General features: G+C 41.0%; 17 protein-coding genes and 1 long non-coding RNA gene across 36 annotated transcripts; 9 read left to right on the top strand and 9 right to left on the bottom strand.

The window, feature by feature from the left end:
• The first annotated feature begins 29,936 nt into the window (after positions 1 to 29,936).
• LOC127246838 (CLP protease regulatory subunit CLPX3, mitochondrial) lies at positions 29,937 to 38,322 on the top strand. Of its 3 annotated transcripts, XM_051268431.1 has the most exons (15): positions 29,953 to 31,275; positions 31,617 to 31,678; positions 32,774 to 32,862; positions 32,963 to 33,042; positions 33,640 to 33,690; positions 34,688 to 34,762; positions 34,845 to 34,922; positions 35,198 to 35,254; positions 35,942 to 36,012; positions 36,118 to 36,217; positions 36,333 to 36,437; positions 37,333 to 37,395; positions 37,494 to 37,616; positions 37,761 to 37,898; positions 38,010 to 38,322. In XM_051268431.1, exons 1-15 carry the CDS (start codon positions 30,271 to 30,273, stop codon positions 38,082 to 38,084), a joined length of 2,172 nt encoding a protein of 723 aa, XP_051124388.1. In that variant the 5' UTR covers positions 29,953 to 30,270; the 3' UTR covers positions 38,085 to 38,322. The 3 variants fall into 3 exon arrangements, 2 of the variants coding, with proteins under 2 accessions (XP_051124389.1, XP_051124388.1); XM_051268432.1 differs by lacking the exon at positions 34,845 to 34,922 and having other exon boundaries at positions 29,952 to 31,275; XR_007837775.1 differs by lacking the exons at positions 37,761 to 37,898; positions 38,010 to 38,322 and having other exon boundaries at positions 29,937 to 31,275; positions 36,319 to 36,437; positions 37,494 to 37,577.
• A 928-nt stretch (positions 38,323 to 39,250) lies between these two features.
• On the top strand, positions 39,251 to 41,636 carry LOC127246842 (uncharacterized). 7 transcript variants are annotated; one of them, XR_007837776.1, is made up of 4 exons: positions 39,251 to 39,557; positions 39,638 to 39,829; positions 40,032 to 40,132; positions 41,362 to 41,636. XR_007837776.1 is itself a non-coding variant. In XM_051268439.1 (4 exons), exons 1-3 carry the CDS (start codon positions 39,419 to 39,421, stop codon positions 40,081 to 40,083), a joined length of 363 nt encoding a protein of 120 aa, XP_051124396.1. In that variant the 5' UTR covers positions 39,269 to 39,418; the 3' UTR covers positions 40,084 to 40,132; positions 41,362 to 41,636. The 7 variants fall into 7 exon arrangements, 6 of the variants coding, with proteins under 6 accessions (XP_051124398.1, XP_051124394.1, XP_051124396.1 ...); XM_051268439.1 differs by having other exon boundaries at positions 39,269 to 39,557; positions 39,658 to 39,829; XM_051268440.1 differs by having other exon boundaries at positions 39,271 to 39,557; positions 39,658 to 39,829; positions 40,061 to 40,132.
• A 357-nt stretch (positions 41,637 to 41,993) lies between these two features.
• LOC127246840 (chlorophyll a-b binding protein CP26, chloroplastic) lies at positions 41,994 to 43,937 on the top strand. Its single transcript, XM_051268434.1, has 6 exons — positions 41,994 to 42,293; positions 42,434 to 42,518; positions 42,607 to 42,657; positions 42,770 to 42,890; positions 42,972 to 43,106; positions 43,493 to 43,937. Exons 1-6 carry the CDS (start codon positions 42,092 to 42,094, stop codon positions 43,751 to 43,753), a joined length of 855 nt encoding a protein of 284 aa, XP_051124391.1. The 5' UTR covers positions 41,994 to 42,091; the 3' UTR covers positions 43,754 to 43,937.
• Positions 43,938 to 44,789: 852 nt separating this feature from the next.
• On the top strand, positions 44,790 to 46,490 carry LOC127246839 (GDSL esterase/lipase At1g71250). Its single transcript, XM_051268433.1, has 2 exons — positions 44,790 to 45,364; positions 45,457 to 46,490. The coding sequence occupies exons 1-2, from the start codon at positions 44,834 to 44,836 to the stop codon at positions 46,189 to 46,191; spliced, it is 1,266 nt and encodes a 421-aa protein (XP_051124390.1). The 5' UTR covers positions 44,790 to 44,833; the 3' UTR covers positions 46,192 to 46,490.
• A 709-nt stretch (positions 46,491 to 47,199) lies between these two features.
• On the top strand, positions 47,200 to 49,344 carry LOC127246835 (DNA repair RAD52-like protein 1, mitochondrial). Its single transcript, XM_051268428.1, has 4 exons — positions 47,200 to 47,606; positions 48,092 to 48,129; positions 48,224 to 48,318; positions 48,858 to 49,344. Exons 1-4 carry the CDS (start codon positions 47,308 to 47,310, stop codon positions 48,999 to 49,001), a joined length of 576 nt encoding a protein of 191 aa, XP_051124385.1. The 5' UTR covers positions 47,200 to 47,307; the 3' UTR covers positions 49,002 to 49,344.
• A 211-nt stretch (positions 49,345 to 49,555) lies between these two features.
• On the top strand, positions 49,556 to 52,011 carry LOC127246834 (single-stranded DNA-binding protein WHY2, mitochondrial). 2 transcript variants are annotated; one of them, XM_051268426.1, is made up of 8 exons: positions 49,556 to 49,695; positions 50,163 to 50,278; positions 50,362 to 50,459; positions 50,573 to 50,665; positions 50,796 to 50,890; positions 51,032 to 51,105; positions 51,322 to 51,410; positions 51,714 to 52,011. In XM_051268426.1, the coding sequence occupies exons 1-8, from the start codon at positions 49,655 to 49,657 to the stop codon at positions 51,816 to 51,818; spliced, it is 711 nt and encodes a 236-aa protein (XP_051124383.1). In that variant the 5' UTR covers positions 49,556 to 49,654; the 3' UTR covers positions 51,819 to 52,011. The 2 variants fall into 2 exon arrangements, with proteins under 2 accessions (XP_051124383.1, XP_051124382.1); XM_051268425.1 differs by having other exon boundaries at positions 49,559 to 49,695; positions 50,160 to 50,278.
• Positions 52,012 to 53,819: 1,808 nt separating this feature from the next.
• On the bottom strand, positions 53,820 to 61,493 carry LOC127246621 (uncharacterized). 6 transcript variants are annotated; one of them, XR_007837742.1, is made up of 11 exons: positions 61,243 to 61,493; positions 60,583 to 60,694; positions 59,573 to 59,763; positions 59,403 to 59,497; positions 58,876 to 59,295; positions 58,176 to 58,284; positions 56,891 to 57,536; positions 55,806 to 55,934; positions 54,973 to 55,011; positions 54,594 to 54,895; positions 53,820 to 54,471 (listed from the first exon to the last, which is right to left on the bottom strand). XR_007837742.1 is itself a non-coding variant. In XM_051268090.1 (10 exons), the coding sequence occupies exons 1-8, from the start codon at positions 61,375 to 61,377 to the stop codon at positions 55,813 to 55,815; spliced, it is 1,830 nt and encodes a 609-aa protein (XP_051124047.1). In that variant the 5' UTR covers positions 61,378 to 61,493; the 3' UTR covers positions 54,497 to 54,895; positions 54,973 to 55,011; positions 55,806 to 55,812. The 6 variants fall into 6 exon arrangements, 2 of the variants coding, with proteins under 2 accessions (XP_051124048.1, XP_051124047.1); XR_007837744.1 differs by having other exon boundaries at positions 54,838 to 54,895; XR_007837743.1 differs by lacking the exon at positions 54,973 to 55,011.
• Positions 61,494 to 62,644: 1,151 nt separating this feature from the next.
• Positions 62,645 to 66,259, top strand: LOC127246825 (pentatricopeptide repeat-containing protein At1g71420). Its single transcript, XM_051268412.1, has 2 exons — positions 62,645 to 65,509; positions 65,624 to 66,259. Exon 1 carries the CDS (start codon positions 62,703 to 62,705, stop codon positions 64,755 to 64,757), a length of 2,055 nt encoding a protein of 684 aa, XP_051124369.1. The 5' UTR covers positions 62,645 to 62,702; the 3' UTR covers positions 64,758 to 65,509; positions 65,624 to 66,259.
• On the bottom strand, positions 65,892 to 68,213 carry LOC127246826 (endoglucanase 3). The gene is made up of 5 exons (XM_051268413.1): positions 68,121 to 68,213; positions 67,702 to 68,047; positions 67,036 to 67,542; positions 66,764 to 66,919; positions 65,892 to 66,503 (listed from the first exon to the last, which is right to left on the bottom strand). The coding sequence occupies exons 2-5, from the start codon at positions 68,032 to 68,034 to the stop codon at positions 65,892 to 65,894; spliced, it is 1,608 nt and encodes a 535-aa protein (XP_051124370.1). The 5' UTR covers positions 68,035 to 68,047; positions 68,121 to 68,213.
• Positions 68,214 to 75,758: 7,545 nt separating this feature from the next.
• Positions 75,759 to 77,850, top strand: LOC127246330 (mannan endo-1,4-beta-mannosidase 1-like). The gene is made up of 3 exons (XM_051267619.1): positions 75,759 to 76,538; positions 76,700 to 76,822; positions 76,921 to 77,850. Exons 1-3 carry the CDS (start codon positions 75,966 to 75,968, stop codon positions 77,578 to 77,580), a joined length of 1,356 nt encoding a protein of 451 aa, XP_051123576.1. The 5' UTR covers positions 75,759 to 75,965; the 3' UTR covers positions 77,581 to 77,850.
• Positions 77,851 to 78,661: 811 nt separating this feature from the next.
• Positions 78,662 to 81,694, bottom strand: LOC127246334 (uncharacterized). Its single transcript, XM_051267625.1, has 2 exons — positions 80,527 to 81,694; positions 78,662 to 79,051 (listed from the first exon to the last, which is right to left on the bottom strand). Exons 1-2 carry the CDS (start codon positions 81,304 to 81,306, stop codon positions 78,917 to 78,919), a joined length of 915 nt encoding a protein of 304 aa, XP_051123582.1. The 5' UTR covers positions 81,307 to 81,694; the 3' UTR covers positions 78,662 to 78,916.
• A 302-nt stretch (positions 81,695 to 81,996) lies between these two features.
• LOC127246333 (uncharacterized) lies at positions 81,997 to 86,133 on the top strand. Of its 2 annotated transcripts, XM_051267622.1 has the most exons (7): positions 82,003 to 83,019; positions 83,785 to 83,837; positions 84,355 to 84,447; positions 84,528 to 84,751; positions 85,148 to 85,214; positions 85,523 to 85,636; positions 85,754 to 86,133. In XM_051267622.1, the coding sequence occupies exons 1-7, from the start codon at positions 82,545 to 82,547 to the stop codon at positions 85,775 to 85,777; spliced, it is 1,050 nt and encodes a 349-aa protein (XP_051123579.1). In that variant the 5' UTR covers positions 82,003 to 82,544; the 3' UTR covers positions 85,778 to 86,133. The 2 variants fall into 2 exon arrangements, with proteins under 2 accessions (XP_051123580.1, XP_051123579.1); XM_051267623.1 differs by lacking the exons at positions 85,523 to 85,636; positions 85,754 to 86,133 and adding an exon at positions 85,366 to 85,513 and having other exon boundaries at positions 81,997 to 83,019.
• A 290-nt stretch (positions 86,134 to 86,423) lies between these two features.
• LOC127246329 (tubulin-folding cofactor E) lies at positions 86,424 to 91,912 on the bottom strand. Of its 2 annotated transcripts, XM_051267617.1 has the most exons (15): positions 91,431 to 91,912; positions 90,841 to 91,011; positions 90,569 to 90,615; positions 90,080 to 90,226; positions 89,918 to 89,992; positions 89,219 to 89,328; positions 88,980 to 89,122; positions 88,839 to 88,900; positions 88,505 to 88,612; positions 88,337 to 88,371; positions 87,839 to 87,904; positions 87,271 to 87,362; positions 87,106 to 87,182; positions 86,951 to 87,028; positions 86,424 to 86,769 (listed from the first exon to the last, which is right to left on the bottom strand). In XM_051267617.1, the coding sequence occupies exons 1-15, from the start codon at positions 91,807 to 91,809 to the stop codon at positions 86,671 to 86,673; spliced, it is 1,689 nt and encodes a 562-aa protein (XP_051123574.1). In that variant the 5' UTR covers positions 91,810 to 91,912; the 3' UTR covers positions 86,424 to 86,670. The 2 variants fall into 2 exon arrangements, with proteins under 2 accessions (XP_051123574.1, XP_051123575.1); XM_051267618.1 differs by lacking the exon at positions 90,841 to 91,011.
• Positions 91,913 to 92,928: 1,016 nt separating this feature from the next.
• On the bottom strand, positions 92,929 to 95,687 carry LOC127246331 (uncharacterized). 2 transcript variants are annotated; one of them, XM_051267620.1, is made up of 3 exons: positions 95,263 to 95,687; positions 94,313 to 94,468; positions 92,929 to 94,118 (listed from the first exon to the last, which is right to left on the bottom strand). In XM_051267620.1, the coding sequence occupies exons 1-3, from the start codon at positions 95,656 to 95,658 to the stop codon at positions 93,441 to 93,443; spliced, it is 1,230 nt and encodes a 409-aa protein (XP_051123577.1). In that variant the 5' UTR covers positions 95,659 to 95,687; the 3' UTR covers positions 92,929 to 93,440. The 2 variants fall into 2 exon arrangements, with proteins under 2 accessions (XP_051123577.1, XP_051123578.1); XM_051267621.1 differs by having other exon boundaries at positions 93,073 to 94,118; positions 94,313 to 94,485; positions 95,263 to 95,602.
• Positions 95,688 to 96,875: 1,188 nt separating this feature from the next.
• On the bottom strand, positions 96,876 to 97,744 carry LOC127246328 (uncharacterized). Its single transcript, XR_007837719.1, has 3 exons — positions 97,612 to 97,744; positions 97,371 to 97,510; positions 96,876 to 97,274 (listed from the first exon to the last, which is right to left on the bottom strand). It is a non-coding gene; the product is annotated as an uncharacterized LOC127246328 (long non-coding RNA).
• Positions 97,745 to 100,516: 2,772 nt separating this feature from the next.
• On the bottom strand, positions 100,517 to 102,962 carry LOC127246327 (uncharacterized). 2 transcript variants are annotated; one of them, XM_051267615.1, is made up of 5 exons: positions 102,262 to 102,962; positions 101,935 to 102,085; positions 101,504 to 101,617; positions 101,160 to 101,426; positions 100,517 to 100,953 (listed from the first exon to the last, which is right to left on the bottom strand). In XM_051267615.1, exons 1-5 carry the CDS (start codon positions 102,339 to 102,341, stop codon positions 100,777 to 100,779), a joined length of 789 nt encoding a protein of 262 aa, XP_051123572.1. In that variant the 5' UTR covers positions 102,342 to 102,962; the 3' UTR covers positions 100,517 to 100,776. The 2 variants fall into 2 exon arrangements, with proteins under 2 accessions (XP_051123572.1, XP_051123573.1); XM_051267616.1 differs by having other exon boundaries at positions 101,160 to 101,378; positions 102,262 to 102,956.
• A 31-nt stretch (positions 102,963 to 102,993) lies between these two features.
• LOC127246326 (GDSL esterase/lipase At1g71691) lies at positions 102,994 to 104,984 on the bottom strand. The gene is made up of 5 exons (XM_051267614.1): positions 104,595 to 104,984; positions 104,331 to 104,452; positions 103,868 to 104,116; positions 103,508 to 103,757; positions 102,994 to 103,396 (listed from the first exon to the last, which is right to left on the bottom strand). Exons 1-5 carry the CDS (start codon positions 104,857 to 104,859, stop codon positions 103,176 to 103,178), a joined length of 1,107 nt encoding a protein of 368 aa, XP_051123571.1. The 5' UTR covers positions 104,860 to 104,984; the 3' UTR covers positions 102,994 to 103,175.
• A 1,281-nt stretch (positions 104,985 to 106,265) lies between these two features.
• On the bottom strand, positions 106,266 to 115,338 carry LOC127246325 (suppressor of mec-8 and unc-52 protein homolog 1). The gene is made up of 16 exons (XM_051267612.1): positions 115,144 to 115,338; positions 114,027 to 114,237; positions 113,212 to 113,364; positions 112,798 to 112,846; positions 112,213 to 112,296; positions 111,433 to 111,536; positions 111,095 to 111,181; positions 110,955 to 111,008; positions 109,043 to 109,138; positions 108,686 to 108,813; positions 108,404 to 108,530; positions 108,246 to 108,305; positions 108,023 to 108,130; positions 107,223 to 107,323; positions 106,679 to 106,730; positions 106,266 to 106,583 (listed from the first exon to the last, which is right to left on the bottom strand). Exons 1-16 carry the CDS (start codon positions 115,173 to 115,175, stop codon positions 106,485 to 106,487), a joined length of 1,545 nt encoding a protein of 514 aa, XP_051123569.1. The 5' UTR covers positions 115,176 to 115,338; the 3' UTR covers positions 106,266 to 106,484.
• Positions 115,339 to 115,992: the final 654 nt, after the last annotated feature.

Genomic DNA, 115,992 nt, shown 5'->3' with positions numbered 1-115,992 from the left:
AACCCTAAACCACTCCAGCACTTGGGCGATTTCCGGCCACCTTTCCGACGACTTCCGTTCCGGCGGATCCAGACGCCGGACGGCAAATCGGCTACCGTCAGTCGCCTTCGCCACCCCCATAAACCCCCCCTACACCAAACCTCCTCGTCACCGAAAACGCCCCCAGCCGCCGCTCTCATCAGCACCCGAAACGACGTCACCGGCGAACTCGCCGTTTCCGGCGTTTTCGGCCCGGCGCTTCATCAGCATCGTGACCGCCGTCACTCACAACCCCCGTTGCCGCCTTCCTGCTGTCGGAAACCACCCTGCGGCCGCCGTCACCATCCGCCGGGATCTGCCCAGCGCCGTCGAGTCTGTCGCGGCCCCTCCTATAGCGTCCAACGGCGAATCGGCCACCGTCACTGAACTCGCAGGGTTGAGGAGTCCCCGAACCCACCCCACCCCTCGTTCGCCGGAATCCGCCGCCGGCCCCGGCCCCGACGGTTTGCCTCCTGAACCGTCGTCATCGCGCTGTTCGACATCTCCCCGCCGTCATACCACTATTCTGACGTCGGCATCGTACTCCCCGGCCGAAAACCCCTAGGACCGTGCTACCGCCGCGAGCTGCCACCTCTCTCCGCCGCTGCCGCCGTTGATCTGATTTGCGACACCTTCGGCGCCGCCGTACTCCCATCTCCGATGCCGGTTCGTCATTCGGCCACCGTCACCGACCTCGCAAGGTTGGGGAGTCCCTGAACCCACCACCCCACCCGACCACCAGAATACACTGCTGGAAGCCGCCGTCGACTTTGCCGCCGGGTTGACCTCCGCAACCCCGACGATTGCCCTCCTGACGGTTGACCTCCCGACGGTTGATCTCCCGACGGTTGGCCTCCTGACGGTTGAGTTCCCGAGACGCCGCCTCTGCTTCTTCGGCCGACTCCGCTGCCCGACCCAACTCTCTGGTCCCATTACTGTATCACCCGACCCCGACATACGCCTGGTCGGTGCTCCTTGACGCCAGAACATCTCCCGACTGAGGCCCAGGGATTGCGACTGTTGTTTCTCCCGACGGTTGATCTCCCGACCGGGGCCCGACCGAGGCCGTCTCTGGTCCCGAAGGTTGATCCCGACCGAGGCCCGACCGAGGTCGTCTCTGGTCCCGAAGGCTGTTCCCGACCGAGGCCCGACCGAGGCCGTCTCTGGTCCCGAAGGTTGATCCCGACCGAGGCCCGACCGAGGCTGTCTCTGGTCCCGAAGGTTGACCCCGACTCGGCGCCTCTCCGCCCCGACTTCGCTGCCCGACCACAGTTCTGGTTCCATCAGTTCCCCGACCCCGACAACCCCTTGTCGGTGCCCCTGACGCCAGAACGTTCCCGTCCGCGGTCCAGGGATCGCGGTTGTCACTGATCCTGACGGTTTATCCCGACTCGGTTGCCACCACTGTTCTCCCCGACCCCGCCAACCCCCAGTCGGTGCCCCGACGCCAGAACAGTTTCCGACTGGGGCCAAGGTGTCGCGGCTGTCACTGACCCCGACTTTTGACATCCCGACACGTCGTCCGCGACTCTCCGCCCGACCCTGACGTCCGACCACCTCCCCCCAGACGCTGGAACAGTGCCCGCACGGTGCCAAGGAATTGCGGCTTCCTGCCGCTCTGGTGTTCTGATCGCAAGTCGGACGGCACTGTCTGGACTAGCTGGCCCTGGAAACCCCAGACCCCCACCCTCTGCCGCCGTATCTGATGACAGACGCTGACTCCTTCCGGAGCTAGGTTTCCTGCTGTGGATTTGCCGGACATGGCTGCCCAGACTACTGCCGGCCGCCGGCAGCCTCCCGAAGTTGATGGTTCGATACGCCCTGTCTCTGCTGATAACCATCTCCATTCACGCAAGTCTTTCGCCACTGCCGTGACCTCCGGACTCAATTCCGATGCTCCTGAGGACAGTCCCTACTCCTTTCTGGCGGAGCCTCGTCCGACTGCTATTGGACAATGGATTTCCACTGCCGGACAACCGCGCCTTGCTTTTACTGCTGACGAAACAGCAAGGTACACACCGCCTCGCATCCGTTCATTCTTATCGGTAAATTTTCTCACGGGTACTCTTCTTGGAAAGATCTTACCGACGGTTTTGCGAGTTTCTGTTTGGCGGGGAAGTTTGTTTTGCAGCATCTTAATCACCGCCATATTGTGATTCGCCTCACTACCGAGGCTGACTACATGCGACTTTGGATTCGGGGGACTTGGTTCATCAAAGGATTCCCGATGAGAGTTCTCAAATGGACCCCCGATTTCAAAACTACCGAGGAACCTCCACATGTTCCGGTGTGGGTTACGCTCCCACTTCTTCCTCTCCACATGTATCACAGAGATCTTTTATTTACAGTTGCTGCTGGCATTGGGACCCCTCTGAAGGTTGATACCCCTACGGCGACTCGGAGTCGGTGCTCCCACGCCAGAGTCTGTGTGGAAATTGACCTTACGAAGCCCCTTCTGCATGCCTTCGAGATTGATGTGGGTACTGGTGTGCTCGAGCAGAAGGTCATCTACGAGCGGCTCCCTAGCTTCTGCTCACTCTGCCGCCATCTTGGGCACAAAGCGGAGGCTTGTTTACGCAGACCTTCTTCGCAGCCGGTACCAGTTACCATCTCAGCTGCGCAGGATCCTCCTGCTGCGCCTTCTGGTCGCCATGACTCGGTGCATGGCCCTTCTGAGATCTCTGCAGCCCCCGCCTCTGGATATCATGGAATCCCGGCCCCCCACTGCTCGACGCCGTCGTCGGCGCCGCAATCGAAATAGGGGTACGCCTTCTACTGGTATTACTAATGCTTCTGGCTCCTTGCAGGCTCCTCCTCAGCTCCTCCGACGGGACCCCCAGCCTTCTACCCGGAGACCTTCCGATGACATCCCGGAGTTGAATGGCTCCAGACGTCTTCGCTCTGGTGTGCGGGTGACCTTTGGGGAGATACAGGTGGCCCCAAATCCATCACAGACGCCCGAGAAGTCACTGCAGCTCACACCGGCGCATCTCAGCGGCCCTGCGGAGGCTCATCGCCCCCACGCCCCTCCTCGGGTGACCTTTGCCCACTCACGGGGGATGCCTCCGCGTTGCTGCTTACTTCTGGTGTTCGAGTTACCTTTGGGGACTTTCTGGCGCCTTCGGAAACCTCGCCGGCCCGCCCTCTGGCCGGACAGACTACAGCTGAGCCTCCGATTGACAGTCCTGCCTCCCCTCTGGATGACTGTCGGCTGAGTCCCACTCCAGCGACTCCTGCCACCGCCTCGGCCCTTGGTCTCCTTCCGCAGCCCCTATTGGCCACTCAGGTACCCTCGTCGCCTTTACCACTGCTTGCTGATGATATGCAGGTGCCGCCGGAGCCTGTGTCGCCTCCTCCTGCTCAATCCTTGGCAATTTGGGGACTCCCCTCTGGTCATGGCCTGGATAAGGGGAAGGCAGTGCTGCTCTCTGAACCTCCTGCATCCCCTATCCGCGATCGACGTGATCTTTCAGTGGACACATGCCTATCGGCTACTGGTTCTCCTTCCTCGGACACCCAGCGGGACGAGGACTCTGCACTACAAGCCACCTTCGCCGAGGACTCGGATGGTGACTCGCCCCTTATTAAGGATGGCCAACCGCCCCTCCTCGATTCACTATCTCTTTCTCCGAGAGGTACCACTGATTTTCACTCTGGTGATCTACCTGCTGATGCAATTACAGGGACAGAGCTCCTTCCTGAATCTGGTCCGAACCCACCCCTCCTGCGGACTTCATCGGAACCGCTCCCTGTTGTCGCTCTGTCGACGGAGTCGCATCCGAGCAGGGGGGTGTGCGTTTTGAACCAGGCCGCTGAACCTCCGTCTCTCAGCGGATCTTTGGAGACAGTGTCAGATGACCGGCCACAGGCTCTGCCGCCGGCCTTCTCTAGACCGATCACCCGCAGCATCTCCCGTCAGCAAGTAAGTGCCTCTCGTCGCCCTTCTGCCAGTTCCCGATGACAGACACCTCCCTCTTGGTTTGGAATGTGCGCGGAGTTGGCAACCCCCGAGCTCAACGAGAGGTACATTGGCTCTGCAAGCAGCACCGTATCCGCATTCTTATTCTTCTGGAGCCTATGGTTTTTGCGGATGTTGCTTTCTTTTGCCGGCGTTTTGGCTTCTCCCAGATGCTTACTAACGCGGTCAATTCTATCTGGATTCTTGCTGATGACTCCTATAAACTGGAGCCTCTTTCGGAGATCGATCAGTGTCTTCATGTGCAGGTTTCGTCTCCGCAGCACCGCCGGCCCTTTTTCCTATCTGGGATCTATGCGCGATGTTCTGTCACCCAGCGCCGTGCCCTCTGGTCTTTCCTACAGGACACAGCGGCCTCGTCATTGGGGTCTCCTTGGCTTATCGGTGGCGACTTTAATGCCATCGCCGACATATCTGAACGGAAGGGCCCAGGTCGCCCTAAGTTGCGCTCTATTCAGGATTTCTCAGCGGCTATCCTTGATGCGAATCTTATCGATGCCGGTTTTGAAGGCTCCCCCCATACATGGACAAATCGACGAGTTTGGGAGCGCCTGGACCGCATTCTCTACAACACTGCCTGGGAGGATTTCGCTGAGACGACTCGTGTCAGACACCTCCCGCGGATGCATTCGGACCACGCCCCGCTCTTGGTCCGATTCTCGCATGAAAGACACCGCCTTGCCTCTGCATTCCGGTTTCAGAACATGTGGACCAGACACCACACTTTTCAGGACCACGTCCGCCAGAGTTGGGTTGTCCCGACGGGCACCACCGGTCTCCTCAACCTGCGACTGAAACTTGGACGACTCAAACAGGCTCTGAAGTGGTGGAACAAACAGGTATTTGGGAATGTTTTTCAGGTATTGGCAGCCGCAGAAAAAGACGCAGAGGAGTGTGAAGCGGAGTTCGATCGGGATCCCTCTGACGCCAACCTCCTCCGCCGTCAGCGTAGCGCTGCGGCTTTGACGCATGCGATTGCACTGGAGGAGGCTTACTGGAAACAGAAAGCAGCCTGTCGGCGGGCGGTCGAGGGAGAACGGAACTCCCGTATGTTCCATTCCATGGTGAAGGAACGACGCCGGCGGGCGACAATCTTCTCGATGGCTGACGGTGCTCGTACCCTCACTGATCACTCAGATATTAAGCAGTCAGCCATTTCCTATTTCTCTGGGATGTTGGGACAGCCTGATGATGCCGACACGTCGGAAATGGATGCCTTGGCAGACCCACCGCCCCAGGTTCCGCCGGCCGAGTGCACTCGGTTGCTCGACCCGCCTACACTTGCGGAGATTCGTGCTGTGGTCTTCTCGATTGATCAAGATAGTGCGGCTGGACCCGATGGCTTCTCTGCCGCCTTCTACCAGAAATGTTGGGAGATCATCCGGGAGGATGTGTTTGATGCTGTACTGGATTTCTTTTCGGGAGCCCCCCTCCTGAAGTTTTATACAGCGACGACTCTTGTACTTATCCCCAAGAAGGAGGGGCCACTTGCATGGGCTGATTATCGGCCTATCAGCCTCTGTAATGTCAGCAGTAAGATCTTCACAAAGCTACTCACCATGCGCCTTAGCCCTCTACTGCCGCAGCTTCTATCGCCGCATCAGAGCGGCTTTGTCCAAGGCCGCGCGATTGCGGACAATATCCTGTTAGCATCGGAGATGGTCCATGATCTTAATCTGAGAGGGGACTCGCACAATTTATTGCTTAAATTGGACCTTAACAAGGCGTACGATCGGGTGTCATGGCGATTCTTGCGGCACGCCCTTTCCAGGTTCGGTTTCCCGGCTCACTTCATCACTTTGATTATGAACTGTGTTGAGCATGCGTGGTACTCGATCCTTGTGAATGGGGACTTGGGTGGCTTCTTCCCCTCCTCGCGAGGCCTTAGGCAGGGAGACCCCTTGTCCCCGACCCTTTTTGTCTTGGCTGCAGATCTCTTATCACGAGGCTTGGAGCGCCTCTACAGCCGTTTTCCGGATCTGTACTATCGGTGTCGTGGTCGGTTCCGGCTGACGCACCTTGCTTATGCGGATGATGTCCTGATATTCGCTAATACCTGTGGCAATCGCATCAGCCTTCTGACCGACTTTCTGACGACTTACGCACGGATTACTGGCCAGAAGGTGAACTGTCAGAAAAGCCAGCTTGTTTTCAGCCGCCAGTGCCCGGAGAATGTTCAACGACAGCTCCAATCGGTGACTGGTTTTGGCGCAGCTGAACTCCCTCTTACATATCTTGGCGCGCCCCTCTATGTGGGCAATCGGCGCAATATTCTTTATGAGGAACTCCTTGGAAAACTCCGTCGTTATCTGCAGCGCTGGGATCGCTCGGTTCTATCTCACGGGGGTCGATTACAGTTAATCAGGAGCACTTTGTTCTCGCTCCCCCTCTATCTGCTGCAGGTACTTTGCCCCCCCCAGGCGGTACTTCACTCTGTGGAGCAACTTTTTGCTCGTTTTTTCTGGGGTTCTTATCACGGGCACCGACGCCGCCATTGGATCTCCTGGGCGGATATTGCACGGCCACAGGAGGAGGGTGGGCTTGGCATTCGTCGCCTGGCTGATACGGTTCGGGCCTTCTCGTTTAAACTGTGGTGGCGACTCAGAGATGGCTCCTCCCTTTGGGCTCGCGCGCTTCAACAGAAATATTTTCGGAATTCCTTTCCAGGACTTCCACCCTGCAGGAGCTACGACAGCCCGGTTTGGAAGCGCCTCTGCCAGGTTCGAGACGAGGCACAGACTCAGATCACTTGGAATTTGGGGCGTGGGGACTGCTTCTTCTGGTATGATAATTGGTGCGGAGATCGTCCGCTATGCGCTGACCGCCAGGACCGCCCTCCGCCGATACGGGTGAAAGAGATGTGGGTTAACGGGACGTGGGACTTGCCGCGCCTCCGAGCTTATCTCCCTGAAACCCTTGTTCAGCAGGTTTCGGCGATTCCTTCTGATCTCCAGATTGCGGATCAGCCGATCTGGAAGGCCTCGACCACAGGTACTTTCTCAACATCCTCAGCATGGGAGATGAGCCGAACTGCTGGAGCACGGAGCTGGCTCTCTTGCAGCTTGTGGTCGCCGCTTCTTACTCCTACAATGTCGGTTTTCCTATGGCGTTTATTTCGCCGTCGGATACCCGTCGATGAGGCCTTACGGAAGATGGGCCTCCCTATTGTCTCTTGCTGCCAGTGCTGTCGGGAGTCTGAGACGATCGAGCACTTATTCTTCTCGTCGGCGGTTGCCCAGCGCGTGTGGCGCCATCTTGCTGATCTATTTCATATCCAAATCCCGCGGACACATGCGCCCCACCTGATGGTTTCCGCTTGGCGTCTGTCCTCCCCACATGCGCGGAGTATCCGTACTTATATACCGCTCCTGGCCTTCTGGTTTCTTTGGACGGCACGGAATGACGCCAAACACCGAGGTATCCAGATTTCATCTGACCGGATTATTTGGCATATTCACTGTCATTTGCAGGTCTTAGGCCGTGCTGGCCTCCTTCAGCGTCAGCACTGGCCTGGGGAGGTGCACCTAGCCTCTAGTCTCGGTCTTCGCCTACCACCTCCGGTTCTTCGGCCGCCGGTCATGGTACGCTGGGAAGCCCCGTCTCCAGGCTGGTTCAAACTCAACACTGATGGGGCATCGCTCGGGAATCCAGGCGCCGCTGGAGCCGCGGGCGTCATTCGGGATGCCACCGGCGCCCCAATTGTGGCATTCCAAGTTCCCCTTTTGAATACGACGAACACTTTGGCCGAACTGCAGGCGCTTCGATCTGGAGTGGACCTGGCGGTTGCCCGCGGCCTCCTCCCTCTCTGGATCGAGACGGACTCGGCCAGCAGTATCTCTCTCATCTCCTCCTCGACGGGACACTGGACTCTCCAGCCTTGTCTCCACCACCTGCGCCTACAGCTTCGCAGCATCGAGTGGAGGATCTCTCATATTTTCCGCGAGGGCAATAAAGTGGCGGACAACTTGGCGAACACCTCTGTTGCCCTTCCTCATATGCGGATCCTTGAGCCGGCGGACATCCCAGCGAGGACCCGTGGCCTCATCCATGCTGACGCGGCGGGCCTCCCGTGCTTTCGCTTCCGTTAGCTTTTAGTTGCTTAAAATCTTTATTTACATTTACAGCACTTGTACCGAACTTTGCAGAACTACGTATGGCTTGATCCCGTTGGGGTACGTAGGCAGCTCTTTGAGCCCAGCCAAAATAAAAAAAAAAAAAAAAAAAAAACCCTAAACCCTAAACCCTAAACCCTAAACCCTAAACCCTAAACCCTAAACCCTAAACCCTAAACCCTAAAAAACCCTAAACCCTAAAAAACCCTAAACCCCAAACCCCAAACCCGAAACCCCAAACCCCAAACCCCAAACCCCAAACCCCAAACCCTAAACCTCGCCACTGCCGTGACCTCCGGACTCAATTCCGATGCTCCTGAGGACAGTCCCTACTCCTTTCTGGCGGAGCCTCGTCCGACTGCTATTGGACAATGGATTTCCACTGCCGGACAGCCGCGCCTTGCTTTTACTGCTGACGAAACAGCAAGGTACACAGCCTCGCATCCGTACATTCTTATCGGTAAATTCTCTCACGGATACTCTTCTTGGAAAGATCTTACCGACGGTTTTGCGAGTTTCCGTTTGGTGGGGAAGTTTATTTTGCAGCATCTAAATCACCGCCATATTGTGATTCGCCTCACTACCGAGGCTGATTATATGCGACTTTGGATTCGGGGAACTTGGTTCATCAAAGGTTTCCCGATGAGAGTTCTCAAATGGACCCCCGATTTCAAAACTACCGAGGAACCTCCACATGTTCCGGTGTGGGTTACGCTCCCACTGCTTCCTCTCCACATGTATCACAGAGATCTTTTATTTACAGTTGCTGCTGGCATTGGGACCCCTCTGAAGGTTGATACCCCTACGGCGACTCGGAGTCGGTGCTCCCACGCCAGAGTCTGTGTGGAAATTGACCTTACGAAGCCCCTTCTGCATGCCTTTGAGATTGATGTTGGCACTGGCGTGCTCGAACAGAAGGTCATCTACGAGCGGCTTCCTAGCTTCTGCTTACTCTGCCGCCATCTTGGGCACAAAACGGAGGCTTGTTTACGCAGACCTTCTTCACAGCCGGTACCAGCAACCGTATCAGCTGCGCAGGATCCTCCTGCCGCGCCTTCTGGTCGCCATGACTCGGTGCATGGCCCTTCTGAGATCTCTGCAGCCCCTGCCTCTGGTGATATCATGGAATCCCGGCCCCCCACTGCTCGACGCCGTCGTCGGCGCCGCAATCGAAATCGGGGTACGCCTTCTACTGGTATTACTAATGATTCTGGCTCCTTGCAGGCTCCTTCTCAGCTCCTCCGACGGGACCCCCAACCTTCTACCCGGCGACCTTCTGATGACATCCCGGAGTTGAATGGCTCCAGACGTCTTCGCTCTGGTGTGCGGGTGACTTTTGGGGAGACACAGGTGGCCCCAACTCCATCACAGACGGCCGAGAAGTCACTGCAGCTCACACCGGCGCATCTCAGCGGCCCTGCGGAGGCTCATCGCCCCCACGCTCCTCCTCGGGTGACCTTTGCCCACTCACGGGGGGATGCCTCTGCGATGCTGCTTACTTCTGGTGTTCGAGTTACCTTTGGGGACTTTCTGACGCCTTCGGAAACCTCTCCGGCCCGCCCTCTGGCCGGTCAGACTACAGCTGAGCCTCCGATTGACAGTCCTGCCTCCCCTCTGGATGACAGTCGGCTGAGTCCCACTCCAGCGACTCCCGCCACCGCCTCAGCCCTTGGTCTCCTTCCGCAGCCCATATTGGCCACTCAGGTACCCTCGTCACCTTTGCCACTGCTTGCTGATGATATGCAGGTGCCTCCGGAGCCTGTGTCGCTTCCTCCTGCTCAATCTTTGGCAATTTGGGGACTCCCCTCTGGTCATGGCCTGGATAAGGGGAAGGCAGTGCTGCTCTCTGAACCTCCTGCATCCCCTATCCGCGATCGACGTGATCTTTCAGTGGACACATGCCTATCGGCTACTGGTTCTCCTTCCTCGGACACCCAGCGGGAGGAGGACTCTGCACTACAAGCCACTTTCGCCGAGGATTCGGATGGTGATTCGCCCCTTATTAAGGATGGCCAACCGCCCCTCATCGATTCACTATCCCTTTCCCCGAGAGGTACCACTGATTTTCACTCTGGTGATCTGCCTGTTGATGCAACTACAGGGACAGAGCTCCTCCCTGAATCTGGTCCGAACCTACCCCTCCTGCGGACTTCATCGGAACCGCTCCCTGTTGTCGCTGTGTCGACGGAGTCGCATCCGAGCAAGGGGGTGTGCGTTTTGAACCAGGCCGCTGAACCTCCGTCTCTCAGCGGATCTTTGGAGACAGTATCGGATGACCGGCCACAGGCTCTGATGCCGACCTTCTCCAGACCGATTACCCGCAGCATCTCTCGTCAGCAAGTAAGTTCCTCTCGTCGCCCTTCTGCCAGTTCTCGATGACAGACACCTTCCTCTTGGTTTGGAATATGCGCGGAGTTGGCAACCCCCGAGCTCAACGAGAGGTACATTGGCTCTGCAAGCAACACCGTATCCGCATTCTTATTCTTCTGGAGCCTATGGTTATTGCGGATGTTGCTTTCTTTTGCCGGCGTTTTGGCTTCTCCCAGATGCTTACCAACGCGGTCAATTCTATATGGATTCTTGCTGATGACTCCTATAAACTGGAGCCTATTTCGGAGATCGATCAGTGTCTTCATGTGCAGGTTTCGTCTCCGCAGCACCGCCGACCCTTTTTATTATCTGGGATCTATGTGCGATGTTCTATCACCCAGCGCCGTGCCCTCTGGTCTTTCCTACAGGACACAGCGGCCTCGTCATTGGGGTCTCCTTGGCTGATCGGTGGCGACTTTAATGCCATCGCCGACATATCTGAACGGAAGGGCCCAGGTCGCCCTAAGTTGCGCTCTATTCAGGACTTCTCAGCGGCTATCCTTGATGCGAATCTTATTGATGCCGGTTTTGAAGGCTCCCCCCATACATGGACAAATCGGCGAGTTTGGGAGCGCCTCGACCGCATTCTATACAACACTGCCTGGGAGGATTTCGCTGAGATGACTCGTGTCAGACACCTCCCGCGGATGCATTCGGACCACGCCCCGCTCTTGGTCCGGTTCTCGCATGAACGACACCGCCTTGCCTCTGCATTCCGGTTTCAGAACATGTGGACCAGACACCACACTTTTCAGGACCACGTCCGCCAGAGTTGGGTTGTCCCGACGGGCACCACCGGTCTCCTCAACCTGCGATTGAAACTTGGACGACTCAAGAAGGCTCTGAAGTGGTGGAACAAACAGGTATTTGGGAATGTTTTTCAGGTATTGGCAGCAGCAGAAAAAGACGCAGAGGAGTGTGAAGCGGAGTTCGATCGGGATCCCTCTGACGCCAACCTCCTCCGCCGTCAGCGTAGCGCTGCGGCTTTGACGCATGCGATTGCGCTGGAGGAGGCTTTCTGGAAACAAAAAGCAGCCTGTCGGTGGGCGGTCGAGGGAGAACGGAACTCCCGTATGTTCCATTCCATGGTGAAGGAACGACGCCGGCGGGCGACAATCTTCTCGATGGCTGACGGTGCTCGTACCCTCACTGATCACTCAGATATTAAGCAATCAGCCATTACCTATTTCTCTGGGATGTTGGGCCAGCCTGATGATGCCGACACATCGGAAATGGATGCCTTGGCAGACCCACCGCCCCAGGTTCCGCCGGCCGAGTGCACTCGGTTGCTCGAACCGCCTACACTTGCGGAGATTCGTGCTGTGGTCTTCTCGATTGATCAAGATAGTGCGGCTGGCCCCGATGGCTTCTCTGCCGCCTTCTACCAGAAATGTTGGGAGTTCATCCGGGAGGATGTGTTTGATGCTGTACTGGATTTCTTCTCGGGAGCCCCCCTCCTGAAGTTTTATACAGCGACGACTCTTGTGCTTATCCCCAAGAAGGAGGGGCCACTTGCATGGGCTGATTATCGGCCTATCAGCCTCTGTAATGTCAGCAGTAAGATCTTCACAAAGCTCCTCACCACGCGCCTTAGCCCTCTACTACCGCAGCTTCTATCACCGCATCAGAGCGGCTTTGTCAAAGGCCGCGCGATTGCGGACAATATCCTGTTAGCATCGGAGATGGTCCATGATCTTAATCTGAGAGGGGACTCGCACAATTTATTGCTGAAATTGGACCTTAACAAGGCGTACGATCGGGTGTCATGGCGGTTCTTGCGGCACGCCCTTTCCAGGTTCGGTTTCCCGGCTCACTTCATCACTTTGATTATGAACTGTGTTGAGCATGCTTGGTACTCGATCCTTGTGAATGGGGACTTGGGTGGCTTCTTCCCCTCCTCGCGAGGCCTTAGGCAGGGAGACCCCTTGTCCCCGACCCTTTTTGTCTTGGCTGCAGATCTCTTATCACGAGGCTTGGAGCGCCTCTACAGCCGTTTTCCGGATCTGTACTATCGGTGTCGTGGTCGGTTCCGGCTGACGCACCTTGCTTATGCGGATGATGTCCTCATATTCGCTAACACCTGTGGCAATCGCATCAGCCTTCTGACCGACTTTCTGACGACTTACGCACGGATTACTGGCCAGAAGGTGAACTGTCAGAAAAGCCAGCTTGTTTTCAGCCGCCAGTGCCCGGAGAGTGTTCAACGACAGCTCCAATCGGTGACTGGTTTTGGCGCAGCTGAACTCCCTCTTACATATCTTGGCGCGCCCCTCTATGTGGGCAATCGGCGCAATATTCTTTATGAGGAACTCCTTGGAAAACTCCGTCGTTATCTGCAGCGTTGGGATCGATCGGTTCTATCTCACGGGGGTCGATTACAGTTAATCAGGAGCACTTTGTTCTCGCTCCCCCTATATCTGCTGCAGGTACTTTGCCCCCCCCAGGCGGTACTTCACTCTGTGGAGCAACTTTTTGCTCGTTTTTTCTGGGGTTCTTATCACGGGCACCGCCGCCGCCATTGGATCTCCTGGGCGGATATTGCACGGCCACAGGAGGAGGGTGGACTTGGCATTCGTCGCCTGGCCGACACGGTTCGGGCCTTCTCGTTTAAACTGTGGTGGCGACTCAGAGATGGCTCCTCCCTTTGGGCTCGCGCGCTTCAACAGAAATATTTTCGGAATTCCTTCCCAGGACTTGCACCCTGCAGGAGCTACGACAGCCCGGTTTGGAAGCGCCTCTGCCAGGTTCGAGACGAGGCACAGACTCAGATCACTTGGAATTTGGGGCGTGGGGACTGCTTCTTCTGGTATGATACTTGGTGTGGAGATCGTCCGCTATGCGCTGACCGCCAGGACCGCCCTCCGCCGATACGGGTGAAAGAGATGTGGGTTAACGGGACGTGGGACTTGCCACGCCTCCGAGCTTACCTCCCTGAAACCCTTGTTCAGCAGGTCTCGGCGATTCCTTCTGATCTCCAGATTGCGGATCAGCCGATCTGGAAGGCCTCGACCACAAGTACTTTCTCTACATCCTCAGCATGGGAGATGAGCCGAACAGCTGGAGCACGGAGCTGGCTCTCTTGCAGCTTGTGGTCGCCGCTTCTTACTCCTACAATGTCGGTATTCCTATGGCGTTTATTTCGCCGTCGGATACCCGTCGATGAGGCCTTACGGAAGATAGGCCTCCCTATTGTCTCTTGCTGCCAGTGCTGTCGAGAGTCTGAGACGATCGAGCACTTATTCTTCTCGTCGGCGGTTGCCCAGCGCGTGTGGCGCCATCTTGCTGATCTATTTCATATCCAAATCCCGCGGACACATGCGCCCCACCTGATGGTTTCCGCTTGGCGCCTGTCCTCCCCACATGCGCGGAGTATCCGTACTTATATACCGCTCCTGGCCTTCTGGTTTCTTTGGACGGCACGGAATGACGCCAAACACCGAGGTATCCAGATTTCATCTGACCGGATTATTTGGCGTATTCACTCTCATTTGCAGGTCTTAGGCCGTGCTGGCCTCCTTCAGCGTCAGCACTGGCCTGGGGAGGTGCACCTTGCCTCTAGTCTCGGCCTTCGCCTCCCGCCTCCGGTTCTTCGGCCGCCGGTCATGGTACGCTGGGAAGCCCCGTCTCCAGGCTGGTTCAAACTCAATACTGATGGGGCATCGCTCGGGAATCCAGGCGCCGCTGGAGCCGCGGGCGTCATTCGGGATGCCACCGGCGCCCCAATTGTGGCATTCCAAGTTCCCCTTTTGAATACGACGAACACTTTGGCCGAACTGCAGGCGATTCGATCTGGAGTGGACCTGGCGGTTGCCCGCGGCCTCCTCCCTCTCTGGATCGAGACGGACTCGGCCAGCAGTATCTCTCTCATCTCCTCCTCGACGGGACACTGGACTCTCCAGCCTTGTCTCCACCACCTGCGCCTACAGCTTCGCAGCATCGAGTGGAGGATCTCTCATATTTTCCGCGAGGGCAATAAAGTGGCGGACAACTTGGCGAACACCTCTGTTGCCCTTCCTCACATGCGGATCCTTGAGCCGGCGGACATCCCTGCGAGGACCCGTGGCCTCATCCATGCTGACGCGGCGGGCCTCCCGTGCTTTCGCTTCCGTTTGCTTTTATTTGCATACAATCTTTATTTACATTCGCAGCACTTGTACCGAACTTTGCAGAACTACGTATGGCTTGATCCCGTTGGGGTACGTAGGCAGCTCTTTGAGCCCAGCCAAAAAAAAAAAAAAAAAAAAAAAACCCTAAACCCTAAACCCTAAACCCTAAACCCTAAACCCCAAACCCCAAACCCCAAACCCCAAACCCCAAACCCCAAACCCCAAACCCGTCTTATCTGGCATATATGCGCGGTGCTCTATCACCCAGCGCCGCGATCTCTGGTCCTTCCTCCATGACACCGCAGTTTCGTCATTGGGATCCCCGTGGCTGATTGGCGGTGACTTTAATGCCATCGCCGATATATCTGAACGGAAGGGGCCGGGTCGACCTAAATTGCGCTCCATTCAGGATTTCTCGACCGCAATTCTCGATGCGAACCTCCTTGATGCTGGCTTTGAGGGCCCCCCGCACACATGGACTAATCGGCGGGTTTGGGAGCGCCTTGATCGCATTCTCTACAGCTCTGCCTGGGAGGATTTTGCGGAGACTACTCGAGTCAGGCACTTACCGCGGATGCATTCGGACCACGCCCCGCTCTTGGTCCGGTTCTCGCATGAACGACACCACCTTGCCTCTGCATTCCGGTTTCAGAACATGTGGACTAGACACCACACTTTTCAGGACCTCGTCCGCCAGAGTTGGGTTGTCCCGACGGGCACCACCGGTCTCCTCAACCTGCGATTGAAACTTGGACGACTCAAGCAGGCTCTGAAGTGGTGGAACAAACAGGTATTTGGTAATGTTTTTCAGGTATTGGCTGCAGCAGAAAAAGACGCAGAGGAGTGTGAAGCGGATTTCGATCGGGACCCCTCTGACGCCAACCTCCTCCGCCGTCAGCGTAGCGCTGCGGCTTTGACGCATGCGATTGCGCTGGAGGAGGCTTTCTGGAAACAAAAAGCAGCCTATCGGTGGGCGGTCGAGGGAGAACGGAACTCCCGTATGTTCCATTCCATGGTGAAGGAACGACGCCGGCGGGCGACAATTTTCTCGATGGCTGACGGTGCTCGTACCCTCACTGATCACTCAGATATTAAGCAGTCAGCCATTACCTATTTCTCTGGGATGTTGGGACAGCCTGATGATGCCGACACATCGGAAATGGATGCCTTGGCAGACCCACCGCCCCAGGTTCCGCCGGCCGAGTGCACTCGGTTGCTCGAACCGCCTACACTTGCGGAGATTCGTGTTGTGGTCTTCTCGATTGATCAAGATAGTGTGGCTGGCCCCGATGGCTTCTCTGCCGCCTTCTACCAGAAATGTTGGGAGATCATCCGGGAGGATGTGTTTGATGCTGTACTGGATTTCTTCTCGGGAGCCCCCCTCCTGAAGTTTTATACAGCGACGACTCTTGTGCTTATCCCCAAGAAGGAGGGGCCACTTGCATGGGCTGATTATCGGCCTATCAGCCTCTGTAATGTCAGCAGTAAGATCTTCACAAAGCTCCTCACCACGCGCCTTAGCCCTCTACTTCCGCAGCTTCTATCACCGCATCAGAGCGGCTTTGTCAAAGGCCGCGCGATTGCGGACAATATCCTGTTAGCATCGGAGATGGTCCATGATCTTAATCTGAGAGGGGACTCGCACAATTTATTGCTGAAATTGGACCTTAACAAGGCGTACGATCGGGTGTCATGGCGGTTCTTGCGGCACGCCCTTTCCAGGTTCGGTTTCCCGGCTCATTTCATCACTTTGATTATGAACTGTGTTGAGCATGCTTGGTACTCGATCCTTGTGAATGGGGACTTGGGTGGCTTCTTCCCCTCCTCGCGAGGCCTTAGGCAGGGAGACCCCTTGTCCCCGACCCTTTTTGTCTTGGCTGCAGATCTCTTATCACGAGGCTTGGAGCGCCTCTACAGCCGTTTTCCGGATCTGTACTATCGGTGTCGTGGTCGGTTCCGGCTGACGCACCTTGCTTATGCGGATGATGTCCTCATATTCGCTAATACCTGTGGCAATCGCATCAGTCTTCTGACCGACTTTCTGACGACTTACGCACGGATTACTGGCCAGAAGGTGAATTGTCAGAAAAGCCAGCTTGTTTTCAGCCGCCAGTGCCCGGAGAGTGTTCAACGACAGCTCCAATCGGTGACTGGTTTTGGCGCGGCTGAACTCCCTCTCACATATCTTGGCGCGCCCCTCTATGTGGGCAATCGGCGCAATATTCTTTATGAGGAACTCCTTGGAAAACTCCGTCGTTATCTGCAGCGTTGGGATCGATCGGCTCTATCTCACGGGGGTCGATTACAGTTAATCAGGAGCACCTTGTTCTCGCTCCCCCTCTATCTGCTGCAGGTACTTTGCCCCCCCCAGGCGGTACTTCACTCTGTGGAGCAACTTTTTGCTCGTTTTTTCTGGGGTTCTTATCACGGGCACCGCCGCCGCCATTGGATCTCCTGGGCGGATATTGCACGGCCACAGGAGGAGGGTGGCTTGTCATTCGTCGCCTGGCCGATACGGTTCGGGCCTTCTCGTTTAAACTGTGGTGGCGACTCAGAGATGGCTCCTCCCTTTGGGCTCGCGCGCTTCAACAGAAATATTTTCGGAATTCCTTTCCAGGACTTGCACCCTGCAGAAGCTACGACAGCCCGGTTTGGAAGCGCCTCTGCCAGGTTCGAGACGAGGCACAGACTCAGATCACTTGGAATTTGGGGCGTGGGGACTGCTTCTTCTGGTATGATACTTGGTGTGGAGATCGTCCTCTATGCACTGACCGCCAGGACTGCCCTCCGCCGATACGGGTGAAAGAGATGTGGGTTAATGGGACGTGGGACTTGACGCGCCTTCGAGCTTATCTTCCGGAAACCCTTGTTCAGCAGGTCACGGCGATTCCTTCTGATCCCCAGATTGTGGATCAGCAGATTTGGAAGGCCTCGACCACAGGTACTTTCTCTACAACTTCAGCTTGGGAGATGAGCCGAACAGTTGAAGCACGGAGCTGGCTTTCTTGCAGCCTGTGGTCGCCGTTTCTTACTCCTACAATGTCGGTATTCTTATGGCGTTCATTTCGCCGTCGGATACCAGTTGATGAGGCCTTACGGAAGATGGGCCTCCCTATTGTCTCTCGCTGCCAATGCTGTCGGGCGTCTGAGACGATTGAGCATTTATTCCTCTCGTCGGCGGTTGCCCAGTGCGTGTGGCGCCATCTCGCCGACCTATTTCGCATCCAACTCCCGCGGACACATGCGCCCCACCTCATGGTTTCTGCTTGGCGTCTGTCCTCCCCTTATGCGCGGAGTATCCGTACTTATATCCCACTTCTGGCCTTCTGGCTTCTCTGGACGGCACGGAATGACGCCAAACACCGAGGTATCCAGATTTCATCTGACCGGATTATTTGGCGTATTCACTCTCATTTGCAGGTCTTGGGCCGTGCTGGCCTCCTTCAGCGTCAACACTGGCCTGGGGAGGTGCACTTAGCCTCTAGTCTCGGCCTTCGCCTCCCACCTCCGGTTCTTCGGCCGCCGGTCATGGTGCGTTGGGAAGCTCCGTCTCCAGGATGGTTCAAACTCAATACCGATGGGGCATCGCTCGGGAATCCAGGCGCCGCTGGAGCCGCGGGCATCATTCGGGATGCCACCGGCGCCCCACTTGTGGCATTCCAAGTTCCCCTTTTGAATACGACGAACACTTTGGCCGAACTGCAGGCGATTCGATCTGGAGTGGACCTGGCGGTTGCACGCGGCCTCCTCCCTCTCTGGATCGAGACGGACTCGGCCAGCAGTATCTCTCTCATCTCCTCCTCGACGGGACACTGGACTCTCCAGCCTTGTCTCCACCACCTGCGCCTACAGCTTCGCAGCATCGAGTGGAGGATCTCTCATATTTTCCGCGAGGGCAATAAAGTGGCGGACAACTTGGCGAACACCTCTGTTGCCCTTCCTCACATGCGGATCCTTGAGCCGGAGGACATCCCTGCGAGGACCCGTGGCCTCATCCATGCTGACGCGGCGGGCCTCCCGTGCTTTCGCTTCCGTTAGCTTTTATTTGCTTACAATCTTTATTTAAATTCCCAGCACTTGTACCGAAACTTGCAGAACTACGTATGGCTTGATCCCGTTGGGGTACGTAGGCAGCTCTTTGAGCCCAGCCAAAAAAAAAAAAAAAAAAAAAAGAAAGAAAACCTAAACCCTAAACCCTAAACCCTAAACCCGAAACCCTAAACCCTAAACCCGAAACCCTAAACCCGAACCCCGAAACCCGAAACCCCGAAACCCGAAACCCCAAACCCCGAACCCCGAACCCCGAACCCCGAACCCTAAACCCTAAACCCTAAACCCTAAATGCTCAATCGTCTCAGACTCCCGACAGCACTGGCAGCGAGAGACAATAGGAAGGCCCATCTTTCGTAAGGCCTCATCGACTGGTATCCGACGGCGAAATAAACGCCATAGGAATACCGACATTGTAGGAGTAAGAAGCGGAAACCACAAGCTGCAAGAAAGCCAACTCCGTGCTCCAACTGTTCGGCTCATCTCCCATGCTGAAGTTGTAGAGAAAGTACCTGTGGTCGAGGCCTTCCAAATCAGCTGATCCGCAATCTGGGGATCAGAAAGAATCGCCGAGACCTGTTGAACAAGGGTTTCCGGAAGATAAGCCCGAAGGCACGGCAAGTCCCACGTCCCGTTTACCCACATCTCTTTCACCCGTATCGGCGGAGGGCGGTCCTGGCGGTCAGTGCATAGAGGACGATCTCCACACCAAGTAGCATACCAAAAGAAGCAGTCCCCACGCCCCAAATTCCAAGTGATCTGAGTCTGTGCCTCGTCTCGAACCTGGCAGAGGCGCTTCCAAACCGGGCTGTCGTAGCTTCGGCAGGGTGCAAGTCCTGGAAAAGAATTACGAAAATATTTCTGTTGAAGCGCGCGAGCCCAAAGGGAGGAGCCATCTCTGAGTCGCCACCACAGTTTAAAAGAGAAGGCCCGGACCATATCAGCAAGGCGGCGAATGCCAAGCCCACCCTCCTTCTGAGGCCGTGCAATATCCACCCAGGAGATCCAATGGCGGCGACGGTGCCCGTGATAAGAGCCCCAGAGAAAACGAGCAAATAGCTGCTTCACGGAGTGAAGTACCGTCTGGGGAGGGCAAAGTACCTGCAAGAGATAGAGGGGGAGCGAAAACAAGGTGCTCCTAATCAACTGTAATCGACCCTCGTGAGATAGAACCGATCGATCCCAACGCTGCAGATAGCGACGGAGCTTTCCAAGGAGTTTCTCATAAAGAATATTGCGCCGATTGCCCACATAGAGGGGCGCGCCAAGATACGTGAGGGGAAGTTCAGCCGCGCCAAAACCAGTCACCGATTGGAGCAGCCGTTGTACACTCTCCGGGCACTGGCGGCTGAAAACAAGCTGGCTTTTCTGACAATTCACCTTCTGACCAGTAATCCGTGCGTAAGTCGTCAGAAAGTCCGTCAGAAGGCTGATGCGATTGCCACAGGTATTAGCGAATATGAGGACATCATCCGCATAGGCTAGGTGCGTCAGCCGGAACCGACCACCACGACACCGATAGTACAGATTCGGAAAACGGTTGTAGAGGCGCTCCAAGCCTCGTGATAAGAGATCTGCAGCCAAGACAAAAAGGGTCGGGGACAAGGGGTCTCCCTGCCTAAGGCCTCGCGAGGAGGGGAAGAAGCCACCCAAGTCCCCATTCACAAGGATCGAGTACCAAGCATGTTCAACACAGTTCATAATCAAGGTGATGAAATGAGCCGGGAAACCGAACCTGGAAAGGGCGTGCCGCAAGAACCGCCATGACACCCGATCATATGCTTTGTTAAGGTCCAATTTCAGCAATAAATTGTGCGAGTCCCCTCTCAGATTAAGATCATGGACCATTTCCGATGCTAACAGGATATTGTCCGCAATCGCGCGGCCTTTGACAAAGCCGCTCTGATGCGGTGATAGGAGCTGCGGCAGTAGAGGGCTAAGGCGCGTGGTAAGAAGCTTCGTGAAGATCTTACTACTGACATTACAGAGGCTGATAGGCCGATAATCAGCCCATGCAAGTGGCCCCTCCTTCTTGGGGATAAGCACAAGAGTCGTCGCTGTATAGAACTTCAGGAGAGGAGCTCCCGAAAAGAATTCCAGTACAGCATCAAACACATCCTCCCGGATAATCTCCCAACATTTCTGGTAGAAGGCGGCAGAGAAGCCATCGGGGCCAGCCACACTGTCCTGATCAATCGAGAAGACCACAACACGAATCTCCGCAAGTGTAGGCGGCTCTAGCAACCGAGTGCACTCGGCCGGCGGAACCTGGGGCGGTGGGTCCGCCAAGGCATCCATTCCCGAGGTGTCGGCATCATCAGGCTGTCCCAACATCCCAGAGAAATAGGTGATGGCTGACTGCTTAATATCTGAGTGATCAGTGAGGGTACGAGCATCATCTGCCATCGAGAAAATTGTCGCCCGCCGGCGTCGTTCCTTCACCATGGAGTGGAACATACGGAAGTCCCGTTCTCCCTCGACCGCCCACCGACAGGCGGCTTTTTGTTTCCAGAAGGCCTCCTCCAGTGCAATCGCATGTGTCAAAGCCGCAGCGCTACGCTGTCGACGGAGGAGGTTGGCGTCAGAGGGATCCCGATCGAAGTCCGCTTCGCACTCCTCTGCATCTTTTTCTGCTGCCGCTAGTACCTGAAAAATATTACCAAATACCTGTTTGTTCCACCACTTCAGAGCCTGCTTGAGGCGTCCAAGTTTCAATCGCAGGTTGAGGAGACCGGTGGTGCCCGTCGGGACAACCCAACTCTGGCGGACGTGGTCCTGAAAAGTGTGGTGTCTAGTCCACATGTTCTGAAACCGGAATGCAGAGGCAAGGCGGTGTCGTTCATGCGAGAACCGGACCAAGAGCGGGGCGTGATCCGAATGCATCCGCGGGAGGTGTCTGACACGAGTCGTCTCGGCGAAATCCTCCCAGGCAGTATTGTAGAGAATGTGGTCAAGGCGCTCCCAAACTCGCCGATTTGTCCATGTATGGGGGGAGCCCTCGAAACCAGCATCAATAAGATTCGCATCAAGGATAGCCGCGGAGAAGTCCTGAATAGAGCGCAACTTAGGGCGACCTGGGCCCTTCCGTTCAGATATGTCGGCGATGGCATTAAAGTCGCCACCGATCAGCCAAGGAGACCCTAATGACGAGGCCGCTGTATCTTGTAGGAAAGATCAGAGGGCACGGCGCTGGGTGACAGAGCATCGCGCATAGATCCCAGATAGGAAAAAGGGGCGACGGTGCTGCGGAGACGAAACCTGCACATGAAGACACTGATCGATCTCCGAGATAGGCTCCAGTTTATAGGAGGCATCAGCAAGAATCCAGATAGAATTGACCGCGTTGGTAAGCATCTGGGAGAAACCAAACCGCCGGCAAAAGAAAACAACATCCGCAATAACCATAGGCTCAAGAAGAATAAGAAGGCGGATACGGTGTTGCTTGCAGAGCCAATGTACCTCTCGTTGAGCTCGGGGGTTGCCAACCCCGCGCACATTCCAAACCAAGAGGGATGTATCTGTCATTGAGAACCAGCAGAAGGGCGACGAGAGGAACTTACTTGCTGACGAGAGATGTTGCGGGTAACCGGTCTAGAGAAGGTCGGCGGCAGTATCTGCGACCGGTCATCCGACACTGTCGCTAAGGAGCCACTGAGAGACGGAGGTTCAGCAGCCTGATTCAAAATGCACACCCCCCTGCTCGGATGCGACTCCGTCAACAGAGCGACACTAACAGGGAGCGGTTCCGATGAAGTCCACAAGAGGGGTGGGTTCGGACCAAATTCAGGGAGGAGTTCAGTCCCGGTAGATGCATCAACAGGTAGATCACCAGAGTGAAGATCAGTGGTTCCCCTCGGGGAAAGAGACAGTGAGTCGAAGAGGGGCGGTTGGCCATCCTTAATAAGGGGCGAGTCACCATTTGAGTCCTCGGCACAAAAGGCTTGTAGTGCAGAGTCCTCGTCCCGCTGGGTATCCGAGGAAGGAGAACCAGTGGCCGATAGGCATGTATCCACTGAAGGATCACGTCGATTGCAGATAGGTGACGCAGGGGGGTCAGAGAGCAGCACTGCCTTCCCTTTATCCAGGGCATGACCAGAGGGGAGTCCCCAAATTTCCCTTTATGGTTTAGGGTTTAGGGTTTAGGGTTTTTTTTTTCTTTTGGCTGGGCTCAAGGAGCTGCCTACGTACCCAAACGGGATCAAGCCATACGTAGTTCTGCAAAGTTTGGTACCAGGAGAGTTTGGGGACACTTTGCAGCATTATTTAGGATATCATTGCCGGAGACACACACTCCGCATTTGCTGGTGTCATCATGGAGACTCTCTTCGGCGCGTCCTCAGAGTATTAGGGCGTATGTTCCATTATTGATATTCTGGTTCATTTGGACAGCTCGGAATGACGCGAAGCACAGGGAGCTTCGTGTATCTTCCGAGAGGATCATCTGGCGGATTCATGCGCACTTGCAGACTTTATGGCGTGTCAGGGTCCTTCTCCGTCGACATTGGGAGGGGGATCTCCATGTTGCTGATGGGCTTGGATTTCGATATCCCCCTCCGGATCCTCGGCCTCCGATCATGGTGCGTTGGGCGGCACCGTCTCCAGGATGGTTCAAGGTTAACACCGATGGTGCTTCACTTGGCAATCCCGGAGCGGCTGGAGCGGCAGGTCTTATACGGGATTCGACTGGAGCAGTGCTCGTAGCATATCAGGGTCCGATCTCACACGCGACGAATACTCTGGCAGAGCTAACGGCAATTCAGAGGGGAGTAGGGATAGCAATTGATCAAGGATTGGTACCATTATGGATCGAGACAGACTCGACGGCCTGTATTTCTCTGATCTCCTCCACGATGAGTCATTGGTCGCTTCAGCGGTGCCTTCTTGTTCTTCGCATACGCTTACGGGACACGACTTGGAGGATCTCACATATTTATCGGGAGGGGAACCGTGTTGCGGATATGTTAGCGACGATGGCGGTGTCCCTTCCGACAGAGCGGATACTACTTCCGGCGGATCTTCCCCGGGCAACTCGAGGCCTCCTTCGAGCGGATGCAGACGGACTTCTGGGCTTCTGTTTCAGGTAGCAGGCTTCGTCTCGGTATACTTGACTTTAATTGCTTTTTGATACTTAGGCTTGATAGGCTTAGTGTTGGTTGGTATTTATGACTTAGGCATTTAGCCTTAGGATAGATACTTTGATTACCTAGGCCAGTCATTCATGTTTGTTTACTTGGACTATGTAGCTTTACTAAGAACTACGTATGGGTTGATCCCGTTCGGGTACGTAGGCAGCCCACTTTGGGTTCAGCCACTGCTATATAGTTTGTTTTTTTTTAAAAAAAAAAAAACCCTAAAAAAAAACCTAAACCCTAAACTCTAAAGCCTAAACCGTAAACCCTTTTGCGTTGTAGGATCTGATCTCTATAATTATCCCTTTCATATATGAAATTCTCTCTTTTTTAAAAAAAAAAAACCCTAAATTCTACTAAGAATTACGTATGGCTTGATCTCGTTCGAGTACGTAGGCAGTCCACTTTTGGTTCAACCACTGTTATATAGTTTTTTTTTAGAAAAACAAAAACCAAAACCCTAAACCCCAAACCCTAAGCCTTAAACCCTAAACCCTAAACCCTAAACCCGTTGTCATTGTGACGGAGATGGAGACTATCACATATCTCTTTATTGGTTCAGGGGTTGCCCGACGAGTGTGGGAGCACTTCGCAGCGCTGTTCAGATTATCTTTACCGGAGACACATACACTGTATCTAATTGTGTCTTCGTGGCGGCTCTCCTCAGCGCACCCTCAGAGTATCAGAGCGTATGTTCCGTTGTTGATTTTTTGGTTCCTTTGGACCGCTCGGAATGACGCGAAGCATAGGGGGCTTCGTGTATCTTCCGAGAGGATCATCTGGCGGATTCATACACATTTGCAGACCATTTGGCGAACTAGGATCCTCTTACGACGACATTGGGCGGGTGATTTTCATATAGCCGAGGGACTTGGATTTTGATACCCCCTTTGATTCCTCGGCCTCCGATTATGGTGCGATGGGAGGCACCCTCTCCGGGATGGTTCAAGCTTAACACCAATGGTGCTTCGCTTGGCAATCCTGGCGCAGCGGGCGCGGCTAGTCTTATCCGAGATTCAGCCGGAGCGGTACTCATTGCTTTCCAGACTCCGATTCCGCGAGCGACGAACACTTTGGTAGAGCTGACAGCGATCCAGGCTGGCGTAGAGATTGCGATTGATCGAGGATTGATGCTGTTGTGAATCGAGACAGACTCGACGGCATGCATATCTCTGATCTTCTCCGAGGCGAGCCACTGGACTCTCCAGCGATGCCTTCTGTGTATTCGACTACGACTTAGGGATTCGACTTGGAGGAGATCTCATATATATATCGAGATGGGAACCGCGTAGCAGATGCCTTAGCGACTTTGGCGGTTTCCCTCCCGATGGAGACGATGCTCCTCCCCTCAGATATTCCTTCGTCGCTTCGAGGCCTCCTTCGAGCGGACGCCGATGGTCTTCCGTCCTTCCGTTTCAGGTAGTAAGTCTCTCCGTACTCTTTGATTCTAGACTTAGCATTGATTGCTCTTACTTAGACTTGATCACTTAGTATTTGATTTATGCCTTAGGCATATTGCTTTAGGCTAGATACTTACTATTAGCTGGTCTTGTCTTCTGCTTTACTGAGACTGTATAACTTGTATCTAAAACTACGTATGGCTTGATCCCGTTTGGGTACATAGGCAGCTCTTTGAGCTCAGCCATAAAAAAAAACCCTAAACCCTCTCCAAACTCCAACCAAACTCAAACACAACTTTCCCCATACCAGAAAACACACCCTACATTCTCTTTCCTTAGCGTTAAAAATAATTATTTTAAAAATATCTATTTTTATTTATAAATATTTTTAGTTTATTACTATTATATTATTAGTTTTACATTTTAAAAAAAAAAATTATCATCTTAAAAATAGATATCAGTTATATTCATATGCACACGTAGCTACACACACATTGAATTCGTAGATGTAGTATAGGCCGAGACGTGAATGTTTTTCTATTGGAATGAAAAGTTTATATATACCTATTGAAATCGTAGAAATAAAACACACAAAAATTCATAAATTATTTCCCCCATTTCTCTCTATATTCATTGCTTTTCTCTCTCTCTGCATTTTTAAGTTATACATACATACATAATATATATATAATATAATATAATAACACATATACATATATATATTTGTAGACATATATACACACATGCCCGTACACACTCACACACACTTACAATTATTATATATTATCATTTATATAACAATATTTTTTTGTCAAGTAATCTTTTTCTTTTATATAAGAATTTAGATAGATAAAATAAAAATATATAATATGATAAGAAAAAATATGTATTTATTTTTTATTTGAATTATATAATAAAATAAAATTTATTAATTATTTTTTATTTTAAAAATATTATAATATAATGACTAAATAGTTTACATAAAATGAAAAAAAAAATTATAAATTAAAAATTTTAAAATGTAATTAAAGTGTATAATTATTTTTTTAAAAAAATACAAATTATATATGACTAAGGAAAATAGAAACAATGGACAAATTATTTGGGATGAAAGGGTAATACTTTATCCGTCCCAATAAAAAAATACTTTCCCCGTGCCTAATATAATGGTAGACAAGAACTATATCACACCCTTGTATTTCACCAAAAATGCACAAAAATACCTTGTGTTTTATTTATTTCATGAAACCTCATTGTATAAATGTAAAATTTGCATGAAATACCCTACTGTCCAAAAATGATATTTGGTTCTAAATAAAAACTCAAATTACACAAGTTTTATACAAATAAAAATGTAAAATATCTTAAATAATTTTTTTTGAATAAATAAAATAAATAATTGATCAAACATTTATTTTATAATTTTTATAAAAATCAGATAATAATTTGTCTCCAAAAACTATAAAATGAAGGATTAATCAATTATTTATTTTATTCAAAAAAAATATTTAAAATATTTTAAGTTTTTTATTTGTATAAAACTTGCACAATCCAAGTCTTTATTTAGGACAATTTTGGACAATAGGATGTTTCATGCAAATTTTACATTAACACAACGAAATTTCACGCAATAAATAAAATAAAACGTGTTTTGTGCATTTTTAGTAAAACACGAGGGTGATATATAATTTATTCTAAAAATAATTATAAATTAAAGGTTAACATAACTAATTATTAAAATTTAAAAATTTAAAAATTTTGAACTTTAAAAATTTTAAATATGATTAAAATGTGTAATACTTTTTTTTAAAAAAAAAATAACATAAGACGTAGGACGGATAAAAATAAAAAGTGTGACATTATACGTGGGACGGATGGAGTGGCAATTTTCTTTTTGTATAGCAATTTTTTGTGCGACTCTCGTTTAAAAATATTAACGTCATTTTCTATAAATGGTAAAAAATAATAAATTTTAATTAATTCTAATCAATCAATACGCATTTAACATACAGTAAAAATTAGCATAATAAAACAGTTCTGTACTATAATTAGATAGGTCCATGTTGTGGATACGATTAAGTTCCATCGATGCTTCAATTATTCGTTGAATCTTTATTTAGCATCATATGTTCCTTTGAAAAATTATCAACACCGCACCCTCCTCCACTTTGTAGTGGACCCACCTCGCAACTGATATGTTTTCGTTGTAATCTATCCACACCAGTTCATCAAAACCGAGATTTTCTAGTCCGCCCCCATATGACTCTTCATCGTAATTTCATCCATGTGCCCACTGCCAGCACCATTGTTATCCTACTCGTCCATCCCGCCTTTATCTGAGGTGTCGGACTCTTCGCCCCCGAACCAATCATCACCCTCTTCGTCCATTTTTTCACCTTGTGGGAAACCTTCATAATACCGACCATCCTCATTATCTATGTCCGAGTCTAGTTCATCTATAATTTTTGCAACTCGTTTACCATTGGCTTTATACAACTCGTCGTTTGGATCGAATCCCCCAATCATGTTTACGCCATAACACCCCCACAAAACTCCATACCAGAGAAATAGTCGTTGCCCATGCAATCACTCGGATTCTCATCCACTGTCTTTTCAAATTTTGACGATGCAAGATCAATAACCACACTGCTCGAGGGAATCTGGAAATGCCACATTGAACTGTTATTCTCGTACCAACCAATAAGGGGAACTTCTTTTTCTAATCCTACTTCCTGCCATTCCTTATCGCATGTCGAGATCGGCATGCAAACATCTTATATGTAGATATGTATATATTTCTCTCTATAATGTTCTTAGCGCATTTCCAACACATCCTCGTCGGGCTTCATAAGAAAGAGAAATTTGGTGTCGAATCCACAGGGGACCCCTTTCGATGTGTGATACAAGCGAATCACAAGAGATTTTCCACCAATGTGTCCATGCATATCGGCAAAGTCCCATAGTAAATCATGTCTTGGTCGATTTTTCTGAACAATATGATTTTCCCTTATACATATGGATGACTTGAGCTTTTCACTTTCAAATACCCACCCACCCCATATGTAAATATCAATGTAGTAGTCTTCACTCATTGGTTGGCACCAAGGACAACCTGCACGTGGGAAAATCCAAATTATTCTCCAATAATTGAATTTTTCTTTTTTTTTTTTGTTAGATTGTTTAAAAAATAAAAGACTGAAAATAAAAATATATTTCTCGCACCCATTCTCCATTAGATTATCGTAAACAAAATATAGTAAATGTTTGGTATATAAAGGCGACCTTATCTTTAAAGTAAGTCAAAGCAATTCAAGTCTAAATGCTACACTCCTAGTTTTGAGATTGACTGGTCGATCCAATCATGATATTAATGGAAGAGATTTTTTCTTAAAATACTCTTGTTTTAGAACCACTTTTATGGCTTGACTAAGAACCCTTCCAAGCAATTGATAAGCTGACTGACATAGAATATACAAAAGGAAGTAGAGGTAGTCCACACTATCATGATACAATACTCAACAACTGGCCGACAAGAACAAAAGTTCAGTTAACATAATCAACTAATGTTTGAATCACCAATGAATATGTATAGAAAGCACAACAAATGCACTAATTGAACATCAATTTCTCTTCTATGTCAAATAAGAGAACTTTTCAATTTGATGTAGCCCTAATCTGAGACCAAGCACAAGACATTTGAAATCGGAGAACTTCTCAACTCAATATTGTCGCCAATGGAGACCAGGGATCCCAAGGGGATTGAAATAAGTTAAATTGGAACGGTGACTTACAAATATTTGAGTTCGACGCTAATCCTTCTGATGAGAGAGGTATGGACAACAAATGGGGAAAAAAAATTTTGGTTCCCTTGTATGCAATCGACGCCACACGTTCGGATAGGAGAATACGCCGCTGTTAGAGTGGTGATCGGACCGTCGAATCGCCCAATTCCATCGCTAGGAATACTGTCACGAGGAAGAGGCTACGGAGAGAGGTATTGGGAGAAGAGCGGTTAATGAGTATAGAGAGATGAAAGTATATAAAACTTATCTAATTGAGAGGTCAAAATGATCAAAACAGCGAGCATGTAAAATTTTTAAAAACACAGATGGTACAATGAAGTTTCTAAAGTAAATAGACGAATGGTGCCAATGTTCGAAACCATAGGGAAATATAGACATTTTTGCTATTTTTTTATTTTTTATTTTTTTTATTTCTCTGCACATTTACTTCTTTTTCGTTTTTATTTTCTTGTTTTAATTTTACTTGCATTTTTGTGTGTTTTTATTGATTTTTTTGTTTTCTTTTCGTTCCATTACTTAATTATCCAAAAATATTTTGAGTAATAACACCTAATAATTGATATATTATATATTGATAGACTGGCTCTCTACTATAAGTTATTTGAAAAATATTTTGAGTAACAATACATAATAACTAATATATTATATGTTAAAGACTAGAAAATTGCTAAATCAACTATTCTTTCACCGACGGTAATACCATTAAGGGTGGATAGACTCGAAGCAAGTTATATTAGTCGAATAACATGTCATAGAGAAACCTAAAAATATCGAAATTTAAACGAATAATCTCACGGGCACGAATATATTTGAATCGATCCATTCCTAGACACATATTTTATAAATATGGATTGGAAGTGTATAATGTAGTTTGTCCAATGATTTTTAATTAGCTCCTCGGGTAGTAATAACGATAAAGATAATCGTCCTCGTCAAGATGAGAAAGTTCGTGCGCGCGATCAAATTCCATTAGTTCCCAAACTAAAGGAACAGAGGTGCTACTGCTGATATGCCATATGGGCCATCCTTCGCTCCTACCGGCCTACGGATGCTCTCGTACTTCCATCTCTCGTGCCCGCCCACCCACGCCCGCTTTTTGCGTATAAACATCGCTTTTTACCTTGCATAAAACTCAGGCACCCCCGCAATTCCTTCCACAATTCCTGTTTTTTCTGGATAACAAAATTATTAGAAATCCATTGACACGCATCTCGAATTTTCCTAATCCAAACAAACAATCGGTTGCTCCGCAGTATCTTCTATTCAGGGGCGCAATTTTTTTAAATTTAGATTTACAATAATAGATATGTCGGGAGTTTGGCGATGGATAAAATTAAAAGAGATAGCTTTGGAGGCGTCGAGAGGGGGTCATGGTTGGCGGAGGTGGAACCATCGCCAGGTGCAGAAGAGGCGCCTGGTGAATTGCTTGCACCTGGAGCCTTTTTTGAAGCGAAGGGGGGGCTTTATTGTAGTGCAGGAGAGGCACAAGTGGGACCATAGCGGCAATGGCAACGGTAATGGCAATGGCAACGGCAACGAGTACCACCACAGTACGCGAAGAATTAGGGCGGAGGCGAATTGTCCTCGTTGCACTAAGCAAATGGATCTCCTTTTCACCAACCGGCCGCACCACCTTATTCCTCCATCTTCGTCCAATCCCAATCTCGATGTGCTCGATGGCGATGCCTCTGCTCATCCTACATTCCCCGCCAATGACATCGTTGACCATAATAGCAATAGCAAGAAACACAGGAACAATATTTCATCTACCAGCAGTAATGAATCTAACAAAGATGCAGGTGGGGGAGGAGGAGGAGGCAATGGTTTCCAGGCCGTAAATCTTTGCCCCAATTGCAAGACAGCCTATTACTTCAGGCCTTTCCGGATGTCCCCTCTTCAGGGAAGCTTCATTGAGATTGGCAGGGTGAAAAACAAGAGCTCTAATTCCAACGAGAAGTTGCCGCTGGATCCTCAAGACCACGGGAAGAGGCTTCAGCAATCCTTCTGGGAGACCTTGAGGTCATACGGCAGTGAGCCACCTGAGAACTGGGCTCCAACCCAACCACCATCAGGGAATGGAATTGCAGTGCATACCCCACCTGGTCCACCTTTTGCTCCGGGTGTAAATGTTGTTCGAGCATCAGGTCCTGCGGGAAATGGAGGTGATGGTAGCAGTAGCAGTCGTAGTGGTGCGAGCAATGAAGCCAAGAGCGCTTGGGGTGGATCTAATCTTGGAAAAAATTTGCCCACACCAAAGGAGATCTGCAAGGGACTGGATAAATTTGTTATTGGCCAGAACCGTGCTAAAAAGGTTCTTTCTTTCCATTATCAAGGCTCTTCTCATCCATATAAATCTTGTATGTGGCATAGCCATTCACTCTTTTTTCTTATATATAATTGATGTGAACATGTACAAGATATATGCAAACTAGTCATTTCAAGTGGTCTTGGATCTTAATAATCATTTGTTCTGAGCTAAGCTGTATATACTGTTTATCGTGTCTATCGCATCACTGTGGAAGTGGTCATATTTAATCCTATAATATATGTTGTTGCCCGTGGCTATTGTATCTTCTTGAAGATATACTTTCTCATCTCCCTTTCACATGAACCTGGTTTCATATTTTCTTACCATGATTCTGATGTTGGCAGGTGCTTTCAGTGGCTGTATACAACCATTACAAAAGGATTTATAATGCTTCAATGCAGAAGGGGTTAGTGCACAATCATTTGGTTTGTTATTTAAAAAATGAAGATATTTAGAATGATAAGTAAAAACTAACTTGATGACTGAATAAGATTATTCTTGCCGGTTTCCTACAAACAATTGATTGCTTGAGGTAGGAGTTTTAGTATCACTGAACCAGCTAATATTTGATTGAACCACCATACTTTAGATTTTTCCCGTAAATCAAGAATTTTTGGGTGTACACTACTTGTATTTTGGAATATTTTTTTTGGTGTTGAGTTGAAATTAGTGGTTGGATGCAATTTGTATCAAATAAATCACAATGAACATCTGTTTCGAGGATCCGAGTGATGACAGGATGATAGCACTTTTCAAATGAATTCAAAGGCCTTGAAAGAAGATCTGATTTCCTACTTAGCTCTGTGCAATTGGTCTGATAAACTTTATCACCTTTCTAAGTCCAATACTGGTTTCTGACTTGAGGTTTCTCTCAATCAACCTTCTTCATTAAGTTTTTTTTGTACCTGCATATTTGAGTCTCTGAAAAACGATCTTAGGAGATGGTGATTTAGTACTTGTATTGGGAAGCAGATCAGAAACTTTGGCAAAATTTCAGATTCCATGGCATAGAGCACTAGTTACTGTAATATTCTTTGCAGCTATTGCTGCATATGAATGCACTATTAATTGCACGTTTAATCTTCATGGACCAGTATGAGCTGTCGGCATATTGAGTATACATTTAACCACCAACTTTTATAGGTCTCAGAAACTTACTTGTCCTACTGCAATATTCAAAATTATCCTCCTTTTGTGTCAAATCTCGAAGATAATTCTAGGTGGTTCAAACCCAGTATTGCCACACCTGTGACAAATTTTGAGCTTCCCATTTCTCAGGACCCTACTAAGGGTGTTAGAGAAGATGGTGAAAGCTGGAACTTTGACCCTAGTTAACCTTTCAGCAAAAAAAGGTGAAAAAAAGAAGACAATTAAAGTAGTCATATTCCAGCCTTTACATTTCAAGTAGGAAACAGAAAATCCAATCAGGAATTTGTGATGATCTGTACATGGGATGTTATGTTACTCATTGTATGTCAGAATTTCTGTTTGGGGATGTTAGGTCAGAAGCTGAATCGCAGAAATTAGATGATGACAGTGATGTAGACCTGGAAAAGAGCAATGTGCTTTTGATGGGTCCAACAGGATCAGGCATGGCTACTATGTTTCAACCTTTTACTTTACCTCCTTGGTTCAAAGGCTTTTGGATATGCTTTGGTAATCTCACAATTGTTTCTTGTCTGGTAAACAGGGAAAACACTACTTGCAAAAACTCTTGCTCAATTTGTGAATGTACCATTTGTCATGGCCGATGCAACTACTTTAACACAGGTCAGCAATTACCCCAATGGTAGTCCCACCAATATTTAGTTCAAGTTCTGATTGTAAAATGGAATATGACTGAACCATTTTTCCATGTTAAAAAATTTACATCCCGAAAGTTGCATATTAAAAGACTATATTCACCACTTGGAAATTTCTTCTATTGGATGAACTTTTAATCTCGGGGAAATATTAGCTCATACAAAACATATTCTTTCATTTATCTTATAGGTTTTGTTCAATGTTTGCATGTCTTCATCATGCCTTAGCATATTTTGGACTGCTGATAACTTGAATGTAGGTCTGCACTGAAACAAATAATTTTCTAACAGATAATTAGGTGGGGTTCAAAGCAAATTAAATAGAACATGAATTGATCAATTTTTGTTTTTGTGCATTGAGTCAGACTTTTGATCGATAACCTCAGATTGTTGATTGCTAGGAGCACTAAAGATATCTTCTGATTTTATTATCTTGTATTTTGATTCAACATCATGGCACATTTATATTTTGGTTCGAGATCACTTGGTTTTATCTTCACTTTTTTGTTTCTTTTTCATTATTCTATTTTAACATCTCTCAAGGCAACTGTCTTTCATTTTGCAGGCTGGTTATGTTGGTGAAGATGTTGAATCGATATTGTACAAATTACTTACGGTATGCTGATTATTTATTCTTTACATGCATGCTGTGTGCTGTTTAATTTAATTACAAGTGCTTGTTGACTAATTAGGCCTGCATTGTATCGAGTTGCACCTCAACCAAGATTAAAATTGATTTCAATGACTTCAAGTACCGTGCTGATATGTATTAAATTATTATATGACCAGTTTGTAAAAAGCTTACGTTTATATTCAGATACATCATTTTATATTTATTTTTCTTCTTTAACTAGCTTTCTCAGTGCAACCTGGATTTTTTTCCCCAAAGCTGTAGCTTATGACACATTTCATCAATTAAAGACTAGGGATTCTAATCCTGGCCCTCCTTTGTCTTGAAATTTAAGCTTATGAGAGGAGCATCATATCATATCTAGTTATTTTTTTCTACAATATCCATAAAAATTTAATAGTGGAGAAGTTTTTAGCTGTGATGCAAAAAGGGTACATGACTAGAAAATAGTGCTCCTAGGTTTCAAGTGATCAACCTGATTTCTTGAGGTATAACCTATATCTTCATACTGCAAAAAATTATGATCATATTTAGGAATTTGGATGCACTTGCATTACTAGTCATTGTCAGAAGTAAGGCATCTGTTCAAACTAACAAAAAGCTTCAATCCTCTTAATTTAGCTAATAAAATTAAATTATAAAACAAACATAAGTGAACTTATAGTTCTAATCTCAATCATCATACTTCAAAATGCTAGCCTTCAAAGAGTAAAACAATTGCTACAAGCGATTGTTAGTGGGGAGTGACATTATTGACACAAATGTGGGCACAAATTTTCTTACAACAATGTATAAAATTACACAACGTTTTGCCTAATGTGTATTGTAGGAGTGAGATAATTCTGAGAAATATGAAAGAAACTTGAGTGAACACGAGAAGGTCAGATGACAATAATAATGTTTACTATCTTATTGATTTGACAAGGCACTCTTGACTTTAGAGTAAAACTTGGTGTGTGCTGATATTCTACTTTGTTTCTAGGCTGCTGAGTTTAATGTGCAAGCTGCACAACAAGGGATGGTGTACATAGATGAAGTTGATAAGATAACTAAAAAGGTGCTCATCTTTCTACTGCAGTTAGCTTCTATTAATCTTTTAATGTGATTCTAGTTGTAATATATTTGGTAGTTGTATGAAGGCTGAAAGCTTAAACATCAGCAGAGATGTTTCTGGTGAGGGTGTCCAGCAGGCACTGCTGAAAATGCTTGAAGGGACGGTGAGACATAGAACTCTTACTTGCAGTTTTCAGTTTGCTGATTCCCAAAAACTTGACATGGTTTTAGAGCAAATGGAGAGGTCCTAACCTGTGAGCTCACCACACCTACCATTTATGATCAAGTGTGTGGGTGCTTAACTGCATTGGCATTCAATTTATCTGAGGATATTAATTTTTATGTGCTTTACCTGTTATAGTTTTGCTGGCTATATGTACTCCCCCATGTAGGCTGTTTCCGGTTTTATATATTTTTACCCCTCTATTTTTCATGCCAGATAGTAAATGTTCCTGAAAAAGGTGCAAGAAAGCACCCACGGGGTGATAATATTCAGGTACTAACATTCTGTTTTGAAAATTTTCTACTGCATCTTGTCATTTATTCCATATTCAGTGTGTCCATAAACCTGCCCAAATGTTGTATGTAATCTGGGAAATAATTATAGTTACGCATCAAAGTATGTGCACTCAAGGTAAAGTTATGCCTGAGCCAGAAAATGGAAAATGGTTGGGGATGGAGGGGCGGGATGGGGAGACAAAGGTATTTGCTCTCTATCCTATACCAGGTTTGGAAAGCTGCAGGAGATCCAACAATATTTTAGCAAATCAAAATGATAGTAGTGAAATTGAACAGGTACACCTAACATTCCCTGCTATGAGGGAGGAGGGTAGGGGATATCAGGAATATAGTTTGGAGGGATAAAATAACAAAAATTTGCATGAAGAATAATAATATTGGGGAGTTATCTTGGTTTCAGTTGTTTCTCATGGATCATACTTATTGACTATTAAGGCTTATTGTGTACTGACAGATAGTTCTCATACACTTGTTGGATTCTGCTTCAATTTCATTTCATCACTATTATTCTACAAGTGAAACTTCAATGTAACAAATCCATCACCCTGCACCCCCCCCCCCCCCCTTCTTTTTGTGGGTTATGATAGACTATTTATTCCTTATATATCTCTTTCCATGCTCTTTGCAAAGTCTTGATTAGTTGTAATTCTATTTTCTACTTCAGATAGATACTAAAGATATTCTCTTTATATGTGGTGGGGCATTTGTTGATTTAGAGAAGACTATTTCTGAAAGGTGATTTTTCTTTTTTTGCTAGATCATCCCTATCCTATCAACTTCAGCAATCTGCGCCACCACTTATTGGTTTTATACTTTTTCTTTTTCTTCATGTTTTGTCAGACGGCAAGATTCTTCAATTGGCTTTGGAGTTCCAGTGCGTGCTAGCATGAGGGCAGGTGGGGTGATTGATGCTGCTATAACATCCTCTCTTCTTGAATCTGTAAGAACAAAGAGCTTGGAACATTCACTTATGTTATCCGATTTGCATGGATAGAGTCAATTATAATGGTTAGCTCTATCTTGTATATCATATATGAAAAGGTTAACTTTGCCAGGTTGAAAGTAGTGATCTCATTGCATATGGCCTCATACCTGAATTCATCGGGCGCTTTCCTATTTTGGTTAGTTTGTCAGCTCTAACCGAAAACCAATTAGTCCAGGTACTACTGATACCTCTGTTTTTGCTGGCTATTATGTGCTCAAGTAGTTTTGTTAACAATAGTAAATATACCAAATAGGTTTGCAATGAGTATTGGTTAGCAGTTACCTGGCGTTATTAAAAGCTAGGAGTTTATTTCAATTCATTTTGCTTTCCTCAAAGGTGTTTGTTATAAGGAAATGGAAATAAATTTGTTTATCTTATTTATTTGGACTTCGTAATTCAATATTAAGAAATAAATTATTTTAATTTCTTTAGTTTTAATTACCTATTATATATGGAGAAATAGAGACAATTGAACTTGTGGGAGTTAAAAAATAAACAGCATTTTTCGACGGAAAAATATATTACAAGTTCGGTTTCAAAATATTAGCAACAGAACACATGTATTCGCAAAACAATAGCAACTAAAAAGTAGTGACGGATATGTTTCTGTTGCTAATTTTGTTGCAAACTGATGACTTACCTTCCACCATTTTTTATACCGTACCCGAAATTGAAAGTTTTTCTTTAATGTAATTTAAAATTATTAATTTATTCATTTTTTGTTATATACGGTGTGTTCATTATTAATTTATTCATTTTTTAAAAGTGTCGATAATATAAAAAATAATATTTTATTTTGAATTGTTGATTTTTGTGGATAAATAGAGTATCTATATTGTGTTAAAATGTATATATTTGTATATTTTTGTAATTATTTATGGGGAATCATGCTCTAAAAAAATAGGTTGGGTGAACAAACCCATAAATAATATTTGTGTATTCTGTCTGGTTGTTAACTGTTTTATGGAGTTCCCATCTTTCAAAGTCTTGCCAGGTTGTGCATAATATGTATCATTGGTCTCTGTCCTCATTATAGCTATATATTTTACACTAATTCTTTTTTCTGCTAGGTCCTTATGGAACCCAAAAATGCTCTTGGCAAGCAGTATAGGAAGTTATTTAACATGAATAATGTAAGCCAAGTTTTCTTGATTATTAGTTGGGACCATGTTCTTTCTACATCCCTGCAATAAAAGAACTCGTTATTAACAAAACAAGATACAAACTCCAGGTGAAGCTTCATTTTACCAAGAAAGCCTTACAACTGATTTCCAATAAAGCAATGACGAAAAACACAGGTGCTAGAGGCTTAAGAACCATACTGGAGAGTCTTCTTACAGATGCAATGTATGAGGTATAAAACTGTGTGTTTATCACCCCAAACTTGATTTGTTTTTTTTTTAACCCCACACACACATGCACGTTCCCAGAATTGTTATCACACTGGCTTCCCTGTTACCTTTTTTTTTTTTTTTTTTATACATATTGCCATGTCCAGATTCCAGATGTGAAGGAGGGAAAAGATAGAGTGAATGCTGTGGTGGTTGATGAAGAATCTGTTGGTGGAATAGATGCTCCGGGATGTGGGGCCAAAGTACTTCGTGGAGAGGGTGCTCTGGAGAGATACCTTGCCAAGGTCATGTCAACTTCAAAGATGAGCCAATGCTTAACAAAATTACAATGAGGATATACATAAAGTAAATTAGGCTTCTGTTATTAACAAACACTCAATAAAAATTGTTCTCAGAAACGTGAAGGTGCAGCCGAAGCAGAGGTTCAGGAAGCTGAATTGGATGTCTCCTCGACAGCAATGAGCATATAGCATATGTAATTGTAATAATAGCTCTTTCCCTGTAAAGCTTATTCATTCACGAAGTATAGATAAGTTAAGTCATCTTTTATAAGTAGAAGAAGATACATCCGTTGGGGGGAGGAAGAGGGATACACATCTCCATCTGTATGCATTCATTCACTACAATGTTCCTTCTATTTTGGACCATTTAATTTATGATAACCCTTATCAATCAACCTTCTTAATCATGGAATCTTCGTTTGTTCCCCTTCTCTCAATCCCATCTAGAAAGGAGGATTGGAATTTATTGATTATTGTTTTTGTTTTTTGTTATTATTATTAATATTATTATTTTGTTTGTTTGTTTTTGTTTTAGTCTTGATCTTATTTTGTTGCATGTATTAATTTTTTTGGCCTTCAAATTATATAGGGTGTTTGTTTGTGGGTTTTAGGTTTTGAGTTTGATTTATAATTATTGATATTTTTTACTTAGATAATCCAATTATTATTATATGAGATTTACAATCTAATTTAAGCGAAATTCAGGTCAATCCTACTTAAATTCAACGATGGCCTGCAGATTCAACGAAGCACTTAGTTAAGTGAAACTCTTATATCAAGTCCCAAAGGCCACCAAACTTTCACCAAAATCACAGCCTATCCAAGCGAAAGTGAATATCGATCCACTTCAAACTCGATGAAAATTTTCACTTGTCAAAGCTCAATCAAGCAATAAAAGGATGCACATGTCAAATAAGAGAGGACCTAGTATTGTTGCTTGTTGGGGTTAATTCGTGATCACGAGGTAATGACTTCAAAATTTTTTACTCAGGTTAAATTATGAGAAAATTATTAAATTCTCGATTGTAATGTACATTGAATTATGTTAAATTATTTAAAATTAAATTTAATTTAAATTAATTTATGAGAAAATTATTAATTATAATTATTTTATATATATAATAAATATATTAATTAATATTAATATATTATTATATCTGATCTGTGTCAACTTTTATTTTTAATCAAATTGAAATTTTTAACTCAACTTCAATTATTTTATATTGAGTTTGTATTGACTTATCGTAGGTCAATTTTTGCCAACTAGCCTCGATAAAGTAATAGGAGTTTGAATCCACGACCACGGTCACAATTTCCTAAGAGTAGTCGGCAATTTCGTTCATATTTACGAGTGGGTCTAGCTAAAATCTTTGGGTGCGCTGATATTAAATTCGGAAACTACGGGAGTAAATAAGAAATATAGCCAAATATAGGGGCACTTATCTCTAAGAGGTGAAAATAAATAAATAAAACGATTAATTGCTTTGCCGTCCGTCGGGAGATCGAGGGCTAGGGCAGGACGGATGAAAGGGAGCGGCGAAGAACATACGGGCTTATTATGGAAGCTTCCGGAGTTTAAATCCAATCATTTAGGAAAGCTTGGACCTGCGTTTGGCGTTGGCGCGGGTTGCGGTTTCGGTTTCGCCATCGGACTCATTGGAGGTGTGCATCTCACTTTTTATGTTTGGAATTCAATATGACCATGAATATAGTCAGTTGATAATCACCTGTACGCGCTGAAGGTTTTCTCTTCCTGATGCAGGAACTGGCTTCGGCCCAGGAACTCCTGGGTTACAGCTTGGATTTGGATTTGGAGCTGGATGCGGGGTTGGTTTGGGTTTCGGGTACGGTCTGGGAAGAGGAACTGCATATGACGGGAAGCGCAAATTCTCCAACGTTGGAAAATTTCTTCACGACCCTAATGTTCCTTTGCAGTAAGCCTTGGCTCCTCTATCTTTATTAGCTGTATTACATAGCTCTTATCCTATATATATGTTAATATGTGTAACCCATGTTTAGCTTTTTGTTAGAGAATGCATAGCTTTTTACGCAAGTTTTGATCAAAGCCTCACGACCCAGAAAAGTTATCCCCTACTTCTAATCTGTTATCTGTATTCTGTTCATTTGTAACTTTAGCTTTACTGAGTGGTCTCTTTGGAGGACAGTGTGCTTACTGAAGCGATTATGAGCGTGTCATGAATGAAGTTGGGAGGAACTTATAACCTGTATAACCATAGGTAAATTACACTCAGGAAAAACTTATAACTGAGTTCTACAGAGTTTCAATATAAGTTATCTTTGTACTCCCTCCATCCACAAAAGATATGATCATATACAAAAGATAGGACCATATGAGCTGTTTTAATAAATGTAAATTATATTTGTTAATTGTGACAGAATATTTTTTTGGGAAGTCTACCAGTAAGTTAATTTAATGAGGTGAGAAAAATTTTGATATTGAGTTTGTACATAGTGATTACATATTTGTAAATAAATGTAAAGTTAAAAGGGTATAAATTAAAGATTGTAATGGTGTGTTTGTTAGTGGGTTTGGATTCTTGAATAGTAAAAAGTTAGAATTTGAATAATTATTTGATGTGATATAAATAGAGGTTGATATGATGTTTTGAATGTAAAATAAATTTATAGTATAATATATATAAAAAAAATTGTTGTTTGATGTAATATTTTTTAAAAGAAAAAAAATCTGAATAGTAAAAATCTTTGGTAAAATCCACAAAAAAAACACAGCATAAGAGTTTTTTGTTATGAATTTTTTTATTTCACAAACAAAAAGAGAACAAATATTGATTTGGTAAAAAGTAAATAAAAATTGCTGAAGTCAAACTGTACTTTACTGTCATGTCTTATGTTTGATGATAATTTGGATCCATGAATAGCGAAAATCTATTTGACTTGATTGTCATATGAAAACATCATATAAAGATTTGATGGAGTAATATATACTTGTGTTTTGGATTGGTTTTCCGTGTTTGGATTGGTTTGGATTTGAAATTTTTTTAAGTGAAAAATAAGCGTTAGACCATGTGTTTTTGAATGATTTTTTTTTTTTTTTTTTTTTTTTTTTTCTCATTATATATTGTGGAGTGTTGGAAGTTTTTTTGGGTGATTGTATCGGTTTAACTTGAATTTACATAGGAGTGATATATTTGAATCATCGTTGAATTAGAATATAATGTTTTGGAAGTATTTCAGTTTTTTTTTTTTTTTTGTTATTTTATTTTTGGGATTATTAAAAATTTTATGGAAAATGAGATGTGGTGCAAATAGATAATTAATTTAATATTTTGAATAGATAATGGGATTTTTATTTAATATTTTAATGAAAAATTTGGTTTTGAATGTGATGTCATTTTGGTATAAACTGTAATAAATAATGCGAAAGCAAAGCGGAAATTCATCTTGTGATCTTCTTTAACACTTACAGCGTGATTGTTGGTTCCAGTGACGAGATCAGTGCTCTGGTTGATGAGCTGGTTGTGAATACGAAAAAGCTAATTCAAGCAACCTCCAGGGAGGTGGACAAATGGAGAAGATACTGAGATCCTCACAGTAACAGCATTTTAATCAGATTTTGTGCATGATGTACTGTTTCCTGTTGGTCGGCTACTACCTGAGTTGATGATCTTAGAGAGATGCCTGTGTTTGCTAGAAAATATACATTGTATTTGGCTTGCTTGCGCTAGTAAAAATGGATAATGCAAGTTGCAACTTCTTGCCCGATGCTTGTAAATGCTCAAGTTGATGAAAGAGCAGCAACTAACGAAACGAACCAAATATGTGAGGCAAAGTTGTTAGATTGAAATCACAGAAGCAAGCATGTGGCAAAATAATAATATAATAATAACAATAATAATAAGGATACAGCTTGTGGAGAGAGGAATATCAGAACTATGTGGATAGCTCTCGTTATCCTGAGGGCGGATAATTTTGACGGGTAATATTCCACGTCTGCACCATCATCTGCGACCTCAACCTATCAGAAAGCCGGATCAGATTGCGTATCTCGCGTGCTGACCAATCAGACCGAGTCCCACTTGGCCCTCCCGTGTCCACACAAGTTGGCTTTTTTAGTTACAGTTTCAACCCCTTCAACTCTGTCCCGCCCGCTCCTCACACCATTCCTTCCTTCCTCCCTCCCTCCCCATCAGTCGGTCAGTCAGTCAGTCCCACCGATGGCTTCTCTCGCAACCTCCGTCGGGGTGTCCGAAATGTTCGGCAACCCCCTCAGCTTCACTGCTGCATCTAGGTCTGCTCCTACGCCTTCCAGCCCAGCCACCTTCAAGACTGTGGCTCTTTTCTCCAAGAAGAAGGCGGCCCCCAAGGCCAAGCCGGCTCCAGTCTCCTCCGCCGACGAGGAGCTCGCCAAGTGGTATGGTAAGTCAGTCATATACAGGGTCATGTTAATCACTCTCCCTCCCCCAGCGCTCTTCTCTTCTCTTCTCTTCTCTCCTCTTCAAGTTTTTATTTGGACCAAGCACGCTAGACTAATGTCACGCAACGGGTCCTCATTTCAGGGCCTGACAGGAGAATCTTCTTGCCCGAGGGGCTATTGGACCGATCAGAGATCCCCGAATACCTGACAGGAGAAGTGCCTGGAGAGTAAGTTTCCATTTGTTCCACTTTTTACAAACAAACTCAGACAAAGAATTTTTTTTGAAACTTGAATCTACACACTGCATCGATGCAGCTATGGGTACGATCCGTTTGGTCTCAGCAAAAAACCTGAAGACTTTGCCAAGTAAGTAGTGATAACGATGCGCCTGTTTGCATTGAACTACGACACCAACAACAGAAGGTAGTGAATCATGGAGGGAGGGTCTGACTGTATTACATCTAACAAACTTGTGTAGATATCAAGCCTATGAGCTGATTCACGCCCGATGGGCCATGCTTGGTGCTGCTGGTTTTGTAATCCCTGAGGCCTTCAACAAGTTTGGAGCCAATTGTGGCCCTGAAGCTGTTTGGTTTAAGGTATACATATTACCGTGTACACAATCCTCTTTATACCATAAAAGTTTCTGTAATCATGCCTGAGTTAAGTTTTTGCTGTAGACTGGTGCTCTGCTTCTTGACGGGAACACACTGAATTATTTTGGAAAGAACATCCCCATTAATCTTGTTGTTGCTGTGGTAGCTGAGGTTGTGCTCGTTGGGGGTGCAGAGTATTACAGAATTATAAATGGCTTGGTATGTCAGATCTTCCCTTCAAATATCTCCCCTTCCGACTAGCGAAGCACTACTGCCAACAGAATATAATCATAAATGTGGGTGTCTTCTTAGGGTGTGTTTGTTTGGGGGTTTGGATTTTGGATTGGGATTTGAATAGTAAAAATTTTGAATTTGAATAGTTGTATGATGTGATATAAATAGGATTTGATGTGATGTTTTGAATGTAAAATTGATTTTTAGTATAATATAAAAAATAAAAAATAGGTGTTTGATGTGATATTTTTGGGAAGAAAAAATTAAATAAATAGTAGAAATCCTTCAAAATCCTTCAAACAAACACACCCTTAGTTTTGGGTCGACGTTTATTACTCATTGTCGGTGACCAAGATAGAAACGTGCTGCAGGATCTGGAGGACAAACTGCACCCTGGTGGTCCTTTCGATCCATTGGGACTTGCAAAAGACCCAGACCAGGCTGCACTCTTGAAAGTCAAGGAGATTAAGAATGGCAGACTAGCCATGTTCGCAATGCTTGGCTTCTTCCTGCAGGCTTATGTCACCGGGCAAGGCCCCGTTGAAAACCTTGCAGCACACTTGAGTGATCCTTTTGGCAACAATTTGCTCACTATCATTGCCGGATCAGCCGAGAGAGTTCCTACTCTGTAATTTCTGTATATGTACATCTTGTGAAATTTGTATGGACGAAATGCGATTCAACTGGGTGCAGTCAGGCAATGTCAATGTTATTGGAATACTAAACGATTCTGCTACAAGAGATAAGTAACAACTGAGGATATGTATGGCCGTGTGTTTAAATTTTGACGACTCGGTAGAGTACCACATTCCTATCTATGCATTCATTAATCACGAGCTAGCATGTAATGTGTGCTGAAGGCTCAATTTCCCCTGACATCTAAATTATTAAACTAAATGAATCAGAGATGGGACACTCCAAATGGCTCCATCACCTTCTCGGCAAGCATTGCTCAACTGATTTGCATATGCGCTGCCAATCGCAAGACGCTACACACAAGTTCCTCGGTTGCGACTTGAACTCACAATCCGCTACGTTCTCGAGTTCGAGTCTTATCATGTGTAATTTTGGCATAATCCAATTTTCTTAACAGTTTGACCTTTTAGGTAAAAAAGACATCATTCTGATTTTAATATAATACTTATTTTTTATTTTTTATGTTATACTATAAATTATTTTTATATTTAAAATATTACATATTTATATCAAATCATACAGTTATTCAAATTTAAATTTTTTATCATTCAAATCTTAAATCAAAACTCTCAAACAAATACACCATGTGTAAATATATATACAGATACAGAAGAAGCTGAAGTTGGACAGCTGGTGGAACTGAGGATCTGCCGTAATGATTATATGACATCACATCACATCCGAGCTGGGTGGCTGCGGGCATCATATAATATAAATTATAACGAAGTGTTGTTGATCACATGGATTGTGAGGGACGGGTCTAAAGTTCATGTTAGAAGGCAAGGCAGCAATCTAAAACTGGGAATAAAGTGCGGAGAAAAGGGGTGTGTCATGGAAGGAATTAGAAATTGCTTACACAATACCTGCATTTATCACAAGCCGTTGCAAATGGATAGGCATGCAATATGATATATTAAAATACCTCTCTCTCTCTGTAGATTTACATATATATATATATGGGTACGTAGGATACTGGATAGTTACATGCCTGGCTGCATAAAATATAACATAATATAATGTTGATAAAGAATAGTAGATGTGGTTTGGTATCCCGCGCCATGATCATGTATCAGCTGGTACTAACAACAACAATAATAATAATGTTGGTGATGGGATCAGCCACAGCGGACCAAGGTGGAGGGTGCTGCCCCGTTAACAGTAGCAGTAACAGTACCACTGCTAGTCATGCAATTGGTAATGCGTCCGCCGGGCAGCAGCAGCTGGGCGGCCAAGACAACAACGACGATGGTGCGGCGCAGGCTTCAGCACTCTTCGTATTTGGTGACTCCTTAGTGGACAACGGGAACAACAATTTCCTCAACTCCATCGCCAAATCAAACTACTACCCTTACGGTGTGGATTCCAATGCTGGCCCAACCGGCCGATTTTCCAATGGAAATACCTTTGTCGATTACCTCGGAGCCTGGTTGGGCCTCCCAGCCCCTCCTGCATTTGCAGATCCCTCCACCACTGGACCTCGGATTCTCGGAGGAGTTAATTATGCTTCCGCAGCTGCTGGAATCCTGGACGAAACTGGCCAGCACTATGTAATTATGATCATTGATTCCTCTCCTCTTACGAATTAATTTATGTGTGTGTACGTGTGCGTGTGTTCACTTACTGAATGAATTGATTGCAGGGGCAGAGGTACTCGCTGAGCCAGCAGGTAATCAACTTCGAGACCACGGTGGGCGAGCTGAGGGCTGTGCTGGGGGGGCAGGCCAGCCTGAGCAAGCACCTCTCGAGATCCATAGCGCTCCTGGTCTTCGGGAGCAACGACTACATCAACAACTACCTGATGCCCGCCATGTACCCCTCCAGCTTCGACTACAGCCCCTCCCAGTTCGCCAACCTCCTCCTCACGCACTACGCCCGCCAGCTCACCGCCCTCTACAGCGTCGGCCTCCGCAAGTTCGTGGTGGCGGCAGTGGGCCCCCTGGGATGCATCCCCAACCAGCTGTCCACGGGGCAGGCCCCCCCCGGCAGGTGCGTCGACTTCGTCAACCAAATACTGGGCGCCTTCAACCAGGGGCTGCAGTCGCTGGTGGACAGGATGAACAACGGGAGCCACCCGGGATCCATGTTCGTGTACGGCAACACCTACAGCGCCATGGGCAGCATACTGAACAACCCGGAGCGGTACGGGTTCAGGGTGGTGGACCGGGGGTGCTGCGGGATAGGCAGGAACCAGGGTCAGATCACGTGCATGCCATGGACTCCGCCATGCCCCAACCGGAACGAGTATGTCTTTTGGGACGCCTTCCACCCCACCCAGGCTGTGGATGCCATCCTGGCTCACAGGGCCTACGCCGGCCCTCCTTCTGACTGCCACCCCATCAACGTCCAGCAGTTGGCCCTCATTACTTTCTCCTAGTCCGAGCGAGCCCTACCTAAATTTGTTCGACTCCACTCCACTGCCAAATGCCAAATGCCAATCATAATTATATCAATAATCATGTCGTCCTTAACATGCATGCTTGCCTTGCCATTAATATACATGGAATTTGAAAGTCGACTGTACGTATGCAGTACTATTACTACTACTACTATATATATATATAATACATATATATGTTTGGATGATTAGATTTTGATTTGATTTGATTTGATCGGTAAGAATGAATCTTACGGAACGACACACACACTTAAAAAAACAAGCTAAGCATTAGCTCATTTATTGACGCCTTCTCTTTTGATTGCTATTCTTTTCTTTTTTCCATTCAGTCCATAAAAAATTTTGTACAGTGGCTCAAGTTTTAAAGGAAAAATGTAGAGACACTTCGAACCAAAACCCTCAGTTCGGGCGGGATTGAATTTTTAAAAAATCAATGGTCTGAATTGAATAGATCTAATAATCCGATGGCTTTTGTTGCTCTTCCCAAATCCCTTGTTTTTTTTTTTTTTGAAATGAACGGTTGATATTTAATTTATAAATTAACTTATTTTATGTTTTTACTAATTAAATTATAATATACATTAATTAGTTTTAATCATATTTTATAATTGATAATGATTACTTCGTATTTTATAAAATTTAATTACTATTTATATATTTTTCAAGATAATACAAAGATTTATTAAATTACATTTGGAATCAAAATTAATGGTAAAAATTAAAATAAAAAAGTAAAAAAATCGTGATTTTTAATTAGGAAATGGTGATTCTTAAATCATAATCAAACTTGTGCACCTGCCATTAGATTTGATTGTAATTTGACATTTTAAAAAATCTGATAATTTCAAACTGAACTGCTTGGACAAGTTTTAAAGAGATAATATTATTAATTTATTTTTTTTCTAAAAAAATAAAATTTTAAAGTTTTAATAAAAAAATCAAAAAATCAAAAAATATGAATGCACCGCGGACATCGAGACGCACGCGCATTGTCCGAACTGTGTCGAATTGCGAGGGACTTAGGCTTCGACTAGCAGTGGCCACACCATCCTCCAGCCGTTCGGTTCTAGGGTTACATCTATCTATCTTTCAACAATGGCCTCCACAAGTTATGCTTCAAAGAGTCCCCGGTATCGTTGTTTGCAATTGCACCGTCTTCATCGTTGCTTTTTCTCGGCCAACTGCAATTCCTCTTCCGCTTTCCCTCTTGGCACCGGTTACACTTGTCCACAACGAGACGCACGAGATTTCGAACTTGAAGATGATGCCGTCCCCATCTCTGGAACCAGCAGACCTCTTTCCCACATTCTCAAAGAGTTGAATAAGAGAGTACCGGAAACCCTCCTCAAACACCGTCCAGAACCAGCTGGCTCCTCCGTCAAATATATGCCATGGTTTTTCTCTCTTCCGAATTATCTACCTCTTTGCAGTCCAGTATATTCATTCTTAATTTTTGATTCCATGTATATGCCTTATCTTCAGCCTGTTTCCATTTTCATTGTCATGTTGATCCATCTTCTGCTTTCGGCAATCGCTCCCCTTCAGCTGCGAGGGGTTCGCATTCTTTTCTCTATGTTGTTTAGTTTAGGAACATGTGCCCACAAAACCCATCATCACACACGGAAGATAGCTGGATATTCTGTGATTTTTGGCTTTTAAGAACAATAAAATAATTACTTGATATCTTTTGTATCTTCTAAATACCAAAGATTTAAGTGCGCTTACACATGTGCATGAGGTCCAAGGCATTCCAGAGGAAAATTAACATGTTATCCCTCTTACTTTACTTAAAAGAAACTGTTCATATGCTCTATTTTCAGACGAGAAGCTATGCTCTTATTAGTTACATGCTTCATTGAAGAATTTCTATCCTTTGCAGGCATATAGTGAATCGAATTATGAACTTGCACGCTCCAGGTGTGCTCGAAAGCTACTTAAATTGTGCTAAAAAGTGAGAAATTTGATGTCAATGGTACACACTGTTATGATTATGAATGCTTTTTCCTTGTAGAATGGTCTGGTGAGGTTAGAAGCATCACTTACTCAGCTGATGGGAAAACTGTATCTGTTGTGTATCGTGTAACACTTTATGGGACTGATGCAGAGGTATTGTCTCATTTTCCAAGTGCCTTTCTTATCTCCACGTTTAGCATATTTGTAATCGTTCATATTGGTAGCAAGGTGATAACATAGTGACTACGATTCACTTATAATTACCTGGCTATGAATAATATTTACCTCAACGAATCATGTCCCTTCCAATGCTTTCATATTATTACTATTAGTAGTATGTTTCTTAATTAAAGTGCCATATCTATGGCCTGCTGAGATTATATGGAGTACTATGTATATCAAGTTTCCATTTATGAGTGATAATTAATTGATATCTATATGGGCAATTCATTGTGAGTTGCATTAATATCATTGTCATGGAACGATGTCAACCGACTGTATGTCACTATGTAGGCTAGAGTTATTCTCTACTTAAATTACAGCTTCCCCACTGCGGCTTTTGGTATTAGTCAGGAAGAAGAAATGTGATCTTGAATTTGTGTTATGACAAGATTGTCAGACAACTGTGCAAATACAATTGTGTTTCTATCATGCCTGAGACTAACTTATGACGAGATTGTTCCATGTGATAGATATTCCGGGAATCATCAGGCAGTGCTAGAGTTGGTGAAGCAGGGTGTGGAGATCCTGTGCAGAAGGCAGAAGCGATGGCATTTCGCCGGGCTTGTGCCCGCTTTGGGTTGGGGCTCCATCTTTATCATGAAGACATGGACTAGTGTGCTGATACCAGCAACTTGAGATTACTGTGAGGTGGCTGTAGGCACCCTTCTACGTGCGTGAGTGGATATGGGCGGACATTGAACTGATGATACTGATAGTGCTCAAAAAGAGTATGACATGAATTTTGAGAGAAAGGTCTTGGAAATAATTATGAAGACTGAAAAGAAGTGGAGTGAACCATTTAAAAAAATATGTGAAAAAAAAGAAAAAAAAACCAAACATTGGAGGCATAATAATTATTAAAGTGTATCTCATGTCTATATATTTGAAAATTTAATTTGGGCCGGAGCCAATAATAGCGAGTTCAAATCTGCTACTGTACAGTACCTCCGCGGCCGAAGCCCAATCAGTCCTGGACATGGGCCCGATTGGACTGGGCTACTTCTTTTCCCTTGAAACGCGCGCGCTCCTCACTTTCTGACCTTTACTACATGCAATGCAAATACACTAGTCCGCCCGGATCCTGTTCTTTTTTTATTCTTGCAGTCGCCTAAATTTTAAATTTTAATCTTAATTTTAGTTTTATGCTTCAAATGTTTCTTTCCATCGACCGCCTATAAAGAGGAGAGGAGACGTGACCGCCGCAGCTCATCGGAGAGAGTCCCCGCTCATCTCGACTTTCCATCGGAGGAAGACCCCAAGTACAGATATGTTGAAGATGGCGAGGCGACTCCTGCAGCACTCCTCAAGGTGAACAGCGCTTCTTTCATATTCTCTTATCTCGTTCTCACCTGCAAAACGAAAAAACCTTTTCCTCCGTTGTCTTGTTTTCGGAACTGGATTTCCAATGAGTTTTGAGGAAAACTCCTCCGCATTTTCCATTATACGTTAGGTATAGTTCCTATCTTATGCCGACATTGTTTTCTTTGGGCTCGCGGCTGGGGCTCAGAGATTTGCAGTTTTAGTCTGATTAGGGTTTCGGGTTAAGTTTTGTTTATGTTATTTCTGTGCTCTGGTGGTTCGTATGCTTGCAAGTATGTCGTAAGTCTATGAGTATCGCATCTTTCTTTAACTTCGAACTCCTAGTCGTTCCTGATTCTAAAGTGGTCATTGGTCAAGATGTTCGCCTGCTGGTTTGGCGACGGAATATTTAAGCGTCCTAGTACCGTCCAATAGTTGATTCTTCTTTCCAATTAGTCTTCTTCTATGTGAAGCAGGGCTGCTTCATCCCGAAAGATTCTTGTTACTGCAACTCCAAGCAACTTCAGATTTTTACGTGGCATCACTTCTGAGACTGGGATGCCTTCTGCTATACCTACTTTAATACGTGATGGTATCACCGACATATGAGTACTATTTATTGATCTTCCTGAGGTGGATTATTCCTAATTATGATTCTTACTTTTTCTTTTTCAGGGAAATCCGCAGCCAAAATATCAGCATCTTATTCAATTTTCAAGGGCAAAGCTGCCCTGGCTGCTGATCCTCTGTCGCCAACTTTTAGTAAATCGGCAGTATGCTCTAAAACTAAAATATTGTGCTGCACTCATTGCTTTTTTTTTTTTCCCCTGTTAAGAGCTCCAATGGGTTTGGTTACAGTGCTCGATCTTTGCACCTTCTTTTGTAGTCTGGTGTTTACAGAGTTGAACGTCGTGGAGTCATTATGTTAACATTTTGGCCTGCTAATGGTGATCTAAAATATGATTGGGAGAAGAGGCAGGTAATCACTTTTTTAAATTTACAGCTGTCATGTCCTAGGAGTTACTATTTTCTCTGCCTAATTTGCAAGTGTCTTTATAATTAATATTCCTATAATGAACTCGAGCAGTATATTCTTATGCACGCTGCAGAAATTTGCTTTGTCAGCCACAGAGGTTGGATCCCTGATCAGTTTGGGTTCTGAAGATTCTTGCGAATTCTTCCATGATCCATCCATGAAATCCGAGTATTTTTTTTTTGTTCTCAACTGTCACTTATTATGCATTTTTAAAATTTTTATGTTTCAATATTCTCCTGTTATCTTAACCCTTCAACTTGCAAACCTCTACTACTGTCAATTTGAAGTAAATTGAATTTTGGTGCCCAGTAATGCAGGCCAAGTTAGAAAGAGTTTATTGATTAAAGCACATTCTGATGGAAGTGGTTACTTAATATCTTTAAGTACGTACTCCTTTTCTAGACAACATGTTCTACTCAAATACCCCCATTTGTGAAACATTGAGTATTGGAGTTAAATGTAATTAAGTACTCAAACCTAATCCATCTGTGATGATGAAATTGCTTCATTACTTTTGGTGTTAATGATAGATGCTTATAATCTTATTCTTAATAGAGAACCCGAGTTGTTCTTATATCAATTATGTTTATTATCTGCAGCTGTGGTCAATAATATCCTGAAAACAAATGACAAATTTTGTGTTCCTGTCACTACTGCTGAATTTGCTGTCATGCGAACGGCTTTCACGGTATGGATCCGTTATTGTATTGATTGTTTGCATTTCCTGGTTGTTGTAGAATCATGGAGGATAAATGGTAGGTCCTCTATGAATGTGTGTGCGCGGTAAGAGTGGTAGCGAACAGTAGCAGGCTGAATAGCAGATAATTTTGAAGTCTGCTGAATGCTGCTAAACACCATTTGCTTTTGGTGTATCTGTTCTGCCTTTAATTTTACCTGCCAGTGGTTGCCGTGGGCAGGAGCATTAGGTCATGAAAGCTCTACATTGTTTTCTATTTGACAGTGTTGTGATTCTTTGTGTTTTTGGATGCAGTTTGCCTTACCTCACATCATGGGCTGGGACCAGTGCACAAATCAGCTTCCGCGGCAGGCTGATCAGAGTACACCGCCTATGGCGGCAACTGAGTGGGACAGATGAGTGTTTCATGCATGCGTTTGCTGATCTTTGGCAACTGAATGGGACAGACACCGAGTGCGGATCGAGTGTAGTGTTTTGTGCGTGTGCTTTGCTTGCTATTTTTGTTCCTTACTTGGTTAATCACCCCGACAGGCACCGTCAGCTTTTTTGTTGCTTATGTATGATATGATGCAACCATTGATCATTATTATCACGCCCTGCCTGCCTGCCTGGGTGTTGAACGTGGGAGTGGAACTCCGCACAGACGGCTTGACTCTAGAAATTAACACCAGGTTCCACCCCACCCTTTGTGGTCCGGTTCGTTCGTACCAAAATCCTTGGTATGGCAGAATTACGTATGAAAAATCATATATATTTCTGGATAATACACACACATATATTCATCTTCAAGGAAAATGCAAATGCATATAAGCTCTCAATGCATAGCAATCTCCACATCTTCCATTATTTTCATCGAAGGTCGCTACTGGAGCTCCTCTCTTGCTGTTGGTAAAATCTTTGATGATATTGGGGACCTTGACCGTTGGCGAAGCCATCTCCTTCCCCATTTTATTCCCACGGAGCCAATAGAGATCTTCTTCCCAAACCCCCTCCTTTCCTCATCACCACCACAAGCTCTCAATTGTAATAGGTTGGATGGTTTCTTCTCGAGCACATTCTCCTCGGCTTAAGGTTCTTCTCGGCGCTCAGTTTCACATTGTAAGTGCAAAAGTATGCAAAGAACAAAAAGAAAACCATAGAGGGGTGAATCTTATATATAAACATTATATAACGAATTGGATTTATCACAGATCAAAGTATATTTACAATTTGATAAGAAAATAGAAACTAAGTAACAGAAAATTATCAATTCGGGCAAAAGGTAATCCATGCATTTTTGAAATATTTCGGGAGGTTTCCCCTAGCTTAGCCTCTGCAATTCAGCTCGCCCTCCGGGGCACCCACTATGTCGTACATTGTCCGCATGCTGGATGAAACTTTTATTGACTCAGTTCCAGCTCAGAGTCTTGGGTGTGGACTTTAGCACATTGACTTGAAATATGGAGTGAAGTTGGAATAGTGTTTTAGATAATTCTATTTTATATGTCATCTCGCCAATTTTTGTAAGTATCGGGAATAGACCCTCGTATCAGGTCTTTGTGCGTATCTCAAACATAACTATATTGGTACAATTCTCTTTGTTTGAACTCACTCTCGGAATACTCGTTCTTTATTTGCCCGCTTCTTTCTCATCTTCTAAGATTTCTTTAGATAAAGTTGGATTATTTTTGCATGATCTTTTCAATATTTGTGAAGTGAAAGACTAAAGTTTAGTCCTTTTATATGCCTTCATCAAATTTTATTATTGTGTCGTTGACTAAAAGCAAGTACTACTAAGAAAAGAACAAAAATACTTATCTAAAATATCTTTGTATTAGATTTTTTTCCATATGTTAATTTTTTTCTAATTCAATAAAAGTACATATATATTTTCATCAAAATTATTTATATTTTAATATCAATATAAATATTATTAAATAAGAATTATATATTATATTTGAATTATTTTAAATATTTTATTTTATATTTTATGCTTATTTTTAAAAAAGGTAATAATATTTTCTAAAAAATAATTTATGCATGTATTTTTATTAAATTCATTATTTTTTAATGAAATATATTAATTCTATTTTAAAAAATTATATTCCCCCGTCCGTCTTTCTTTAAGGATTACAGTTACTTAACATTAAAAATATATTTATATTTATATTATTACAAGTTTGTATTATATTTTGATATAATAATTACTAAAAAAAAAAATTAAGTAAAAAATAAATTGGACCCTAAAGCCAAAAAAAAGATAGTATTTTATTTTTACTATATTCTTAACTTTAAAAATTTAAAAAGTAAAACTATACTTATAATGCTAAATTATACTATTCAATATCATATATATATATATATACATAAAAACAAAAAAACATAAAAACGTATATTATCTCTCCTCCATGTGGAGGAGAGAGAAGATAAGATCGATTCTGTCTTTCCGTTCTTGTTCTTGGAAGAGAACCGTTTCAGCCACATTAATTTTATTTTTTTTAATTTTTAAATTTTTATTTTTGATGATTCGGCAAAATGGTCAGAGAGTTCTTTGTGAGTGCTCTAACCAAACACCAACACAATCTTTAACATGGCAGGATGTTCGTCTCTCGCATTTTCTGCAGAGCTCCTCCCGTGCCAGTTTGTAGCCTTCGAATCTACAAATCTGTAAGACATCCTTAATGCTTGGGGCAACAACCAAACATTTGTACTCTTCAATTGAAGTATTACAAATGCCCGAGGATATAAATTTGCCACTTCTTCAGCTATCCCACCTTCTGTGCAAAGTATAACCTTGCATTGATAATGTTGCACTCCAATTCCCTATAGTGCTGGCATTCAACATTCTAATCCTGCTCTCTGATGTTCTTTTTCGAAGTGTGAATCGCACCCAACACACACCTTTTTCTTACTAGACTGAAATTACAATTTTAATCTTGGGCCCTATATCTCATTTGAGTCGAACAATGCCCTCAACAGAACAAGATTGAATGAGGTGGTGGATTATAAGGTTGCCTGCCCAAGGGGCATCAGATGACCATTGCCATTTTGCTGAGCTTGTCCAAGATCATTTCTGCATTTAAGCAGAGAGGAGAATCAGCACAATAGGAGGGAATAAAAAACCTGGAGAAAACACGAGACAGTATCGGATAACATTTAGAAAGCAGTAAGTAGACACATAAATAATCTCAACACCTCGGTATTTGGTGAACATCCTGCATGGACTGTTAATACACTTTTATGTTTCTCCACTATTTTCTTATCCCAGTTTATTGATATTCTTAATGTATACACGACATTGCCACATATCATCAACCCACTGGAACTTTTGACAGTCCATTAATTATTACAATTGCAACCTCTCGCCATGCCGCCTCCTAATCAAGGATATATAGATGTAGTCAAGCAAATGAGTCTCAATTCATGTGTTCTGCCCTACCCGAGTCCTGGCATCGAATGGTAATTTCTACTGTGGTTGCAGTGTGTCAGAATATATCCTAGTATTACAAACAAGCAGAGATTAGCGTGTAATTAAATGTAATACAAGCAACTTTGAGAACAGCTGGCTGCTAACCTCAACTGCACACAAAGGCTTTCATGTCTCTAATATCACCTAAAATTTTGAATGCAGCAAACAAGAAAGTGAAAGAACAAGAGACTTAATTGCATAGTGAAATAACTCCAACAAATTCCAAACAGTTTCAATGACATCACATAAGCAACTCCTGTGATACAAGGAGCTATCAGCTTAATGTTTCAAATCTAGAAAATAAATATATTCTGAAAATGAAAAGGGACCGAAAAGGATAGCACTCTTAAGAATACTCTGACATTTGCACACATGACACATGGGATGCAAGATACGGGAAACTCGTGAATAAGATAGTGGAAGGAAAATGAAGAGCTCCCAAAACAAAACTTAACTATCATCATGCGGCTAATAAAATGGGATGTTGACTGTTCTAAAAATTGGAAGCACATTCTCATTGTGCCCACATTATCTTTTGCGGTTGACTATTTAACAACTTTTATATTGGACAAGAAAAACATAAACAGCACATTACATTACAAAAAGGAAGGGCTACAATCATAATAAAAGACACAATATTCTACTTGCTTCTACTAAATCCCAAATCAATTGACAGCAATACCAAAACAAACACTATCAATTAATACATTACTTTGAATCAGAAACACTTCAAACACTTTCACTAATGATTTTCTTGTACTCTAATTTGGATATGATTATCAATATATAATTATTAAATAGTAGTGAACTGTCAAATTTTGAAAAATGGCAATAGCATTCACACAGCATTGGAATAGCAGAAGACTGATAATATGCATTGAGAGGTTACAATAACAATAGGACGGGAGGAAACAGGGACCCCGTAAATTCACACTAACCTTATAGTTACTTTTTAGTCTTGTCAAGAACTTCAATGTATCTCTTTTGGATCCCATACTGCTCAACAAGATGTCTTGCAAGATCATCAATGACACCTCCTTGGACTAAAACTTCAAGGCCCTTTTTACCTTTGTTTATTAAGGATTGAAAATTCAAATTAATTATCATCTTAAACACGCATAAATGTAGACTGAAAGAGGATGTTAAAAGCATCTACACAGTTAAATAAATAGAAAGTTCAGACTAAATTTTTTTATACAACCACAAATGTGTGGATAAAGTGGATACAACTCAATGATTGGAAATTCTTCACATTATAGAATAGACTATAGTTTTAGAAACAGAAGTAGCTTTAATGAAGTCTTACACCAATATGTCATGAAATGTATTTTACTCACAAGTCCTCTCCCTACAAGATAATAATAATAATAATAACAATAATAATAATAATAATAATAATAATAATAATAATAATAATTAAGAAAAAATTATGTCTCTAATATAACGATATTTTCATTTGATTGTCATATTATCATGAAAAAAATTACAACGCTCATATATAATTCTTCAAAAACAGCTTCATCCCACATGTGCGTGACTGTGTTAGCACAACGAAAACTCAATGATTATTTAACAGCTCTATCTTAATTACATTCAAAATTACAACTATATATATATATACATATATATATATACTAGCACTTAAATCTGTACCCCTTAAAATTACTAATTGCTCATATCCCACATAATCTTGTACATGTGAGCATGAAAGCAGTTATACATACCCACCTTTTTCTTTTTGTACAATCCACAATTTCTTCGAAAACTGTAACATGACTATGATGCAGACCAAGTAGTTGCATATGCCAGAAACTATATGCAGCACATATTTTCAAATAATAGAGTATACTTCTGCTTTAGGGCAATGAACCAGACACATTCATACTAAGAGACCAGGGGATCAAACCAGTTTTTAATTTTCCTCATTTCCCAATGCAAATCACAGATGCAGAAGCAATCCACAATTCCACTAGCAGTTAAAAAACTATGAGAAAAAAACATGACGATTAGCTTGAAGGCATACCAGGAAGTTCAGATACTGTTGTACTACAAGCGAACTTCTTCTGCAACTCTGAAGCCAATGTCTCTGCATCTATCAAAAAGGACTCCAGACCAGAAAGTTTTGTAACTTTTTTGTTCCCCTGCCTTCGTTCCGTAACTATCTGGAGTGGTTTAAGGGAACCTTTTCGAACGACAGTATCACTTCCTCGCGTCACTACATGGTGGGCTTGCATTCGGCTGACAAAAATTGGACCAATATCTTTTTTATGGATTTCAGTTGGATACATCCCACCTTTCTTTATAGTGCCCTTAAACAAAGCATCACACAAAGTTGCATCTAAAATCACAACAGACTTCTCTGCTTGTTTTGCTAACTTTTCCTTTTCAATGTATCCAAAGACTACTTGAGAAGCTTCTGAAGCATTATACAGTTTGCCAGTGTCTGCTCCAATGGCAGAAAATATAGAGTTCACATGAACATTCGGCTTGTAAAGCTCCACAACATCAAATAGTTTATGCGGCTGTCCTTCACTAGCAGCACTTGTTGCAGATTGCTCATGCTTATCCACTTTCTTCTTCTCTGGCTTGAAAGATAAGTAGTCTGAATGATTACGGTTTACTGCAACTAAAGATACCTCCTTTTTGTGTTTATCCTCTTTAACTGAGATCTGACATCCAGTAAAATGTCCAATACGCAACATTATCAGCATCATATAGATAATATATTTCACAGAAAATTGATTAGTTCATGAATAAAAATTTATCTAGATTAGTGTAATTATCCAATCAATGTATGTATATACACAATCCTATCTATTGGTGGGAAGATGTTTAACTAAATAGTGTCACCACAACATTAATGTAGGAGAATTTCCAAATAATTATATCAAATGAAATAGTTAAAATCATTCAAAAACCTTTATCTTGGGAGCAAACAATTGTTTATAAGAATGTCATTTCAGTCCTATAGGCGGCATCTCATTATTTTGGTCTTTAAGTGGATTATCTATGATAATAATCTTGTATCTCACTAAGTTGTTTTAATGATTTTGTTTTAGTGCATGACACTCATGCATGACTTATAAATCCTTCATGGTATACTTCCATAAACATGCGTCAATATCATACACAATACAAGACTATCAGAGCAAAGACAAGTGAGATACAAAGCTTTTTCATACGAGGCTCAGTCAAAAGACCAAAATGACAAGGGAAAGTACAAGAACAAACTGCATTTTTCTTGTAATTGTTTTTTCTATGGTTTACTTTATGATAACATTAAAAGAGAGGGGAAAAAATTAACTCACCACTCCGGTTACAGATTTGGATTGTAGCCACTTAGACAATTTCTTATAAGAGGATTTCTTTATGTCTAAGGTAATACCAGAAGGTCTACAAGGAAGCACATGGCTAGACCTGTGAAAACACAAACAACCAAACTAGGTATGAATTTCCGTGGATCTAGAAACAGGTAATAACTAATAAGCACAACAAACAACAGAACGAAAAGTCCAGATTGAATGTAGCCACAATAAAATGATGAAGAGAAAGTGTAACCAGAATAGGATAATTTTTATTTTTTTTTAAAAAAAGCATGACATTACTTCTGATTTACACCTAGTTGTGGTAGTGGGAGAAACCTAAAGTATGACACTTCCCGCAGAATAATTGGATAATTTATTAACCACACCCCCCCCCCCTCCCTCCTCCCCCCCACTATCGTTAGCAGAAAAGAAATTTTTTGCTGAAATGCAAATATACTTAATTTTTATAGAAAGACTTATTAAACGTAAGATTTAAAAAAGATATATATTAAGAGGAAATTGATTAGTGCTAAAAACATTACAGATAAAGTTATCCACTTAAAAGCACTTCATGCATTAGGGCAACCCATGTAGAGAAATCTGAGGGATTCCATGGACAATTATTGAAAATGCGAAATATGACGTAAATAACTGAGAATAACAAGCATAAAAATCAACTATGAATAGTTTCACAACTCATTACCATAATATACTTCCTGGAATAGGAAGATCCTTATCTTTTACTGTTGTATGCAAGGCTTGCAAGAGACACTTGTCCAGCAACATATCCATATCCTCAACAGATAATGGATGTTGTTCACTCAAACTAGACCCAACACACAATCCACTTTCTTCAAATTTCAAATCAACCATAGCGGTGGTTATTTGCTCACTAACTCCATTCATCACTATTGGATCTTCCATGTCTGCATAATCAGGAATAGTGGAAGCTCCATCAGTGGTGCTAGCCTCTGGCATATGTTCGATTACATTTGTTAACTTCACTAAGGAGTCATCATCACATGAGTCAGAAGTCTTGACAGGAGAAGACAAAGCAGGATCCTCTAATACAATATCTTGTAAGAAACCAGCATTTGGAACACAACATTTTTCGGCCAGTTCCCTGGGAAATCAGAACATAAAAAGGCAAACGAATATAAAGTCAGCTATTCAGTATATCTCAATACAGCAAAGTCATTTTGCATAGGTATAGCTCCAAGCTGCTTTTACCAAAGTGAATCATGGTAGTAGTGACCTATTTTTAATGCTTTTCCTCGCAAACCAGCTTTCAATGCTTCTGTGCTACTCATGGTGGTTGTCCCTACCTAAAATTTCCACCAACTAATTAGATAAGAAACTTTATATTTCTATGGGAACCACCATATGTTCAGAGAGCTCACTGCTATTGGAGCTGGATTTCCAGGAACTTTGACAGTCCATGGTTCACCAGCAGAAAATGATGGAAGACTTTCAGCATGAATTTGGATGCCAGGAAACATCAAATCAGCTCCACCAAGCACAAATCGAGAAACCTCAGCCCCTTTCAGTAGAAAAGCAGGCAAAAGATGTGGAACCTTCCACAAGGCAAAAACTGCAATAAAATATAAAGGCAAAAGAATATCAAATGTAGCTTGCTAAAGATTACACTGAAGAAAATGTTTCTCAGAGTAGAAACATCAGCTTATTTCACATGAGAAAAGTGATTTTCCACACTCCTTGTTTAACTTTAGAGAAATTAAATAAATAATACTCCGTCCGCCAAATTTTTCTAACTTTCCTTTTTAGTCCCTCCGTTAAATTTATCTCATTACTAATTTTGACAAAGTCAATAAATCAATATTTAACTATTATCTTTTATCCAACACTTACTAACAACCAATGCATATTTTTTTTTAATTTCTAACTAAATTTACAAAAATAATCTCAACTATCTTTTTAATTTTATCATTTTTTTAATAAAATATTCATTTTTTTAAAGACAAGAGGGAGTAATAGTAAACCTTGAGGATATATAAAGAAATTAGTACCTAGGGTGTTTTATTGAAGAGCAATCGCAACAGTCTTTCTAGCTGGCATTTCAATGAATATTTCCTTTTATAAAATTCGAGCTATATTTGCAGTCCATTAGTTTCCTACTTATCAAATATCTATTACCTCATCCAAAATCTGTGGTGAGAATCTTCAGGCAAACAATTATTTGAAAAAAATACAGTATACCTCAAAGCAACATTTATTTGGACCAAACTGCACCGAGTTGCATTTAAGAAAATGGGTTTTGATTCATCTAAGTTTGATGCCATATTTGTATAAGTGAAACTAAAAACATTATTGTTAGGTGAACATAGAGACAAAATCCAAAGAAAACAAGAGCAACTCAACCAAAAAATATGATTCACTAGCTCAAGTATACCTGTAGGAAATAATTCTGATCCTCGACCATCAATGTCATAGAACATGGGACAATCACCTTCGAGAGCATAGACTAGTATACGGTTTGGGTACTTTGAAACAGTTATTTCCACCTAGGAATCATTGATAAAAAAACAAATGAGCAGATTCAGCTTGGTATAGAAAGAATGGTTTGGTAACCAGTGGAATCAAGGTTTCGAACGAAAGCTAACGTTCATGCCGGTTATGACAGGCCAACACACCAGTAAAACTATGAAATGAAAGAACTGACAACTAAAATAGTTAACAATAGGATCCCATGAAAACGCCTCATATACACTAAACTGTACAGAGGGGAATCTGAACGGACAGGGTAAAAAGGTCCAAATTCACACACAAACGATGTGTAACAGAAATATTCACTCGTCATATCAGCATATGATCACACACCCGAACACCATATATATATATATATATATAAATGCGTGTGTGTGGAAAACTTAGAAAAGAAAGAGGTTTAAGTTTTAAATATATATACATATATAATTATGGACGACCGATTATCGAATGCTTTTAACGCCTATCAATGACTGGAAATGAAATTGTAACAACAATAACAACAACAACAACAAAACGATCGAGCGAGCAAGCAAGCAAACAAGCGAGCACGTCAAGGAAAGACCTTGGGGGGGAGTAAAATATCGATATCAGCATCAGAAGCATTGGGGAATCGCTCTCTGATTGCACGTTTGAGTTTCTTGCGGTCTGCCCCCGATAGCCGCTGTTGTGATTTCACCTCGATCGCCTTCTTGAACATTTTGTGAAAGATTGCTGGGAGAGTTGGAGTAGGGGAAGGGGTGACCGGTGATTTAATTGGTAGTAGTTCATATGCAAACGAGCTATTGTTGGCAGTCAGTCCTGCGGTGCAGGTGCGAGCCTAGACCAGAGGGTTGAGCCTGAGGCGGTGGAGGGGAGGGGTAGGGCCGTAGGGGCATCTCTAAATGGGCCGCTCTGTAATGGGCCAAACGTTAGTTTGACAAGCTATTTGTTCGTTCGCTTTCTCGATTCCATTCTATTATTGTATATTGGGCTCAATAAACATTTAGATCTGTTGCCTATTATAAAATAGGTCAGTCCAACTTTTATGGATATTTTAATCTAAGCGTATTTAATTTAAATGTTTTAATCTAAAATACTGTAGTTGATTGTTTAGTTAAAATGATTTTTTATTCTCTTGAAAAATTAAATATAAAAATAATGTAATAATTCATTTTCACAAAAAATTTAAAAATAACTGATTCTGCTATCAAATAAGTCAATGGACCTTTATCTCTTCCAATAATTAAAATTGATTTTAACTAAACTATCAAAATATTTTAAGCCAATTAAATTGATTAAGTTTGAACTAAAGGTGTGTGTTCTTTTTGTCCAAGAAACCAATATATTTCTTCTAAAAAAAATTAATATATTACATATATTTGTTCTTTTTATAATATTTATATAATTTTTTATAAAAAAAAAATTATTCAGCAAAACAAATAGTACATCTTAAATCATTGAGGATGAGAACTAACTTGATACCAACCGTTCGATTAGACTGTAGAAAATCCAAAGAGATCATTTTGTTCGAATAGGCGGGGGCAGAGTATTTTGAAGTGTTCCCAGTGTTGAGCTGGTTATGCGCTTGCATGCTTGTTAGTTTGATGCCTAATGGAAAAATTTTGGAGATGTGTTTGTTTTGATATAGGATATTTTAAGAAGTGAACAATCTTTTTAGAAGCGGGTCCGGGGAAAGAATAGGAAAGGTGATTTGAATATTTTTTAATTTCTTTCCCTTCACTTTCATCTTTTTCAATTTTTACCTTTATTGAAGTATTTTTGTTTTAATTATAAAATGAATTATATACAAATTATTATTTTCATGATTTAAAATATTTATTTATTATTTTAGTAAAAGTTAAAAATAATAATATTTTATTTATTATTAATAAAAAATATTAGCTACAAATTAAAGTAATAAAAATAATAAATTGAATTGAGAGTGAGATAGTATTAGTTTTAAAATTTTCCATTCATAAAAAATAACTAGCTCAAACAATAAAGCCCACGTCCATAGAGGAGCAGCACATCATCATCCTTGGTATGAGAATTGTTCTCTTTGCGTCACGTCTCCCCAAGCAACCGGTGCCGCCGCGCCCCCGCTGCTCTTTGTTCCACACGAATAATACGCTCGTTCCACCACCAGCTACGGAAGACCTCTTTGCCGCTAACCATCTCCTGAACGCGCACGCTAAGCGCGGCCACATGCGCCTCGCCCACCAAGCGTTCGCTGAAATGCCTCACAAAAATGTGGTTTCTTGGACAATTCTGATTTCGGCATATGCTCGATCCGGGAAGTTGGCCGAAAGCTTCCGTTTGTTTTCTCAGATGCTATCCTACTGTTGGCCCAATGAATTTGCTTATTCAAGTCTTCTGTCTGTGTGTGATTACCCCCACGGCGTCCAAATACACGGGTTTGCTCTCAGAACCGGGTTTGATGCTTCGATTTACGTGTCCAATGCTCTTATGACAATGTACTGGAACAGCCACAGTTGCACCGCGGGTGTGGACGCTTGGAGGGTGTTTGATGCAATGCACCTTTGCAATATTGTTACGTATAATTCCATGATTGCAGGGCTTGGAATGCACGGACAAGGTGATACTGCCATGAAATTTTTCACAATCATGCTTCGAGATGGTATGGAGTTTGACCGTACTACATTTCTGACCTTAATTTCTTCACTTTGCGCTATTGATGGGGGGAGCAGCAAGATTGTGGGGCTTCAGCGTTGTATGCAATTGCATTCTATTAGTGTTAAGGCAGGTTTCAACGATGTGGGAGTGGCAACTGCCCTAATCAAAGTTTATTCTTCTCTTGGGCAAGATATTGACGCTTGTCGAAAGTTATTCTCAGGCACGAGTGATATGTATCGTGACATCTTGCTGTGGACTGCCACTATGACAGCTTTTGCTGAAAGGGAGCCTGAACAAGCTCTGTCTCTGTTTAATCAGATGCGTAGGCAGGGTTTATGCCCAGATTGTTATGTATTTTCAATATTGCTGAAAGCTTGTGCAGGGTTGGTGAGGGAAATAAATGCATCTGCTGTGCATTGTCAAGTGGTTATTACCGGATTTGCAGACATCTTAGAGATTGGCAATGCATTAATTCACGCATATGCGCGAAGTGGTTTGATAGATAATGCTGAGCAAGTATTCTGTGAAATGCCATCAAGGGATGTCATCGCCTGGAACTCAATGTTGAAGGCATATGCAGTGCACGGCAGAGCTGAAGAAGCACTGGCTTTGTTCAACCTAATGGATGTGGCACCGGATGAAACGACCTTTGTTGCCGTGCTATCATCTTGCAGTCATGGTGGAAAGGTGAACGAAGGACGTGAGATATTTAACAGCATGTCTGAGAAATACGGCATCGCAGCTCACCTTGATCACTATGCTTGTATGGTTGATATGCTGGGGCGATCTGGACACCTTTCAGAGGCTGAAAGCGTCATAAACAAGATGGCATTGCAGCCAGATTATGTTATTTGGAGTGCTTTTCTGGGAGCATGTCGGAAACATGGAGAAACAAAACTGGCCAACTTAGCATCATCAAAGCTGAAGGAATTGGGTCCAGAAAATTCACTGGGATATGTTCTGACGTCAAATATTTACTGCTTGGCTAGCAGCTTTGATGAAGGGGGTTCTGTAAGAAGGAAAATGGATAGAGTAGGTGTCAGAAAGGAACCTGGTCTGAGCTGGACTGAAGTGGGTAATCAAGTGTATGAGTTTGCTTCTGGGGGGCGGAGACACCCTCAGTTGAAAGCAATACGTGGCCATATGCAGGAACTATTGAGGCAGTTGAAGGAAATTGGATATGTTCCCTACACAAGCTCAGTCTTTTTCGATGTTGAAGAAGAGCATAAGGAGGAACAACTGTATCACCACAGTGAGAAGCTGGCACTGGTTTTCTCTTTGATGAATTATCCTCGTGGTCGCGGGAATGTCATCAAAATTATCAAGAATATACGCATCTGTGAGGACTGCCACAACTTCATGAGGCTGGCATCTAAGCTTGCGGAAATGACAATCGTTGTAAGAGATGCTAACCGATTTCATCATTTTAAGCGGGGAGCGTGCTCTTGCAATGACCATTGGTAATTGCAGGTGCAATGGTCACTGATTACCCCTACCTAGTTTATATGGAAGACAAAAATCTGTATCATAGATATATATATATATATATAATATCACTGCCTTGTGCTGGACAAGCTACATTCATAAGGATGACAGAAGATTTGAAGTGGAGTTGGGAAGACCTTTATTTATTAAAGCAGGGACTATATCAATTTTATTTTGCACAAAAAGAAACGTCTGTGAAGAACTGGAATCGGAGAAGTGGGCATTCAATTCCACACTTTGTGTTTAGGCATGTACTTTCGCGGGAGTGGCGGCCGGGCTATATATGTTATCTGTTATGGTGTGCAATTGGATGCGCAGTCTCTCGTCTTCTTCTGCTCAACTGCAGCAACATATAGTTAGTCAGATCAGATGGAAATAATTAACTAACATGATAGTTGGAGAAGAAGATTGAGCGTACTTACCAACGCTGCTGAAATGATTGCAGAGATGATGGGGGTGCGGGGGAAGGCAATGCAGCGGGCAGTATTTTATGCAGGCTGCCACACCAACGCCACCGATTTTGCATTCTCTGAGGCAGTCCTGAATGCAAGTCCCTGGTGGGAAATGCAGGTTGGCACCAACCATTGACACTCCAGAAATCAAACCCAGCACAAGTATCAAATCAACTATTCTCCTCATCACCACCATCATCCCATCGAAGAATATCATTCGTGAAGGAACAAGGCTGCTGGTCAGATGAGGTGGCCCTTTTATAATCACAACTCACACAAGTATGATGCTGACTCTCAATATGTTCTTGCAGTTGCTTCATTTGCTTTACGTGATCATATGGTATCTTCTATAACTTGTGATCTTCTTATTTACGACCCGTGCCAATGATGTAGGTAAAAACAACCGGGGTTCATATATATGAGCCAAACGGTGTCGGGGCATGGAGAGAAAAGTTGTGCCCAAGTAGTGATGTTTGAAAGTAAGATGCAAAATGCAGTATGTGAGACTAGACAAAGACAAGTAGTTGTGATCACAGGTGTGCTTTTAAACAGCTGTTATAGGACCCCGATGCCACTCATGTCATGTGCAACGCACGAGCATCAAGATTCCTTTTTTTAAAAAAAAAAAAAAAAACACATCCCTTCAGCACTGTATACAAATTCAGCGCACCCCAGCAAAGTATGCCAGGGGTCCGACAATTGCGGCATTGATATATGTAGCAGGCTCCGAATGGCTGTAGTCTGTCCGCTCATCAGGGAAGAAATCATTGTCGTTAGGCCCTCCAACAATGGCGCCCGTCAAGATGTTCGGGTTGGGATTGGAGGTGTAGAAGAATGGCTGAAAGCCAGCCTCACATCCAAAGGATTGGGGATGAAGTGTGACGGAGGGCAAAGAGGACCCCCGGTGGTGAATCCTCCTGGGATAACGGGGGCCGTATCCCACCATGTACGACATGTTCATGGGATTGCCTCCGAGGATGTAGTCTACTTGCCTCCTGGCAAGGCTCCTCAGGGTACTGGAAGTTATGAGAAGGGTTCCGCCGCAGTTGAAACTGTGATGGGAGGCAGCCATGTATTTGGAGTAGGTGGCGAGCAAGAACGTTATGGATGTAACGTATTGGAGATTGCTGGCGCTCAGTTTGAACATTAGGCCACCTGGTGTGTACTTGGTGCTGGAGGAAGGGGACTGGGAATCAGGCAGTATTCTACACATGAAGTCTTGGGCTTGCTGTCTGAAAGAGTCGAATGTCTGGTCGTTGTCCACTACGCTTCTCTGCGGGTGGGATATATGGAGTGCATGCATGCCAGCCATCATCAAGGGGATGAATTGAATGGAATTGAATTGAATGGAATTGAATGTGAGAGATCACACACACACTATACATATATATATAGAGAGAGAGAGAGAGACAGATGAACGTTGAGAGAAAATTTCTATTTCTATTTCTACTTCCCTGTCTTCCGGTGAATTAAACGCAGTAGAAGCTAGTAATTAAGTAGGTAAGTAAATAATGTTAATGGCGGCGTACGCACCCTTGCGAGCAGAACACGAGCGCCGGCGTATTTGTTGTCCCAGCTGAAAATATCGGCTGCCTCATTCGCCGCCCCGCCCAACGTCCTAATGAAATTGAGGTAATACATCTCATTAGTGGCTCTGAAAAGCCACGCGGCTCCCCACAACAACTCGTCCTGCATTGCCGGACAGATGAGATGATCATGATGGTGTGCTGATGTGTGTTTATGTATGTATGTATGTATATAGCAACGGGGACTGCATTAGCTAAGGTGAATTCAGGGCACCATACCGTGTAGCCGGAATACGAGCAATAGAAGGGGCAGACAGAGGATGCAAGCGAGTCGCTGTATGAGCCTCTGTGCTGTATTGCGAATTGCATCACCGTCTTGGCGGTGGCAAGGAGCACTCTGGAGTAGCCTGGGTCGGCGTTGCGGAAGGCGATGGAAGCGGCGGCCAGGGCAGCGGCGGTCTCTCCAGCGACATCAGATCCGGGGTTGGAGGGGGAGACGGAGTAGACGGTCCGGGTGTGGGGGTCCATGTCCTCAGGCCTCTCCCAGCACCGGTGGTCGGCGTTGGGGTCACCCACGCCCACGTAGAGCCTGCCAGGTGTAGCCAGGGCACACTTGAGGAGGTAGTCGGTTGCCCAGCGAATGGCCGCCAGGCTGCCGGCTAGCTCAGGGCCCATCCTCTTTCCGTACTCGATCACTCCCCATGACAGCATGGTGGTGCTGAAGGCCATCGGGAAGTTGAATTTCACGTTGTCGCCGGCGTCGTAGTACCCCCCGCGTAAGTTCACCTAATGAATTGGAATGGATATATATATATATATATATATATAGATTGGAATTTGCATGAAAATGAATAAATGAATGAATGCATGATACTACTAGTAGCTATATATATAGTTAGTATCAGGTAAGTAAGCTAAGTTGGTGGAGGTGGGCAGTAGTAGTACACCAGCCAGGGCGCCGTCGGCGAGTCCAGAATCGGCCCTCCAGGCGATTGGCTGAGGAGGAGGAGGGAGCCTGCCAGACCTCTGGCCCTGGAAGAAGACGATGGATTTGGCAAGAGCATCCCTGTAGTTAGGGGCAGGGGTGCTGCTGCTGCTGCCAGCCGCCTCAACAACCACCACCAGGAATGGGAATGGCAACGGTGTATTTGTTGTGAACAATAATAATAGCACTAAGAAGAAGAATGTCATTTTTGATGATGGGGCGGTGGTCAGCAAACTACACTGCGGTGGTCCTCTGCTGCAGCAGCTGCTCTTCATATTAATTCCCTTCCTCATTTACTCTCTCTCCCTGTACTACGTTCATTCAACAACAATGTTATATATATATGTCGATATATATATATATATATGTACCTACGTACCTTTCATCCATCTTTGCTGCGCATGCATATATATATATAAGATTGTATGTATGTATGTCCCTGCAATTAATCCTATTATCTACAGAATAATTGCAGCTGCCTGCTGCGTCAATTTAGGCTTTAAAGAGCAAGGAGTATTGGACCTTAGTCCTGAATTAATCGGCTCGATCGGCCTCCATTCCATTCCATTCACATTCACACTCACACACGGACACACCACACGCCGCGCGCATGTAAACCAAAAAGGAAATCGATAAATAATATGAATTGCTTGGATGCAGCAGCAGCAGCAGCAGCAGCACCGGCAACGTCTACACATTAAAAGTCAATACGAATTAATTATAAAATGCTTTTTAAAACCAAACAAAACAAAACAAAGCAAAGCAAAAACCCTTCTTAAAAGCCAATCCAAACCCACTTAATTCTTCTTGAATTAATTTTTATAAAATTCTAATACACGATTTATTTTTTTAAACGGGTTTGAGATGCATGCAATAGACTAGTAGGACGAACGTAGCTCAACTTGCGCAGACCGCATATCATCAACCATTTTCGGATGCAATTGTTTTTGGATTTTTTTTATCTACTTTTTATTATCAAATAACTATATATCTTATTAATATGTAGTAATGAATAACATATATTCCTACTAACTTAAGAACTGAGATGGTCATGTAGCAATTAACAAAGTAGAGGAGATTCCGCAGCGGCAGCAGCAGTAGCAGCTCATAAGTCATAATTTAAGGAAGGGAGACCAGACCAGACCTGCTGAGCAGTGACCACAGCATATAATAATGAATTAATAATCACAATTACTAAATTATTAACGACGATAGTTTTGATCGTTTATCCATTGATATTGTCATTTGTCAGGCGAGAATGGCGCTAGCTGCCCAAATACCCAATACCAACCAAAGTTCCTTGCTTGCTTTCAATTTATTTATTGATTGGTTGATGAGGAATGATGCGAGAATGCTTAACATCATCAATTCTATTTCTATATTATACTATAATGAATAAAGCAAGCCTGTATAACTTAATAGTATAATCCAACCTAATCATTAATTATTATTATTATGCCGAGACATGTGCTTGTTTGAGTAAATCGATAAATTCAAAGCTTTTCTTTTCAATTCCCTCTGCTTTAATTCCTTTAATTGTGGATGGTGATGGGATAGCCAATTCGATATTCACTCAACCAATAATTAATCTGGCCATCTCAATATCAATACAAATCCAAATACCAATAACATTACGGCAATACCGTTGACGTGCATATTTATTGATGCACACCGGTTACAATGCTGAACCAGGCAAACATTATTGGTAATATACTTTTCAAAATGTTAAATACTCATTGATTTAATTATTAGTTCTCATTCTACCTCAACAGTTCAGAAGAATAGAAATCTCATATTGATTTAGGATCGACCAAATTATTGATAATAAATATATCCAAAATCAAACCCAACTTTCATATATTTTTGGGAAGGTTGAAGAAGTATTTGGGCAGGTGAAATAATAAAAAGGCCCGCTTTGAAGGATGTTAATGGAAGTACGCTTGGGACATCTCCCGATGATGGTATGGGATCTCCTTCCAAGAAAATGGGAGGCTGCTAGAAATTCCCAAGAATATTTGTGTTCTCTACAAATGAATCTTATAATTTTAATAAATCGAATAAATTCTAATTATTGTAAATAATTAATGGATCATACCTTGGTTATTGAATATGCACATAATTGATATATTAAGGGATTAAGGCATGTTAGTACATAAATAATACATTATCAATATCAGCATATATCAGGTGATGAATTAAAAATTTTCAGCACATGTGCTGACACTTAAAAACATATTATGTATAATTATATTATTTAAAGTAATTAGGATTTTATGTTATCAACACCTGTGCTGAATAAATGCATTCAACATTTGATCCAAACCGGATCAATATTGCCTATAGTATTTGTGTAGGGATGTAGATTTATGTTAATATTAAGTTACTTTACTTACATTGTGTTTAAATGTTTTATTGGCTCAATAGTTGAAATTTATGAATTGGATGTTATACATGTATGAAATTGATGCAATTAAAATTGTATGAATTGAAATGTTTGAAATTTTATATAAATTAATGCTCAATTTGGATTGTTCATATTGTTTGTAATATAGTTTTATAGCTCCATAAGAGAATCTAAAATGGACGTGACGATTCTCAATGGATTATTGTAGGCTGCTAGATCTAATGGCGATTACGAATCTTGCCTCAGATTGATACGCCTATTGTAGTGCATGTTGTCCCCGTTAGGGGCAGCGGCGGCCCTAGAAAAAATAATCGTTATGTTCATACTGCAACATGGGAGGTTTATCAAATTATATGAAGAATTAATAATCAAAAAATTGCATTTGCGAATATGATTTTATTGCAAAAAATATTACATCAAGTACTTAAAGTCGATTGTTAACTATAGTTTGTCATACTGTGGATTTCTTTTAGTATTACAAGGATATTCGAATGTTAACTAAATAAATTCATCAGGATTATCACTCTTCCACGTCTGAATGAGTATTTTTGTTTGGGAGAAGTGTCATTTGTTACGCTTTCAAAAAGCAAACATGTATTATCATTCAACAAGAAACATCTACAATAATGAATCTTGGACAGCTACAATGGGATTTAAATTCATAGTTTTAGTAGTTGTTAGTGTAGAAAGCATAATGATTTCACAATCTAGTTTATAATATTCCATTATGGACAAAATCGGTATCACATAATTCTATTTGTTGTGATAGTGCAACAACAATGACTCAGATACATAGCCAAATCTATAATGAAAAATCTAGACACTTAGGTGTTGAACGCAATATAATTCATGAGTTGATCATGAATAGGGTGATCTCAGTAGAATTCATTCGGTTACAATAATCTAACTGATAATTTGATAAAATGGTTGACTAAGGACTTAGTGTACAAATCATTAATTGAGATAGCATTAAAGTCTATCTAAATCTATTAAGTGTGAGACACTTAATTCCTTAAGCCAAATTCAATGTGACGCATATTGTAAATTTATCCTAGATTTACGTTAGGGCCTACAAGAAATGTAAGTTGAGATTTTTTATCTTGATTACTTCTTTGAAAATTTGCTAATACAGAAGTAAGATTGAAAGAAATTACTTATGGAAGCATAAAATTTTGTCGTTTAAAAATAAATTAGACCTACTTTTGATATGTTTGTGAATGGATAGAGACATATAGCTTGTAACGTGTCAGGTACAAACTAAAAGAATGGTAGATTCGTGTGCATGTTACCTTCATATATTCAAACAAGTTGAAGTGTTTAATTTTAGTGACATCTTGATTCTTGAATATATGAAACGTATGATGTACTAAGATGAGAATTCAATATTCAATATATTTTTATTTAAGCATGAACCTATAGTGTATGATTGAATTGCCGGTGATTTAAAACTTAGGCTAAAAAATGAGAATTGTTGGAATTTTCTTGATATGACTCATGATATATTTTGTGTGTGTAAATATAAATTATCGTACAAGTCTAATATGAAATAGCAATTGAATAAAATGTATATGAGAAAAAACTTGAGTATCCCATTGTTAATATATACAAATATTATCTGATAATGCTCCTGAATAATACATCTAGAATCTTTCATGCAAACTTAGAGTCTCTTCACATTCATTTTTCTTGTTTTCTTGATTTATTGTTTGAAAATCAAGATTGGATATTTGTATTATCCTAATAATAATTTTGTGTAACTCGAAGCAGATAAAGATCTAAATATTTTATTCAAAAAATAAACTTTTACGATATAAAGGTTTGTACGACCATTTTCGTTGAGACCTTGTTATTTATATCCAATACCAAATGTACTGTATAAATGCATTTCATGTGTTGAAATTAATTGTAAATTGTATTGTATTTAATTATAACATGTGTGTCCGTTCATATTTTGTATTTATATTATTTTAACATAGAACAAACAATACATGTCGTAGTTAAAGAAACACACTAAGTGTATTCATGGAATACAACTACATATTTTTATTTAACATTTTATGTGTCATTTGTATTATAGCAGTGTTATATTTGTCTCTTTGTTATATTTTGTTAACACATATATTATGTGTTGTGTGCCTATATATCATATTTGTGTGTAATTATGTAATATGCTATTAGTTTATGTATATTACTCTCTTCGTCCCCAAAACAATATGAATATTTGAGATTGACAAGAAAATTAAGGAATAGTATTATTATATTGATAGGGCTGTAAAAGTATTTATAAAAGATCAAAATGTCCATACTTTATATAATTATTGTGTAAAAATGAAGATAGTTTTGTAAAAAGGTGGGAAATTTGTTATAAAAATGAAAATGAGACTATTATTTTGGGATGGACAAAAATGGTAAAATGATATTATTATTTTGATGGATGAAGTACACTACAGTTAATTTCAAAGTATGAAGTCTTCATATAATGTGTTGAGATATTTTATATATTTAGTTATGTTGTTTTGAGTTGTTTAGGTTGTTTAGATTTGAGCTTATCGAGTCTGTTTTATGATGCTTATGTATAGACTCCTTATTTTGATGATAATATAATAATACAAATTTTAAGTTTTCGTAAAATACTTTCAACTTGGTATTAAAGTCTATTTTTCTCTTGGAGTAAATACAATATATTGACTAACGTTGCTCCGGGTACATTCAACATAAAATGTAATCAAAGGTTTCCCAATTTTGAGATCTGTCTCATTGGTGTTTATGTTAGAGTCTGTGTTTGCGTCTTTTGTGTTTGTGTTAGTATTTGCGTCTTGGTGAGAATGGGCGCTTTGTTAAGAGCGGCGGGGGCAACGTCGGACTAGCATTTGTTATATGTGAAAACAAGAGCTTCGTCAAGAGCGATGACAAACGGACAACTGTTATTTGCATTTGCATTAGAATTTGTGTCTGTGTTCGAGAACAAAGGCTTCATTGAGAGCGGCGGAGGCAACGTGAGACGAACAATTGTTATGTGCGAAAACATGAGGTCAGTCAACAAAGAGAGTGGTGGAGGCAACGTCAGACGAATAATTGTTATATGCGAAAACATGATCTCAGTCAACAAGGAGAGTGGTGGAGTCAACATCAGACAAGCAATTGTTATATGCGAAAATATGATCTCAATCAATAAGGAGAGTGGTGGAGACAATATCAGATTGGGCAATTGTTATGTGCGAAAACATGAGCTTAGTCAAGAGCGCCGCGACGAGGACTGACCAAATAACTATTATTTTGGACATTGAGTTTTAGATTTTATAGGTTTAAGTTTATATTTAATGTTATTACACTACAAAAATATAAAATATTTGTAACATAATTTCGTCTCTAAAGTTCAATGTAATTTCATTACGAATTTCGTCTCTAATATCATTAGTAACAGAAAAAATAGATTAGAGACTAAAAACCCTCGTTACAAAATTGATATTTTCTTGTAGTTGTAGTGTTATAGATTACAATTATTTTAATTTGTTTAGATGGTTTAAATGAATTTTTCGTACAATACTTTTAACAAAATGCTTTTATTTAATATTTCAAGTGATATTTATATTTATAGCATGCGATGTTTGTCTCTTTTAACACCGTGCTGAATGTGTATTGAAAATTTTAAATTAGCACGCCGCCTTAGTGATATATATAGGTATTGCAATTGCTTAAAATCCAAATTGTTGATCTATCGAGATCCATTGCTATTTACTGCACTGTGGGAGTGGGATTACGTTTGCGATTGCGACAATGTAGGCTTTTGCTGATAATACGCTGCCATTTAAAGCAACTGATAATATTTGCCTTGGGAAGAGTGTAGCCAGTCCGTAAGATAAGATATATTGGACCAAATCAATTATAAATAGATTATATATTATATTATCGATTGATTAATTGCAATTTGCAGCATAATATTGTGGAGGAGTATGTAATATTGACTTCCAGCTGGACGAACAAAACCTAAACACTAATACCGCCAAGCCCACACTGATTAGATTTTCCCGCTAAATATATATATATGATTTGATATTGGGTGAATCGGCCCAACCCAAATTAGGCAAAACTTGCCTGCTTTTATGCCCTCCCAAACTTTAAATCATACTCAACTACTATATAGTTGTCAACTTTTGAACTTTCTGGGAATGTGATTGATATATGTGAAATTGAAAGTGAGGTGGACGGCTTGTTTGTGTTACGAAAAATTGCAATAAAGCGAAAAAATAAAAAGAAAGTGGTTATCCAACTCAATTATACCATTAATGCATTTGAGGCGGATGATGTTTTTTAACATAAAATATTTTTGAACTCAAACAAAAATTTTAGTTTGTATATCTTAACAAAGGAATACTAGTTGAGCTGAAAAAGTGAATAGCTGATGATGAGCTCATTGGCAGATCTAAGCAGAATTTGGTCAGGATTGGATTTAGTAATTTCTATATCTATTTATAATGTGTGTGTAAATATCTGTCGATCTGTGGTATTTAAGATCAGCTTTAAATTATAGTTAAGGTAAGATGAGGAGGTTAATGTATATCGTTGCAGAAGTTTGACAATTCTTTCACGTCTGTGATTTGATATTTGATGGTACGGTAGGGTAGGGTAGGGTATGGTATGACGCCAATCCTCCGTCTAATCTGAATGTCGTGTGTACCGAGCTAGCTACAAATCTACATATACGGTTATTGTTTAATTAAGTAAGTATTATATATGTATTTTAAAATGACGAGCGAGAAAGAATTCAAATAATATTTCTAAATTATGATGTTGGGAATTGTTACGAATTTTCTAACAATTTAAATTAAGAAATAACAAATGAAATGAAATCAATATATTGTTAATTGAGTTTGATCACATGCAATGCAACGGAGAGCAGCATACAGCTATCAGCTAGGTAGGTTTATTAATAAATAAATAAATTTAACTACCTTTGTAGTCAGTTAGGATGAGAATGTGGAGATTTGTTTATTAGTGAGTAAGCGTGAACAAGTTGTCGATGGTGAGGTGAGGTGAGAATACAAAGCAAAGAAACTGATGATAACTGCCCACATGGATAAGCACGCCCACACGCATCCATCCAGCCATCCATCTATGTCCTTGCTCTCTCTCTCTCTCTCTCTCTCTCTCTCTCTCTCTCTCTCATTTGTGATTGTAGTATGTATCCGCGCACGCACGCGACCCTGTCGACATATATCATACCATATCATAACATTTGGCGCCCTTATATGCGCCACCATTTCTTCCTTGATGCAACTTTAATAACAATGCATACATATACATGCATCGATGATCGATAAGAGAGAGAGAGAGAGAGAGAGAGAGAGAGAGAGAGAGGGATGCATGCATGCAGACAGCAGAGCCCATTATCCGGCCATATATATGTAAATCATGTAATTAATGCAATGTAGCCCATACATCCATCAATGCATATACATATAATAACAATAATATATAATTCAATTCCCAAAATTTCACTCCACCAAAACTCTACTGCTCTTCTTTGCTCTACTCGTTTCCCGGCGCTAAGCGAGCTATGTGTTGCTATTCTTAGCAACGTTCTGTTATCTGCAAATCTATATAAACACCTACCTCGTCGATCATCTTCCCAACCCAAGCAGCATATTATCAATAGAATTGTACAAGCTAAGGCAGCTAGCTGAGAGCAATACTAGTTCAAGCTAGCTACCCCTAATACTAATTTATAATCGAAATCACTGCCCGATCATCATCATCATCATCGTCGTCGTCGATAATACTATACTATACTATAAACCAGCCATCCTGACATTTGTTGGCATGATGAGTAGTACTAGTAGTAGCAGCAGCAGCTCGATTGTGATTGTCGTACTAGTAGCAGCAGCATTAATCAATGCAGCTGCCATGCTGGGGAGTGTTGCTGCAGCTGCTCCATCGGCGTCGGCATTCGTGAGGAGGAGGGGGTCCCAATTCGAGCTGCATGGCTCCCCGTTCCTGTTCAACGGGTTCAACGCGTACTGGATGATGCACCTGGCCTCCTCCGACCCCGCCCAGCGTCACAAAGTGTCGGAGGTGTTCCGGGAGGCCTCGGCGGCGGGGCTGACGGTGTGCAGGACGTGGGCCTTCAACGACGGGGGAGCCGACGCCCCGGCCCTCCAGATCTCGCCGGGCACCTACGACCAGAGGGTGTTTGAGGGCCTGGACTTCGTGGTCTCGGAGGCCTCCAGGTACGGCCTCCGCCTCATACTCGCCTTCGTCAACAACTACAAGGATTTCGGGGGGAGGCCGCAGTACGCGCAGTGGGCCAGGGACGCCGGCGCGCGCGACGCCACCTCCGACGACGCCTTCTACACGCACCCCCTCATCAGGCGCTACTACAAGGACCACGTCAGGGTACGAACCGTTCGTCCACATAATTAATTAATTAATAACAATATATTATTATTATTATTATTATTATTATTATTATTATTATTATTATTACTACTACTGTTGTTGTTGTTACGTTGTAATTAATTACTTTTGTATGTTGCTGCCTGCTGCGTGCACTGCAGACCGTAATTACCAGGGTGAACACCATTACCAGAGTGGCCTACCGGGACGACCCAACCATCATGGCATGGGAGCTTATTAATGAGCCCCGCTGCGAATCTGATTACTCGGGGAGAACCGTCAATGTCAGTGCTTACTACTAGTACTTGCCCTTGTTGTACTGCATGCGATGCGATATATATTTATTGATCATTAGTACTAATGAATAAATAATGAATTGCAGGGCTGGGTTGCCGAAATGGCGGCTTACGTGAAGTCGCTGGACGGGAAGCACCTGGTGGAGATAGGGATGGAAGGGTTCTACGGGGAGACGATGCCGGAGAGGAAGCAGCAGGTGAACCCGGGGTACGAGGTGGGCACGGACTTCATCCGCAGCAATCTCATCGGGGAGGTGGACTTCGCGACGATACACGCGTACCCGGACATCTGGGAGTCCGGGAAGAGCGACGGGGAGCAGGCGGGGTTCATGGAGCGCTGGCTGTGGGCCCACTGGGACGACGCCGCCAAGATCCTGCGCAAGCCCCTGGTGGTGGCGGAGTTCGGCAAGTCCAGCAAGGACCCGGGCTTCAGCCTCGCCGCGCGGGACGCCTACATGGGGACGGTGTACAGGGACGTGTACCGCTACGCCAGGATGGGCGGCAACGTCATGGGCGGGAGCCTGGTGTGGCAGCTCATGGCGGAGGGCATGGACGCCTACCACGACGGCTACGAGATCGTCCTCTCCCAGTCCCCCTCCACCGCCGGGATTATGTCCCGGCAGTCGCACGCCATGGCCGCCCTCGCCCGCCTGCAGCAGCGGACCACCTCCGCAGCCAACTCCACCGCTGCTTCTGCTTCTGCTTCCGCTGCAGCATCATCCGTCCACCACCAACACCACATATAATCACCATCACATCCCATCCCATCCTAGGAATATCCCATCCCATCCTATCCTATACCATCCACCCACTTAAATTAATTTATTGATGCATATTATTATTATCGTCGTAAGTTTGTTGATGTTGTTGTTGTTGAATTACTTAATTACTTTCATATGTTGCTTCTTTGTATCTGTAGTACCGCACCACTACTCCTCTAGCTGGGGATCAACGGGCCGTTCAGCCTCAGCTTCGTTATCAATGTATCACTACTAAATATTATTCAAGTTATAATATTATTGATATACATGTATGCATATATATATATATATATATAATCATACATTAACAAGTCTCTATTTATCAATAATACTAACATAAAATATACCCTCCCCCAGCCATACATCTTCCAAATAAATTATACACACGTATAGCAGATTTATCTCATCCCATGCAGATATTCGCATATATATCTATATGCACACATTTAAAGTGTTGCGTAGTTACTCATTACATTCTTTGATGACATATATGTATAGGAGCATGCAAGCCTGGCTAGTAGAATAAAATGCATTAGCCAAGCCTAGTGTAGCATATTAGATCGAGAAGTGAACATATTTTGACATCAAGATCACAAGTTCACCCACCATATCAAACGGGACCTGTAAGTTGTTATTACACTAGCTGGAACCACTTTAGCTCCTTGTGTCCGTGGGTATATAAATATATCTACAATTCCCAGAGCATTCACTCACATTGGAAGCAAAGAGGGGTTGTGGCTGTAGCTATAGTCATGCCATTCTACAATTATAATAATCAGCCATAGTCACATGCCCCAAATTACATCCCTTGCATCGGGGATGGGATGGGATCCTCGGCACCCTATATACCACGCCCCTCACTAAAAGCAATATATATAGTATATATGATATATATATACATATATTTACATATTACACATATATACAGTTGTGTTAGAGGGGTACTGAAAGGTGGAAGGGAAGGGGGGCAATGATCCCCCTCGACTTGCATCCCATCCCATCCCATTCAAAGACATATACATTCAAGAAGCACGTCATGCCTCAGGCTAGGCTAGAACATTAAGAATGGTAGGTAAACTTATAACCATCTCTATAACATTTACGAACATCCGCCAGGCAGCAACATAGTACATATCATACAGCTAGCTTTCAAACGTTGTGGTAACTATAAGCACACGTATTATCTCCACAGAAGCAAAAAAAGTACTCAATTGTCTGAACCCACAATTTCAAAAAGACATTAAAACACACCAATTTTACAGAGGAATAGGTGCCTATTAATCTTGCAGACAACTCTCACCATCTACTACAAGTGCTTCATTTATCTTGAACTCATTACCGGCCAATTTGTGGTTGCACCGCCAGCATGCAGTGAGGTTCGAATCATTGGGACTCTTTTCACAACTGAGAAAGCTTCATTTAGCCGAGCAGCCCGGCTCATGGTAAGAGATGCCTTCTGCAGATATTATAATTTATGCATCACAACCAAACTAATAACCTTCACAACTGAGGACCTAATATTACTTGAATCTATGATGGCAGAAGCTTGTTGGGATGTCACAATCAAAACAAGGGTGGAATCGTGTAGATTTCATCAACACTACATATAAACCCATTAAATTTGAATGCCAAAGGCTGCTGACATGCTGAAATAAATATAAATAATAAATAAATCAAACCAACAACAATCAATCTATGCACTCTATGGGTTTGAGACGTGGGTTCTTCCAAATAGAGATCTGATCTCGTCTGCAAATGCAAATTCACCCTGTACAAACTACAAACTTTGCTTGTAATAATATGTGTATATATATATATATATATACAGATATATGTTAAGAGACCCTCATCATTTTAATCAAATAAGTTAAAGTTTGTACTGTACTCATTGTTGCTCTAATGATCATACATATATGCTTGTTGTAACACGTGCATTATGATCGATTATTTTCCGAAAGCAAATGTGAGTGTCATACAAATATAAGACCATTAGAATAGTGACAAGCTATACATGCTCATTTCTATATATTGTCACTTAATGAACTAAAGTAATAAAGGATACACTACTAACCTGACTAAATAGCATTTAGAGAGAGAGAGAGAGAGAACCTAAATCAGCAAAAAGGCAATACTTATGGTGGCATATTTACCACCTAGGAATTTAAAACAAACTCATTGATGCACATGCAGTTTTAATTAGAAGGTCCCCAAAATCTTGAGGACACAAGTCCTCTTTCTAATAACATGTACATCCGGATAGTGGCCCTTTGAGCCTCAAGGCAATGAAATAAAATTTACACAGAGAATCAATATATTTCTTTCACATCCAACCAGGAATTATCTACCCCCTTTCATCCCATATGGAAGATCGCCTTACCTCATGGTCATCTAAATTCTCAAGGACCTCAACTAATGCCCGAAAAACCTAACATATACATACCACTCATGGAAAGAAAAAGGATGAGTTGAATTATCCTCAATTGCAACCAACTTTCTCAAGGTCCATAGGCTCTTGCACTGTTAATTGGGGGGGGGGGGGGGGGATACGATAGGCAAAAGGTACAGTTCATTTACCAGCACTAACCTAATACTATATATATTGACCAGAAAACACCACTAAAGTTCAATGGTGAGTGACCAACTGAAAATTGCTCAAACTCATTCAAAATTTAGTTCTATATGAACACCAAATCCAGCGGTCCACTTGCCCACTTCCCAAGAAGTACATTGAATTATTAGTTTATAAGCCTTTCAACTAAATTAGCTCAATGCCAGAACTCGAAAGCTAATAAATACTCCGAATATGACCGGAGAAACCCGTCAGAACTAATTTCTCAAACTGCTGCAGTATAGTTGCTGCTGTATGGAATCGTTTGATGATATCCAGCAAGATGAAGAATATAAAATAATAATGCATAAGAGATCACTGACCTTATCGTTGACGGTAACCTTTATTTTCAATCCACTAGTTTTCTTCTTCATCTTATACAACCTGTGGCTCAGAAGCGCAATCCCCATTACAGCTGCCGCAACAGAGACAGTCAACGCAGGATTCATTCTACAAGCACAATATTTAATGAGCTCCATTGGCATCTTCCACCATGCTATGCTCTTCTTTTCAATATCACGGGGCACCTTTTTCCCTGACCCTGAGTCGCCTACACCTTTGTCTCCTCCACTTACAATCTTCTCGTTTCCATTCCTTCGTGCAACTATAATCTCATTTTCACCACGTAAATTTACGTTGCCAGAGGTCTCCACAGTGCCCGCGGTCCGCAAGTGACCCCCCGGGTTTTCAACTTTTTCCTCAACGATCCGTTGAATTCCTTCAGAGTTCACTGCCTCTGGTACTCTTTTGTAAAACCCCATTTCAGTTCTATTCTTCAAAGAGGTATAAATTCTGTCCTCGGAAAGTTGGCTGCCGGTATCCAGCGGGGGCTCACCTGAATCGTTGTCGAGGGAGCGTTTAGGGTTTTCCTCGAAACGGGGATTAATCCAATTTCCTGCGTCGTCCACGGTGGGCGATTTCTCAGCATCGTCGGAATCCTGTATCGGAGCGTGGGCGTCTAGTGAGAAATGATTGGCCCGGAGTAAGGCTCCCGAGTGACTTTCATCGAAGGAAATCTTCCTATCCGAGGGAGAGTCGGGATCCGAGTCGGTCGGGAGGAGCTCCCAATCTTGAAAAACATATGTGGCCTCCACAGCGTCCATGTACCCTACAGGCGTGCGGCTATGAAGAGTGATTGGAAGTCGATCGATCGGAGGCGGAGAGAGAGAGTGAGAGGGAGAGGGAGAGGGAGAGGGGAAGGGAGATGAAAGTATAATAAGGAAAACTCCAATGTCGAGAGCCAGCAGAGTGATTCGAGTCACGCACACCCTACCCTACCCTACCCAGCTTATCCCAATCCAACCGACACGCGCCCCCGATTCGGTGCTTCAGTTAATCAATGACCAATGATATATTATTTGTCACTCAAGCGATATACGGATGGATCTGGAATCTATCATAATGTGAACTCATAATCAACCGATATACGGATGGATCTGGAATCGATCCCAATGTGAACTCATAATCTCGGGATCACGTATTGGCTTTCCATCTAATATTTTGTTTATAATCACTACTGAACCGAGTGAATATCGATGGATCAATTAATCAATGAATATTGTAATACTGCTAATTTGGACAGTGAAATTGATCGACGGGTTGGCTAAGGCATAGTTTTATCTGGACAGAAAAAGTATTCATTGGATGGACGGAATTTGAACTTGTGGTCACCAAATTATTCATTCACTCTCACTCACCTACTGCTACTTGTCTACCATTAAACATGTTTTGATTAATTGGTTGGCAGGCTTGGCTTGGGTGGTTCTAAGAAAGAATAATAAATAAGAAGCATCCATCCCATTATTCCCATCGCATTGCTCGCCGCCAGCCACTCGACTCGTACCTTCAACAAGCTTCCTCCTTCCTTCCTGAGTTCCTGTTCAGTCCGGCTCTGGTTTCGGCTTGTTCTCCTCCACAAATAAATAAATAAACAATAAATCAAATCAAATTCAACATAAAACAAAACTACTGTTCGGTTGTCCATTCCGTTCTGTTCTATCAACCCCGCCTTCCAAAATCTTCTCCCGCTCTCTCTCTCTCTCTGGCAGGCAGGCAGGCAAGATTGGAGAACGATTCGGAGCATTCTACAGGAAGCAAGCAAGGAAGATTCTCAGTCCGCGACGTGGCAGTTCACCCTGCGCCCACAAACACACCAGTCCAGTCCAGAGAGCGAGAGAGAGATGAGATCAGCCAGTGTATGCCACATAATAGAATAAGAATAGAATAGGAAAAAGGCAAAATGAAAACCAAAAAATCCCACCCCTGATAATACTGATACATACTCCTTTTTATCTTCTTTCTTCCCCGCCCGTAACTTCGCAGTCCTCCTCCGAGTTCGAGGATGCTCACCGTTCCCTTAACTAGACTCGCGCCGCCCGGCCTCACCCCCCTCCCTGCCGCTGCTGCCTCCTCCTCCAAATCCTTCGTACTTGGCCAGGGTCCCAGCTTCCAGTTTGCCTTGATTGGGTTTAAGCCCAAGCGCTTCCATTTCTTGTCACCATGTTCTTCACTCAGAGAAACCAAGAAACAGCAGCAGCCGCAGCAGACTCTTTCTAAGGCTCCCGATACCGCCCCTCAAAGCCTCGGAAAAATCTTCAATTTCGATCCAAGAGGTGAAAACAAGGAGAACTACGAAAACGATGGTAATGCTAATGCTAATGAGACTGAGAGTGCTGCAGCCGATGACACCGCTGTTAAAGGCACGCTCTTGGCGGGGCTTCTTCTCGTAGGTGTTATTGGCGGGTTTGGAACTGTTGGGTACATATACAGGGATCAGATTAATGCGCTCTTGACACAATTTTCTGGCTTCATTGATGGTACTTTTGTGTATTTATTTTTTGCACGATTAAAATTGTTACTTGGTTGAAATGTTCCTTGTTTTCGTTGGCCATAGATCCGATGTTTCTTACTTAGGTTTTATTGATTCAAAGTTCATGGGATTTTACCTGTTTGATCACTCGTAGAGGTAGTAATGTGAATTGAAGCCGCTTGTGATTGCTGTGGTGAATTAAGCTCGGCATCACCAGCTGCAAGTTTGAAAGACCTACTGTTAGTCCAAAATTTCTCAGCCTTTTCACAAATTTGAGATGGACTAGGGAACTCAATTTATGTTACTCAATTAGGAGTTCTTAAATATGTATTTCTTCATGTTTTGAGTTAATGTGAAAGCAGTGTATTCAGGCTATATCCATTGAATGAACTAAACATATTGGACTTTAGGTTCATTTCTTTCTGTGAGGGATTAGTTCAAAATAATAAACAAACTGGATTCAATCAAGAATTTGGTTTGCCGTGTTAGCACAGGAGGACAAAATTATGTTTGAAACTCAAAACACATAGCAATTACATAGCCCGATGATAATGTAGTTTTGACTTTGTAGTGAAATATGACTTTCTTTGATGATGAAATTGGTTGCTCAAATTAATTGTGGCATTTAATCTTTTGTTGATGCTACTTGCGTTGCTTTTGGCCAAATGACATATTTGATTAGTTTAGAACACTGAACTCAAAATATGAGATATATGGTTTAGTTCGTGTCTACCTTTTGCCTTAAATATATCTAAATTGAATCCTTTTTCAGGTTATGGGCCAGCTGGGTATGCTCTCTTTGTGGCAGTCTATGCTGGATTGGAGGTTCGAATTGATTTTTTCTCTAGTTTAAGATTTTAAATCAAGATTACCCATCTTTCTTCTGACATTCACATCATTGATCACTTAGAACTTTTACTGAGAGATTTAAGTGAACAATGACAGTACTTTGTACTTATCCATACCTGTAATTGAATTGAATGAGAATTGGTCTGTAGGAGGTAAATCTGATCATGACATCGCTCTCACCAAGTATCAATCGCTGACTTTAGAAATGAAAATTGTCATATGTGTTGATGCATCCTGTAGTGAAACTTTTCATTTGCTCTGCAATACTTGCAATCCCTGCAATCCCGTTGACAATGTCTGTGGGTTTACTTTTTGGCTGGCTTTAGGAATCAATTTTTTGTATGTGTTGATGCATCATGTAGTGAAACTTTTCATTTGCTCCTAAGATACTTGCAATCCCGTTGACAGTGTCTGCGGGTCTGCTGTTTGGCTGACTTTAGAAATGCAATTTGTTATATGTGTTGATGTGTCAAACTTTTCATTTGCTCTGCAGATACTTGCAATCCCTGCAATCCCATTGACAATGTCTGCGGGTCTACTGTTTGGCTCTGTTACTGGAACTATTATCGTCTCTTTAAGTGGCACGGTAAATACATTTACCGAATAAATGAGGAGGGTGACATGAATTGGGTCCTGAAATCAATTGTTCTCTCCCTGACTTTTCAGGTCGCAGCTAGTGTTGCATTTCTAATCGCCAGATATTTTGCTCGTGAGCGAATTCTTAAGCTTGTGGAAGGAAATAAAAAATTCCTTGCAATAGACAAAGCTATTGGAGAGAATGGTTTTAAGGTCGTTACCCTGCTCCGTTTGAGTCCATTGCTTCCATTTTCTCTTGGAAATTACCTCTATGGACTTACATCAGTCAAGTTTGTTCCATACGTGTTAGGAAGGTCAGGTTCCACTCCTTCATTCTCATATTTTGGAAGCTAGCCCAACAGTTGGCTTGTCTGTGGGTATTCCAGATTTTTATGATTTTAGGAGTAATTTTATGTCATTTCGCTTATTGTGCATAATAGACATTCAAAAAAAAAAAAAAAGGTCTGGTCTAAGCTATGACAATATTCTTATGACATAGTACATTTATTTGTGTAAATAATTCTAATTGTGGTTTATTTATTCCTTTAAGACCTTGTAATCCAGTGTAATGGATGATGTGTGAATTACTGTGTTGGTACAGTGGATGACGACAGATATAATGTTGATGACAATCTTTTAAGTTTGTTTTAAGTCTTATCCATAAACGCAAGAATATTTTCTAATGAAATTGGTCAATAATTTTTTGGCAGCTGGTTAGGCATGCTTCCTGGAACATGGGCATATGTGAGTGCTGGTGCATTCGGGAGAGCATTAATTGTGAGTGTCAATGTTTTTGTCTTTTAACCTGTGGTTTAACTGTCTTCATTTCCATGTTAAATGCAAAGTGTGCTACCTTTAAACTTTACCCTTCTACCTGTTTGACATCCTGTTCAGAAGTTGATACTCTTAAGAATGCTATGTCCTTTAGGTGGTCGTTTATTAGACTTGTGTTATGTCATTTGTCTTGCAATAAACTCTGTTTATAAGCGGACAAGAAAGTGACGACACCATCTGAGGAGGAATCCTCCAAAATTGGAATGAAGATGCTGAAGGTTTGTGATTGTTCTGATGATGGTTCTGTGCAGCAAGAAGAATCTGATATAGGAGGATTAGGAGGGGGGAATGGGCAGCTATGGACTCTGGGACTAGGGCTATTGGCAACAGCAGTGGCAGCATCATATGTCACTCGGCTAGCTAAGGTAACCAGGGCAGCAGATGCATGTATCATCATTAAATCAATAACATAGAAATGTGTGTGCGCTGAGCAGAAAGTCGGGGGTCTGATAGTGTGTCTGTGTATTATATTATATATACAGGATGCTGTAAAAGACATGGAATAGAGAGTGAAGAAGGGTGCATATGGCAGGCCAGCTGAGCCTGCAGCCATACGATATGATACGTAGAGTCAGGGGTGGTAGCAGCATTTACTTGATCTCACCGTCATCTTCCACCCCACTTGATCTTAGTTATATGCAATTGTGTATATATGTGAACTGTACATTGATGATACCTCTGACCTCCCAGCCCATCAGATCACATCAGATCCAATCCATTTATGTATGTATATTCCATGTTATTGATGATTGATTATAAGCAGCAGCAGCCAATAGTGTATTTTATTGTATTGTGTTGCTCTATAATCAACATTATGGAAATAAAGAAATAAAACAGGAAGAAAGAAGGCCATTTCGTTTCATTTCATTTCATTTTTGGGAGCACACAGGACAGCAGCAATGGGATCAAGCATCACCATCCCTACAGTAAAACTCAGCACTGCACCACAGGTGACAGGACCGGAGGAACCAATTCTGGTCCCCATTGTGGGATGATAGCTAATATAATCCAATAAATTCTCTTCTTTGGTTCTGTACTACTGCTGCTGCTCTGCTCTTGACAAATCAGATTGTGAAACATGCATGGGCATTATTTGCAGGAACAGAACAGCATATGACTAATACTGTACAGGGCATGCGAAAAAATAGCTGCTGCTGCTGCAAGTTAGTTTAAATGAATTACTGAATCTCACATGACCACAAATATGCATAGAAAGAACCCCCTCCCTCTATAGTACAGCATCGTGTAGCATAGTACAGAAACAAAGCCCACATTGTCTGCCAATGGGATGGGAGATTGGCCAACAATTGGCATGGGGAGGAGAATTACGTACATACAGACATACATGCATGCATGCATGCATACAGGACTCACTCACAACCCTCAACCTCAACCTCACTCAAGGGCGCTCATCTACGAGAATGGTGGAGTCATTGCCAATGCCAAGCTCCACAAGTGACGCCATGTCATCCTCAAGTAGTGCGGGTAATGGTGCGCCCTGCAACTCCATCACCATCAACTTCATCAATTACTACCAGGCTACAATGCTACTTAACTTCTTTATTCTCGTATACTTATTTCAGCGTGCTATACAGGACAAACTCTCGCAAGAACCAAAGTACTGTGACTGAAAGCAAGAAATGGGTATAGATGAGATGAAATTATTTGGCCGCACCAACCTCTTCTTGAAGAAACAGTACAGGCTTAACAGACTTCAACTTGAAGAAACTCTCGCACAGGTTCTTGAGCTTTCCTACCTGAACACCGACAGTTCAAACCACAAAAATAATACAAGTAGGAGGAGACAGCTTTGCAAAACTGAAACAAGCATCACCGTTGTGGTTGCAGGCAACTTTTTCACCACCAACGGTTTTTCACCCATTGATGCTCCAGTACATTTCAAGGAAACAGCTGCGCAGATAGATAACCAGTGGAAACTTTAGAATGTTTGACATTCCGTAATGTAGGAGCTTATCACAAACATAGTAAAGAGTAATACAAATTAATGTTAATGCCAATTTTTGAGGGCCTGATGCTCCCGTGGATGGTTTCTCATCATCAATTCCATGGATCTGTCTGAGCTCAAGAAACCTGCTTATCCAGTTCATATGAAGATGTCTTAGCACTCTTCTAAGTAAATATCAGATTCATAACCATGGAATATAAATTAATCAAAATATATAAATATTATTCATTTGTCTTTAAGCATTTGGAAAGAAGCCAAAACCCCATGGTACAGAATTAGGTGGACTGAAATAGCATATATTTCTCATCTGTCCAAAACAAGTACAAGGATAAAATATACACAGTAGAAGGATGGGAATTCTCATTACATGTTCACACTATCGTGTTCGAGGTTGATTAATTTCTTCATCCATAAATTTCTGGTTTGGTATATGATAAGAATATCCAATGGGATAAATAATCATATTCCACCCACTAAAGGGAACATGCCCCCAAAGTATCAATTGCCAGCAAAAGTCATGTATATCACTTGAAGTAAGGTTCTACACACAACTTTCTTTAAAATAGCTATACTGGGAGAGACAAAGAAAAGCATTTGCTACCTTGGATGCAGCCTCAATACATCTGCAGAACTGCCATGAAACTTTGACATGACCAGGCGTATGTACCTGCAGAAATACAGCTAAAACACTGTTACCCAGCAGCAGGATACTTGAAGTTCAAAACAGACAATATACTCATTGAAACTCCCGAAAATAATTCACAAAAACAAAATGGGCATGTTCACTTGTGTTTCTTTCCCATTTATCTTTTTTATTATTCAACCTACTATTCTCTCAAAAAACACCAATCCAGCCCCCATGTTCTACATACAAAACATCACATCTAACAACTATTTTCACAAAAAAGGACATCAAAACAAAAGAACACAGCCAATATGTTCTGATGGAATCATTTCATCCCAACACATGATCTTACGGTTGTACAAGCAAATTTCCCCAATGAGGAAAGTTTCATCCATCTTTCTGGAAGGTACAGACTACAGTTACTATTGAATACATCATAAACCATTAATAAGCAGTTTTGAGGAAAAAAAGTACCGAATTTCAGAATCCTTCCTTTCTCGAGGACTAACCTGCAATGGCAAAAGGCACATCAAACCAACATAGGAAGATCACCAGCTCCCAATACTAATGCTGATGATGATAGCAGTGAAGTCTAAAGAAAAAAAAAATATGTAAGGAAGAGAACATCATGGGTTCACTTACCTCGCTTCCGTTAAGTATTTTAACTTTGGCTAAACGAGCAATAAACACAAATCTAGGGACACCACCTTTTCCAAGATCTGCAACTGGATTATCAGATAGCCTAACATCCTACATAAGAATATGTAAAACATCATCCTTCGGATAGAAAGGCATATTGAATCTCAAAAAAGAATCTTTATTAAATTAATGGCATTTTATCCCCATCCCCCCACCCCCCCCCCCCCCCCCCACCCACCAAAAAAAAAAGAAAAAAAAGAAAAAAAAGAATACAAAGATGAAGGTTTTGAAATATTCAAACTAACATCAACACATAGTTCTCCAAAATAGTGCTGACCATCAAGTTAGGGAAGGAGTTCAGAGAATCAACAGATCCCAGGTCTTCAATATTGTTGCTCCCTAAAACAGAAGCCACTTGGTTAAATTCTCCACCAAGCAGGCACCAGCAATGAAAGATAGTATGAATTGTCAAATTTACCCAAAGAGAGGCCATGCAAATTCTCAAAAGGCCTGAAACTTTTCCCAGGGGATTCAATCTCATTGGATGGTTCATCCAATTTCTCACATTCAGGATACCAGATATGATTCAAATTATTGTAGTTTAAATAAAGCTGCTCCAGACTAAGCACCAGAACCACAAGGTAAAAGATCTATAACATTTAAAATTTACGGTAAAGTATTTACAATACCAAAAAAAAAAAATGTGGATGCCCCTACCTGGGTAGCTGCGAGAGCTTTACAATTTCATCCCAATCGGATAAACAATTATGTTCGAGGTTAAGAAGTTTCAAAGATTTAAATCCTTGGACAAAAGTGGAAGACAGTGGCTGGATGGGAAAAAAAAGAAAAACATAAGGAGAGAACACCATGACACATTATATGAAGTAAAACAGGCATAATAATGAAAAAGGAATGTTTAAACGGGGTAATTAAACATATACAAATTAGCTAAGATTCCAGGTACTTATCCACAGATATTGAACAAAACGTGTTAATATGCTTTTAAGCTAACATAACAATAGTTCAAATTCTGTATGTTGCATAACCAGAACAGCCATGCTTCTAAAGCATTTTTGTCAATGGAAATTAAGATCTCAGATAAACTGAATGGTGCTCAATTTTTCATGCACCCATGAAATGGAAAATGAAATCTTGATAGTATTTTCCTAGAATTATAACAGCAAATAAAATATCTTTGATTCAAATGTTACATATTGAAACACAATGTTTCTCCATTATCTATAGGCGGGTATCAAACAATAAGCAACATTTTCAAGAAATATTTTCCACAGTTCTGTAGGATAAAGTAATCATGCATGGAATAGCTTTAAAAGCAATTCATAGGAATGACAATTTTCTGAGCTGCTGCTAAATCAAAACCCCCTAAGAAAGCATCAACATGAAGTAACTGCTAACCGTTATTCTTTTCAAATTATTTTCCATGAGATGCAACTCCGCCACATGGGGAATAGAATCCCTAAGAATTTCAACCTGGAAAAAAAAAAAAAAAAATCATTCATGCATCTTCAAGTGTAAATGAATAGAAAAATATCTTAAAAGTGCAGATTTGAGTTACACCTGCTCCCAAAGTACTCCAGTATGGTTCAATACCAAAACACAAATGTTGCTTAGCTGGGGCATAATGGTTACATTAGAAGACATGGAATTACTGGATATATTGAGATCTGTGAGAGCTGGCAATCCTTGACATATTATGCCAACATCCTCGAGGACAACCAAAGACATTTAGAATGTTATTAAGCTAAAAGCAGCTTGTCAATAAACAAAAGCAAATAGAATAGAATCATCACATTTAGCATGTGCACTGGACATCTCCATGTAAACAATCGGTTAGCAAACTTGGAAGATGCAAAACAAGTCAACTATTCTGACGAAGAGAGAAATCAGTTAAATGCTAAGCTAACAACACAATGCAGAGAATCCAGGTACGATAAAAGGATGTATTTAAGACCATAGTAAGAAAGATTTAAAAGTGCTATTCAGAAAATGACATCCGCACATAGGCGAGGATTGATACAACAGTGTACAAGAAATTGGGACACATACTTGCCAATCGGAAAGTAGGTTTCCGCTCAAGTCAAGCTCCTTCAAATCTGCAAAAAAGGATTTTAGGCTCTGAAACAAGTACACTACATAAAAGGAACAAAAGTATGTAAGAGTGAATATCTTGCGTTGTAAATTACAGGAGTAGTTTGTAAGGCTGTAGCCTATAATACAAAATAAACAAGCACCAAATTTTGCATTTGAAACCAACCCAAAAAACCAGAACGATAGGAAATTTCAAATACAGCACCAACTAGGCGATAGTATCAACTTACTAGGTAGAGTTTTAGTGACTTGGTCAGCTGACTCACAAAAACTAACCCCTAGATATGATAATGATGCAGTCTTCAGCTCCTCAAATCGACTCAGCTTGTCTTCAATTTTATCTTTCCCAAGGAGCTGAATAGACACTCTTTTGTGTCTTGCAGAAAAGACATACATCTCATCTACAAAGTCACCAAGACACCAAAAACAAGCAGGCACATTTCAGCCAATGCTTAACAAAAAGGTAAAATTGAAGGCGTGTATCTAACCTCACATGTCAATGGTAACCTGTAAATAAGAAACTGGAACTAACAGCTATACAAGACGCACTATTAGAGTAGAATCTCAATTAAGTGTGAAGTGACAAGCTTCTAGATTGTGATGCAATCTCCCTCCATCTAAATGCATAAAAACTAGACCCTCCTACCCTTTCCTCGTCTATAGCGTACACCCACACAAGCTCATATTTTGGTACTTAAAAATCAATTCTTTAATTTGCAGAGATGCTTGTCATCAAGGCTCAAATTTGATGGACACCCGAGAAATTCAATCAACACACAAGCACGCGCTAAACTTCCGTATGTGTGTGTGTGTGTTTTACCTTCTTCGTCTTTCGTAGTGGCAGTTCGATATCGAGTTTTTAGGGCTTCAAGTAGGGAGATGCCGGAGCTCAAATTATGGGGGCGCACGAAGGATGCGGTATAGGGTCCCCTGGCCGTGAAATATCTGACGCCATTGTGGGATCCATCGTGCTTTCCCTCGCCGGGAGCATCCCAGTCTACTCCCACCCAATCACCGGAGTAGCCTTGCACGGGACCCACGTACTTGACGGCTCCGGTTCTTCTGGGTTGTGAAGTGAAATGGACTCTCTGGCCGACCCAGAAACCAGATTCGGCGGAGGCCGGCGACGACGTGGGGGAATGCAACTGCGGGTGAGTCTGCATCAGCGGTGGGGCTGCGGGAGTTGATCGGTCAGCCATCACATCAGCGAACTGAACAGAACTGAACAGAACTGAACTAGCAATTGGGTGTCGCTATTCGCTCGCCAAGCCAACTTCGCTGGAGTAGCGGAGTTTAAAGAGACCTAAATTTATATTTATCAAACGTTATTTAACAAAATATAAATCTTATTTAATTAAATTTTTAATTCTTTTATTTTTATTTCTTTTTTTATTAAATAATTATTTTTATTTATATTTAAAAAAATTACACCCTCCGTCCCACATAATGTCCCTATTTTTTATTTTCGTCCGTCAACTTGTCTTTTTTTATTTTTGGAAATATAATTATGCACTTTAATTGTATTTTAAATTTTAAATTTTATAATTTTCTTAATTTTAATTAAACTATTTACTTATCTTAATCTTAATCTATAATTATTTTTACTAAATAATAATTACTTTTATTAATATACTTTTTAATTACTTATTAATTATACTTTGTTTAATTATTTATTAATTATATTTTATTTAAGTTCTCGTATCTATATTAATACAACGGAAAGAATATTATTTATAAAAGTATGAGATTTATAATAAAATAATACCATAACAAAACAACTTAATATTTAATATTTTATTTTTTTATTTGAATATCACTTAATGTGGACAAAAAAATATTTTTTTCTTTGGTATAAATTTTAATGTTGGACAGAAATATGTTGTGTTTATTTTAATAATACAAACTAGTTTCTCGCAATAATTTATCCTTTAATTAATTAACTATGGTAAACTTGATAGAAAGCGCAGGCAGTCGCAGTGGAGTGTTTGTTTTTACCAAGAGATGGTCCGTCTCTCCCTTCGTCGTCATCAACTCCTCCCTCCTCGCTCTCTGCTGTGTTTTTATCAGCTGATTCATCCGTTCCTGCAATCCGCGCTGCACGTAGCTGGTTGGTTAGAGCAGCAGAGCAGGCAGCTGAAAACTAACGACCCTCCCCTCCAGCTGCTTCTTTTGATGGATGGATGGATGGAACAACTTCTGAAGACCCATCCTAATAAAGAAAGAAAAGCAACTGCTCTTCCTTCCTTCCTTCCTTCTCTCCACTGGGCATTAGGAGGAGGAGACAGTGGCGCAATCTAATGGTAGTGGTAGCTGTTGTTGTGATGTTCTTTTCCCCACTTGTTGAACTGCTGCTGTGCACTAACCACACTGCTGTCATGCCATGCCAGGCCAGGCCAGGCCAGCAGCTTGATCGAATGCACAACCGTTTCATTACAACTAAATCCAACGGGCTTTTGGACACTGATAAACTTACATAAAAAGACAGATACCCCCCACATTGGGTACTATACAATACAATACAAGAATGTAGCAGCAGCAGCAGCATAAGCATATTTGAAACCATATTTATATTGCATGTTGCAACTTAAAAAGGTAAGTACTGTCGTTAATTAAAGGTTACTACTGTTCAGACCACTACGCCCCTACATATTTGTATCTACACAACGAAGCAAATTTATTTATTTGTTTATTTAATTATTTAGGGGCAGCAGCTAATAAGGCAGCAGAAGAAGAAGAAGAAAAAAAAAAAGGAGAAGCAGCAGTTGTATAGGATAATATACTCTACATTTGATCTGGGTTGGCACAGGGATTGATGGCAGGATGACCCTTATTATATATCTTGCTTAGGCTTGCGGCTCATTTCAGAGTAGTGACCTCCCATCAGTTGCAGAACCTCTTCCCACAAGCCATCAGGATAAGATTTCTGTGATGCCCCAGATATCAAGTTTGCACTACACGCAGCAACATACCAGTAATCCGATTCAATCTCCTCTATGAGTTGATCCAGCTGCCACCCTGCATACCCCATAAAGAATCTGAAATCTTGGGGCTTCAGTGTCCCCTTCTTTATCAATCTTGAAGCCTCATCCAAACTGTTCCGGGACCCAAAATATATCCCAGGAATAATCTCCTCAAAACCAGCAAGTCCAGCAGTCTCCCCAGCTCTCAACAAAAACATACTTGCATCAAGGGGTCCACCAAAATGCAAAGAACAGTCAGCAAATGTCGTTGCCAATTCTATATTACTGGGATTCATATGTTTCATTTTTTTGTGAAGTGGACGATTTACTACAACCCCAAAAGGGCCCTCCTGTGGATTCCTTGTTCCAGACCTGAGGAGAAGAACTACAGTTCTCTCAAAGGTGCGAACACCATCAAGCTTTTCTGTAGCGACAAGAAGGCAGCCATTCTCAGGCACTGAAATAGGGTGAGCCCATTTGAGTGGAAGAGATTTTAAACCAGTTGTTGATGCTCCATCTTGGTCTTGAACTGAATCTGCAGTTTCAGCCTGGAAGAACATGTAAGCACATCAAACCATTCATAAACATCATTTTCAAGTTAACAACTCTTGAATTTAAAGTTACAGACTTACAAGTAAACCAACCAAATTTTAAAATGATGAAATTTGTTCACATAAGGCGTGTGAGCATAACTGATCCAGGTAGACCTCAACAATAGAATTCATCATTCAAAGAAGAATACCTGCTCCTGAGTATAGAGCAATGCTCTAAACTCCCGCCAATCCAAAGGCTTAGGTTGGGACTTTTGTGGGCTAGCATCGTCAGATTTGTTGTTTCCAGGGAAAGAATGGTCACCTTTTAGGCTATCTCCTCCAGTTTTTGAGTGATCATTGTCCCCCTTAAAGACAAAATCATCTACATAAAATGAATTGCAAGTCACTAGGCAATATCAAATGTTATTAACTTATGCAAAGGTCATACCCCCAATGCAACAAGCGATGCCACTAAGGATTACTTGGATTAGAGAAACCCAAATTAGAGAATAATGGAGAAAGTTTGAGCAGAAATCATCAAGAGAATTTTGAATGTGTAAACAAATTTGAGCTCAATATGGTTTGATACACACAGCTGCACTAATATTGGACATATCAGGGGTATTGCATTCTTCCATCCGTGCTGCCTAATATGTACCAGGAATACATCAAACCTCACTACGTCCAGGACCAAGTTCACATCTATTAAGATGTGTAATCAATTCAACCCACAAATTCATTTCACAACTTCTATACAGACAACGACCATCATTGCAGTAGCACTAGATTATATATTGCCGTGCTTCAGTCCACGCAATCCATTTTTGAAACAAATTGGGATATACTTGCACTAACTAAGATAAACTAGTTGATCACGTACAATAATAAAGGTCCTATATTGATCATTAAGCCCCAAAACTGCACGCAAAATTAACCAAAATGAGCGGAGCGGAAGAATAAGTGCAAATGTTAGATGATCATCAAACAAACGCCAGCGACTTTAAGGAGGCAATTATGATCCTGCACCTAAACATCCCCAAATCACGAGGAAGGAATTAGCGCCAGGAATCACCCAAACTAGAAATTGCAATTGATCAAGCAGTCAACACCGCAGCACTTAGGAGGGACAATAGAGCGGCAGGAATGAAGGAATATTTACCAGAATTGCTGGGGCTTCCGGGATTCTTCTTCCCCTTGGCCCTGAGCAACAGAGATGGATACTTGGTATGGTAACCGGAGCAAGATTCCACTCTGGACAAGCTAATTTGCAAGGGCGTTGAAGAAGTGAGGGGGTTCTCGGAAACGGAGGAATTTCTGGGCGGAAAGACGATGGTGTTTTTCGGGTGCAGGCACCAAAGATCCATAATTTCCAGCAGAGGAGAAGAGGCGGGAGGTGCGTTACCTGACCTGACCAGGAGATGAATGGTTTATTATAGGAAAAATAGAGAAGTGGAGGGGAAGAGGGAAGACAAGGAAACAGAAAAGCGGTGGTGGTGGCCGGTGGGAGGGATGACCCGCTCTGCTCTGCTCCGCTCCCAGTAGGGATCGGATTCATGGGCTGCTTCGGCCCGCTTGGGTTTTAGGTTTTGATATGTGTAAATATTATTATCAGTTACCAATATATATATATATACACACTAGTGTTCTCCCAACGATCAAGTTTAAGGATCACTAATTTTTGCATGTTAATATTTGAATATTAATTATTATATCAAAACATAATATAAATTAAGAAAAAAATGCAAAAATATTTTTATTAGTTTCTCGTGGAACTTTTGTACAAAAAAAAATAAAAATAAAAATATACACATATAATAATATTTTTAATGTTAATACAATGACGCAAAAGATAAATGTGTGATATATTAATTCTTTTTTAAAAAATATGTTAAAAAGTTTTTAGTAATAAAACACAATGTTTACCTATATCATTTAATTATAATATAATTTTAAAAACTATTAACAATTGCATATCAATAATAAATAATAAATTACATATGATACCCTCGAATTAGGCAGTTGTTTGATCAACTCTTTTGTATGGATGACCCATTATTTTAAGTTGTTTAGAGTTTAATTGATTGAATAGACTACTCATACCACCAACGTACATATTTCTTTTCGAAAGTCATACCGAAATAATTCTATATTTAAACATGCTCGTCCTGGAATCATTTGAGGAGTGCGGGAAGAACTTGAGTTGACCTTTGGGACAATCTACAATTCTGACACAGACTTTGCGTGACTTATGGGCCAGGTTGTCACAGTACCAAATATCAATAATTAAATATTCTTATAGTTAAAATCATAAAACAATAATAGATTTTAAATTTTAATATATATTATATAAACAAACAAAATTTATTAATTTTAATATACTTTATATAAACAATGTAGAAAGTTAAATTTAACAAATATTGGTAACGAATAAATTTAATAGAAAACAAAAGTAAATTTTATAAAAAAATATAAAATAAAATTAAAAACTAATATTCAAATATTTTTATTGAAAAATTACACATACGCGAACAAAAAAAGAAACTCCCAAGGTTTAGCATTTGTTTTGTAGGAAATTGAAAATTTCATAAAAGCACTCGAATTTTCGGTCATTGTTATTTATTTTTCTTCTCACGCAACACCTAACATGCTTGAGGGAAGATTGATGACTATTATTATGAGCAAAATGAACTTCGACGACGGAGAGATTGTTGTTGATAGGTGAATTGTGAATGTAGGCAGAGAGTAGAGAGTCAAGTGGAGGAGAGTTTAGTATGAGAATGACAGAAAGTATATAAATCCGATAACACAACTAACACAAACAGCATTCATAAATAAACACTACTCCAAACCCTACCAGCCAGCAGCCGCCCTCCCGATCCTGCACTCTCTTCCTATTTGTTTCTTCTTTTTTTCTTTTGTCCCTCTTTCTTCTTTTCAGCTGACGTCATCCGCTGGGATGTCCGCCTCTTTCTTCTTATCTCTTCATCACCCACACACAGAATCTACTTCTAGTGACCCGACTTTCAATGGAAGCGGCTCAAACACGGCGCCGGCGAAGCCTTCTCGTCGAAGCACAGCTTATATCTGGCCGGAGAACTCTCTTGATCGGCTTTGCTCTGCAATCGTATGTGCCGTCCACACCGCGTCCTCAGTGCTGTAGCAAGTTTTTCCCTTCCAACCAAATAAGGTAAAGTGAACAATGGATTAAAGTGCAGTCGATGAAAACATTAGAGCAAAACTCTAAAATAAAAAATCATCAAATTCTACCATTTCATTGCGAAACGTCCACTTTTTTCTCAACTTTGTAACTGTTTTCTTTTCATTTGGTATGTTTCTTCGTCTATTTAGTTTGTCATTTCCTTCTTCTCTGCTCCTCCTGGCCCGTTCACAATAACATCATGTAGTCTCTGCAAAAACAAAAACAAAAAAAATAATAATAAATACTTAAAAAGTCAATCGTGTTATTTTGGAAAGGAAAGCAAGTCGTAAAGGAATAAACATCTACTACCTGGTGCCGACAACTGAATGCCGGAGAAAAGAGGACTGATTCTCTTAAATACGTGTGAACCTACCTATAACTATAATCCACAAAAAGTTTAAATTTTTTGGGGAAAATAAAGAGTCGCACACTAGAGGCATCGGAAGTTGTTAAAAAAACATTGGAACTATAAAAAAGTAAAATTACATCGCAATGAACAATATAATTTACTTTTTGAATTATTCCTTTTTTTTAAATAATTAATTCAAATCTTATAATTAATAATCTTATGGAGTAGTATAATTTTACTGTCTATTGGAATATATTAAAAACAATAAATGAAATATTAAGTAATAATAAATTTATAATATTAATATTCCACACTAAAATATATATTAGTGTATTAAAAATATATTAAAGAAAAATGAACTTAACAAACGAAATAATTAATAATAAATCAAATTATACAATCAACTAAAAATATATATATACAAAATAGCTAAACCAATCAAAATATACAATCAATAAAAAAAAATTATATATATCAAATGGCCACAACCAATCAAATTTCATAATAAATGGAGTATAAGATAAGATACATAAAATAAGATAAGATATTGCTATTATTAATTTAAAATTAAATAATAATTTTACTATTAACTTAAATATTAATAATTAAATGTATTAAGTAATTTTATATAATAATAAATATTAGAACTTAGATATGTCTAGATAAAATATTACTATGTAGAACGAAAATATTTATTATATTAATCATATATTTTTTACTATACTCAATTACTAAAAAAAATACCAATTATATTTTATATCTTATAGCAATATGTATTTAAAGAATTGACTACACTACAGATGTACTAATTTTTTATTAATATAGCATATATTTTAAAAATAACTATTAATTATAATTATATTTTTTACAATATAAAAAATAGAAATAGTAAAGATACATTACATCAAAATAATTTTTTGTATATTATAAAATAAAATAATTTAATATAGTATATACATATACATATAACAATAATTTAAGAAGAAAGAAAAATATAAAAATAATAATTATTCATGTGTCACATATGTTTTACATCGAATAAAAAATTACAACATGCAATGGCCAATTAATTGCACAATCAATCAAAAATTAAAATAAAAATTATTTTAAATTATTTTAAATCCATTCTTTATATGTTAGTGGACCCCACTAAGTTCAAATCTTATATATATCCTAATATCCTAATTTAAATAGATTAATAAAATTGTTTCATTAAATAAAAATAATATAAAATTAATATGTTAAATTTTTAACAATATTTATTAATAACTTTAAATTTCATTTAAAGCTAATTTTGTAAATTAATTAAAATTATATATTATATATTATTTTTATTTTTTAGATATAGTTATACATTGGAATATTTTTTATATTTTTAATAAATAAGAAAATAATTTTATGAATATTTAAATATATTAATAAAATTATTTTCTCAAATAAAAAATAATTATTAAATTAAAATATGTGTTTGTATTAAAATTGCATATATAAAAAATTATTGGCTCACATTCTTGTATAAATAAGAAAAATAATTTTATGGATGTTTAAATAGATTGATAAAATCATTTTATGAAACAATAAAAAAATAATTATTAAATATATATTTTTTAAATTGTATAGAATGAAATAAAAGAAAATATAATAAATAACCAAATTTATTATACAAATATTTAAATATGTTAAAAAAAAATACTATATCAAACAATCAATAAATAATAATTATTAAAAATTAATTATTTGTATTTAAATTACACAATATTATTGTGGTGAGGACCACAATGAATTCAAATATATATATAAGATAAGATATGATATAATTAAAATTATATATATAAATAAATTTAATACAACACCTATGCAAAATAAAATTAATGTTATAATAAACTACATCTATCTCATATGTAAATATACATTTAAAAGAAATAATTACAAAGATATCTATACAAATAATTATTATATATGATGCACATGATTTTAAAACATATATATTAAAAATATATACTCTATATATTAAATATTATAATCAATGAAAATTAAATAAAAAAATGTAAAAATACTAAGAATTCAAATTTTATATAAAGTGGAATCCACATATGTTAATATGATAAGATAAGATAAATTTATATATAATTAAATTTATAAGCATACAAAAACATCCGATGTAAAATTATACTGTAATTTACAATTTATACATATACAATTAAAATCTATCTCTACATTTATAATATTATTTATATGTTAGCATATTAGAAAATATATTATTAAATTATTACAATTCTATTAATATATTAAGTATATAAAAATAACCATTAAATACAATTATATTACATATAAGTGAACTTTACAATGAACTCTTATAATAATATATATACATTTAAAAATTAATCATTAAAATAAATATATATAACAATTATTGTATATAATTCATATTTTTATAACCACCAATCAAAAGTAATGACCAATCACATTATTTTTAAAAAAAATGCAAAATCGCTAAAAATTCAAGCTTTTTGTGAGTGGACCCCACGATGAGCTCCTATAATATTATATATATGATATGATATATATATTATATTTTCTGTTTATTATATATATATATTATTTTTTTCATCCAAAAGTTAGAAAATAAATGAATATTTACTTTTTGCCTTATGATATAGTAGTATAAAATTAATATTAAATTGTTTGTATAAATAAATATAAATATAAGAGTAAATATTTTGATTTTAAACAATAAAAAATAACAAAATATACTTATCTACACAAAATATACATATTTTTTGTCGGAGAGTTTTCGTATGTAGATACCTTTTGTATTTTATTTTGAATTTATAATAATATTAATATCAATATATTTTACCTTGTGTTAATAGGTGAAAATAACTAGACACAGCCCCCTAGTATAGTATATATATAGGATATATATATGGTATAGTATGACGTTAGATATCGTGCTGTGAATGCATACATGCACACAATCATTCTACTTGCATGAAAATTGCTACCACAAAGCAACATCAGGATGAAACCACCCACCCCTCATCACTCTGCAATTCAAAGTTGAAACCAAAATACAGCCGTGAGGATGAGGTGAAAGTGAAACTTCTCTTCTCTTCTCCATCCCATTATTGTGGAGGAGAGCCTCCACGCCAGTAGCCCCATTTGCTCATTCCACATTCTGACAGGAACTTCTCATATTCATCTTCAAGCTTACTGTTGTAACTATGGGAATGACCGGATGCTATGTCTTCCAAATCCAAATGCAATTGCTCCTCCTCCTCCTCCTCCTCCTCCGCACATACCTGCAATAATGAATAATAAATACATGTCAAGCAAGGTGCATTGAATTATTGAACAACAACAACAATTCTATATTCAAACATCTAAGCCCACACACATAAAAATAAATATACATATTCTTCCAATGGAGCAGACTCATAGGAGAGATTGGGGGTGGAAAGGAAAGGAAAGGATGGGTGTGACTTGCGAGTGAATACAATTTGCTTACTTCAGAATCAGGTTCAGATGCCATATCCAATGCCTCTGGATCATTTAAGTCGCTAAGTACAGCTTTCCATCTCATGCTGCCATGGCGACCAAGTCTAGCGTCACTCGCACCTTCATGTCTCAAGCTCTTGGTAGCTCTCTTTTGAGAAGCAGCCATTATGCATCGGATGCAAAAGGCTACCAGAGGTACCAGAACTAGAAAAGAACCAGTGATTTTAGCCTGATGATAAATACGGACAAGTTTGTTTGAACATGCAGATTTATAGACCTACACAAAAAATACATCACAGGGACAGGGGGAGTATGCAACGTAATGTGAAATGGAGAATGGATGGAAGTGCTCACAGGTGGTAGTTTACTGGGTGTTGGCACAGTGACTATTGGATACCACCGTCTTCCGGATAATCCACGACCTGGGCCAGAGGCCATTTTATGCAGTTCATTTCCCTCAGGGTGGCACTGGCATCAAACATTATTATTATTATTAACAAGATATAACAAGACAAGAAGCAGCATGATTAAGTCTTCTTGATTGATGAAAGTGAAACACATATAGCTATCAGAAATTGATGGATCAATCTCTGAGATCATAAACACCCAAATACTCACTCTTACACTAATTGCTGCCAAACACAACTCGTTAGTTAGTTGTTCAAGATCATGTAAGCAAATACTTTTGCAAGCACTAATAGCTCAACTCAGACTGCGGACATCCCCGACTGCAGACAAGTGAAGAAACACGCAGATCCTATTTATTGATAAGACAAGGAGCTAACCGCTCCGGGAAATCCATCAACGGCAGCGGAGCCAGACGGGATATTCATACGAAGGCGTTGCCCTTCAAAGATGATCTTAACATCAACAATATTCGTGTTCTCATCAACCGGCACCACATCCAATCTTGAAATGAACGTCAGACTTTCCCTTCTGCAATTGGAACATCAGAATCCCATTGCAATACGGTTAGAGTCACAGCTGCCAGAGGAAACATCACACACACACACCACACACATCTGTTGCAAATATAGCTCCGACAACCAACAGGAAAGTACATAACGCAACATCGATCAACCAGAAAGCACACAAAAGTAAAATCTATTTACTGTTTGAGCACACGAACTAAGAATTTCTCTCCTATGCTTCCTCGCCCAATCCAAGATACCCTCTGACTCTGAATATGCATCTCCCGACGCTATATCAAGAATATTCACAAATAGATGGATTAAAAATCAGCTTTCCACGCGTAAATGCAGACGATCATCGCGCGAGGGCAGGCAGGACACGAAGCGACGAGCACCTGAGCAAGTAAAGCGCAAAACGAAGAAGAGGAGGAGCTAAAGATGGCAGTTGGATGGGAAGGCTGGGCAAGCTTCAGTTCCACTGTCGATCATTACAATATTGTTTTGTGTTATTATATTGTGACGTCCGTCCGTCTTGTTTTGGATGAGAGTCGGGTTCATCAGAATCACAGATTGGGAAGGAAAAGCGTTGGTGGGGATGATAGGCCAGGGCCGATGGGGCGTACGTGAAACTCACTTGCTCACTTATTGGGCCTTAACTCTGTAAGTAAGGCCTATTACAATAATATTTTAATAACCCTTTAGCCCATCTATAGGCCTTTAACTTATTAGTCCACTTCTTTTAATCGGACCGCCCCCGCCTGCCCGCCCGATCACTTCACTGATCAAGATCAAGTTCAGTTTCAATACCAACCACTGTCTAACCAGTAACCGCCGTAAAACTATATTATTATTATTCCTGAGAATTGAAGCTCAAGCAAGCAATGCCAATTGCCATATATAACGAAGAAGAAGAAGAAGAAGAAGAAGAAGAAGAAGAAGAAGAAGAATGTTGATTGATCAAATCCAATTCTTGAGGAAGAACAAACTGCAAGTGCAGCCCGCAACAGTAGAGATGGGGATGGGGATGGGATGCAACAGGCGATTTGGTGAAAATTAAATACTAGTGTAGTCTGTATAGTATAATAAATAAATGTGATATGGTGTGTTGTGCTGTGTTAGAGGGTGGCCAGTTGCTGTACGGAGATGGGGTAAACAACATCGGTATTGCCACTGAAAGCCCTCTTCCCAAACAAGATGTTAACAGCTTCAGTGGGGTGGAATGCATCCCAGAACACGTACTGGCTCCTGTTTGGGCAGGGAGTCTGGAATGGAAGACAAGTGATCTGCCCCCTGTTCCTTCCAATGCCGCAGCACCCACGATTCACCACATCGAACCCTGTGCAGTTGTTGTTGTTTTAGTAATTATACAAGTCTTGCATGTCTGGCTGGCTGTCTGGCTGGCTGTCTGCCTATATATACATATATAAATAGACATACATGTACATACCGTATGATCTAGCATTGGCAAGCAGATCCTGAAACATGGCGTTGACGTCGATGTAGGAGAAGCGCGCACCAGGGAGATTGAGGCTGAGGTTGTTGATCATGGCCTTTGTGTTGGTGTTGAAGGGGAGAACCAGCTGGTTCACCGCATCCGAACATCCACCCACGTTGCTTTGGGCAAGGATGCTTGGTATACAACCCATTAGCCCCAGCCCTGCTACCACGAACTTCCGAGCCCCGAGATTGTACAGCCTCTGCACCACCATCCCATCATCAACTCAACACACACACATATACTACTCCTCTACAACCAATCGTGCAATCAAATTCAATCCAAACAAAAAGATCGAGGCGGCCTGCTTACAGTGAGCTGCTGGGAGTACTGTTGGACCAGGAGATCCGCAAACTGTTGGGCATTGTACTGATTTTTGGTGTCGTAGTTAGGCATGAGGTAATTATTAAGGTAGTCATTGCTGCCCATCCCGATGAAGAAGATGCACTTGGCGAGGGCCTGCGACACGTCCGCTGCTGCACCACCACCAAAGCTGTTGCTGATCTGATCAAGAGTGTTCTCGAAGTTCCTGATCTGCTGGTTGAACGGAATGCGGCTAACCTGAACGCAAATGCAAATGCAAATGCACATGCATATGCATGCGAGTGTGTATTCAATTTCAATTTCAATCAAATGTTATAGTATGTAAATTGTGAAGAAGGGGGGGAGGATGTAGAATTATACGTAGATCTAGAGAAATGCATGCATATATGGTGTGAAGTGGAAAATATTAGAAAAGATGATATGAGAATGGAGGGAGGGAGGAAGCACTGACGAAATTTCTGCCAGTGATGTCAAGAATGCCAGCAGCAGCAGAGGCATAGTTAACTCCATAGCGCATCCCGTCGCCGGACACCTCAGAGTAGGCAGGAATGAGAGGCAACCCAAGCAGTTGAGCTGCACCCACACCACACCACACAGTCCATCCATTAATATATATACATACCTACATACTGAAAAAGCGAGAAAGCAAGCAAGCATGTAGTAGATGTAGATCTCGTTCGTTCGTTCATGTACAAAGCAAAGCAATATAAAATACCGATAGTGTCAACCATGGTGTAGCCGTTGGAGAAGCGGCCGGTGGGGCCGCCCTGGAAATCAATGCCGTAAGGGAAATAGTTGGCTTTAGCGAGGGAAGGGAGGTTGTTGTTGTTGCCATTGTCGATTAGAGAATCCCCAAATATGAACATTGCAGGCACCATTGCCCTCCTCCCCTGGCCCTCCTGCGCCCTTGCCCTCGCACTCAGACCCAACAAGAAAACAACCACAACAAGACCGGAGAAGCTCAGCGCGGTGGCTGCCATGAGAGTGAGAGTGAGAGAGATACGAGCGTTGTGGTTATGTGCGGTGTAGTAAGTAAAGTGTAAATGGGGAGGGTGTAGAGGTACGTATGTATTTATGGAGAGGGGGAGGGGAGCAGGGCTGGGTGGGTGGGTGGATGGCTAAGGACGAATGGGTGGTAGTAGCAGCAGTGGTGGTGTATTTATATTTGTATTTCTATTTGAATTGAAGTAGAGGATGAGACCAGAGGAAGAGGAAGAGGAGGTTGTTGAGGATGAGTAAATGCATTCACCTTTATGTTGTTCCTGCCCTGCTACTAAATGCTCGTAATCTCACACACACACACACACGTACGTACGAGTGTATTGCATGTAAATGTAATGCTTTTATTTATTTAATATTATCATTTTCATTATTTGGATTACATGAGAACCTCTGAGTGAACCCTCCAACTGAACTTCCCTCCTCCTCTAGTCCTCTTGGTTTATTTCTGGATCGCCTTCTGTGTAGCCGCTACCTAGTAATGTGTTGGGGCAATAGGTGTCACTTTGATGCATGCATGCAGCAGCATCATCTACCTCTGCCAGTCCAGTCCCGCCCCTTCCCTCTGGGATGGGAGGAGATAATGAAAATGGCAATGGCAATGGAACATGTTGACCTTGTTTCATTCGAATCCAAATTAATCCCAGAAAAGGGAAAACAGATTAGAAGAGAGGAACACTAAAATAATCTATCTATATATCTATGTTATGTATCAGCCAGCAGCAGCTTTAACCCCCCCTCTCTCTCTCAGTAGTCTCATTATTTCCTTCCTCCAATTATGGATGGTCCATTTTCCCGTCAATACAGGAGGATGGATGAGTGGGCAGGCACCAATACCATGATGCCCAACTTTGGTCATAGCAGCATCAGTAGCAGCATGCATACTACTATTACCTACTTACCCACCAAATACATACATATAATAAATTCATTAATTTGCAGAGGCACCACTCAACAAACAAATCACAGCCTTCCTGGGAAAACGTGCCTAATGATCAATCAATACCCTCTCTCTCTCTCTCTCTCTCTCTCTCTCACTCTCTCTCTCTCTCTTCCACCCATTGTCAACGCCTCTAGAATTTGGAGATGAATTGTCCGCCTGCACCATCACTTGCCCCCCGGACCTATTAATGAACGGATCCCATGCACACACACAATCAAATTTGACAAACAACCCACAATTTCCCTTTTTTTTTTTATTTGGTCAACGAAGAAAAACCATGATTGGTTGCATTGGGCGGCCGCCTTCAATTCAGAACAAACCAGCAGCAGCAGCAGCATGATGCACCCATCCTTTCCCAGAATACACGCCACAGTGGAGAGGAGAGGAGAGGAGAGAAGCGGAGCGGCCGGGTGCTCATTTATGAACTTCTCCCCAACTAACCACTTCATTCAATAATAATAACAATAATAATATATAATCATCTTCCCACCCCCAGCATTTTATCCTCCTCTATTACAACACAAAGATATCACTTCTGTATCTGTACTCGTGCTGGCTGCCCAGAAACAGCACGACTATATTGTTATATTCATGGATCTGGAGGGCAGCAGCAGCAGCAGGTGGAGAGGTCCTGGTAGTAGCAAACTCTCTTTGCTTGCTTTTTCAAGGCTTCCATAACTTCATGGTAGAGTCTTCACCGTATGTGGCGATGAGGTTTATGTGGGGATGGTGAGTGATGCCTATCACATCCTTCTCATGAACCTGTCAGCCACCAAAACAACACCATCACTGCAAAGCCAACCTCATTTCATACATCATATGAGACAGGCCTCCACACACTCGAAACAACAACGAACCTTCATTAGATGCTCCAGATTGCCAGATTGATGACTGAAGCAATATAAAGTTCTACACACAAGTCAAATACTCATCTTAGCAAAAAAAAAAAAAAAACACTTGGGGGGTGATAAAATAATAATAATACAACTACCACAGCGGAGTAACAGACAGACTAGCACCTATTGCCCTGAGGTGGGCAAACCACCAGATCTGGTTGGTGTTGAAGCAACCAGAAATTACTCATGGCCTACCTCTCTAACTGCCACTGTGCCAAATTCATTTATATGATGAATTCTTTCAACAATGGGAGTTGAAAAACAGTAACAGAGGCAATGAGTTCAACATTGTGAATAGGTCTACAACAAACGATGGTCTCACTCAATTGCTCCTCTTGATAGGAGTAAACCCTTACATGATGAAAGAGCCTCACTAGAGAAGTTATTATTTAGTAATGATAAGCTTCACAAGAAAAAGGGAGGCAAAGATATCTCTGAGTTCTACAAAATAAGAAGCAATATTATTATTATTATTATTATTATTTATTTATTTATTGCAAAATACCTGTCTTCACCAACACAATATATCCAATCCCCTTTGGGGGATAAACAAGCTGCCATGAAATCCCCGCCTTCTCTTTTACCAGATGAAAAACTTTTCACAACCTTCATGACATAAGTATCAGATAGACCATCATCAGTTTTCATATGCTAGTCAATAGCATTCCAATAGAACCAAGAATTTTTATTTTATTTTTAAAAAGATAGATAAATTTGAACCTAATATATACTGCATTCACACCTATTTATATAATACTCATCAAGGTTTCAAGCAAAATATTCTAGAAGAAACTAGTGTCCAATATACGGCCTTACAAGAGCTTAAAAGACTAAACTAGAGTTGCAGCGCAATAGCTGCAGTCATTTCCATGCTAAGGGTAGCAAATAATGAAAGAAACACTTAGGTTGTGTTCTTTTTATGAGTTTTACCACAGGTTTTTACTATTCATATTCTTTTTTCCGTATAAAAATATCACATCAAACAATTCTTTTCTTTTTTTATATTATACTACAAATTTATTTTACATTCAAAACATCACATCAATCTCTATTTATATCACATCAAACAACTTTCAAATTCAACATTTTACTATTCAAAAATCCAAACCCAAAAACTAAAACCCACAATCAAACACACGCTTATAGAATCCTGCCCAATTCAAAGCCTGAAGTGATATATGTCCCAAAAATATTATAAAGTATTGCAAAGCACATCTTGGTTCCTAATTAAAGAGGAGTTATCTTTCCTGCCTGCCCTTTGATTTCCACAAGATGAAAGGGATAAGTAGGGACAGATCTCTTTACCTGTCCTTGGAGTGTCATGATGTACACTGATGACGTTTTGTTGCATACAATTATATGATCTGCATTTTTTGGGTATAGATGAATAGAATTCACAGATGCATCACCACCCTGCGATTCATAAGGCAAAGAAATTACAGAATAATTGATTTAAGACAAAAATACATTCAGATTATCGGTAATATTTTCTACTTTTAAGTCACGACAGAAGCTAACATATATTTACCCTGAGAGGAGGCGGTGGTTTAAATGTCTGCAGACAATCTGTAGTCTTCACATCCCAAACCTGTATGTTACAATTAACACGCAAAAGTGCATACAAAAAGTGTTTAGAAGTCTTCAAATATTAGGCCATTATTGATGGGAAATAACAAGGCAACTAACTTTCACAGTGCAATCACTAGATGCAGTTATGACACGAGAACCATCAGCAGTGAAAACGGCATCATTCACATAAGATGTATGGCCGCGGAACTCCTTCAACATTTTCCCGGACTTCAAGCCATGAATCCTGTACAAAATATGAAAATCACATTGTTAAAATGGATGATAACTCTATCCTCAAAATCTGTAATTTCCAACTTCCAACTCTCAACTTTATTAATGTCTTTGAGAAGTCGATAAAAAAGAGTAACAGTAACATTGTTTTGCAGTATTTCAGCATACCTAGCAGTGCTGTCAAATGATGTACTTAATAACTGTGTTCCATCTCTAGAAAATGTGACACTGGTGACACCCTCAGAATGTGCACGCTCCAGCCGCCGCAAGCACTGACCAGTTCTTATACGCCACACCTATAGCCAAACAGACAAACAACTAGATTCACTTCTTTCTACAAAAATTTCCAAGTCAGGCAAAGTTTTAATTTGAATGCATTCAGCATATACAGAAACCATCACAAAATTAGAATGCAACAACACAGCAGCATCCGAAAGTCAGGTTTCTTTACTGTTGTGCAAGTACCCATGAAAAATAATAACAATTAGAATTCACATGAGAATTACAAGCTGAAATGACCCTTACCTTTATCTTCCCATCTTGGGATCCAGATGCAAGCATCTCAGAATCTCTACTAAAATCAACACATAGGACAGCATCATCATGCATCATAAAAGTTTCCTGCCAACATTTCACTAGTGAGACAAGTGAGGCATTATGTTCACAACAGTAAATGAATATCGCAACCATCATATTTTAGCATCTAGGGAACAAAATAACAGAGCCACAATCAGCATCAGCATTGCAGATACAAAACTTGGAGAACCAGTCAATTAGAGTAAAGATAATACTGTGGAATCAACTTGCTTTCAACGTAACGGGACAAACGTCATTTACAGTTGGAACCACATACATGTCATTGAATAACAAAGTAAAAAACTTGTTATAAGTGTTTACAGGCGCTTTGCTTAGAAATCTAGAACTCTCAATATTTCATAAAAAGAAAGCATCATTGTTTCACTGAGAACTAAAATTAATGAGGAACATTGACACGATAAAATTGTTACAATTTGAAGAGAATTTTTAAGATATTTCTTAATAATGAAATTAAAATCTTAGGCCTAATACAAAATGTATAAACTCAAATAATAACAAAATAATCTAATTAATATGCTTAAATAATAACCTAGGGTTGTTTTGTCATTTCAAACTAAAATCAATATAATTCATTCTGCACAGCTTCCAATAAATATTATTACTATTTCCTCTCACAAAATATCACATTAAAATACTATTCAAACAAATAATCAAATCAACATTCCATTTGAAATCAATTCCAAACCACAACAAAAAAAACCTCTAATCTAATAGACATACGTAAATAATAATTATTAAATTTAAATAATATTAATCAAAGTATCTATTTAAACTATATCTCAACATCTCGCCTCAACTCTAGTTGGTGTTAATAGAAACCAACTCGAGTTTGGCAAATGAGACCGGAGGTAGAGTTTGAATATGGACGGACTTCATAACTAGGCATCAAGCTTTGTAACATTCTAAGAAATTAATTTTTGGCCAAAAGAAGCTGTCTAGCTGCGGCAATCCTATATCGAGGGAACATGCTGGCGGTGCTAAACTCTAAGTAAACCACAATCTTTTGTCACGCCAGTGGCGGCGTTAAATTAGGGTTTTTGATGGCGACAATCCTATCACGGCGGCATCACCGGTGATCCTTTGTTGCTATAGTGACGCTAAAACCCTATGAAATTAAATTCTAATAGGTTGAAACTCTGGACTTAAAGACCAAACCAAAAACTTACCAAAATTAGAGAACTTGACAGATAAATTGAAGTATTCCAATATATTGTCTCCACAAATTTCTAGCAATTTCGGACACGGAGGGTGTCTTCACATATGGCTAGAGTCAACGGCAACAAAATTGTTAGATTTCATTGACAAGATGTTGATTAGCACAGGTAGCTCACACGAGCTTACTTCCGGCTAAAATGTTTGGTGGTCAGTGCTGTCTCATAGTCAGGAATATAATAGCGGTGGTGGTATAGGTCAAATGTGACAGAAAAGCAACTAATAGATGCAATTAGAACGGGTTATATATTTTCGGAGTTGTAGATCTCAATATCTCATTTGAGAGGCAGTAAACACAGATTTGATACCATGTTACATTTTGAAAAGAATTTCTAAGATGTTTATTAATAATGAATTGAAAACCTATTTATAGACCAGATACAAAATGGATAAACTCAAATAATAACAAAATAATCTAGTAAATACGTTTAAATAATAACAATCTAATATAATAAATACACCTAAATAATAATTATCAAATCTAAATACTATTAACCAAAATATCTATCTAAAATGTATCTCAACAAAAACAATAACATCATATTTGAGATTCATATAGCATGAGAATAATATAATAACCAATACCAAAAGGTCAGAAATAAAGCAAAATTAGTAAGAAGCAACTCACATCAGCCTGGTATTGAAGATCCTTCTTCAGTTTTCCACTTATGTGATCCCACACCTAAAAATGACATAAAATGAGATACCAGCATTTGAGGCCAAAAGTATTAAAAATAAAAAAAGAAGAGTCATTTCACAACAAATAACCTCAATAAAGCCATCAACGGAACAAGAAACAAGGAATTGACCATCTGGAGAGAACTTAGCACCCTCTGGATGACTGTTCTTCCCAAACTGCAGAAAATAACAAGAGGATGTAAAATCACAACAATATTACGAGAACCAATCAAGTACAGCAAGCTGTTAGCACTTTTCCGTTTCTATAAATGCAATACATTGCTTCAAAGGAATTGAGGCTGAAAGAAAAGTACTATGGGTAGAATCTTTCCTAAGGTCAAAATTGTGAATTCTCCAAAGATACTCGTTGGTGGTGCGGGATGAAAGAGCAGACCAATATAATTTACGACGCAAGATGCATAACTTGCCTTTATAGTGTGCCCAAGAGTTGTTGGGAACATGTCTTCTACATCTTGTTTCATAGCAGCAGTACCTCGGAACAGATCAAACTGTGTTCCAGGTGGAAGTAAACCTGGAGAGACCAAAGCCAAATTAGATGCGACAAAAAAAGCCATATCTGACAGGCAAGTGAAATAGTATAAAAACATTGTGATATATGTCATATGCCTTCAAACTAAAAATCAACAGTCCTAAAAATAATGTGATACTTTCATACTGATGTGTAACTGTACTTCAGTCCAATCAGTCGTCTGTCAAAAGTGTTCATAACAGCAGGTATCAACTGGCGAGGCTGCTTAATCATATACAAGTATTGCCTCCCATCTTAAACTATACTAAACTTAACTAAACTTGGCATGATCAATTATATGTGACCATGTGAGTTCTGCACATGAAACTGGTTTGCATTTCAAATGGCAAGCAGCATTCAAATTAGAGGTTCCATATCATGTGTTCAATTAAAAGGGCATCTATGATGACAGTAAAAAAAAAAATTAGAAAAAAAAAAATCAATATTTACAACAGACAATTTTGGCAATAATAGAAGTGATACTCCAGGTACATGGGAGAGAATTAGATCCTATTCATAAAAACTTTGAAATCCTATATTTATAAAGAATGTAGAAACAAACTATATTCCTGCATTCAGCAATAATAGACTGAAAAGTGATGGTATCATTAGATAAACACAAAAGATCAGCAATAAATTAAAATGAGAGAATGATAGTTCTACTATATTTGTAAGAAACCTTGATGCTGCTGCCACTTAAGGGCTTGGCCAATCAAAGCCATCAATCGCGAAGGCGGAACCACTGAAACTTCCGCAGCAATAGCTGAGAAAGATGATAGATATATCTCAGGACACATATCACTATAATAATAATACATTAAAATAAGGTAATAATCCCAAGTAAGCAGAAAAATACAAGCATGTCTATGCTGAATAATGGATCTCGTATTTTACTCAAATAGATGGCTAACAAATGGTTGAACAAAATAGAATGGTGTTGCAAGTCCTAGGCTGGAGTACTTTCAAGAGAAACAGAGAAACCCTGTAAACTATTTATGTTTTGGCTACAACATACATACCTATCCATCTGGAAACAAAATATATTTCAACATGCTAAACCTAAATGCTCAGATATCGAAAAATTAGTTCATAATTCATTAGCAATCAAATGTTTACTACTAGCATATTCCAGTGTTGATTGATAACTGTACTATGATCGAGCAAGAGAAGCAAAATAGACTTAACCGCACCTTTAAAATGTTCAGCATAACATACACTAGCATTCTGTGGCAGATCAATTAAACAAAGGAAAAAAGCATGGAACCTTGTGCTATTGAAGCGCGTCTTTTCTCCTTTGTAGAGTCCTGATACACCTGCACACAATAAAATGTAATTGGAATCACTTCAAATTTAAAGGGTATAAAGTACAAAACAGAATACACCTTTAAAATTGTTAGCAGTGGCAAAGGAATCAAATTAATCATAGTACAACGTTTAAAATTTTGATTTAAGAAAAAAAAAAGGAACATGGTTCAAAAAGGTACATTTGCAAGATGGAACATATGCCAATGAGGCATCTTTTTTTTTAAGTTTGTCAAAGTAACCAGAAAAAAATTGTTTTTAAAATGCATAACCCCACAACCAGTAGATTATAGAAGACACATAAGATAATACTACACAAAATGAAAGAGCTGAGATATAAGAAAGAAAGCCTCAAATGAAGAATAGTCATCCATACTTCATTCGGGTCAAAATAAGTCCGAACAAGTAGATGCTCAAGTCGTAAGTACCGCTCTGGTTGTTCCTGTTTCATGACACCCATCACCTGTGTTTGTCTTAATATAGCACGAGCAGTATCAATCTCCCGCAGTTCAATCATTTCCAAAACAATCTATGCAAAAACAAAGAGAACAGAAATTATTACAGAATTCCCAATCGGATGAAGATCACAATTAAGTAGAATAAACTATAAGAGAGAAAACACTTTAAGAAGCGTACCAACTATCACCATGTCCACCCACATCCTTTTCATTTTAGAACAACTTCAATAAATATAAATAAAAAATGGAGTAAATTGATATAAGATTTGACAGTTCAGACGGAAAACCAGTGTTGTGACTTCATGAATGTTGATGGGACCAGATGATCCCAATAAAATGTATCAAGAGAAATCAACGCTGAATAGAAAGTCATCAGCCAACGTGTGCAGGTATAAGATATCAAAGTTTGTACACATAAATTTGAGAAAACTTACATAGAATTTATAAGGTTTTATTATGTGTCACATAATTTTAGGTTTCAAGTATCTATACTGGAAAATCTGCAATAACCACAATAGAAGCAAAAACTAACACATAAAACAAGCACAACACAGAAAGAAATGATAGGAATATTTTATTCTAGGAATTATCCGTTGACATCGGCATGGCAAACCAATATTGCAGTTATATACTTAATGTAAAAGGGGGTGTAAATGTGTATGTATACAATACAAGTCAAGACCAGCAGGCCATATAAGTTTGTGTGCATGTCACTGTAGTAGAAGCAGACTACCTGCTCGTATAGGTCTTCTAATTTTTTTCGTGGAAGCTTAAGTTGTGCAACTTGAGGTAAGATAGCATCCCACCTTCCACTGTTTATATCAGCAATAAATGTTTCCAGGCTGTCAACTGTATTCAGAGAAACTTGGCACTCATTCTGGAGTGTTTGAAAAGTTTGATGCAGGGAGTTCTCTTTGCAGAACTGAAGTACAATCTTGATCACACTGCAGGCGAGTTCATGAGAAAATATACATACGGTCAGAATAAAGTGGCCTGGTATACTTGCTTAACTGGTTGCAGGTCAACCAAGACAATAAGGGGTATATCAGATTAATCCAAAGTTGGACTACTAATGCTCAATTGGGTACCAAAGGAGAATTCCAAAAAAAAATGACCCCACATGGATATACGTACCAATGGATATTAAACAGAAAGTTAAATGAAATAAAACAAATTATCAATCCAGTTCTTATAAAAACCATAGGTCCACAGGCTGGACGACCCAGATACTTTCAAACCAAGGAATAAACCAGGAAGCAGGTGACTTCTTTAATGACTGAGGGAAAAACTTTAGGAATAGATATTTGCAAGTGGGGAAACCTGCAGCCTGCCTCAAGAAACAACCATATAGCACTTCACTATTAAGAACAGCAAGTTCTTAGTAGATGAATAAGGCATTGTATGCGGCCAGTCATGGATCATAGTCCAACAAAGGAAGGATGAAGGGCGATAAAAGCGAAAAATAATAAATAAATATATAGATGGAGGTCTTCAAGTGTTCAATTTCAGCATTATCAAAATTTTGAATTTCAACAAGGCAACTGAGATGGAGCAATCTTTCTGACGGTCGGAATACATAAAAGTAAATAGAGTTCTGTTATGATGGATGCACTTGCTACATAGACATAATCGTAAGCAACAAGAAGGAACTATTTTGTCCACTGATTTTTACTCCATTCTCGAAATCTTGGTTCACTCGACACCCAGAGACTAAACGCAAGAAAGGAAAAGCCCTGAAGCTAACGTGCTCATTATAAGCCATAGGCTACAGTGGAGACATGTCGATAGTAAAGCAGGGAGGAAAGCATGTACGAAATATATATTTCCAGGACGATTGAACGGAGGCTTACTCTCGGGCTTCGATTTCGAGTGTGGAAGACATGGCGCAGAGAGGGAAGCGTCAAAACCCTAATCTTGAAAACCCTGCGGGAGTGGCGGTGAGAGGCAGAGCGAGAGCGAGACGGAGATGGGAGAGATGACTGAGCCCTAATCTCCTCCTACGTCAAAAACTTTGCGGTCCTCTGCTCTGCATTTCTATACAAAATTGTTTTTGATATATATATATATATATGCGAGTCGCTCAAGTTTTTGTTACGCAGAATTAAATAAGTAATTCCTACGAACTTATATATATACTGAATTGGTCACAGAATCTTCCAGTATCTAGTCGGTTGGAAGATGAGAGAAAAAAAAATAATAAATTATATAAATATATAATAATATTTTGATAATTTTTTTTATTTTATTAAAAAAATATTTTCTACAAAATAATATATATACTGAATTGATCGGATGATAAGGAGGAGAACTGTCCAGTAGGTAGTCGTTAGGGATAGAAATATAAGAGAAAAAAAATATAATAAATTATATAAATATATATTTTTAATTTTTGTGCAACCAACCAATTTAAAAAATATATATATTTTTCTTTGAATAATTTTTTTTTCTATTTTATTAAAAAATTGTTTTCTATAAAATGATATATATACTGAATTGGTCGGACGAGATGGAGGAGAACCATCCAGTAGGTAGTCGGTTGGGATAGAAAAATGAGAGAAAAAATTATAATAAATTATATAAATATATATTTGTTACGTACAAAAAATAATAATAATAATGACAATGATAGCAGGGTCATAAAGGACGTCTGTCAAAAGAAGGTCGGTCGAAAGAAGATGAGACGGACGATAAGGAAGTAT

The sequence above is a fragment of the Andrographis paniculata genome, unplaced genomic scaffold (assembly GCF_009805555.1).
Source record: "Andrographis paniculata isolate CXL003 unplaced genomic scaffold, ASM980555v1 Contig30END, whole genome shotgun sequence".
Taxonomy (NCBI): domain Eukaryota; kingdom Viridiplantae; phylum Streptophyta; class Magnoliopsida; order Lamiales; family Acanthaceae; genus Andrographis; species Andrographis paniculata.
This window is presented reverse-complemented; position numbering and strand designations above follow the sequence as displayed.

What these genes read in the sequence shown, in the direction of transcription:
- LOC127246840 (XM_051268434.1), top strand. Translation starts at nt 42,092, where the DNA reads ATGGCTTCTCTCGCAACCTCCGTCGGGGTGTCCGAAATGTTCGGCAAC. An exon ending in GGAGCTCGCCAAGTGGTATG is followed by an intron (nt 42,294 to 42,433) that starts GTAAGTCAGTCA and finishes TCCTCATTTCAG; the next exon opens with GGCCTGACAGGAGAATCTTC. An exon ending in CTGAAGCTGTTTGGTTTAAG is followed by an intron (nt 42,891 to 42,971) that starts GTATACATATTA and finishes TTTTTGCTGTAG; the next exon opens with ACTGGTGCTCTGCTTCTTGA.
- LOC127246330 (XM_051267619.1), top strand. Translation starts at nt 75,966, where the DNA reads ATGATGAGTAGTACTAGTAGTAGCAGCAGCAGCTCGATTGTGATTGTC. An exon ending in ACTACAAGGACCACGTCAGG is followed by an intron (nt 76,539 to 76,699) that starts GTACGAACCGTT and finishes CGTGCACTGCAG; the next exon opens with ACCGTAATTACCAGGGTGAA. An exon ending in ACTCGGGGAGAACCGTCAAT is followed by an intron (nt 76,823 to 76,920) that starts GTCAGTGCTTAC and finishes AATGAATTGCAG; the next exon opens with GGCTGGGTTGCCGAAATGGC.
- LOC127246334 (XM_051267625.1), bottom strand. Translation starts at nt 81,306, where the DNA reads ATGGACGCTGTGGAGGCCACATATGTTTTTCAAGATTGGGAGCTCCTC. An exon ending in AGGTTACCGTCAACGATAAG is followed by an intron (nt 79,052 to 80,526) that starts GTCAGTGATCTC and finishes TAATATCTGCAG; the next exon opens with AAGGCATCTCTTACCATGAG.
- LOC127246327 (XM_051267615.1), bottom strand. Translation starts at nt 102,341, where the DNA reads ATGCATATTCAGAGTCAGAGGGTATCTTGGATTGGGCGAGGAAGCATA. An exon ending in TTGATGGATTTCCCGGAGCG is followed by an intron (nt 101,618 to 101,934) that starts GTTAGCTCCTTG and finishes GTTTGATGCCAG; the next exon opens with TGCCACCCTGAGGGAAATGA. An exon ending in CATCTGAACCTGATTCTGAA is followed by an intron (nt 100,954 to 101,159) that starts GTAAGCAAATTG and finishes TCATTATTGCAG; the next exon opens with GTATGTGCGGAGGAGGAGGA.
- LOC127246621 (XM_051268091.1), bottom strand. Translation starts at nt 61,377, where the DNA reads ATGTTCAAGAAGGCGATCGAGGTGAAATCACAACAGCGGCTATCGGGG. An exon ending in ATATTTTACTCCCCCCCAAG is followed by an intron (nt 60,695 to 61,242) that starts GTCTTTCCTTGA and finishes AATGATTCCTAG; the next exon opens with GTGGAAATAACTGTTTCAAA. An exon ending in GAAATCCAGCTCCAATAGCA is followed by an intron (nt 59,498 to 59,572) that starts GTGAGCTCTCTG and finishes TGGAAATTTTAG; the next exon opens with GTAGGGACAACCACCATGAG.
- LOC127246825 (XM_051268412.1), top strand. Translation starts at nt 62,703, where the DNA reads ATGAGAATTGTTCTCTTTGCGTCACGTCTCCCCAAGCAACCGGTGCCG.
- LOC127246826 (XM_051268413.1), bottom strand. Translation starts at nt 68,034, where the DNA reads ATGAGGAAGGGAATTAATATGAAGAGCAGCTGCTGCAGCAGAGGACCA. An exon ending in CCGACGGCGCCCTGGCTGGT is followed by an intron (nt 67,543 to 67,701) that starts GTACTACTACTG and finishes CCAATTCATTAG; the next exon opens with GTGAACTTACGCGGGGGGTA. An exon ending in GCTCGTATTCCGGCTACACG is followed by an intron (nt 66,920 to 67,035) that starts GTATGGTGCCCT and finishes CCGGCAATGCAG; the next exon opens with GACGAGTTGTTGTGGGGAGC.
- LOC127246331 (XM_051267620.1), bottom strand. Translation starts at nt 95,658, where the DNA reads ATGAATCCGATCCCTACTGGGAGCGGAGCAGAGCAGAGCGGGTCATCC. An exon ending in CGGAAGCCCCAGCAATTCTG is followed by an intron (nt 94,469 to 95,262) that starts GTAAATATTCCT and finishes TTTGTCTTTAAG; the next exon opens with GGGGACAATGATCACTCAAA. An exon ending in TGCTCTATACTCAGGAGCAG is followed by an intron (nt 94,119 to 94,312) that starts GTATTCTTCTTT and finishes ATGTTCTTCCAG; the next exon opens with GCTGAAACTGCAGATTCAGT.
- LOC127246842 (XM_051268435.1), top strand. Translation starts at nt 39,419, where the DNA reads ATGAAAGGGAGCGGCGAAGAACATACGGGCTTATTATGGAAGCTTCCG. An exon ending in CGCCATCGGACTCATTGGAG is followed by an intron (nt 39,558 to 39,657) that starts GTGTGCATCTCA and finishes TTCCTGATGCAG; the next exon opens with GAACTGGCTTCGGCCCAGGA. An exon ending in GACCCTAATGTTCCTTTGCA is followed by an intron (nt 39,830 to 41,343) that starts GTAAGCCTTGGC and finishes TAACACTTACAG; the next exon opens with CGTGATTGTTGGTTCCAGTG.
- LOC127246838 (XM_051268431.1), top strand. Translation starts at nt 30,271, where the DNA reads ATGTCGGGAGTTTGGCGATGGATAAAATTAAAAGAGATAGCTTTGGAG. An exon ending in TGAAAATGCTTGAAGGGACG is followed by an intron (nt 34,923 to 35,197) that starts GTGAGACATAGA and finishes TTTTCATGCCAG; the next exon opens with ATAGTAAATGTTCCTGAAAA. An exon ending in CACGGGGTGATAATATTCAG is followed by an intron (nt 35,255 to 35,941) that starts GTACTAACATTC and finishes TTTCTACTTCAG; the next exon opens with ATAGATACTAAAGATATTCT.
- LOC127246835 (XM_051268428.1), top strand. Translation starts at nt 47,308, where the DNA reads ATGGCCTCCACAAGTTATGCTTCAAAGAGTCCCCGGTATCGTTGTTTG. An exon ending in TCCGTCAAATATATGCCATG is followed by an intron (nt 47,607 to 48,091) that starts GTTTTTCTCTCT and finishes TATCCTTTGCAG; the next exon opens with GCATATAGTGAATCGAATTA. An exon ending in TTTATGGGACTGATGCAGAG is followed by an intron (nt 48,319 to 48,857) that starts GTATTGTCTCAT and finishes TCCATGTGATAG; the next exon opens with ATATTCCGGGAATCATCAGG.
- LOC127246325 (XM_051267612.1), bottom strand. Translation starts at nt 115,175, where the DNA reads ATGTCTTCCACACTCGAAATCGAAGCCCGAGA. An exon ending in CCGTTGATGGCTTTATTGAG is followed by an intron (nt 111,009 to 111,094) that starts GTTATTTGTTGT and finishes TGTCATTTTTAG; the next exon opens with GTGTGGGATCACATAAGTGG. An exon ending in ATCTTCAATACCAGGCTGAT is followed by an intron (nt 109,139 to 110,954) that starts GTGAGTTGCTTC and finishes AAATGTTGGCAG; the next exon opens with GAAACTTTTATGATGCATGA.
- LOC127246329 (XM_051267617.1), bottom strand. Translation starts at nt 91,809, where the DNA reads ATGGCTGACCGATCAACTCCCGCAGCCCCACCGCTGATGCAGACTCAC. An exon ending in CTGGAGTACTTTGGGAGCAG is followed by an intron (nt 89,993 to 90,079) that starts GTGTAACTCAAA and finishes TTTTTTTTCCAG; the next exon opens with GTTGAAATTCTTAGGGATTC. An exon ending in ATAATTTGAAAAGAATAACG is followed by an intron (nt 89,329 to 89,917) that starts GTTAGCAGTTAC and finishes TTTCCCATCCAG; the next exon opens with CCACTGTCTTCCACTTTTGT.
- LOC127246326 (XM_051267614.1), bottom strand. Translation starts at nt 104,859, where the DNA reads ATGGCAGCCACCGCGCTGAGCTTCTCCGGTCTTGTTGTGGTTGTTTTC. An exon ending in ACATCACTGGCAGAAATTTC is followed by an intron (nt 104,117 to 104,330) that starts GTCAGTGCTTCC and finishes ATTTGCGTTCAG; the next exon opens with GTTAGCCGCATTCCGTTCAA. An exon ending in AGTACTCCCAGCAGCTCACT is followed by an intron (nt 103,758 to 103,867) that starts GTAAGCAGGCCG and finishes ATGGTGGTGCAG; the next exon opens with AGGCTGTACAATCTCGGGGC.
- LOC127246839 (XM_051268433.1), top strand. Translation starts at nt 44,834, where the DNA reads ATGTTGATAAAGAATAGTAGATGTGGTTTGGTATCCCGCGCCATGATC. An exon ending in ACGAAACTGGCCAGCACTAT is followed by an intron (nt 45,365 to 45,456) that starts GTAATTATGATC and finishes AATTGATTGCAG; the next exon opens with GGGCAGAGGTACTCGCTGAG.
- LOC127246834 (XM_051268425.1), top strand. Translation starts at nt 49,655, where the DNA reads ATGTTGAAGATGGCGAGGCGACTCCTGCAGCACTCCTCAAG. An exon ending in CAACTTTTAGTAAATCGGCA is followed by an intron (nt 50,460 to 50,572) that starts GTATGCTCTAAA and finishes CTTCTTTTGTAG; the next exon opens with TCTGGTGTTTACAGAGTTGA. An exon ending in ATGATTGGGAGAAGAGGCAG is followed by an intron (nt 50,666 to 50,795) that starts GTAATCACTTTT and finishes TGCACGCTGCAG; the next exon opens with AAATTTGCTTTGTCAGCCAC.
- LOC127246333 (XM_051267622.1), top strand. Translation starts at nt 82,545, where the DNA reads ATGCTCACCGTTCCCTTAACTAGACTCGCGCCGCCCGGCCTCACCCCC. An exon ending in GTTCCATACGTGTTAGGAAG is followed by an intron (nt 84,752 to 85,147) that starts GTCAGGTTCCAC and finishes ATTTTTTGGCAG; the next exon opens with CTGGTTAGGCATGCTTCCTG. An exon ending in ATGTCACTCGGCTAGCTAAG is followed by an intron (nt 85,637 to 85,753) that starts GTAACCAGGGCA and finishes TTATATATACAG; the next exon opens with GATGCTGTAAAAGACATGGA.